This window comes from Paroedura picta, chromosome 2 (genome assembly GCF_049243985.1).
Source record: "Paroedura picta isolate Pp20150507F chromosome 2, Ppicta_v3.0, whole genome shotgun sequence".
Taxonomy (NCBI): Eukaryota; Metazoa; Chordata; class Lepidosauria; order Squamata; family Gekkonidae; genus Paroedura; species Paroedura picta.
Window position 1 is genome coordinate 182,064,145 of NC_135370.1, and position 103,613 is coordinate 182,167,757.

Below are 103,613 nucleotides of genomic sequence, written 5' to 3' on the forward strand. Positions count from 1 at the left end.
TTCGGTCCTGGCCCCAACCTGGTGGAAGGAGCTCCGGGAAGAGCTGAGGGCCCTGCGGGAGTTATCAGCTTTCTGCAGGGCCTCCAAGACGGAGCTCTTCCGCCAGGCGTATGGTTGAGGCCAGGGCGGCACCCGGGAGTTTTCATTGGAGGATCCTAGAATCATAGAGTTGGAAGGGACCTCCATGTTGATTAGATCTGGCCCTCAGTCCTACTATACGATAAGAGAACTGACCCTTGGGCTGAACAGGCGGGGGGGGGAGGGAGGGTTAGGGCGCCTATAAGATTGATTCGCCATCTGTCTAATTGTGATGATTTGTAATTGTTTTTATAGGATGTTTTATGGGGTTTTTTGTATTTAAGGATGTTGGAAACGGCCGGGAGACCGATGGAGAGCGGCGGTGTAGAAATCTAAAAATAAATAATAAAATATATAAGGATCTTGACCAGTTCAGAGAAGGACGGCTAGGATGGTGGAAGGGTTGGAAAGAATCTGGGCCTTATGCGGAGAGGTTAAGAGAGTTGGGGAGGTGCAGCTTGGAGAAGAGGAGGGCCAGGGGTGAGAGGCTTGCCGTGCTGAACTACGGAAAAGGTAGGCATGTTGAAGAGAGGGTTGACTTGTCTACTGCAGCTTTAGAGACAAGGCCTAGGAGCAATGGGTTCGAATTATGGGAACGGAGGTGCCAGACCTGAGCAAGGCTGTTAACCACTGGACATTTTGGAGGCCATTAATCCCTCAGTCTGTCATACATTGGAAGCAACTTGACAGTGCTTAACACACCTTTTATGATACTATTAGCCCCCATGGCCTCAATCTGTGGATAGCTAGATCTGTGGGTTGGGGCCACGTGGAGGCTTAGTGGATGTTTCTGCTAACTCAGGGGCCCATCTAAGTTTGCAGATAAATCTGGCAACAAATATATACTGGGGTGGGGGGTTAAATTAGTCCCCAAATTAGGAAACTCCTCCAGCCCAGCCCATGTCAGCAACCACGCCGGGTCCTACAAAGCAACCTGGCAGCCACACTGAGCCCAGCCACTGTAGCAGAGGAGTCCAGGAACCATATCAGGCCCACACCCATTTGCTGGAGGACAGGGGGCTCAGTATTTTGGTGTGGGGCCTTGGAGCCGTTCCCAGTTTGATAATGGGATTGAGGATTTCTCCCCTACACACACACACACACAGTTGTAGGGTTATGGAGAATCAGCAGTGATGGGGGGGGACTGCCTCCACCTCATGTGAGTATCGCGTCTTATCAATATTGTAAGATACATTGAGCTCTGTAAGGAAGCAAAGTGGCTAATAAGTATTTTAAATCTGTTCCACTTAATATTTCTGGTAAGGCCTTGGAGGAGGAGCTGGTCTCATGGCTTAAGTGCCACTCAGGGCGTCTGTCCTCCCCTTGAGTTCCTCCCGCTCCAACCAGCTGGCCTGTCTGTCCATCAGCTAGCCAATCGCCTTCCATCCCCCACCCCTGACCACCCCCTCCTCCTTCAACTTCCCTCCGAGGCTCGGAGGCTGCAGATTCCTGTCATGTTAGAGCTGCCCCTGCCAGTGAGTCCCTAACAGCTGCCTGCAGCCTTTCCAGGCCCTAGGGGGAGGGGGAGGCCATCTGCAGACTTCTCCCACCCCCACCCCGAACCTAGCGCCCGTTGTATTCCTGAATGCAATGGGCTTGGCCCCCTAGTTAGTAGAGAAATAGTGGCATTCCGTTTCATCACAGCGCAATGTGAACCTTCGGGCAATAGGATCTTGCCAGTTAGAAAACATTTTTGTCATTGAGGCACAGCTGGATGTTTTGGTCTCTGCAAAAATGCATGTGGTGGTGGGGGGGGAGTTAGGGAATTCACATAGAAGAGTTTCTTGCATTTATAAACAGCAAAAGGAGAATTACCCGGATCTCAAAACAGAATTAAATCCTCCGGCAGCCACACCCTCAGTGGCACCACTCCCGGATTGCAGGCATACAAATAGCAGTGGGATGTTTACAATGTCAAACTGGGAGGGGGGGGGATGACCGTACCACAAAGAAATTATCCTAGAGAGGGTCTAGAATACTCTCTGTTCAAAGGTTTCTATTCCCTTCTGCTTTCAAGTAGCAACGCTAACCATTTTTACAGGGAAATGAGTTCCGTTGAACTCGGTGAGATAGATTTCTGAGCAAACGGGCATCAACATAGGTTGCAGGAGGCACCCCAAGTAACTGGGATGACTGTATATTTTTGTGCACTATAATTTTTTTTTACAATTGTGTACTTTGGCTAGGCTGAATCTGTGCAAAGCGTCACTTTGTGAATCCACACTTGCTGTCGGAGTCAGTGGGAGAGGGGTGGGATGGCGGCGGGCCAAGATCCACAGGATGTACGGCGGCCTTTGCCAGCGTGGGTGGGCCAGCAGGGAAGAGCACTGAGCAATCGGCAGGCGGCCGGTCGAAACACGAAGGGGCTGTTTCGGATTAGGCCGGGGAACTCCGTGACCCTGTGGCTACGGGGCTGATGTCACTGGAAGTTCATTTTGCTATAAATATCAGTTCTGATGATTAAGTTGCTGAGTGCCCCTCTTTACGACTGGTGGGGAGATGACATGGGAGCCTAGAGCAAGGGCGGGCACCATGGCACCCACTGGTAATATTTTGGGGTGCCCAACAAGTGTTTAGAAAGAGGACTGGGGCAGTGTGGTATAATGGTTAAGAGCGGCAGCCTCTAATTGGGAGAGTCAGGTTTGATTCCTCACTTCTCTCCGTGCAACCAATTGGGTGACTTTGGGCTCATCACAGTCCTAATAGAGCTGTTCTCACAGCAGTCCTGTCAGAGCTCTCTCAGCCCTAACTACCACTCGGGGTGTCTGTTGTGGGGAGAGGGAAGGGAAGGGGATTGCAAGCGGCTTTGAGACTCCTGGTAGTGGAAAGTGGCGTATAAAAACCAACTCTTCTTCTAGATCATTGTAGCGCAGTGTTTAAAATGTTTGCAGCACTCCAATAGGGCCACTGTCCCCCCCCCAAACACACTTTTTAAAATTGCTGTTATATTAAAATTATTGCCCTCCCAGATTAGCTGACTCATGGCAGGTTTCAGAATAAAACCCCCACAGCAAAACACATTAATTGTAATCTGCATCATCTGTAGCAGGGGTACTCAACCTGTGGTCCTCCAGATGTCCATGGACTACAATTCCCATGAGCCCCTGCCAGTGTTTGCTGGCAGGGGCTCATGGGAATTGTAGTCCATGGACATCTGGAGGACCACAGGTTGACTACCCCTGATCTATAGCACTAAAACGATATAGTCTCCCATTGGAGTCAAGGCAGAGGTGCTGGTGTAGCACTGAAGTGCTATATTGCTTTAAACAGCACAAGCCAGCGAATCAGAAGTACAACCACCAGGTAGGGGTGGAAGAAAGCCGTTCCCGTCATAAATGGCTCAGCCCTGCTCTGCCAAAAGGACACAAGCAGCTTCCTCTCTGACAAAGGATATCTGGTGAAGCATGAATAAGCACGGGAGAGCTTATAGGTTGAGAGCCAGTTTGGTGTCGTGGTTAGGAGTGCGGACTTCTAATCTGGCATGCCGGGTAAGATTCTGCGCTCTCCCACATGAAGCCAGCTGGGTGGCCTTGGGCTCACCATGGCATTGATAAAACTGTTCTGACTGAGCAGTGATATCAGCGGTCTCAGCCTCACCCACCCCACAGGGTGTCTGTTGTGGGGAGAGGAAAGGGAAGGCGACTGGAAGCCGCTTTGAGCCTCCTTCAGGTAGGGAAAAGCGGCATATAAGAACCAACTCTTCTTCTTCTGAATAAAACTTTGTTGGTATTAAAGGTGCCTCTGGATTCAAACTTTGTTTGAGTAAATAATACCTGTCATCAGCCAGTTGCTAAAACCGTTGTGGAACCATGTTTATAGTTTCAGGGCTGTTGGGCAGCTTTTCTTTCAGTATAGTTTAATTTGTTTGTTTGTTTGTTTGACTTGTTGAATGCTGCTCTTGGGCTGGAAAGCTCACGGTGGTTTACAACAAAATGATAAAAACCAGACAATCAACAACAGAACCCCAGCCCTTCCTTGACAGCACCGTTCGGCACAGCCAAAAGCCTGATCCTGTGCCACAAGGCAGGTGTGGACTATTTAGCTGCCCAGATGTTCAAACATTTGAGGATTTGGAGGAGGGGCTGCTTGGATCTTCCACACCCTGGCCTCACCAAACACCTGGTGGAAGAGCTCTGTCTTGAAGGCCCTGTGGGACGGTGAAAGCTCGGTCAGGGCCCACGGCTTTTACAGGAGCTCATTCCACCACCTAGGGGCCAGAACCGAAAAGGCCCTGGCCCTGGTCGAGGCCTGGCGTACCTGGTGTGGGCCAGAGATCACCAGCCTGTTACAGCACGGGCAGCTCTACAAGAGGCATAGAGAGTTAAACAGTCCCTGTGCTGGTTTCATTTCAGGCAGGGTGGGAGGACGTAGCCGTCACCTCACTTTACTGCATTTTTGTTTATGGACTGGACATTCTCTATCGGAAAAGCTGAGTAAAAACCTCTTAAGCAAATGTTGACAGAAGGAACGCTGCGATGCGTCTCTCCTTTACACAGACCTGGCTCCTGTCTTGGGGGCCCATTTGGCTGCCTCCCCCCACATGCACCATTAACCAGGACACTTTTCTCCCCCTTGGCTCCTCTCCATGAGGTGCCTGCTGGAGAACAGTCATATCTCCTGGCTTCCAGCCCCCTCCTCTTTTCTCTCCTTTCCTCTGCAAAGGTGCCACCACCTTTGTGCGCTCGTTCATATCTGCACAGCAGTTTCCCTCGAACCAGAATCCAGCTTGGTCTCTTTGTGTTGGAGCCCAGTGGCAAATTAAGACCAACAAAGCATAACTCTGAGTATATATTTTTGATGTGGAACACATCTTCTGGTGCGCCCCCTGAGACAAAAACAGGTACAGATGTGATGTCCACAGGCCCGCCCCAGGGAGCACGCGAGAAGAGGAAGGGAGACGGCCGGTGGAGGAGGCCGAGGCCAAGGCCAAAGGGACCCCTGTGCAGCCACCAGAGGCTGGCGTGGTGCTTGTAAAGCCAGCGGAGGGCAGGGTGCCGAATGTAAAACCAAAGGAGACCAAGGCCCTTCTGCCGCAAGGGGAAAGGAAGGAAGGTCAAGTGGAGGGGAAAGGAATCCGTGTGCACATGTGTGTGGGAGAAAGGGGGGGTAGGGAGGGACCAGGGAGGAGGTTGGGGAAACAAGAGGGAAGGAGGGAGAAGGGAGGGGGAAGTAGGGGGAACAGTGTGTATGTGTGTGTGTGTCTGTCTGTCTGCCTGAGAGAGAGGGAGAGGAGAGGGACCAAGGAGCCCCGGAGCAGGTATCTGTTCCACATACCTGTGCGAATCAGACTGTCACTGCTTTTTTGTGCATACATGCACACTTCTCCAGGTACTTTGGAGGACTGAAAGAAGAAGAAGAGCTGTTTTTTATACCCTGCTTTTCACTACCCAAAAAAGTCTCAAAGCAGCTTACATCTGTTTTCCCTTTCCCTCCCCACAACAGGCACCTTGTGAGATAGGTGGGCATCCCAGTTGAAGAGGGATGTAGACAAACTGGAGCATGTCCAGAGGAGGGTAGCAAAGATGGTGAGGGGTTTGGAGACCAAGATGTAGGAGGAAAGGTTGTGGGAGCTTGGTCTGTTTAGCCTGGAGAGGAGACGACTGAAAGGGGATCTGATAACCATCTTAAAGTATTTAAAAGGCTGCCATATAGAGGATGGAGCAGAGTCGTTCTCTCTTGCCTGGGAAGGATGGACCAGAACCAATGGGATGAAATTAATGCAAAAGAAATTCCATCTCAACATCCGGAAGAAGTTCCTGACAGTTAAAGCGTTTCCTCAGTGGAACAGGCTTCCTCAGGAGGTGGTGGGTTCTCCATCTTTGGGGATTTTTAAACAGGCTGGATAGCCATCTGACAGAGAGGCTGATTCTGTGAAGGTTCAAGGGGGTGGCAGGTAACAGTGGGAGAGCGAGAGAGTTGTGAGTGTTCTGCATAGTGCAGGGGGTTGGACTAGATGACCCTGGAGGTACCTTCCAACTCCATGATTCCATGATTTCTATGATTCTAATCTTCCGTTTCTATCCCCGCCCTTCTATCCGAGCAGACCTTTTAAAAACCACCCCAAACAGCAGCTACTCCATTAAATGCTTTTATATCGTTCCAGACTGCAGACTCAGAAGAAATCCGGTTTACAATTCCCCACCCCGACATCCTCAAGGCACGTTCAATTATATTCAGAGCTCTTAAGCAGAAGGAGTGGAGAACATTTAATAGGACTTCAAAATCTTCCGGTCCATTAATGTCCACAGCAATTTATTGATTTATGCTTCCATCCTTGAGCCAAAACAAAGCTCGACTGGAAGGAGATCCAAAAATTAGCAGGGTGCTGGAGACCAGAAGGCTAACCAGTATCCCTCTAACCATTATGCATTCTTAGGCTTCCCTGTTTTTAAAAATTCAGGACTGTCCTTCATCAAGAAGGAGAAGAATGGATTTTTATATCCCACTTTTCTCTGCTTTAAGGAGCCAAAGCAGCTCACAATCACCTTCCCTTCCTCTCCCTGCAGCAGGCACCTTGTGAGCAGACGTGCCAGTCTCCGTGTGGTATTCCCCGGAATTACGGCTCATGTCCAGATTCCAGAGGTCTGTTCCCCTGGAGAAAATGGATACTTTGAAGAAGAAGAGGAGTTGGTTTTTAGACCCCGTTTTTCACTACCTGAAGGACTCTCAAAGCCTTCCCTTTCCTCTCCCCACAACAGAAGCCCTGCGAGGGAGGGGAGGCTGAGAGAGCCCTGAGATTACTGAAGAAGGAGAAGAGTTGGTTCTTATATGCCGCTTTTCCTTACCCGAAAGATTCTCAAAGCGGCTTCCAATCGCCTTCCCTTTCCTCTCCCCACAACAGACACCTTGTGAGGTGGGTGAGGCTGAGAGAGCCCTGAGATTACTGGAGAAGAAGAAGAGCTGGTTCTTATATGCCATTTTTCTCTACCCGAAGGAGTCTCAAAGCGGCTTCCAATCGCCTTCCCTTTCTTCTCCCCACAACAGACACCTTGTGAGGTGGGTGAGGCTGAGAGAGCCCTGAGATTACTGGAGAAGAAGAAGAGCTGGTTCTTAGATGCCGCTTTTCTCTACCCGAAGGAGGCTCAAAGCGGCTTCCAATCGCCTTCCCTTTCCTCTCCCCACAACAGACACCTTGTGAGGTGGGTGAGGCTGAGAGAGCCCTGAGATTACTGAAGAAGAAGAAGAGCTGGTTCTTATATGCCACTTTTCTCTACCCGAAGGAGTCTCAAAGCGGCTTCCAATCGCCTTCCCTTTCTTCTCCCCACAACAGAAGCCCTGTGAGGAGGGGAGGCTGAGAGAGCCCTGAGATTACTGAAGAAGAAGAAGAGTTGGTTCTTATATGCCCCTTTTCTCTACCCGAAGGAGGCTCAAAGCGGCTTACAGTCGCCTTCCCATTCCTCTCCCCACAACAGAAGCCCTGTGAGGAGGGGAGGCTGAGAGAGCCCTGAGATTACTGAAGAAGGAGAAGAAGAAGGGGCTTTCCGCACTCCTTCAGAATTGCACAATGGTTGCCAATTGAAAACGCTACTGATTTGCCATTATGCACAACGTCGTTGACAATCTGCCACACACCTGAAACCGATCCGCAAAAACCGCTTCTTTGTAGCGCTTTCAGGGAAATCCCCAAAAGTGGAATCACCCTCCGGAGAGCGCTACACTCCTGCAACCAATCTGCAACACTAGCGGGAAAGTTCTGTGCGTTACCATTGTTGTGGTTTCTACAAAGTCCCTCCCCCTGGCTCTCTCCTCTGATCTTCCGGCGAAGCGATCGCCATTTTTTTCTCCCCGAGCAAGCGGAGATCAAATCACCGGCAAGCCTTCGTTTACCCAGTGAGGCTTCCCCGGCTGCAGTCCCTCCCCAGAGCTCTTTACAGTCACTAAGCACAAACAACAGAGAAGCCCGTTTGCTGATGTATTTTCCCTTTATTTTTTACACTGTTTTCGGCCGAAAATCGGGCCCGTGAGGGGGGGGGATTTTTTTTTTCACTCGGGGGGAGCGTGGCAACGATGAAACGGCAGCTTAAACACACCTGCCAGCTGGATGGGTCTCTCTGTTGCAACGAATCAACGCATATTCGTTGCAACGGGTGTGTTTAAAAAAAAAAAGACCTTTCTTAAAGGGAAAGGGGCTGTTTGGGAGCATGCTAACGGCCGCCCATTGGCTGCTTGATGGCCAGGGGTGGGACGAGCTCGGCAATAGCGCTTCCTTTCTAGCGATTTTTGCTGAGACCGGAAGCTTGTGGGAAACGATGGAAACGCAACTGGATTTCACTACAAAGTCAGGTATGCATAACGACGAATTCCACTATTTTAAATGGCGATTTTTTGTTCAGCAAACAATTTGCTACAAGGATCCCTGTGCGGAAAGCCCCGAAGAGTTGGTTCTTGTATGCCGCTTTTCTCTACCCGAAGGAGGCTCAAAGTGGCTTACAATCGCCTTCCCTTCCTCTCCCCACAACGGACACCCAGTGAAGGAGGCGGGGCTGAGAGAGCCCTGATATTACTGAAGAAGGTTGGTTCTTATATGCCGCTTTTCTCTACCCAACGGAGTTTCAAAGCGGCTTACAAGCACTTTCCCTTCCTCCCCCCAAAACAAATGAGGTAGGCGGAGCTGAGAGAGCTCTGGCAGAACTGATACGTGAGAACAGCTCTAACAGGACTATGACTAGTCCAAGGTCACCCAGCTGGTTTCACGTGGAAGAGTGGGGAATCAAACCCAGCTCTCCAGATTAGAAGCTGCTGCTCTTAACCCCTATGCCACGCTGGCTCCAGTGGACTTTAGGGTACTATATCACACTGAGGCCCCCCCTTACTCAACCCTGCTCTCCCAAAATCTTCAAATATTGAAAGTCAGCTTGGTGGTTAAGAGCAGCGGCTTCTAATCTGGCGAGTCAGGTTTGATTCCCTGCTCCTCCACGTGCAGCCAGCTGGGTGACCTTGAGCCAGTCACAGTTCTCTTATAGCTCTCTCAGCCACGAAAGTTCTTTTTCTACCCCTTCTGATTTTAAAAGAAATGAAGGCTTTTTCGTGGGCTCCTAAGAGTATTGTGGGCCCTGAGCACTTTGCCCCCTTGAGAGCCAGCCTTGTGCGGTGGTTAAAAGCAGCAGCCTCTTTTCTGAAAAGCTGGGTTTGATTCCCCGCTCCTCTGTATGCAGCCAACTGGGTGACCTTGGACTAGTCACAGTCCTGTTAGAACAGTTCTCACAGAGCAGTTCTCTCAGAGTTGCCTCAGTACCACCTACCTCATCTGTTGTGGGGAGAGGAAGGAAAGGCGATTGTAAGCTACTTTGAGACTCCTTCAGATAGACATCATGGGAAAAATACACAGCGGTTCAGCAGTGGGATGGGCTGCCTAAGGAGGTGGGGAGCTCCCCTTCACTGATGGTCTTTAAACAGGGGCTGGACAGATACCTTGCATGGATGCTCGTGGAGGCTGATCCTGCACTGAGCAGGGGGTTGGACTAGATGGACTATATAGCTCCATCCAACTCAGTGATTCTATGACTTTGCATAGAAAAAGGAAAGAGAGTGAGACCTAACTAACTGTCTAACTGTTCTGCTTTCATTCTGTCTGTTCTGGAGGCCAGCAGAGAAGAAGTGTACTCAGAGGAACCAGAAGCCTCGAACTGAGCCAAGCAGGACACAGGAGCAGACTGTTAAATTTGTGGGTTCAAATTTACCATATATACTCATGTATAAGCTGAGTTTTTCAGCACAGTATTCACAATGAAAAAGTCCTCTTCGGCTTATACACGGGTATATAAGGTAATTGAACTAACAGCCTGCTCCCAGCCAGCCAATCCTTACATTGCTTCTGCAAACCTCCTGCAATCTGAAGCTTGCTTGATCTGGCTCCTTGTAGGACAGCAATGGTTTGAGTGAGGGACTCTGATCTTTTTTTTTTTTCCTTTTTACTTCTTCCAAACTATTCTTTTGGCTTCTGTGGGTGGGGTAGGGTGGGTTTTGGGGGTGCTTTGAGATTTACTGTTTTTCCTAATGTTTATTTCTTTTTTTCCTGAGGGGCAAAATTGTTTGCCTTTACTTCTTGGGGTTATGTTTCTTTTAAAAGTTGATTTTTACAGTTCTTTCTTTCAGTGTTGAGTTTTACAGTTCTTTCTTTCAGTGTTTTGTTCTGGGGGGGGGGGGTGCACTATAGCTGTGATTAGAGTAGTCTATTCTCCCAGTTTGGTAGTGGTTGTACTTGTTGTAGGAGATTGCCAACTTTGAGTACTGCTGTTCTGCTCTGGTTTGCTGGTCCTCTTTTGCACTGACAGAGCTAGTTTACTGTTTTTCTTTGAAATAAATATTCAAAAACATTTAACCTGCTGGTGTCTCAATTAATGTAAATTTACCAGTAACTGCTGAATTTCCCACCCTTAGCTTATATGTGAGTCAATGTTTGCCCAGATTTTGTGGTAAAATTAGGTGCCTCAGTTTATACCCGGGTCGGCTTATATGCGAGTATATACGGCATTTGGAAAATGCCAGGAAGTTCCAATTCTAACTATGCTAACTACACATCTCATAGAATCATAGAATCATAGAGTTGGAAGGGGCCATAGAGGCCATCTAGTCCAACCCCCTGCTCAACACAGGATCAGCCCTGAGCATCCTAAAGCATCCAAGAAAAGTGTGTATCCAGCATTTGCTTGAAGACTGCCAGTGATCTCCTCCAACACCCCCGTGGAATATTCTTCATATCCTTTTTAATCATGCACATTATAGATCTTCCATATTCCAACACAAATTAAGAATCTAAAGCTGAACAGAAGGACTGAAACAAGACCCAAAACTGGATTCAAAACAGAGGGCCAAACGCCACCCACCCCTGCCTCTCCAGTGCAATGCAGACACTCCCAGCTTTCCTTGCAGCTGCTGAAACCGCCGTGAAAATATTTGCAAGACGGTCTCACGAATCTCCAAACAACCATGATGCTTTGGGGGCAGGGAGAGTTTACAGAAGGGAGCCGAGGGCAGAAGGTGGAAGCTTTTAAAAGCTTAAGAAGCACGGAGAGAAAATGGGAGGTGGAATTCGGCCCAAAAAATCAGAGAGCCAAGCAAAGAAAGGAGCCAGGACAAAGGAGGCCTACAGGGAGTATGCAGCTGAGTCAAGGAAAATGCATGCGATTGGTGCATGATGTGGTGCATGAGGACCAGAGCCTAAGGTCCGAGGCAGGATCATGCCACTGATCGGCTCACACCTGGCTGGTCTCCCCGTGGGAGCCAGTCAAAGGCAACCATCGTGCTCCTGATTGGACAGTGTATGGCCAGATCCACTAGGGATCACATCGCTATAAGCCAATCAGGGATCCAATCGCCTGCAACCACTGGAAGTTCTTTTGTTCTGACTTGTATATATTTTGTTCAGGGGTTTTCAGTTCAGCTTACTGAAGAGCAGAAAGATTCCAGCCCTCCGTGTTCCTTGACCCACAGATTTAATAGTCATTTGGCTAGAGATGCCAGCCTCAAGGTGGGAGCTGGGGATCCCCCGGAATTACACCTCATCTCGAGGTAACAGAGATCTGTTCCCTTGGGTCTCTCTCTTCTCTAAAGCTCACCTTCACGAGGTGCCAGCCCCAAATCTCCAGGAATATAGAATCACAAATTGTAGAGTAGGATGGGGCCATACACACTATCCGGTCCCACCCCCTGGTCATTGCAGAATATGCCTAAACCTTTCATGAGAAGTAATGGTCCAGCCGCTGCTTGAAGGTCACCAGTGAGGGGGAGCTCCCCAAATCCTTAGGCAGCCCCTTCCACTGCTGAACTAGACTCCTAGAATCCTAGAGTGGGAAGGGGCCATGCAGGCCATCTAGTCCCACCCCCTGCTCAGTGCAGGATCAGCCTCCAGCATCCAGGAGAAGGATCTGTCCAGCCGCTGCTTGAAGACGGCCAGTGAGGGGGAGCTCCCCACCTCCTTAGGCAGCCCCTTCCACTGCTGAACTAGACTCCTAGAATCCTAGAGTGGGAAGGGGCCATGCAGGCCATCTAGTCCCACCCCCTGCTCAGTGCAGGATCAGCCTCAAGCATCCAGGAGAAGGATCTGTCCAGCCGCTGCTTGAAGACGGCCAGTGAGGGGGAGCTCCCCACCTCCTTAGGCAGCCCCTTCCACTGCTGAACTAGACTCCTAGAATCCTAGAGTGGGAAGGGGCCATGCAGGCCATCTAGTCCCCCCCCTGCTCAATGCAGGATCAGCCTCAAGCATCCAGGAGAAGGATCTGTCCAGCCGCTGCTTGAAGACGGCCAGTGAGGGGGAGCTCCCCACCTCCTTAGGCAGCCCCTTCCACTGCTGAACTAGACTCCTAGAATCCTAGAGTGGGAAGGGGCCATGCAGGCCATCTAGTCCCACCCCCTGCTCAGTGCAGGATCAGCCTCAAGCATCCAGGAGAAGGATCTGTCCAGCCGCTGCTTGAAGATGGCCAGTGTGGGGGAGCTCCCCACCTCCTTAGGCAGCCCCTTCCACTGCTGAACTAGACTCCTAGATTCCTAGAATGGGAAGGGGTCACAAAGGCTGTCTAGTTCCACCCCCTGCTCAGTGCAGGATCAGCCTCAAGCATCCAGGAGAAGGATCTGCTTGAAGACGGCCAGTGAGGGGGAGCTCCCCACCTCCTTAGGCAGCCCCTTCCACTGCTGAACTGGACTCACAGAATCCTAGAGGGGGAAGGGGCCATACAGGCCATCTAGTCCAACCCCCTGCTCAACGCAGGATCAGCCCTAAGCATCCTAAAGCATCCAAGAAAAGTGTGTATCCAACCTTTGCTTGGAGACTGCCAGTGAGGGGGAGCTCACCACATCCGTTGGCAGCCCCTTCCACTGCTGAACTACTCTGATTGTGAAAAAAATTCTGATATTGAGCAAGTATCATTACTGTGAGTCCCCTCCTCTGCTGCCAACAGAAGCCTTCCCCCGCCTCCTCTTAAGTGACAACCTTCCTCAAATCTTTCAAGAGAGCCCTCCTGTCCCCTCTCCACCTCCTCTTCTCCAGGCTGAACCTTCCCAAGTCCCTCAGCCTTTCCTCCTAAGGGCTGTTCTCCAGGCCCCGGATCATCCTTGCCACTCTCCTCTGCACCCTCTCCACGTCCTTTTTGAAGCGTTTTCCCAATTCAGGTTTGGTAATCCTAAAATGCCACAGAGGCCACCCTCCAAAGCATTCAAGGAGTAGAGAATCAGGTCATCTTCTCATAACTCTGCCAGACATCAAGAAAGAGAGACGTTTAGAAATCAAAGAGGGAATAAATAAATGAGCTAAGAGGCTGCAGCTCAGCAATAAGGCATCTGGAAATTAGTAGTAATTTCAGGAGATCTGCAGCCCTCAGCTGAAAGTTAGCAATCCTGCATTATATTGTTCCTTCTCCTTCCCCTCCCCCCTTTTATTTTGCATAAACAGCCTTGATTCTAGATTCAGGTGGGTGGTTGTGTTGGTCTTTGTTCCATCTTGATTCTGTATTTCTTTAAGCGCTAATAACATTTTCTAACATTGAATAAATGTTATGTAGATAAAATTGAAAGTGTACAGAGGAGAGTGACGAGGATGATCTGGGGCCAAGGGACCAAGCCCTATGAAGATAGGTTGAGGGACTTGGGAATGTTCAGCCTGGAGAAAAGGAGGTTGAGAGGGGACATGATAGCCCTCTTTAAGTATTTGAAAGGTTGTCACTTGGAGGAGGGCAGGATGCTGTTTCTGCTGGCTGCAGAGGAGAGGACACACAGTAATGGGTTTAAACTTCAAGTACAACGATATAGGCTAGATACCAGGAAAAAGTTTTTCACAGTCAGAGTAGTTCAGCAGTGGAATAGGCTGCCTAAGGAGGTGGTGAGCTCCCCCTCACTGGCAGTCTTCAAGCAGCGGCTGGACAGATCCTTCTCCTGGATGCTTGAGGCTGATCCTGCACTGAGCAGGGGGTGGGACTGGATGGCCTGCATGGCCCCTTCCCACTCTAGGATTCTAGGAGTCTAGTTCAGCAGTGGAAGGGGCTGCCTAAGGAGGTGGGGAGCTCCCCCTCACTGGCCGTCTTCAACCAGCGGCTGGACAGATCCTTCTCCTGGATGCCTGAGGCTGATCCTGCACTGAGCAGGGGGTGGGACTAGATGGCCTGCATGGCCCCTTCCCACTCTAGGATTCTAGGAGTCTAGTTCAGCAGTGGAAGGGGCTGCCTAAGGAGGTGGTGAGCTCCCCCTCACTGGCAGTCTTCAAGCAGTGGCTGGACAGATCCTACTAGATGGTTGGACTAGATGGCCTTTGTGGCCCCTTCCAACTGTATGATTCTATGATTCTGTGATTCTATGAACATAACGATCTAAATCGGCTTCATTTTTACAGCTTGGAGACTTCACGACAGCTGTCAATAAATCAGACAAGCAGAGAGGAACTTCACACAAAATGACCCACTCAGGACAATTAAATGTCTGGCGATAAAGTTACGAAGCAGAGATTTCCGTAAACACCAAGCTAAGGGGTATTTGTCGTTCGTTTGCAAATGTCCGTCTCTTGTTCTCCTTTATAAAATGATCGGGACATGTCAAATGATAGATGACGTTTCCCCCATCAGAGACAAATTCCTTAAAGCACAAAGTCTGCTGGTGTTTCCAAGAACTAGAATCCGGTTCCCAAGAAACTCTCATTTATTGTTATATATTTAGATTACTAAAAGCTAGACTGTGCCGTTCAGCGCAGCATGGATCCCTTCAAATGTGATGTAAGGCCCACGGAGGTGATGAGAAATGAAAGGCCTCCAGGACTGGATCCTTTCCAGCTGGAAGATCTTGTTGGGATATGCAAAATCTGTCATGTGCATTGAATCCTAGAATCATAGAACCATAGAGTTGGAAGGGGCCATCCAGGCCATCTAGTCCAACCCCCTGCTCAACGCAGGGTCAGCTCAAAGCATCCTAAAGCATCCAAGAAAAGTGTGTATCCAACCTTTGCTTGAAGACTGCCAGTGAGGGGGAGTTCACCACCTCCTTAGGCAGCCTATTCCACTGCTGAACGACTCTGACTGTGATTCAAAGGCATGATTCAAAAGCATATGAAGAATGTCCTGCAGGGGGCATTGGAAAATGTAGGTATTTAGCATAGTTGGGTCAGGAACTTTCTAGTGTTTCTCAAATAATCTCCTGTGTCCTATTGGATCCGTTAGAGAAGAAGAAGAGTTGGTTCTTATATGCTGCATTTTCTCTACCCGAAGGAGTCTCAAAGCGGCTTACAGTCGCCTTCCCTTCCTCTCCCCACAACAGACACCCTGTGAGGGAGGGGAGGCTGAGAGAGCCCTCAGATTACTGAAGAAGAAGAGTTGGTTGTTATGTGCTGCTTTCTCTACCCGAAGGAGTCTCAAAGCGGCTTACAGTCGCCTTCCCTTCCTCTCCCCACAACAGACACCCTGTGGGGTGGGGGAGGCTGAGAGAGCCCTGATATTACTGCTCGGCCAGAACAGTTTTATCAGTGCCGTGGCGAGCCCAAGGTCACCCAGCCGGCTGCATGTGGGGGAGTGCAGAATCAAGCCCAGTTCGCCAGATTAGAGGTCTGAACTCCTAACCACAACACCAAGCTGGCTATGGCTCATCAAATATTACAATATAATGAACAGACTCCCAGGGAGTCAAAAGACATTGATTTCAAAATGTTTTCAACAGGAAACTTCAATTTAATGAAACAATCTCTTAACAGAGAATCTGGTATATATGATATTTAACTTGTATACCGTACAGTCAGCCACTGTAAAAATTAATTAAATAAGCTAAGTTAAAACAATTCCTGGCAAATAGATGGGGAAGAAATGGACACAGTGACAGATTTTATTTTTCTGGGCTCCAAGATCACTGCAGATGGGGACTGCAGCAAAGAAATTAAAAGACGCTTGCTCCTGGGGAGGAAAGCTATGGCAAATCTAGACAGCATCCTAAAAAGCAGAGACATCACCCTGCCAACAAAAGGGCATCTAGTCAAGGCTATGGTCTTCCCAGTTGCAATGTATGGCTGTGAAAGCTGGACCATAAGGAAGGCCGAGCGTCAAAGAATTGAGGCTTTTGAACTCTGGTGCTGGAGAAGACTCTTGCGAGTCCCTTGGACTGCAAGGCGAACAAACCGGTCAGTCCTAGAGGAGATCAGCCCTGACTGCTCCTTAGAAGGCCAGATCCTGAAGATGAAACTCAAATACTTTGGCCACCACATGAGAAGGAAGGACTCCCTGGAGAAGAGCCTAATGCTGGGAGCGACTGAGGGCAAAAGAAGAAGGGGACGACAGAGAATCAGGTGGCTGGATTGAGTCACTGAAGCAGTCGGTGCAAACTTAAATGGACTCCGGGGAATGGTGGAGGACAGGAAGGCCTGGAGGATCATTGTCCATGGGGTCACGATGGGTCAGACACGACTTCGCACCTAACAACAACAACAAGTTAAAACAAGAAGGTCCAGCAACAACATGGCGGAACCGCGGCGGCCGAACCACGTGCTCAGGTACAAACCTCCATCTACAGAGAACAACCCTACCTTGGAAGATCCTACACCAGACTACATGAATCTGCTGGGAATGATTTTCAGTATGTGTGGCCTGATGCTGAAACTCAAGTGGTGTGCCTGGATTGCTGTCTATTGCTCATTTATCAGCTTTGCCAATGCAAGGAGCTCAGAAGACATGAAACAGATGATGAGCAGTTTCATGCTGTCTATCTCTGCCGTGGTGATGTCCTATCTGCAAAACCCTCAGCCCATGTTTCCTCCTTGATGAAAGGAATACTTTTCTCTGCAGATGTCCGCTCTTATAGAGCAGAATGTAGTCCTTATCGAAAGGAGAGGACATTTTTCTCAGGCAATCCAAAATCTATTTGCACAAGCTGTGTTGTATAATTTGGGAGTGCGTGTTTAGATGTCTATAGCACGATGGTTATTAAAGATGCTTTGGGTACAGTGGGGGGAAAAAAGAAAAGAAAAAGGACCAAAAAGTCCTTTAATTTTTTTTTTCTAAACCTAAGTTATAATAGAAACTTGCAGGGCTGTCATAACTATTCTATAAACAGCTACAGCTAGCCTAAGAGTAGCTGTTTATAGAATTGTTATAATAGTTCAGAAAGATTCTCTGTTAAGAGATTGTTTCTCTAAATTGAAGTTTCCTGTTGAAAACATTCTGAATTCTCTGTTAAGAGATTGTTTCTCTGAATTGAAGTTTCCGGTTGAAAACATTCTGAATTCTCTGTTAAGAGATTGTTTCTCTGAATTGAAGTTTCCGGTTGAAAACATTCTGAATTCTCTGGTAAGAGATTGTTTTTCTAAATTGATGTTTCCTCTTGAAAACATTTTGAATTCTCTGGTAAGAGATTGTTTTTCTAAATTGATGTTTCCTCTTGAAAACATTTTGAATTCTCTGGTAAGAGATTGTTTTTCTAAATTGATGTTTCCTCTTGAAAACATTCTGAATTCTCTGTTAACAGATCGTTTATCTACACTGAAGTCTCCTGTTGAAAACAATTTGAAATTGTTGGGAAAGCCACAGAGCGAAACATGTCGGGATCTATTTATTGTTCTGGATATTCAAGAATCAACTGAAGTTTGAAGATTTCCTGGAAGTCCGTTCATTATACTATAATATGTGATGCACCATATTGGTATCCCAGTGCCCTGTTGCTTGCTTTGTGTCTGGCCCTTCGCTGGGTCTAACCCAGGGGTAGTCAAACTGTGGCTCTCCAGATGTCCATGGACTACAATTCCCAGGAGCCCCCTGCCAGCGTTCGCTGGCAGGGGGCTCCTGGGAATTGTAGTCCATGGACATCTGGAGGGCCGCAGTTTGACTACCCCTGGTCTAACCCCTCCTATTTCATTTTTGCCAATCTGAATGGACAACACAGACGTTGAAGGACCAAGAGTTTGATTCGGTGCATAGTGGCTTCGTGTGTTCAAGCCAGGAAGCCCTCTACCTTTCTCCCAGCCCAATCTTTGCCATACATCCAGCAAACCGAGATGGGGTCCTGTAGGAGGACCCAGGGGGGGCTCCTGAAAGGCAGCATGGCAAAGTGGTTAGAGGATCAGACTAGCACCTGGTGGACCTGGGGTTAAATCCTGGCTAGAGCCAGCTTGATATCGTGACTTCTAATATTGTGAGCCAGGTTTGATTCCCTGCTCCTCCACGTGCAGCCAGCTGGGTGACCTTGGGCCAGACACGGTCCTGTTAGAGCTGTTCTCAGAGCTTTCTCAGCCTCACCCACTTCACTGGGTGCTGTAGGGAGAGGAGGAGAAGGCCACTTTGAGTTTCCTTCAGGTAGGGAAAAGTGGGGTATAAAAAACAGCCCTTCTCCTTCCTTACTCTCTGCCCTGAAGTTCCCCGAGTTGTTTTGAGCCAATCATTACCTTTCTGTCTAAGCTACCTTGCAGGGCTGTTGTGAGGGGAGCAGATAGGTCACTTCACTTTGCGCTGCCTGGTGGAACGGTGGGATAAAAAGAAACGGGGGCTCCAGAAAAGGTGCTGGGCAGTGTGTCACCCTGCCACGCTGGGGACCCCTGGCCTAACCTACCTCAGAGGGTTGATGTGAGGATAAAGGGCTACAAAGATGTCCACAGGGAGCATCTGGCACTGGGCAAGGACAGGGTACGACCCACCTGTGGGGGCTGCAGGGAAGGACCAAAGAGGTGAAGCGAAGACAGAGGGAGCCACGGACCCGGGACATCATCAGCCCCACACAGGAGGGGGCTAAAGAGGGCCTAGGCAAAGATCGAGGGCCATTTTGCACGGCTTAAAAATAGCACAATGGTTGCTAATTGAAAACGCTACTAATTTGGCATAACCCACGACGTCGTAGACAATCTGCAACACTCCTGAAACCGATCAGCAAAAAGCGCTTCGTTTTAGCGCTTTCAGGGGAATCCAGAAAAGTGGATTCACCCTCCGGAAAGAGATACACTCCTGCAACCAATCTGCAACAATAGCGATAAAGACCTGTGCGTTACCATTGTTGCGGGTTCTTCAAAGTCCCTCCTCCTGAGCCTGTCCTCCAAACTTCCGGCGAAGCGATCGCCATTTTTTTTTCCCCGAGCGAGTGGAGATCAACGCACCGGCGAGCCTCCGTTTAGCCAGTGAGGCTTCCCAGGCTGCAGTCCCTCCTCAGAGCAGTTTAGTCACTAAGCACAAGAAGCCCGCAGAAGCCCGTTTGCTGATGTATTTTCCCTTTATTTTTCACACTGTTTCGGCTGAAAATCGCGCCCGTGAGGGGGGGGGAGGGGGGATTTTTTTTTTCCACTCGGAGGCAGCGTGGCCACGATCAAATGACAGCTCAAACAGAGGCTTCCCCGGCTTCAGTCCCTCCCCTTCAGTCACTAAGTGACCTTCAGTTTCACACATTCCATTCAGCCGAAAATCGGGCCGTGAGAGGGGGGGGGATTTTTTTTTTTCCACTCGGAGCCAGCGTGTTAACGATCAAACAATCAAACGACAGCTCAAACACCCCAGGCAGCTGGATGGGTCTCTCCATTGCAACGAATCTACTCAGATTCGTTACAATGGGTGTGTTTTTTTTTTAAAAAAACCCTTTCTTAAAGGGAAAGGGGCTGTTTGGGAGCATGCTAACGGCTGCCCATTGGCTGCTTGACGGCCAGGGGCGGGACGAGCTTGGCAATAGCGCTTCCTTTCTAGCGATTTCTGTCGAGACCGGAAGCCTGTGGGAAACGCTAAAAAACGCAACTGATTCCACTACAAAGCCAGGTATGCAAAACGACGAATTCCACTATTTTAAATGGCGATTTTTCATTCAGTGACCAATTTGCAACAAAGATCCCTGTGCGAAATGGCCCCTACTTTCCCTCAGCAGTAGAATTTTCCTTCTTGAGCAGCCCGTGTGGCTAACCTTTTGGGTTGCCACCTCCGGGTTGTGAAATACCTGGAGATTTGGCCAGATACTCTTCTGTGTTTCCCTCCTGACGGGATATGGTTGCCAACTCCAGGACAGGGAATGGCTGGAGACTTGAGGGTTGGGGGTGGAGGTTGGGGTATAATGTGATAATTCCCCTCCTCCTGCAAAACAGGCATTTCCTCCTGAGGAACCGATCTCTGTGATCTGGAGATCGGTTGTGATTCCGGAAGATCTCCAGACCCCACCTGGAGGTTGGCAAGCATAGCAAAGCTGCCTTTTGTGAGCCGGAGATGTCAGTGTCTTCCCCCCCCCGCCCCCTCCGCCCCTTATTAAATGGCAGAAAAGCTTTCCACATCCTTAATGTTTCCTGTCTGCGGTGTCTGGTCCATCCTTAGCATCTTGCTTTGGGTCTTAATTATCGGTCTGGATCCGTTGTCCTCGGAAGCCGGCGAGAAAGGACGGCCTGAATCTTCAGGGATGCCAATTAGCTCGAGGGGGATGCAGAAGGCTATTAAGGGGTTTCTGTAGACACGGGAGGGAAGTCCTGGGCAGAGAGGATGCAATCACATCGCCGGCCTCGGAACCAGATGGACTGAAATTCTTTTTTTTGGCCCTGGCCTGGTGCAGCTGGGCAGAGGCGTCGAAAAGGGGAGCCAGCTGTGTTTGGCGGCTTCCGTCCAAGACCAACCGTACAGAATGGCCCAAACAGAGAGCTGAGATTTGGGCTCTGAGAAATCAGAGAGTTGCAAAGGCATGAATAATACTTCAGCGGACGGAATGCAGATGGACGGACACAAGCTGCTTACGAATTTAAAACAGGACTGCCCATCTCCAGGGGGCGACTGGAGATCTCCTGGAATTACAGCCGATTGCCTGGGAGAACATGGCTGCTTTGGAAGGAGGAGTCTAGGGCCCTGAAACCCCGCCCTCTGTAGGCTCCGCCCCTGAAATCTCCAGGAATTTTGAAAGGGCGTGTTCCCCACTTGCTGTTTAGAACCCCATTATTTGTATATATTTTTTCTACCAAGAGCAGGAACTAAATAAAGTCACCAACATTCATTAGCAAAGAGTAGCTGGTGCATGAGAACCTTGCCAAGTGGACCGAGCTGTCCTGCCAGCCCAGATTCCAGATTCCAGATCTCCCAGACAGTTTTATAGAACTTTAGTTCTGCTTGAAATATCCAAAGATGGGGGACCTGGCCAGCAGAGACAAGCCCAAGAAAGGCGGAGGGCCGGGTGGGAATTCTTTGGAAATCAAAGAGAACCTGATTCCGAAGTGGTGGTTTTGCTCTAAGCTTGGCCGGGCAGGACGGGACAGACGCATTTCCCCCCAGAGGCTTGCGAGTCCCATGGGATATAAATCCAAAAATGAATGAATGAATGAATGAATGAATGAATGAATGAATGAATGAATGAATGAAGGTGTGGGGAAAATGTAGAAGAGAAAGAAACCAGGCCACTAACAGTAGGGTTACCAACCTCCAGGTGGCCAAAGAAAAGAATCCAAAGGCTGAACAATAAAGGTTTTTCTTCGTTTTTCTTAGTTACTTCATTCCACTGAAATGGATGTCATAGCCACCCATCTGCTCATCCCTCCGATTCTTGTGCCATTTTCACAGGTACGTGTTCTTTGTTTCCAGCACGAGACTAAACATGTGTCAAGGGAAGATTAAACATCTGGTTTTTGTTTTTACAAATTTAGAAAAGGAGGACAATAGAAGCCGGGCCCGAGGGGAGCCCGTGCGTTCCGCTCTGGGCTTCTGCAGCTGAAATATGCGCTTCCATTAAGCCAAGATTGGAAGCTGTGCTAACAGCTTGTCAAGGGATGAGCCACATGTGTTGTTGAAAAAGTGTTGTGGAGATTCCAGAGAGACTGAAGCGGGAGCAAAGGTGCAATCCTGCCTTTCTTGGAGCCGATGACTGAGACCAAGCAGAAATGAAGGAAGACAAGAAACATATAAAACCAGGGTGTAGTCTGCACGGGGCTTTTTACCCACTCCCAGCTCGAATAAATCCCTCCCGTCTACACTGAATTCGATTTCCATTTTCATTTTGGGCGCTTTAAATTTCCCCTCTGCAACATGCATGATTGATCCGAAGTGACCTTACCTTTCCCCCACGATATCCAGGAGTGGATATAAGCCTTGGTATTTGAAAAATCGCCATCAGGAAGTGTGCAGATTTCTGCTTTTGTGAATTGATTTCCTTCTCCATGCCTCGTAGCAAAGCAGTCTTCCCTGATTGGCCAGGGTTAGGGTTGTCTTAAAGTGACTGTGCTCCAGAAGCCCTAACTTCTCTCAGCAGAGATTGGCCTCTTATTATTTCCCTCTACTTTGCTGTCTCCAATCCTCTCCCCCACTCCTCGTTCAAGAAAAGAAAGAGATTCCTGATGCGCTTGACTCCCCTCTCTGATCTGAGCTTTCTCAATCAAGTGCAGAATATTTTCTGTTTCAATTGGGGGGGATAGAGGAAGACCCAAGATCAAATCAATCTGAATAAAGCAGGATCCACAACGGAAAAAACAAAGTAAGTGCAGAATCAGCCCAGGTATTTGCGCACTGCATTGGTGCAACCGGGCTGAACCCAGAAGGCAGGAGCCAAAGAAAGGAGCATAGTCAACCTCCAGGTGGTGAAACAAGCAAGAAGTTCAAATGGTGTAACACGAAAATTAGGGAACAAAAGTTTGAGGCCAGCAGAAAATCAACATGTTGTCTAACAGGGTCACTAATGTGAATCTTAATCAAAAGGCTATGCTCTTTGCCAAAAGAAACTCCTTCCAGATTAACAGCGCCGAAAGAGGAAAGCAAAAAGATTGCTTTGAAGAGGCTCTAATGTTGTTAAAATAATAGTCCTGAAGAAAATTCTAACACAGCCTTTCTCAACATTTTAACTGCTGAGACCCCCCTGAAACTTTCTTCAGGCTAAGAAGGCAAATGGGATTTGGGACTGTATCAAACGGAGTATCGTGTCCAGATCATGGGAGGTGATGGTACCACTTTACTCTGCTCTGATTCGGCCTCACTTGGAGTCCTGTGTTCAGTTTTGGGCACCCCAGTTGAAGAGGGATGTAGACAAACTGGAGCATGTCCAGAGAGCCAGTTTGTCCAGAGAGCCAGTTTGGTGTAGTGGTTAGGAGTACGGACTTCTAATCTGGCATGCCGGGTTCGATTCTGCGCTCACCCACATGCAACCAGCTGGGTGACCTTGGGCTCACCACGGCACTGATAAAACTGTTCTGACCGGGCAGTGATATCAGCGCTCTTTCAGCCTCACCCACCCCACAGGGTGTCTGTTGTGGGGAGAGGAATGGGAAGGCGACTGTAAGCAGCTTTGAGCCTCCTTCGGGTAGGGAAAAGCGGCATATAAGAACCAACTCTTCTTCTTCTTCTTCAGAGGAGGGCAACAAAGATGGTGAGGAGTTTGGAGACCAAGACGTATGAGGAAAGGTTGGGGGAGCTTGGTCTGTTTAGCCTGGAGAGGAGGCGACTAAGAGGGGATCTGATAACCCTCTTCAAGTATTTAAAAGGCTGCCATGTAGAGGATGGAGCTGAGTTGTTCTCTCTTGCCTCGGAGGGACGGACCAGAACCAATGGGATTAAATTAAATCAAAAGAAATCATGTCTAAACCTCCATGGACTACAATTCCCATGAGAACAAATGCTGGCAGGGGCTCATAGGAATTGTAGTCCATGGACATCTGGAGGACCACAGGTTGACTATCCTGGTGTAGGGGGTTGGACTAGATGACCCAGGAAGTCCCTTCCAATTATACGATTCTATGGTAAATCCCAGAAGTGGCAAGATGGTGCAGAATATGGTTGGGAAGTAGAGTTGAAGACATGCCCACCAGGGATCCCTCTCCTCCCCACCCCCAGGCCCATCATTGGCCATTTGGGAGGGGATCAACATGACCATATATAGTCATATCGTCTGATAAATAATTAACTTCTGTTTAAAAAACGCTTAAAATAATTAATTTCCACCCATTTGGGAAATCTTTCCAGGGCTTTCAAGAAACCCCAGGGTTTCAGGAAACTGGTTGAGAAAGCCTGTTTTAACAGAAGAAGAAGAAGAAGAGTTGGTTATCACACCTTGCTTTTCACCACCTGATGGAGTTTCCAAGCACCTTCCAATCACCTTCCCTTCCTCTCCCCACAACAGATACCCTGTGGGGTAGATGAGTCTGAAAGAGCTTCTGACAGGACTGCTCAGTCAGAACAGCATAATCAGGACTGCGACCAGCCTAAGGTCACCCAGCTGGCTGCATGTGGAAGAGGAGGGAATCAAACCCAGTTTGCCAGATTGGAAACCACAGCTCTCAGCCACTACACCACATGGGAAATGTTAAAATGTTAAAATTAAAGTGTCAAAACCTGCCTTAGAGAGGTCCATAGTATGCCCCCACCCCACCCCAATCCCATTATAGAAATTTTGTGGGTGGTATTGGTGTGGAAGCGAGCCTCTTGTGGCGCAGAGTGGTAAGGCAGCCGCCTGAAAGCTTTGCTCATGAGGTTGGGAGTTCGATCCCAGCAGCCGGCTCAAGGTTGACTCAGCCTTCCATCCTTCCGAGGTCGGTAAAATGAGTACCCAGCTTGCTGCTGGGGGGTAAACGGTCATGACTGGGGAAGGCACTGGCAAACCACCCCGTATTGAGTCTGCCATGAAAACGCTAGAGGGCGTCACCCCAAGGGTCAGACATGACTCGGTGCTTGCACAGGGGATACCTTTTACCTTTTACCTTTTTTATTGGTGTGGAATTTTGTTGGACATTTGTATCTGAGTTAAATTTATTTGCATTTTAGATATTACTTATGTGATTTTAACAATGTTGTGATCTGTCCTGAGTTTGCTGAGATAGGTAGGAATGAATGAATGAATGAATGAATGAATGAATGAATGAATGAATGAATGAACGAATGAACAAACTGAACAAAAGAAGGAACAAACGAACAGACATGGGTTACACTCCCGTGCTTGGATTCATGCATTTAACCTTACAAAAAATATATATATGCTTGACATAGAAAGCTACTCCGCCCTCCTTTTTAAATCTATTCCCCTGGAATGAGTTGCATCCCTCAGTCCTAATATTCAAATTGTGAGTTGTGCCCCACCAAGATTCAGTAGTTTGTATTAGGTCATCGTATTAAGACTTCAAGTCCTTCCTGCTTGTTTCCCGTATTCTGCACATTAGCGTAGCAACATTGGAATCTGTGGTTTTGGTACCTTTAGTGTTTTGTTTACGGGCTGCTTGATGAGTCCCTGCATATCTCCCCCTTCCCACCCATCCTTTCGTGTTTGTCATCCTTCCGCACAGGATTTAGTTTAACACCCTCCTTGCCAGGTTTGAGAGGGTCTTGTGAAACAGATTTTTTCCTATCCCTCCTGGAGAAGGAACCATCAGCCTATCTGGGATATCTGGTTAATAATGCAGAGTTTACCCTGTTATAGAAGCATGATCCTGAGTGTGGTAAACATGTAGGAAGCATATAGGGGGGAAAAAAGAGTAAACTTACATTTATTCAAGTTGACCAAGTTCACATTGGGAACGTGCGATTGGCTCAGCGGGGGGGGGGAAACTCACCAAAAAACTCAATGCTGATTTAAAAGGGGGGGGTGATAAATTTTTAGCTGAGTTGTGAATTTCTACTTTGATTCAGGATCCAAATTACAAAAGCTGCATTGATTCAGCTATGATTTGGTTCCTGAATTGCTGCCTGACAAAAGCTGATCTGCAGAGACCCTTCTCTTTACGCATAAGCTTCATAGCTTATTATTCATAGAATAATAGAGTTGGAAGGGACCTTCTGGGTCATCTAGTCCAACCCCCTGCACTATGCAGGACATGCCCAACCCTCTCGCTCCCAGAATCAGCCTCTCCGTCAGATGGCTCTCCAGCCTCTATATAAAAATCTCCAAAGATGGAGAACCCACCACCTCCCGAGGAAGCCTGTTCCACTGAGGAAAGGCTCTAACTGTCAGGGACTTCTTCCAGATGTTTAGACGGAATTTAGAATCACTGAATAACAGAGTTAGAAGGGACCTCCTGGGTCATCTAATCCAACCCCCTGCACTATGCAGGACACTCACAACCCTCTCGCTCACCCACTGTCACCTGCCACCCCCTTGAACCTTCCCAGAATCAGCCTCTCCCTCAGATGGCTCTCCAGCCTCTGTTTTAAAATCTCCAAAGATGTGCCAAAATTCGTGATAGTTCATTACGGTTCTTCAGGTCACAAACCTGCTTGCGGAATTTGCAAGCAAATCCTTAACAGGCCAACTTTCACAATGAATTTTAGTTCAGCATCAGCCAACTTGTGCCATCCCTTGTTGAGACTGATCAGAAGAAACTGGCATTTGTCTGTGTCTATTTTATGGTTTTGCATGCCATAAAAGTCAAGGAGACTCCGATGTGTTCACATGCCAAAGGTGATCTGCTCCAGTTGGTTTAGGGTCACTGGCTGTTGACTTTATCTCATAGACTTGTTAGCTTCTCCCTCCCCCCTTCAAAAATCATCTCTCAGCCCACTCCCTCTGCTCCGCATTCAGAAGCACATATCCGTTGGGGATGGATTGGACCATGAGGACAGGTCAGGAGCCAGCTGATGTGAGTCACCCCAGCCTGCGGTGACTGAAAGACCTTCCATCTCCCCCTGCTCCACTAGGTAGCTAGCTTGGTGTAGTGCAGGGGTAGTCAAACTGCGGCCCTCCAGATGTCCATGGACTACAATTCCCAGGAGCCCCTGCCAGCATTCGCTGGCAGGGGCTTCTGGGAATTGTGGTCCATGGACATCTGGAGGGCCGCAGTTTGACTACCCCTGGTTAAGAGCAGCTTCTTCTAATCTGGCAAACTAGATTCTCAGCCCCTCCACAGGCAGCCAGCTGGGTGACCTTAGGCTAGTCACAGTCCCGATAATGCTGTTCTCACAGAGCTCTCTCAGCCCCACTTACCTCACTCGGTATCTGTTGTGGGGAAAGGAAGGGAAAGGGATTGTTAGCCGCTTTGAGACACCTTCGGGTAGTGAAAAGCGGGGTTTAAAAACCAACTCTTCTCCTTGTTCTCCCCCAAATCTGCCTGTCAGCTCCAAACTAAAAGCAGAATGTTCCTTCCAACTTCTCCCTTCTCCCTTGCTGTGCCGAAATATCTTCAAATCTGCTAAACATTTCTGCTGCCCTAGTTCATTTGCACGCCTACTCAGCGACAAAACCAACTGCAAGGAGGTGAATAACGAGACAGGGAGACAATGTTGACATAAAGCGATCTGCGTGATCCTTAATGCTGTCTTAAAAGGACGGCAGTGTTTGCACAAAGGTTCTTATCACCTGCCTTGAGTCCTTCCAAATTTACCCAACTGGGCAAGGAGATGCATAACATCGGCCAGCTGTTTAGCGTCATCCTCCAAAATCAACATTAATGAATAGTGAACAACCGGGATAAGCCTTTCCCTAAGAGCTCATAAAAGCTTTAAAAGAGTCATCTGTCCACCCGATAAATCATAGCCACCAGCTGTGTTTGGCTAGTAGCCAATATCCACACTGGCATGTACTTTTGTGGGCGTTTCGTTAGCCTGAAAAGCTGGCAAAGGGGTATGGTTGCCAGCCTCCAGGTGGGGCCTGGAGATTTCCTGGATTTACGACTGATCTCCAGACTCCAGTTCCCCTAGACCAGGAGTAGTCAAACTGCGGCCCACCAGATGTCCATGGACTACAATTCCCATGAGCCCCCTGCCAGCGAACGCTGGCAGGGGCTCATAGGAATTGTAGTCCATGGACATCTGGAGGGCTGTAGTTTGACTACCCCTGCCCTAGACTCTAGAGAACATGACTGCTTTGTAGGGCTGACTATGGCTGTATCTTGCTGAGGTTCTTCTCCAGGGTCATCTAGTCCAGCCCCCTGGAGAGTGCAGGAAACTCACAATGACCTGCCCACCCACAGTAGCCCCAATTCTATGCACAGATAATGCCCCCACCCCAAAAGACAAAACTAGAATCCCTGGCCTGGAAGAAATTCACCTCCTAACACCAAAGTGGCGGTCGGCATTTCCCCGGGCATGCAAGAAAGGACCACATTTAAACCAGTTTGGGGGAAGGGCTGTGACTCAGTGGTCCCATGTTCAATCCCTGGCATCTCCAGCTCAAAGGAGCAGGTGGGACGTGATGTGAAAGACCTTGGAGAGCGGCTGCCAGTCAGGGCCATTCCGTACAAGGACCAATGTTACCAATTGCTTTCACAAAGCGGAAACGCTATTTTAAATAGTGGAATCTCGGCGTTCCGCATACCTTCATTTGTAGTGGAATCCAGTAGCGTTCCATTCTTTCCCCACAGGGTTCCGGTCTCGCAGGAATCGCTAGAAAGGAAGCGATTTTTTTATGTGCTTGTTCCCGCCCCTGGCCGTCAATCAAACGGAACAGCCAATCATACTCCCGAAAAGCCCCTTTCCCTTTAAGCACAGGTTTAAAACACACACACAAACACGTTGCAATGAATATGCCTTGATTCGTTGCAACGGAGAGACCCATCTAGCTGGCGTGTGAGCTGGTGATTCATCGTTACCACGCTCCACCAAGTGGAAACCCCCCCCCCGCACGGGCGCGATTTTTGGCTGAAATTAAAGGCAACTGGCGAACAGGGGGCTGTGTTGTGCTTGGGGACTTAGGGGAGCTTTAAAGCACTTCTGTGGAGGGACTGTAGCCGGAGAAGCCTTGCTGCTTCATTGCTTTCCCCGCTCTGAGGGGAAAAAATGGCGATCGCTTCGCCGGAAGTTCGGAGGAGAGGGCCAGGGGGAGAGACTTTGTTGCAACCGCTACATTGAGAACGCAAAGGTCTTTTTCGCAAGTGTTGCAGGTTGTTGGCAAGAGTGTAGCGATTTTCTGAGGGTGAATCCACCTTTCTGGATTCCCCGGAAATCGCTACAACGAACCGATTTTCGCGCTAGTGTTGCAGGAGTGTTGCAGATTGCTCACGACGTCATGCGGAATGTTGTTTTAGTGGCGAAAACAAAATGCAAGACTAGTGCTATATTAAAGTCGTGCGGAATGGACCTCAGTGGTCCCATGTTCAATCCCTGGCATCTCCAATTCAAAGAAGCAGGTGGGACGTGATGTGAAAGATCTCCGCTTGAGACCTTGGGCAGCAGCTGCCAGTCAGAGTAGGCAATTCTGACCTTGATGGGGAAAGAGTCTGACTCAGTAGAATATAGCTGCATTCTGATTTAGCAACCATAGTATTTAGTGTTCTTTCTTTCCTGACCCTTTGGGACCCCGAAAGCATTTTAGGGATTCACTGTTTTCATAAAAACCAGACCACATCCACATAGAGGCTGCCTTTCCCCAAAGAACACCTGGAGCACACGGGTGTCACTTCCATGACTCCTTGGGTAGGAAAAGCACAAAAGGAACCAAACGGGAGAAAGCTAGGAGCCAGAAATGAACAAAGTGTCTACCAAGAACAGCCATGATCCAGTTCATCATAAAGTTTAGACATCGAATCATAGAATCATAGAGTTGGAAGGGGCCATACAGGCCATCTAGTCCCACCCCCTGCTCAACGCAGGATCAGCCCTAACCATCCTAAAGCATCCTAGACCAGTGGTTCCCAAACTTATCTGGCCTACCGCCCCCTTTCCAGAAAAAATTATTATTATTATTATTATTATTATTATTATTATTATTATTATTATTATTATTATTATTATTATTATTATTTTGCGATTTATTACCCGCCACTCCCTTGTGGCTCGTGGCGGGTTACAACATTCTAAAACCCCATAAAATCCTTTAAAATCCATTAACAATAACTACAATCCCCCAATTAATAATTAGCAAGCTAACATGGCAAGATCGGCTCACTTCTCCCTCCCCCTACTAGCAGGTGGAGAGGGGATACTGATGGTCCCATCCCCATCAGTATTACTCAGCGCCCCCTGGAAATAATTTTTTTAAAAATTTTAATAGTTATTAATCGTCCCCAAATGCACCTGTGGCCTATCACTGCCCCCCTGGATCGCTGCAGCTCCCACCAGGGGGCGGTAGCGCCCACTTTGGGAATCACTGGTTTAGACCCATGACTAACTTCTAGAATGCCAAACCCTACTTGTAAGAGACCCATTGATCTGGGACATCCCTCCTTGCTAGGGTGGGCCACTCATCTGGTGGGCACACGAGATGGGCCTTTTAGTGGCAGCACCGCAATTATGAAACAGCCTCCCAGTACACCTGCCCCCTCCTTTCCAATTTTTAAGAGGCAGCTGAGCACTGTGATTTAGGACTGCAAATGAATAATTTAGTTTTTCTTTATTTGCACTCCTAGTTGGATATTATAAATTGTGGGTTTTAATTTGTTTTTTTGAAACAGTTCTTTTAGTTTGTCTTAACCCACTTTAATTGCTAAAACTGGAGGGAATCCAGTGAAGCTGATGGCCAGGAGGTTCAGTACAGAAAAAGGGACTTATTTACACAGCAAGGGATGAAAATGTGGAATTTGCTGCAAAGGGGATGCACCGATCGTCACAGGAATAGATAGTTTGAAAAGGGGGATACATTCAGGGAAGAGGGGTCTATCAGTGTCTACTAGCCATGGTGGCTAATAGACTCTGAAGCCCACTGCCAGGAGGCAAAATCAGAGGAAGGTCTTGGCTTCCATACCTTGTCTTGGGTCCTCCAGAGGAACTGGCTGGTCTCTGTGTGAGATGGGAGGCTGGACTGGATGGACTCCTGGTCTGACCCAGCAGGGCTCTCCTGATGCTCTTAGGAAGGCCTCGGCCTCTCTGCCCTGTGGCTGGCCCTCCAGAGGAACTGGCTGGCCCCTGTGTGAGACAGGAGGCTGGACTGGAGGGACCCCTGGTCTGACCCAGCAGGGCTCTCCTGATGTCCTTAGGAAGGCCTCGGCCTCTCTGCCCTGTGGCTGGCCCTCCAGAGGAACTGGCTGGCCCCTGTGTGAGACAGGAGGCTGGACTGGAGGGACCCCTGGTCTGACCCAGCAGGGCTCTCCTGATGTCCTTAGGAAGGCCTCGGCCTCTCTGCCCTGTGGCTGGCCCTCCAGAGGAACTGGCTGGCCCCTGTGTGAGACAGGAGGCTGGACTGGAGGGACCCCTGGTCTGACCCAGCAGGGCTCTCCTGATGCTCTTAGGAAGGCCTCGGCCTCTCTGCCCAGTTGCTGGCCCTCCAGAGGAACTGGCTGGCCCCTGTGTGAGACAGGAGGCTGGACTGGAGGGACCCCTGGTCTGGCCCAGCAGGGCTCTCCTGATGTCCTTAGGAAGGCCTCGGCCTCTCTGCCCTGTTGCTGGCCCTCCAGAGGAACTGGCTGGCCCCTGTGTGAGACAGGAGGCTGGACTGGAGGGACCCCTGGTCTGACCCAGCAGGGCTCTCCTGATGTCCTTAGGAAGGCCTCGGCCTCTCTGCCCTGTTGTTGGCCCTCCAGAGGAACTGGCTGGCCCCTGTGTGAGACAGGAGGCTGGACTGGATGGACCCCTGGTCTGACCCAGCAGGGCTCTTCTGATGTCCTTAGGAAGGCCTCGGCCTCTCTGCCCTGTTGCTGGCCCTCCAGAGGAACTGGCTGGCCCCTGTGTGAGGCAGGAGGCTGGACTGGACGGACCCCTGCTCTGACCCAGCAGGGCTCTCCTGATGTCCTTAGGAAGGCCTCGGCCTCTCTGCCCTGTTGCTGGCCCTCCAGAGGAACTGGCTAGCCCCTGTGTGAGACAGGAGGCTGGACTGGATGGACCCCTGGTCTGACCCAGCAGGGCTCCTCTGATGTTCTTATGAGTTCTGCAAGGTGGAAATGTTTTAAATAAATAAATCAAATAAACAACACTTCTTCCAGTGGCAGCGGATTCAGGAGCCTCCAAGTGTGCCAGGGGGGTTTGGGTAAAAAGAGTCCAATTTCCCCCTCAATAGCCAACTCTGGCTCTCTTGTAGGGAGAGTGTCAAGTTAGGAAAACTGCCAGGCCCCATTTCTCCTCTCAGGCGTCCTTGTCTCTCGTTCCCCTCAGCGAACGGCCTGTCCTCGCTGACCTCTGTCCTCCCACTTCCTTTTTCCTCAGAAATCACGGTTACCCTCTTGACTGTTGTATTTCTGTGGGGGTTTTAGGGGCAGCTTGGGACCTCTGCCATGGGACGCGTAGAGCCGCTCCCTTTCACAGCCGTGCCCCCTTCCCTGGTTGGCAGGAGGACCTGGCCGGGCCGGGAAACACTCAAGCCGGTTCCCCCTGGAGAGTCACAATGGCCTTGTCAACTTTGAGATTTTGCACCCTGGCTTTCTGCCCTCGCAAGGTGGCTAGCCATTTATAACTTCTGTGAGAATGCCAAATCATCAGTAGGCCTTGAGTAGAGAAAAGGAAGTCCTCCTTCACCCAAAGAGCCATCCACACGGGGAATTTCCTGCAGCAGGAAGCGGTGGTGGATACAAACACAGGCAGCTTCGAGAGGGGAGGGGAGAAACATCTGGAGCAGAGGTGCATTGGGAGCTATTAATGGTAAAGGTAAAGGTATCCCCTGTGCAAGCACCTGGTCATGCCTCACCCTTGGGGTGACGCCCTCCAGCGTTTTCATGGCAGACTCAATACGGGGTGGTTTGCCAGTGCCTTCCCCAGTCATTACTGTTTACCCCCCAGCAAGCTGGGTACTCATTTTACCGACCTCGGAAGGATGGAAGGCTGAGTCAACCTTAAGCCGGCTGCTGGGACTGAACTCCCAGCCTCATGGTCAGAGCTTCAGACTGCGTGTCTGCTGCCTTACCACTCTGCGCCACAGGAGGCTCTATTGGGAGCTATTAACCATAAGAAATAGAGGGGGTTAACACTCGTGTCCGGGGAAAGAGAGCGAAGTTTGAGCCCAGGAGCCCCTTTAAGACCAGCAAGTTTAATTCTGGGTGTAAACTTCCATGTGCATTTTGCAAAGTACCCAGAATTAAACTTGTTGGTCTTAACGGTGCCCCTGGACTCACACTTTGCTGTATTGCTTCAGATTAAGGCAGCTGAATCTGTCTGGGGGCACTGACAGTTTTCTTGGAGCTTGGGGGCTTTTGGAGTTCTGGCCCTGCTGGTGGACCTCCTGGGGACCCAGGTGACACCGAGTGTTGGGCCACTGGCCTGATCCAACATGGCTTCTTATGTTCTTATGTCCGGGGCAGGGATGCTTTGTATTCTTGATGCTTGGGAGGCCACAGTGGGAGCAGGGCTTCTGGAGTTCAGGCCCCACTGCTAGACCATCCAAAGGAATCTAGGTTCTGGCCACTGTGTGACACCAAACATTGGCCAGGAAGGGCCATTGGCCTGATCCAACATGGCTTATGTTATGTCTGGGGCAGTGGTGCTTTGTATCTTTGGTGTTTGGGGGGCCACACTGGAAGGGCTTCCGGAGGTCCACTGGACCACCAGGTCCACTGGAGAACCTCCTGATGGTACCTGAGCTTTGGTCACTGTGTGTGACAAGAGTGTTAGACTGGACGGGTCGTTTGGCCTCATCCAACATGGCTTCTTTTATGTTCTGAAGCAGATTGCAAGGCCTGAAGGCCATCAGACGCCCAGGGCCTGAGGGCCAAAATGAGTGTGAGGACAGGAGATTACATCCTCCACAAGAAATGGATCTATCCACAACTATCTTTTCTTTTCTTTTTTGGCGGGGGGGGGGCTCCTATATTCATGGGGGACTACAACAACAGAGGGATTAATCACACTCACCTGTCACATTTGTAAGCCCCAACATCTCATGCGTGGATGTGAGACGAGAATTTTTGTCGTCCTCCAATCCCAGGGAGAGGAAGAGGTTAACACGTTGGTCCCATCTGTGATTTCACAGCCTAGTTTCAATGCTGACCTACCCCACAATGATCTCCTCCACCCCAAAATTTGGACCAATTATGTCACCAATTGCAGAGTACGCTGAGAAACACGACTGTCGTCTTTTGCAGTCTTTTATTAAGAAAGTATTTCAAGACAGAAATGTCATCACACTTGGAATGGAAAGATATTTGGCCTGAATAGTGAACAGTGGCTGACTAGGACCCTGGGTTCAAATCCCCCTAGATGACCTTGGGCTCCTCAGAAACTCTCAGCTTGGCCTCTCTTGCAGGGGGGTTGTGAGTGAATGGAGAAGAAAATGCTCTAAGCAGCTTTGAGTCACAACTGAGGAGAAAAGCAGGAGATAAATAAATTTATGTGTCCTCTGCAGCTGCTGTATGGGGCTACCTACAAGCTTAAGTTCAGAAGAGCCCTGATGGATCAGACCAATTGTCCCGCAAGTCCAGCCTCCTGTCTCACGCAGTGGCCAACCAGCAAGCGTAGCATAGCGGTTAAGAGCAGTGGCCTCTAATCTGAAGAACCAGGTTTGATTTCCCTGCTCTTCCTTCACGTGCACCAGCTGGGTGACCTTGGGCCAGTCACAGTTCTCTCAGAACTCTCTCAGCTCCACCTGTCTCACAAGGTGTCTGTTGTGTGGACCGTAAGCCACTTTGTGACTCCTTCAGGTAATAAAAACCACGTTACCAAAAGCTAGTCCTATTATTATTATTATTATTATTATTATTATTATTATTATTATTATTATTATTATTATTATTATTATTATTATTTACACTTGTCTTAAATAGAAAGTGTGAGAACTTGTGCCAACCGTGCATTTTGCTGAGTTCACAAGCAGCTGTTATGCAGGACAAATCTGTATCTGGGGTTTGTTCTCTTTACAAGTCCTCTGTGGATGACCTGTAAAATTATAAGCAACTGAAGAAGTGAGAGGCATCTGGAGAGCTGAGTTGTGACTCACGGAAGCTCATCCCCTGCCACAAATGTTGGTGTCATAGTGAACTGCGGCAGCTTCTAATCTGGCGAGCCGGGTTTCATTCCCTGCCCCTCCTCCACATGCAGCAAGCTGGTTGACCTTCGGCTAGCCACAGTCCTGCTAGTGCTGTTCTCACAGAGCAGCAATCTCAGCCTCACCCACCTCACAGGGTGTCTGTTGTGGGGAGAGGAAAGTGAAGGCCATTGGAAGCCCCTTTGAGACTCCTTCGGGTAGAGAAAAGCGGCCTATAAGAACCAACTCTTCTTCTAGTCTTGAAGGTGCTCCTGGCCTCTTGCTGTTTTCTAAAACAAGACTGTAAACTTCATGGCCAATAGTCCTTGTGACTAAAGGGAACCTCCGTGTTCAGAGGCAGTCAGCCTCTGAATCCCACTGCCAGAGGCCAACATGAAGGCCATAGCCTCTATGCCCTGCTGTTGCCCCTCCAGAGGAACTGGCTGGCCCCCGTGTGAGACAGGAGGCTGGACTGGATGGACAATGGATCTGATCCAACAGAGCTCTTTCTTTATCTTGCACAACAGTGGCTGAGATCCCAGGAGATCTCCAGGCCCTACCTGGAGACTGGCAACCCCACGTGGTACTCTCACTTCTTGACCCACAGCAGAGCAGGCTCCCAGCCCGGAACGGAAGAGCTCACAACTTCCTTCTGTCTAGGCCTGGCTTCTAGAACTGCCCACTGCCCTGGGATTACGGGTCACATCACAACTCCAAGTGGCGCTTGGCCTGCTTTTCCCTGCCAGCCAGGCGCGGGGCTGTCCCCCGCAAGTCCCTGCCTGTCGGCGGCTCCGTTTCCAGCTCGGCCCTGGAGGGGTCTTCGACGGGGTCCTCCCGCCCCTCTGCCGCCTTGTCTTCTCCATGGACAGCCACGTTTTCCTCCTGCTGGCTGCTCTGCCAACTGTAAATGGTGAATTCGGGCAGGGGGGGCTTCATCCGGCTCAGGAAGTCGTAGGCAGGCAGGCGGGGCTTCCAGTCTTCGTCAGGCAAGGTCGCTGGGGGAGAAAAAGGGACATATTTTCATCTCAGGAGGCTGTTGGCAGTCTTTATTAGGATTTTCTCCTCCACATAGTTGGAAATTACACGCAGTAATGGGTTTAAACTACAAGTACAACGATATAGGCTAGATATCAGGGAAAAGAATTTCACAGTCAGAGTAGTTCAGCAGCGGAATAGGCTGCCTAAGGAGGTGGTGAGCTCCCCCTCACTGGCAGTCTCCAAGCAAAAGTTGGATACACACTTTTCTTGGATGCTTTAGGATGCTTTGGGCTGATCCTACGATGAGCAGGGGGTTGGACTAGATGGCCTGTATGGCCCCTTCCAACTCTATGATTATGTGATTCTATGGCCTATATGGCCCCTTCCAACTCTATGATTATGTGATTCTATGGCCTGTATGGCCCCTTCCAACTCTATGATTCTATGATTCTATGATTCTATGAAATGCTGGCTATAAATCTAAAGAAGTAAACTGCAAAGTTTCCAAAGGTTTCCCTAGACAACCTTTCGGTCTGCAGGCGTCGGCAGCCGGGTGCTCTAGACCGAGAAACTTTTGAGCCTGTGGGCATCCTTTGGGGTTGTGACACAGGGTGGGCACCACAATCACAAAATGGCTACAAAATGGCTGCCACAGGAGTCAGAACCAATCACAAAATGGCTGCCACAGGAGTCAGAACCAATCACAAAATGGCTGCCACAGGAGTCAGAGCCAACCACGAAATGACCGATTAAACTTAACTGGTGCTTCAGACCAACACGGCAACCCAGCTGAATTTAATGACATCTGCAGTAATGTAGTGATGGAAGGGAGTTTTACTTAATTTCAATGTTCCTATTTCACCCTTCTATCCAATGCGCCTGATGGTTTCTTCATTGCCCCTCCCTAGTGTGGCTTAGTGGTTAGAGTACTTTCATTCTGCAGAGTGGGGTTCGAGTCTTCTAGGACAGGAGAAGTCAACCTGTGGTCCTCCAGATGTCCATAGACTACAATTCCCATGAGCCCCTGCCAGCAAATGCTGGCAGGGGCTCATGGGAATTGTAGTCCATGGACATCTGGAGGACCACAGGTTGACTACCCCTGTCCTAGAAGACTCACTGGGTGACTTTGCTCTGGCCACATACACCCAGCCTAACCTACCTTAGGTTGGAATCTGCAAGCTATGCAGTGTGCATAACTCAGCAGAATATAAGGAGCGTCCTGCGGGGGGCCTCAGAGATGTATATTTAGCATAGTTAGGATAGGAACTTCCTGATGGAGTTTGAAATTCCTGATTGGCTCGACAGGAGACTTCCTGTTATCCGAGCACACTTGTTCCCTGCTTGCCTCCAGAACAGCGGTTGAACCGAAGAACGGTGGCAAACAACAGCTAGATAGATAATTAGGTCTCTTTCTCCCACTCTCTCTTTCTAAACATAGTTGTTTTTCTTCATAAACAAAACAATTTTATTCTTTAAGCAGCCTGGTGGCTTCCGTCTCTCTCTACATTCAAACTCTGCCAACACCTCACAGGGTTGTTGGGAAGAATAAAAAAAGGAAAGAGAGAACATGGATGTTACCCTTCAACGCCTGGAAGAAAGGAGGGATAAAAATTAAGGAGAGGGGGAGATCTTAATTAATTTCCCTAGCCTCCCCCCTCCAGGATGTTCCCTCATCCCACCATCAATCTTGCCCCATGCGGAGTATCTTCCAGTAACTCCACTACTGTCGTAGGTATGATGGGAATATATCCCAAGATGCAACAGGACCCGTGTTAATCACACTGCCGGGCAGGAATGGTCGAGCGGACTCCCTTTGTGGCTAGATAAAGGAGGAGAAGGGACGCTGGCGATGAACACTCCCATTTGGAGAGGATCCTGTGGTTACAACATCCTGTCTCTAAAAGGGTCCCTCCTGACTCTGATTTCACAACTAAATGGAATTTGGCACACCCTTTGGGACACGCCTTCAGCAGGCGAGCGCAAGGGGAGCACGGCCACCTTGCAGCTTTAAGGAAACTGTTTGCTTTCTTGGGAGGAGAAAGTGGACATCAGTCAGCTTCCTTGTTTACTGATTGTCTTTCCCCTCAAGCCCAGAAGCTGGGACTCAGTACAAGGAGGGCAGGAGGGAGTTCAGGGGAAGGGGGGTCCTGTGACCTAGCTGGACCCAAGCATGGATTCAGGCATGAGAAAAATTTCATGCTCCAAAAACAACCCAAGCACCCTGACTACAAAGTCCCAGGGCTCCACCATGTTGTGTGAAGCTGCTTTTGAACTTCGGTCCTTTGGCTGTCCCGAGTCGGAGGATGTGCAGCACCCAGGAATACTCACCACTGGGAACTTCCAGGCCAGATTCCAACTTCTCGATCCAACTGAGCACGCTGGCTTTGGTGATGGACTGACCGGAAGGAAACGCAAACACCTGACCCCCTGCATGGGGGCTGACCCAAACGAGGAGAGGCAAGGGAGGGAGAGGACTTCCAAAGTAGGCTCTCAGGATCCCTCGGCCCACAGGGGTGTTTTCACTGCGGGGAGAAGATTAGCAGAGTAAGGAGCAAGTTCAAGCACACAAGGGCACTTACATAAGAACACAGCCCTGCTGGGTCAGACCAGGGTCCATCCAGTCCAGCCTCCTGTCTCACACAGGGGCCAGCCAGTTCCTCTGGAGGGCCAGCAACAGGGCAGAGAGGCCGAGGCCTTCCTAAGGACATCAGAGGAGCCCTGCTGGGTCAGACCAGGGGTCCCTCCAGTCCAGCCTCCTGTCTCACACAGGGGCCAGCCAGTTCCTCTGGAGGGCCAGCAACAGGGCAGAGTGGCCGAAGCCTTCCTAAGGACATCAGGAGAGCCCTGCTGGGTCAGCCCAGGGGTCCCTCCAGTCCAGCCTCCTGTCTCACACAGGGGCCAGCCAGTTCCTCTGGAGGTCCAGCAACAGGGCAGAGTGGCCGAAGCCTTCCTAAGGACATCAGGAGAGCCCTGCTGGGTCAGACCAGGGGTCCATCCAGTCCAGCCTCCTGTCTCACTCAGGGGCCAGCCAGTTCCTCTGGAGGGCCAGCAACAGGGCAGAGAGGCCGAGGCCTTCCTAAGGACATCAGAAGAGCCCTGCTGGGTCAGACCAGGGGTCCATCCAGTCCAGCCTCCTGTCTCACTCAGGGGCCAGCCAGTTCCTCTGGAGGGCCAGCAACAGGGCAGAGAGGCCGAGGCCTTCCTAAGGACATCAGGAGAGCCCTGCTGGGTCAGACCAGGGGTCCATCCAGTCCAGCCTCCTGTCTCACACAGGGGCCAGCCAGTTCCTCTGGAGGGCCAGCAACAGGGCAGAGAGGCCAAGGCCTTCCTAAGGACATCAGGGGAGCCCTGCTGGGTCAGACCAGGGGTCCATCCAGTCCAGCCTCTTGTCTCACACAGGGGCCAGCCAGTTCCTCTGGAGGGCCAGCAACAGGGCGGAGAGGCCGAGGCCTTCCTAAGGACATCAGGAGAGCCCTGCTGGGTCAGACCAGGGGTCCATCCAGTCCAGCCTCTTGTCTCACACAGGGGCCAGCCAGTTCCTCTGGAGGGCCAGCAACAGGGCAGAGAGGCCGAGGCCTTCCTAAGGACATCAGGAGAGCCCTGCTGGGTCAGACCAGGGGTCCATCCAGTCCAGCCTCCTGTCTCACACAGGGGCCAGCCAGTTCCTCTGGAGGGCCAGCAACAGGGCAGAGAGGCCGAGGCCTTCCTAAGGACATCAGGGGAGCCCTGCTGGGTCAGACCAGGGGTCCATCCAGTCCAGCCTCTTGTCTCACACAGGGGCCAGCCAGTTCCTCTGGAGGGCCAGCAACAGGGCAGAGAGGCCGAGGCCTTCCTAAGGACATCAGGGGAGCCCTGCTGGGTCAGACCAGGGGTCCATCCAGTCCAGCCTCCTGTCTCACACAGGGGACAGCCAGTTCCTCTGGAGGGCCAACAACAGGGCAGAGAGGCCGAGGCCTTCCTAAGGACATCAGGAGAGCCCTGCTGGGTCAGACCAGGGGTCCATCCAGTCCAGCCTCCTGTCTCACACAGGGGCCAGCCAGTTCCTCTGGAGGGCCAGCAACAGGGCAGAGAGGCCAAGGCCTTCCTAAGAGCATCAGGGGAGCCCTGCTGGGTCAGACCAGGGGTCCATCCAGTCCAGCCTCCTGTCTCACACAGGGGCCAGCCAGTTCCTCTGGAGGGCCAGCAACAGGGCAGAGAGGCCGAGGCCTTCCTAAGGACATCAGGGGAGCCCTGCTGGGTCAGACCAGGGGTCCATCCAGTCCAGCCTCCTGTCTCACACAGGGGACAGCCAGTTCCTCTGGAGGGCCAACAACAGGGCAGAGAGGCCGAGGCCTTCCTAAGGACATCAGGAGGGCCCTGCTGGGTCAGACCAGGGGTCCATCCAGTCCAGCCTCCTGTCTCACACAGGGGCCAGCCAGTTCCTCTGGAGGGCCAGCAACAGGGCAGAGAGGCTGAGGCCTTCCTAAGGACATCAGGAGAGCCCTGCTGGGTCAGACCAGGGGTCCATCCAGTCCAGCCTCCTGTCTCACACAGGGGGCAGCCAGTTCCTCTGGAGGGTCAGCAACAGGGCAGAGAGGCTGAGGCCTTCCTAAGGACATCAGGAGGGCCCTGCTGGGTCAGACCAGGGGTCCATCCAGTCCAGCCTCCTGTCTCACACAGGGGCCAGCCAGTTCCTCTGGAGGGCCAGCAACAGGGCAGAGAGGCTGAGGCCTTCCTAAGAGCATCAGAAGAGCCCTGCTGTGTCGGACCAGGGGTCCACCTAGTCCAGCCTCCTAAGAGTTCACCGTAAGTTGGCTGCAACTTCCCTTTCCAGCTTGGCTATCTGGACAAACTAGGCAAGCTGAGCAATGTGGCCTGATCCAACATGGCTTATGTTATGTCTGGGGCAGTGGTGCTTTGTATCTTTGGTGTTTGGGGGGCCACACTGGAAGGGCTTCCGGAGGTCCACTGGACCACCAGGTCCACTGGAGAACCTCCTGATGGTACCTGAGCTTTGGTCACTGTGTGTGACAAGAGTGTTAGACTGGACGGGTCGTTTGGCCTCATCCAACATGGCTTCTTTTATGTTCTGAAGCAGATTGCAAGGCCTGAAAGCCATCAGACGCCCAGGGCCTGAGGGCCAAAATGAGTGTGAGGACAGGAGATTACATCCTCCACAAGAAATGGATCTATCCACAACTATCTTTTCTTTTCTTTTTTGGCGGGGGGGGGCTTCTATATTCATGGGGGACTATAATAACAGAGGGATTAATCACACTCACCTGTCACATCTGTAAGCCCCAACATCTCATGCATGGATGTGAGAAGAGAATTTTTGTCGTCCTCCAATCCCAGGGAGAGGAAGAGGTTAACACGTTGGTCCCATCTGTGATTTCACAGCCTAGTTTCAATGCTGACCTACCCCACAACGATCTCCTCCACCCCAAAATTTGGACCAATTATGTCACCAATTGCAGAGTACGCTGAGAAACACGACTGTTGTCTTTTGCACTCTTTTATTAAGAAAGTATTTCAAGACAGAAATGTCATCACACCTGGAATGGAAAGATATTTGGCCTGAATAGTGAACAGTGGCTGACTAGGACCCTGGGTTCAAATCCCCCTAGATGACCTTGGGCTCCTCAGAAACTCTCAGCTTGGCCTCTCTTGCAGGGGGGTTGTTGTGAGTGAATGGAGAAGAAAATGCTCTAAGCAGCTTTGAGTCACAACTGAGGAGAAAAGTAGGAGATAAATAAATTTATGTGTCCTCTGCAGCTGCTGTATGGGGCTACCTACAAGCTTAAGTTCAGAAGAGCCCTGATGGATCAGACCAATTGTCCCTCAAGTCCAGCCTCCTGTCTCACGCAGTGGCCAACCAGCAAGCGTAGCATAGCGGTTAAGAGCAGTGGCCTCTAATCTGAAGAACCAGGTTTGATTTCCCTGCTCTTCCTTCACGTGCATCCAGCTGGGTGACCTTGGGCCAGTCACAGTTCTCTCAGAACTCTCTCAGCTCCACCTGTCTCACAAGGTGTCTGTTGTGTGGACCGTAAGCCACTTTGTGACTCCTTCAGGTAATAAAAACCACGTTACCAAAAGCTAGTCCTATTATTATTATTATTATTATTATTATTATTATTATTATTATTATTATTATTATTATTATTATTATTATTTACACTTGTCTTAAATAGAAAGTGTGAGAACTTGTGCCAACCGTGCATTTTGCTGAGTTCACAAGCAGCTGTTATGCAGGACAAATCTGTATCTGGGGTTTGTTCTCTTTACAAGTCCTCTGTGGATGACCTGTAAAATTATAAGCAACTGAAGAAGTGAGAGGCATCTGGAGAGCTGAGTTGTGACTCACGGAAGCTCATCCCCTGCCACAAATGTTGGTGTCATAGTGAACTGCGGCAGCTTCTAATCTGGCGAGCCGGGTTTCATTCCCTGCCCCTCCTCCACATGCAGCAAGCTGGTTGACCTTCGGCTAGCCACAGTCCTGCTAGTGCTGTTCTCACAGAGCAGCAATCTCAGCCTCACCCACCTCACAGGGTGTCTGTTGTGGGGAGAGGAAAGTGAAGGCCATTGGAAGCCCCTTTGAGACTCCTTCGGGTAGAGAAAAGCGGCCTATAAGAACCAACTCTTCTTCTAGTCTTGAAGGTGCTCCTGGCCTCTTGCTGTTTTCTAAAACAAGACTGTAAACTTCATGGCCAATAGTCCTTGTGACTAAAGGGAACCTCCGTGTTCAGAGGCAGTCAGCCTCTGAATCCCACTGCCAGAGGCCAACATGAAGGCCATAGCCTCTATGCCCTGCTGTTGCCCCTCCAGAGGAACTGGCTGGCCCCCGTGTGAGACAGGAGGCTGGACTGGATGGACAATGGATCTGATCCAACAGAGCTCTTTCTTTATCTTGCACAACAGTGGCTGAGATCCCAGGAGATCTCCAGGCCCTACCTGGAGACTGGCAACCCCACGTGGTACTCTCACTTCTTGACCCACAGCAGAGCAGGCTCCCAGCCCGGAACGGAAGAGCTCACAACTTCCTTCTGTCTAGGCCTGGCTTCTAGAACTGCCCACTGCCCTGGGATTACGGGTCACATCACAACTCCAAGTGGCGCTTGGCCTGCTTTTCCCTGCCAGCCAGGCGCGGGGCTGTCCCCCGCAAGTCCCTGCCTGTCGGCGGCTCCGTTTCCAGCTCGGCCCTGGAGGGGTCTTCGACGGGGTCCTCCCGCCCCTCTGCCGCCTTGTCTTCTCCATGGACAGCCACGTTTTCCTCCTGCTGGCTGCTCTGCCAACTGTAAATGGTGAATTCGGGCAGGGGGGGCTTCATCCGGCTCAGGAAGTCGTAGGCAGGCAGGCGGGGCTTCCAGTCTTCGTCAGGCAAGGTCGCTGGGGGAGAAAAAGGGACATATTTTCATCTCAGGAGGCTGTTGGCAGTCTTTATTAGGATTTTCTCCTCCACATAGTTGGAAATTACACGCAGTAATGGGTTTAAACTACAAGTACAACGATATAGGCTAGATATCAGGGAAAAGAATTTCACAGTCAGAGTAGTTCAGCAGCGGAATAGGCTGCCTAAGGAGGTGGTGAGCTCCCCCTCACTGGCAGTCTCCAAGCAAAAGTTGGATACACACTTTTCTTGGATGCTTTAGGATGCTTTGGGCTGATCCTACGATGAGCAGGGGGTTGGACTAGATGGCCTGTATGGCCCCTCCTGTATGGCCCCTTCCAACTCTATGATTATGTGATTCTATGGCCTATATGGCCCCTTCCAACTCTATGATTATGTGATTCTATGGCCTGTATGGCCCCTTCCAACTCTATGATTCTATGATTCTATGATTCTATGAAATGCTGGCTATAAATCTAAAGAAGTAAACTGCAAAGTTTCCAAAGGTTTCCCTAGACAACCTTTCGGTCTGCAGGCGTCGGCAGCCGGGTGCTCTAGACCGAGAAACTTTTGAGCCTGTGGGCATCCTTTGGGGTTGTGACACAGGGTGGGCACCACAATCACAAAATGGCTACAAAATGGCTGCCACAGGAGTCAGAACCAATCACAAAATGGCTGCCACAGGAGTCAGAACCAATCACAAAATGGCTGCCACAGGAGTCAGAGCCAACCACGAAATGACCGATTAAACTTAACTGGTGCTTCAGACCAACACGGCAACCCAGCTGAATTTAATGACATCTGCAGTAATGTAGTGATGGAAGGGAGTTTTACTTAATTTCAATGTTCCTATTTCACCCTTCTATCCAATGCGCCTGATGGTTTCTTCATTGCCCCTCCCTAGTGTGGCTTAGTGGTTAGAGTACTTTCATTCTGCAGAGTGGGGTTCGAGTCTTCTAGGACAGGAGAAGTCAACCTGTGGTCCTCCAGATGTCCATAGACTACAATTCCCATGAGCCCCTGCCAGCAAATGCTGGCAGGGGCTCATGGGAATTGTAGTCCATGGACATCTGGAGGACCACAGGTTGACTACCCCTGTCCTAGAAGACTCACTGGGTGACTTTGCTCTGGCCACATACACCCAGCCTAACCTACCTTAGGTTGGAATCTGCAAGCTATGCAGTGTGCATAACTCAGCAGAATATAAGGAGCGTCCTGCGGGGGGCCTCAGAGATGTATATTTAGCATAGTTAGGATAGGAACTTCCTGATGGAGTTTGAAATTCCTGATTGGCTCGACAGGAGACTTCCTGTTATCCGAGCACACTTGTTCCCTGCTTGCCTCCAGAACAGCGGTTGAACCGAAGAACGGTGGCAAACAACAGCTAGATAGATAATTAGGTCTCTTTCTCCCACTCTCTCTTTCTAAACATAGTTGTTTTTCTTCATAAACAAAACAATTTTATTCTTTAAGCAGCCTGGTGGCTTCCGTCTCTCTCTACATTCAAACTCTGCCAACACCTCACAGGGTTGTTGGGAAGAATAAAAAAAGGAAAGAGAGAACATGGATGTTACCCTTCAACGCCTGGAAGAAAGGAGGGATAAAAATTAAGGAGAGGGGGAGATCTTAATTAATTTCCCTAGCCTCCCCCCTCCAGGATGTTCCCTCATCCCACCATCAATCTTGCCCCATGCGGAGTATCTTCCAGTAACTCCACTACTGTCGTAGGTATGATGGGAATATATCCCAAGATGCAACAGGACCCGTGTTAATCACACTGCCGGGCAGGAATGGTCGAGCGGACTCCCTTTGTGGCTAGATAAAGGAGGAGAAGGGACGCTGGCGATGAACACTCCCATTTGGAGAGGATCCTGTGGTTACAACATCCTGTCTCTAAAAGGGTCCCTCCTGACTCTGATTTCACAACTAAATGGAATTTGGCACACCCTTTGGGACACGCCTTCAGCAGGCGAGCGCAAGGGGAGCACGGCCACCTTGCAGCTTTAAGGAAACTGTTTGCTTTCTTGGGAGGAGAAAGTGGACATCAGTCAGCTTCCTTGTTTACTGATTGTCTTTCCCCTCAAGCCCAGAAGCTGGGACTCAGTACAAGGAGGGCAGGAGGGAGTTCAGGGGAAGGGGGGTCCTGTGACCTAGCTGGACCCAAGCATGGATTCAGGCATGAGAAAAATTTCATGCTCCAAAAACAACCCAAGCACCCTGACTACAAAGTCCCAGGGCTCCACCATGTTGTGTGAAGCTGCTTTTGAACTTCGGTCCTTTGGCTGTCCCGAGTCGGAGGATGTGCAGCACCCAGGAATACTCACCACTGGGAACTTCCAGGCCAGATTCCAACTTCTCGATCCAACTGAGCACGCTGGCTTTGGTGATGGACTGACCGGAAGGAAACGCAAACACCTGACCCCCTGCATGGGGGCTGACCCAAACGAGGAGAGGCAAGGGAGGGAGAGGACTTCCAAAGTAGGCTCTCAGGATCCCTCGGCCCACAGGGGTGTTTTCACTGCGGGGAGAAGATTAGCAGAGTAAGGAGCAAGTTCAAGCACACAAGGGCACTTACATAAGAACACAGCCCTGCTGGGTCAGACCAGGGTCCATCCAGTCCAGCCTCCTGTCTCACACAGGGGCCAGCCAGTTCCTCTGGAGGGCCAGCAACAGGGCAGAGAGGCCGAGGCCTTCCTAAGGACATCAGAGGAGCCCTGCTGGGTCAGACCAGGGGTCCCTCCAGTCCAGCCTCCTGTCTCACACAGGGGCCAGCCAGTTCCTCTGGAGGGCCAGCAACAGGGCAGAGTGGCCGAAGCCTTCCTAAGGACATCAGGAGAGCCCTGCTGGGTCAGCCCAGGGGTCCCTCCAGTCCAGCCTCCTGTCTCACACAGGGGCCAGCCAGTTCCTCTGGAGGTCCAGCAACAGGGCAGAGTGGCCGAAGCCTTCCTAAGGACATCAGGAGAGCCCTGCTGGGTCAGACCAGGGGTCCATCCAGTCCAGCCTCCTGTCTCACTCAGGGGCCAGCCAGTTCCTCTGGAGGGCCAGCAACAGGGCAGAGAGGCCGAGGCCTTCCTAAGGACATCAGAAGAGCCCTGCTGGGTCAGACCAGGGGTCCATCCAGTCCAGCCTCCTGTCTCACTCAGGGGCCAGCCAGTTCCTCTGGAGGGCCAGCAACAGGGCAGAGAGGCCGAGGCCTTCCTAAGGACATCAGGAGAGCCCTGCTGGGTCAGACCAGGGGTCCATCCAGTCCAGCCTCCTGTCTCACACAGGGGCCAGCCAGTTCCTCTGGAGGGCCAGCAACAGGGCAGAGAGGCCAAGGCCTTCCTAAGGACATCAGGAGAGCCCTGCTGGGTCAGACCAGGGGTCCATCCAGTCCAGCCTCTTGTCTCACACAGGGGCCAGCCAGTTCCTCTGGAGGGCCAGCAACAGGGCAGAGAGGCCGAGGCCTTCCTAAGGACATCAGGAGAGCCCTGCTGGGTCAGACCAGGGGTCCATCCAGTCCAGCCTCCTGTCTCACACAGGGGCCAGCCAGTTCCTCTGGAGGGCCAGCAACAGGGCAGAGAGGCCGAGGCCTTCCTAAGGACATCAGGGGAGCCCTGCTGGGTCAGACCAGGGGTCCATCCAGTCCAGCCTCTTGTCTCACACAGGGGCCAGCCAGTTCCTCTGGAGGGCCAGCAACAGGGCAGAGAGGCCGAGGCCTTCCTAAGGACATCAGGGGAGCCCTGCTGGGTCAGACCAGGGGTCCATCCAGTCTAGCCTCCTGTCTCACACAGGGGCCAGCCAGTTCCTCTGGAGGGCCAACAACAGGGCAGAGAGGCCGAGGCCTTCCTAAGGACATCAGGAGAGCCCTGCTGGGTCAGACCAGGGGTCCATCCAGTCCAGCCTCCTGTCTCACACAGGGGCCAGCCAGTTCCTCTGGAGGGCCAGCAACAGGGCAGAGAGGCCAAGGCCTTCCTAAGAGCATCAGGGGAGCCCTGCTGGGTCAGACCAGGGGTCCATCCAGTCCAGCCTCCTGTCTCACACAGGGGCCAGCCAGTTCCTCTGGAGGGCCAGCAACAGGGCAGAGAGGCCGAGGCCTTCCTAAGGACATCAGGGGAGCCCTGCTGGGTCAGACCAGGGGTCCATCCAGTCCAGCCTCCTGTCTCACACAGGGGACAGCCAGTTCCTCTGGAGGGCCAACAACAGGGCAGAGAGGCCGAGGCCTTCCTAAGGACATCAGGAGGGCCCTGCTGGGTCAGACCAGGGGTCCATCCAGTCCAGCCTCCTGTCTCACACAGGGGCCAGCCAGTTCCTCTGGAGGGCCAGCAACAGGGCAGAGAGGCTGAGGCCTTCCTAAGGACATCAGGAGAGCCCTGCTGGGTCAGACCAGGGGTCCATCCAGTCCAGCCTCCTGTCTCACACAGGGGGCAGCCAGTTCCTCTGGAGGGTCAGCAACAGGGCAGAGAGGCTGAGGCCTTCCTAAGGACATCAGGAGGGCCCTGCTGGGTCAGACCAGGGGTCCATCCAGTCCAGCCTCCTGTCTCACACAGGGGCCAGCCAGTTCCTCTGGAGGGCCAGCAACAGGGCAGAGAGGCTGAGGCCTTCCTAAGAGCATCAGAAGAGCCCTGCTGTGTCGGACCAGGGGTCCACCTAGTCCAGCCTCCTAAGAGTTCACCGTAAGTTGGCTGCAACTTCCCTTTCCAGCTTGGCTATCTGGACAAACTAGGCAAGCTGAGCAATGTGTCCCAAACCGAAGTCCACCCAGGGACCTCCACATGCTTACAGGTTCAGCCAGCAGGCCAGGAAGGATTGGGGGTTCTCCTCTCTGGCCAAAAGCCGCATCTCTTGTTCGTCCCCCTGGCTCATACTGCCGCTGCTGAAGAGGATGAGCAAGGGCTTCTGCAACTGGAAGTACTCTGGCAGATTTTCCACGGTGATTTCGGGCTGCAACAAAAGAACGTAAGGCAAGGAAGTGGCAACGTCCTCCCAACTTAAATATCAGTATTTCGGGGGAGTGCCCAATTGATCTGCAGAACCATTGTACCTACTTGGCTGCAAATTTAATGTCATTATATGCTGGTTGGTTTTGACACCCCACTTTTCTCTACCAGAGGGAGTCTCAAAGCCGCTTTCAATCACCTTCTCTTCCTCTCCCCAGAGCAGACACCCTGTGGGGACAGGTGGGGCCGAGAGAGTTCTGTGAGAACATCTCTAACAGGACTGTGACTAGCCCAAGGTCACCGAGCTGGCTACATGGGGAGAAGCAGGGAATCAAACTCAGCTCGCCAGATTAGAAGCTGCTGGTTTTAACCACACTGGCTCTCAGAGCATGTGACTCTGCCAGGAGAAATAAATAAACAATCATAGAATCATGGAGTTAGAAGGGGCCATCTAGTCCATCCCCCTGCTCAACGCAGGATTAGCCCTAAGCATCCTAAAGCATCCAAGAAAAGTGTGTCTCCAACCTTTGCTTGAAGACTGCCAGTGAGGGGGAGCTCACCACCTCCTTAGGCAGCCTATTCCACTGCTGAACTACTCTGACTGTGAACATTTTTTCCCTGATATCTAGCCTATATCGTTGTACTTGAAGTTTAAACCCATTACTGCTTGTCCTCTCCTCTGCAGCCAACAGAAACACCATCCTGCCCTCCTCCAAGTGACAACCTTTCAAATCCTTGAAAAGTTGTCACTTGGAGGAGGGTTCAGTTCAGTTCAGTTCGGTTTATTATTGCTGTCAAGCCAGTTTGAAAAGGAACAGATAATAAATAACAAAAGGAATAAATAAAAACAAATAGTCTTCTCTATTCCCTCCTCGATCCACGCTGCTGATTTTGTGTTCATCGCGCTGCACGTGTCCTCCTTGTTTTCATCTGATCATTTTCTTCTGTTACTGCTGACTCCCTCTCTGGAGCGGATCTTGTCTCAAGAGAACACTCTGAACAATCACGATAGGAGGAGAGGTTCCTGCCCAATTTCTCCCTGTCGGCCACCCCAAAACACACAAGTGCTTTCCGAAGCTGTACAGCGTCTGCACCCCCCAAAGCAGCGGAAAGAAAGGCCACTGAGGCCCCCACAGAACAGAAAGAGGCAAGGCGGAAGTTGAACTCACAAATGGCTCCAGCAACGCACGTCGGATGAGTCCCGCCATGTCTTGGGTGCTGCTTTTTGGGAGGTGGATGGTTTCCCTCCGAGAGCCCTCCGGACCAGCTAGCAGCACTGCTGGAAGAGGCACCCTGTATTGATTGGCGCTGGGGGAAAAAAGTTTCAGAGGCTAGCCATCTTGGTCTGTGCCAGAAATGAGACCTTCGGATGTGCAGGGCCGCCTTCTCCCCTATGTGCCTCTGAAGAGCTTATGCTTCAGCACACAAAACATAAAGATCCCCAGTCCCAGAGAGATAAAGTGGGCCTCAACCAGAGCCTGGGATTTCTTGACCCTGGCACCCGCCCGGTGGAGCCCTCTCCCAGTGGAGATCAGGGAGTGACTGGGGAGCAACATGAAGCACCTGGATTGAAAAGGGTTTTGCTTCCTGGCTCCGGCTGGTCAGCAAGCCTGGACTTTGTAGCTGCTTTATTCCAGCCGCAGCCCTTGGGCCTGGGGGACTGCAAACTGCAGAACACCTCATCTCCATCAGAAGCAGGGTGCGGCCTCATGAACGCAAATGAAGTACCTTAAACTGAATCCGACCTTTGGTCCTTCAAGGTCAGTATTGTCTGCTCAGGCTGACAGCAGCTCTTCAAAGTCTCAAGCAGAGGTTTTCCTTTCCTTTCCTTTCCTTTCCTTCCTTTCCTTCCTTCTTCTTCCTCTCTTCCTTCCAAAATTCAAATTTTCCTTCCTTCCTTCCTTCCTTCCTTCCTTCCTTCCTTCCTTCCTTCCTTCCTTCCTTCCTTCCTTCCTTCCTTCCTTCCTTAATTCAAATTTTCCTTCCTTCCTTCCTTCCTTCCTTCCTTCCTTCCTTCCTTCCTTCCTTCCTTCCTTCTTTCCTTCCTTCCTTCTTTCCTTCCTTCCTTCCTTCTTTCCTTCCTTCCTTCCTTCCTTAATTCAAATTTTCCTTCCTTCCTTCCTTCCTTCCTTCCTTCCTTCCTTCCTTCCTTCCTGAATTCAAGTTCTCCTTCCTTCCTTCCTTCCTTCCTTCCTTCCTTCCTTCCTTCCTTCCTTCCTTCCTTCCTTCCTTCCTTCCTGAATTCAAGTTCTCCTTCCTTCCTTCCTTCCTTCCTTCCTTCCTTCCTTCCTTCCTTCCTTCCTTCCTTCCTTCCTTCCTTCCTTAATTCAAATTTTCCTTCCTTCCTTCCTTCCTTCCTTCCTTCTTTCCTTCCTTCCTTCCTTCCTTCCTTCTTTCCTTCTTTCCTTCCTTCCTTCCTTCCTTAATTCAAATTTTCCTTCCTTCCTTCCTTCCTTCCTTCCTTCCTTCCTGAATTCAAGTTCTCCTTCCTGAATTCAAGTTCTCCTTCCTTCCTTCCTTCCTTCCTTCCTTCCTTCCTTCCTTCCTTCCTTCCTTCCTTCCTTCCTTCCTTCCTTCCTTCCTTCCTTCCTTCCTGAATTCAAGTTCTCCTTCCTTCCTTCCTTCCTTCCTTCCTTCCTTCCTTCCTTCCTTCCTTCCTTCCTTCCTTCCTTAATTCAAATTTTCCTCCCTTCCTCCCTCCCTCCCTCCCTGCCTGCCTCTCTTCCTTCCTTCCTTCCTTCCTTCCTTCCTTCCTTCCTTCCTTCCTTCCTTCCTTCCTTCCTTCCTTCCTTCCTTCCTTCCAATCTCTCTCCTTCCTTCCTTCCTTCCTTCCTTCCTCCCTCCCTCCCTGCCTGCCTCTCTTCCTTCCTTCCTTCCTTCCTTCCTTCCTTCCTTCCTTCCTTCCTTCCTTCCTTCCTTCCTTCCTTCCTTCCTTCCCTCCCTCCCTCCCTGCCTGCCTCTCTTCCTTCCTTCCTTCCTCCCTCCCTCCCTGCCTGCCTCTCTTCCTTCCTTCCTTCCTTCCTTCCTTCCTTCCTTCCTTCCTTCCTTCCTTCCTCCCTCCCTCCCTGCCTGCCTCTCTTCCTTCCTTCCTTCCTTCCTTCCTTCCTTCCTTCCTTCCTTCCTTCCTTCCTTCCTTCCTTCCTGAATTCAAGTTCTCCTTCCTTCCTTCCTTCCTTCCTTCCTTCCTTCCTTCCTTCCTTCCTTCCTTCCTTCCTTCCTTCCTTCCTTCCTTCCTTCCTTCCTTCCTTCCTTCCTTCCTTCCTACCATTTTTTTCCACCCTCCCCTAAGGCTCAGGGCGGTTTCCCATCACCTCCTGCCTGATTAGAAATGCTTGGGAGTGATTCTGGGACCTTCTGCATGCCATATGTACATGTGATGCTGCCCTACTGAATCAGGCCCTGGCTCCATCATAGTCAGTGCTGCCTACTCAGACTGGCAGCTTCTCCCCAGGGAACCAGTCTGAAGCCTTGCCCACCACCTCCTGCCTGGTCCTCTAACTGGAGGCCCCAGGGATTGAACCTAGGACCTCCTGCACCCCAGGCAGAGGAGACAGAGTCACGATCTATCACGCTCTTCAACGATACCACCAACCAGACCCAGCAATTCTCCCGTCGCCCAAATCAGTGCAAGCCTGCAGCCAACCTACAGAAGTGTGGCATCCTCTTCGCAGTAGATCCCCATCACTATGGATCCGCTGAGGGCTGCTGCTGCTTCCATGAAAGCTTCTTTTTCTGTGAAAACACAAGACTCGGCTCAGAAAGCTGCCGAATTAAGAGCAACGTGCTTTGGCGGAAAGAAGGAACCTGTACAAGCGACTAAACGTAGCAAAGCAAGCTGATGCCTGATCCATCTTCAAGGCTTGAAACTGAAGATAAGCCTCCCTTGGAGTCCTGTGTGCAGTTTTGGGTACCTCAGTTGAAGAGGGATGTAGACAAACTGGAGCGTGTCCAGAGGAGGGCAATAAAGATGGTGAGGGGTTTGGAGACCAAGACGTAGGAGGAAAGGTTGGGGAGCTTAGTCTGGAGAGGAGATGGCTGAGAGGGGACCTGATAGCCATCTTCAAGTATTTAAAAGTGTGTCTTATAGAGGATGAAGCAGAACCAATGGGATGAAATTAATCCAAAGGAAATTCCGTCTCAACATCCGGAAGAAGTTCCTGACAGTCAGAGCGGTTCCTCAGTGGAACAGGCTTCCTCAGGAGGTGATGCATTCTCCTCCTTTGGAAGTCTTTAAGCAGAGGCTAGATAATCATCTCACAGAAATGCTGAGTTTATGAGGCAGGTGGTCAGAGGGTGGGCAGGAAGGGATGTGCCAGCATTTGTCTCTTGTGGCCCTTCCTTGCACACCCAGGGAATTGCTGATCGCCACTGTGGGATGGTAGGTGAATTTCCTCCAGGCCAGGCTGGATTCTAGAAATTTTTGGTGTGCATGAGGGGCATTAAATTGGGGTCACTGGGGGTGGGCAGGTAGTTGTGAGTGTCCTGCATAGTGCAGGGGGTTGGACTAGATGACCCTGGAGGTCCCTTCCAACTCTATGATTCTGTGATCCATGATGCAGTGCATAAAGTAGTGCGCTAGGGCTGAGGAGAGCTCAGTAACCAAGCTCCTTGGGTGGCCTTGGGCCAGTCATTTTCCCTTGGTCTATCCTACCTTGGAGGATTGTTGTGAAGATAATGTAAGAGACAGCAATGTATGCTGCTCTCCAGGCAGTGGGCTTTCTACATATGGTGGCCCAAACTCCTCCCACTCAGTTCAGTCTAATCCAGCCTTGTTCAACCTTTTGACCTTGGAGGAACCCCTGGAAAATATCTCAGGGGCTTTTCGCACGCCTTCAAAATCACACAATGGTTGCCAATTGAAAACGCTATTGATTTGCCGTTATGCACAACATCGTTGACAATCTGCCACACACCTGAAACTGATCCACAAAAAGCGCTTCATTGTAGCGCTTTCAGGGAATTCCCCAAAAGTGGATTCACCCTCTGGAAAGCGATACACTCCTGCAACCAATCTGCAACACTAGCGGGAAAGTTCTGTGCGTTACCATTGTTGCGGTTTCTACAAAGTCCCTCCCCCTGGCTCTCTCCTCTGATCTTCCAGCGAAGCGATCGCCATTTTTTTTTCTCTCCGAGCGAGCGGGGATAAACGCACCGGCGAGCCTCCGTTTAGAGGCTTCCCCGGCTTCAGTCCCTTCCCAGAGCTGTTTAGTCACTGGATGGGTCTCTCCGTTGCAACGAATCAACACAGATTCGTTGCAATGGGTGTGTTTTTTTTTTTTTTTAAACTTTCTTAAAGGGAAAGGGGCTGTTTGGGAGCATGCTAACGGCTGCCCATTGTCTGCTTGACGGCCAGGGGCGGGACGAGCTTGGCAATAGCGCTTCCTTTCTAGCGATTTTTGCCGAGACCGGAAGCCTGTGGGAAACGCTACAAAACGCAACTGGATTCCACTACAAAGCCAGGTATGCATAACAACGAATTCCACTATTTTAAATGGCGATTTTTCGTTCCGCAACCAATTTGCTACAAAGATCCCGGTGCGGAAAGCCCCTCAGGCTTCCCGCAACCCCAGATGTGGTGACATGACCCCTTCAGAGAAGGGGGTGCAGAAGGAAGCTATGTGAGCCAGCCAGCCAACTGACCAAACAAACAAACATTCACCGCTTTTCCGTTGTGGAGGACACCAGGCCTGTAGAGCAACAGGGGAGAGAAAAAGAGCACCTCTCCCTCATTCCTGCCTATAGCATCTGGCATTCAGAGGTACACTGCCTTTGAACATGGAGGTTCTGTTTCGCCATCCTAAGCCACAAGGAGTCCAGGCTTTCAAGGAACTTGTCCAGTTCTCTTTTACATCCGTCTCTAAAACGGACACGGCCTGTGTGAGCTTATACATTGTGTGTGTGTTTGTGTGTGTGTGTTAGCAGTTACCCGTCTTCGTGAAGCACATCAAAGCTAAATCCAACACAGGCCTTACCGTCCCGCATGCTGGCATCAAATAATCCCAGAACGGAGACCCCAGGAGACAGACGGGGGGATTTGCCACTTAAATACTCTTCCACTTCTCCAGGGGTCGTCAGCTTCACAGGGCTGGGAGTCTGGATTCTGAAAATATAAAACGGAGACCCAGCTGAAAATATAAAACGGAGAAAACATAAAACGGAGACCCAGAAGATTAAAGAGTCAGTATTCTGTTGTGCAGGTGTAGTCAAACTGCGGCCCTCCAGATGTCCATGGACTACAATTCCCATGAGCCCCTGCCAGCGAACACTGACAGGGGCTCATGGGAATTGTAGTCCATGGGCATCTGGAGGGCCGCAGTTTGGCTACCCCTGGTGTAGTGGTTAGAGCAGCCTTTTTCAGCCTTTTGGCCCTGGAGGAAGTGATGTCAGCTGGCCACGCCTCCCTACCATGCCCCCCAGAAGTGACATCACCCATACACTCCCACCGGATGGCGCCAGCGTTAGGAAGGGCCAATAGGCTAAAACGAAAGTGGGTGCTTTAGGGCTGCTCTGTGCAGGGCCTGTAGAGCCACAGGGGAAGTGGGCTCCAGTGACGTCTAGCAACATCAGAGGCCTCCCAAGCTTCTGGGAAAGGCCCTGGGACCCCTTGGGGCACTGTCCATATAACTAATCAGAAAGAGAAGAGAAAAAACTTAACCCCCCAAAGAAACTTGAATCGAGAACCCAAAGGTTAAAGGAAAACAAATGCATGGTCAGCATGGTGGAGAGGTTACGAGGAGCAACCTCTAATCTGGAGGTTTGATTCCCTGCTCCTCCACATGCAGCCAGCTGCATGACATTGGGCTAGACATAGCCCTGTTAGAGCTGATCTCACAAGTTCTGTTAGAGCTCTCTCAGCCTCTCCTCCCTCACATTGTGTCTGTTGTGGGGAGAGGAAGGGAAGGCAATTGGAAGTCACTTTGAGATTCCTTCGGGTAGTGAAAAATGGGGTATAATTAGAACAACTCTTCCTGTTCTAATAAAAATGCTATGGAAATTACATGCAATCAAAACAATTTTAGGTCCCAATGATATCTTGCCCACAAAGTAAAATTATTCAATCACAGCAAATAAGGACCATATCCGACTTTGACCAAATGCGTTTTGGCTGCATGGCCTCCTTCTGCAGACCAAACAGACCAGTCATATAATACGCAAGAGTTCTGGGTCACAGATAAAATCAATGATCATTTCAAAAAGCCCCCGGAGGACCTGTTTGAAATTGTTGACTGTGACTCAAGGCAGAGATAAAACATGGAGACCTCTTGACAAATAACCTTCTGCCCCAGTGAAATATATGTACAACAGTACAGACAATATACTTTCCTTTTAAGGATCAGAAATTTTAATTCTCAAGTGGAGTATGGAGCCAGGAGTGCAGGCTCTCTCAGCCCAGGTTTTGTGACAGGCCTGGAAGGGTTTCCAGAATCAGTGGGAGTTGATTGATTGATTTTTTTTTAAATTTGGTAAACGTTTATTGGATGATACGACCATATATGGTCATCTTGACCCACCCACCCTCTCCCCAAATGGCCAATGATGGGCCTGGAGGGGGTGGGAAGGGGAGGAGCCACAGGTGGGCGTGTCCACAGCTCTACTTCCCAACCCTATTCTGCACAATTCCGCCACTTCTGGGGTTTCTCAAAGCCTGAAGAATGTTCCAGGGCTTTCTCAAGGGTCAAAAAACTGAGTAACGGCTGCGGTAGTGCATAATGGCATGCAAGGGAGATGACACCATCTGAGCCTGCAGGGTAGGACGGCAGAAAAATGGTAGAAATAATAGTAATACTTTTAAAATCTCAGCCACTTACAGCTCGATGAATCTCGCCATGGCCTCCGTTCCCCACGTCCCGGAGTACGTCAGCGTTCGGCCTCCCTTCTCGTACGACTTGAGGGTGGGAAAATGGGTGACGTTCTGCTGGGCGCAGACGTGGGGCCAGTCCCAGCAGTTGACCCTTGCCAGCGAAATCCCAGGGGACCCTGGGGAAAAACAACAACAACTCAGCAGCATGAAGCTCGGGAAAAGTGGCAGCTGTGCCTCTGAATGCGCAGGGAATTTTAAACAACGCCTTCTTATGTTTTAACTCTGCGTTGTCATGCTCTTGCGTCACCACGTTCAGAAGTCTTTTCCCTCTCCCTGGGACTCAAGGCCACCCAATGAAACTGACAGGCAGTAGGTTCAGGGAGGGCGAAATGAATTGCCACAGGAATAGAATACAGAATCAAAGAATCCTAGAGCCATTCCGCACAGCGTTAATGTTGCTGAAGTGTTACCATTGTGTAATGCTATTTTTTAAACATTACGCACAACGTCGTACACAATCTGCAACACTCCTGCAACACTCCCGCAAAATCATTTCTTTGTAGCGCTTTTCGGGGAATCCACAAAAGTGGATTCCACAAAAGTGGATTCCCCCTAAAAAAAACCACTAGACTCTTGAGAACAACCTGCAACACATCTGAAAAAGACATGTTCGTTCTCAATATAGCGGTAGCAAGAATGTCCCTCCCTAATGTCTCGCACCCGAGCTTCCGGCATCGCGATCACCATTTTTTCCCCCTTAAACCAGCAAAAGCAATGAATAAGTGATGCTTATTCAGCTGAAATCCCTCTACAAGCAATTGTCTGTAAAGTTTCCGAGCACAATACAGCCCTATGTTTGACACTACCTGTGATTTTGGCCAGAAATTGCTCCGGGGGGGGGGGTTAAACTAAGAGCGTGTAAACGATTAAGTGCTCACGTCAGCGAAAAAGGTCTTTCTGATACATCGAATGAATAAATATGCATTGCTACAGGTATTTTTGGGTTTTTAAAAAACAGTTTTTAAAGGGAAGCACGAACACAACAGTTCATTGGCTGACGGTGAGGGGCAGGAGTAAGCAAAGAAAAATATCACCTCCTTTGTTGCAATTCCAGCGAGACTGGAAACTTGTGCGTTACGAGAGCAGCGCTAGTGGAAGAGCCTTTTTTCTGAGAAAAACGGCTATATGCGTTACTGAGACCTGCCACTATTAATTGCAGCGCTTTTCAATAGCGCTCAGATTCAGCTACATTGGTGGCTGTGCGGAATGGCCCCTAGAATTGGAAGGCACCTCCTAGGTCAACTCTGGGCGATCTAGTCCACTATTCAGGACACTCACAACCCTCTCGCTCATCCACTCTCACCTGCCACCCCCTTGAAACTTCACAGAATCAGCCTCTCTGTCAGAAGGCTCTCCAGCCTCTGCTTAAACATCAAAGATGGAGAACCCACCACCTCCCGAGGAAGCCTGTTCCACTGACAAACCGCTTTGTCAGGAACTTCTTCTGCATGTTTAGACAGAATTTAGAATCATAGAATCAGAGTTGGAAGGGACCTCCTGGGTCATCTAGTCCAACCCCCTGCAATATGCAGGACACTCCCAACCCTCTCGCTCCTCCACTGTCACCTGCCACCCCCTTGAACCTTCACAGAATCAGCCTCTCCATCAGATGGCTCTCCAGCCTCCCTTTAAAAATTTCCAAAGATGGAGAACCCACCACCTCCCGAGGAATAAATGGCTTCAAAAGAAGATCAGAGTTTCCTGGAGAGGTCTATCAATGGCTACTATCCCTGAGGACTGAGGGGAACCTCCACAATCAGAGACACTACAGCTTTGAATCCCAGAGCCAGCAGGGAACATGAAGGGAAGGCCTCGGCCTCTCTGCCCTGTGGCTGGCTTTTCCCACTGGGTGGGAAAGAGGCTGGACTGGATGCACTTAAGGAGCACGGCTTCTGCCCAATGTTTTCTGTACCAACAAGCTGACAGCTGTTCCTCCTGTGATGGATTGCCGGCCAGCTGTTTTTCTGCTTCCTGCCAAGCTGGACGGACATCTGCAGAAGATGCCCGGTGATGTCAGCCTTTGCCAGGAAAGCAGAAGCAGAAGGGAGAGCTTCCAGAACCCCCAGTGTAAACACACCACCAAGAATACATTTGGAGTATTATTGCACAAGGCCGACGTGCCATCCGAAGAGGGACATGCCAGGATTCTGTAGTGTTCCAAGCAGTAGGCATTCAGCGCTGTTAGGAACCAATGGTATTTGCATTAAGAGAGGCAGCTGGCTAGCCTCAAGGTTCGTCCAAAACATGTGGCATCTAGAAAGTGGTGCTGTAGAGTTGTCAAAGTGAGCAACTCGGCATGCCTGGAAATGGGGGGGGGCACTACATCACTCTAAGGGTGTAAGGGTGTCATCTCCTTGGATTCCCCTCTTTGTCTTAACCTGGGAGCTGCCCTCCGACCCTTCCTCTCTACCTTGGTCCTCTCCCTCTTGCACATGGCCTTTACCACACATCTCTGCAGGTCTCTCCCGCGGTCCGTGTTCTCTCCCTGTCTCCACTTGGCCTTCCACGGAGACACACATCTTTGCAGGTCTCTCCTGTAGAGCCAATGACCTCATACTCCCTGCCTCCCCCCTACACACAAGCTGTCCCTTTGTGAGTGGGAAAGGACTCTTTTCAATTAGGTTTCTTTCTCCTTTCGAATAGGCTGCCTAAGGAGGTGGTGAGCTCCCCTCACTGGCAGTCTTCAAGCAAAGGTTGGAGACACACTTTTCTTGGATGCTTTAGGATGCTTAGGGCTGATCCTGCGTTGAGCAGGGGGTTGGACTAGATGGCCTGGATGGCCCCTTCCAACTCTAGGATTCTGTGATTCTATGACTCTATGATTGCAGCCTGAATGCAAATGGGATCTAATAAAATAAATGTAAGTTGCCCTTTTTTGCAATATATATCTTGGGAGATTTATTTCCTACACTCAGGATCACACTTCTCTGACTGGGCAAAACTCAGCTGTATTCCAACCCAAGTAGCAAAGGTTGCAATTCAGGACGACCCCTGCTCTCTTCCCCCCTCTGCTGGGTGGATCTCTCACTTTCTTCCCATAAGGAAAACGGTAGCCTGGCTTCGGCTCAATATTTTCAAGCAAGAAAGGGCCCAGACCATCCTTCAGAATGAAGCAAGAGCAACATCTTGCTCCTGGCAGACTTGATCCAAATAAAGAGGCAAGACACGTGAAGCTGTTTACAGTTCACTGAGAGCACCCCAATGCAGACCATTTTCAATTTGCCTTTGTATCCTCTTACAAGTAGAATCCTAGAATCACAGAGTTGAAAGGGGCCTCTTGGGTCATCTAGTCCAACCCCCTGCTCTATGTAGGACACTCACAACCCTCTCGCTCATCCACTGTCACCTGCCACCCCCTTGAGCCTTCACAGAATCAGCCTCTCCGTCAGATGGCTCTCCAGCCTCTGTGTAAAAATCTCCAAAGATGGAGAACCCACCACCTCCCGAGGAAGCCTGTTCCACTGAGGAACTGCTCTAACTGTCAGGAACTTCTTCTGGAGGTTTAGACAGAATTTAGAATCACAGAGTTGGAAGGGACCTCCTGGGTCATCTAGTCCAACCCCGTGAAGGGCACTCACAACCTGGGGCTCTGGTGGGAGGCAGAAATGTGCCCCCATCTCACCACTGCAGTGACAGAAGCCCAGCCCAATCAGCACAAAAAGACAGCTACGGTAGGAAAATTAGGAGTGGCAGGGATCTGCGCAATTCCCAGCAAGGTGGTCACTGCCGTTCCATTACCCGGCTTCTAAGAGCCTGCTTGATCTAATGGCCACACCCCTCCCTTTCCCCTCCAGCGGTCCATTACTTGTGGCACACTCCAGGCGGCTGAGAGGCAATCAGGCCTGTAGTCTCAAGAGGCTACATCTTCTAAGCTCCATTACAGTCTGATAACCTTTGTGCTCTTCTGCTATTAAGGATGCTCGGCTCCTGGAGGCGCTGCTAAGGCGGCCACAAAACGTCAAAAGGACGGAGGGAGCGAGAAATCCTCCGGATGTGTTTTGGAATCACAAATAATCCCACCAGAAGGGACAGGAGTTAGACAGACAGGGGTGCCTCCCCTTCCCACCCCCACCAGGCCTATCATTAGACAGTTGGGGAGGTTGGGGGGGGGGGGGGCTTGGTCTGTTTAGCCTGGAGAGGAGATGACTGAGAGGGGATCTGATAACCATCTTCAGGTATTTAAAAGGCTGCCATGTAGAGGATGGAGCAGAGTTGTTCTCTCTTGACCCAGAGGGACGGACCAGAACCAAGGGGAGGAAATTAATTCAACAGAAATTCCATCTAAACATCCGGAAGAAGTTCCTGACAGGTAGAGCAGTTCCTCAGTGGAACAGGCTTCCTCGGGAAGTGGTGGGTTCTCCATCTTTGGAGATTTTTAAGCGGAGTCTGGAGAGCCATCTGACGGAAAGGCTGATTCTGTGAAGGCTCAAGGGGGTGGCAGGTGACAGTGGATGAGCGAGTGGGTTGGGAGTGTCCTGCATAGTTGGACTAGGGGGTTGGACTAGATGACCCAGGAGGTCCCTTCCAACTCTACAATTCTATGATTCTATGAGGGGAAGGAAGGTCGACATGACCATACATACTCATATCGCCCGATAAATGTTTAACAATTTTTATTTAATTAAAGATTAATTCCCTCCCACCCCGTCAGGAAAACCTTCCAGGGCACCCAAGAAGCCCCGGGGTTTCACGACACCCTGGCCGAGGCAGGCTGCCCTACTCCCTACACCACACTCACCCTTCCCTTCCTCGTATCCATACCTTCCAGACGAGCGGCCACTTCTACGTAAGACTGCATCACGACCAGGGAGACGGCTTCCCCTACACGGAGGACACAAGAGAGTCGGCTCTTATCCAGGAGATGCAAGTCCAATGTCAGTGCCAACAAAAACTCAGTTTTGCCCCTGGTATAAATTATTCGCCCTGCCCAATGGCCCAGACTCATCCCAGTTCAGAGGCTAAGGAGGGCTGGCCCTTGTTAGCACTTGAATGGCCACGGTTGCTACGCAGAGGCAGGCAATGGCAAACTACGCAGAGGCAGGCAAGGACCCAGGCTAGCCGGATCTCATCAAATCTTGGAAGTTACTCAGGGTTAGCCCTGGTTAGAACCTGGATGGGAGACCAGTGAGGGAGTCCAGGGTTGCTCCTTAGAGGCAGGCATTGAGGAAAAAGAAGAAGGGTTGGTTTTTATACCTCGCTTTTCACTGCCTGAAGGAGTCTCCAAGTGGCTGACAATCGCCTTCCCTTCCTCTCCCCACAACAGACACCCTGTGAGGGAGGGGAGGCCGAGAGAGCCCTGAGATTACTGAAGAAGAAGAAGAAGAGTTGGTTCTTATATGCCGCTTTTCTCTACCCGAAGGAGTCTCAAAGCGGCTTCCAATCGCCTTCCCTTCCTCTCCCCACAATAGACGCCGTGGGAGGGAGGTGGGGCTCAGAGAGCTCTGACAGGACTGCTCTGTGAGAACTATCAGGACTGTGACTGGCCCACGGTCACCCGGGCTGGCTGCATCAGGAGGAATAGGGAAATCAAACTGGGCTCACTAAATTAGGAGCTGTTGCTCTTAACCACTACACCAGGGGTAGTCAACCTGTGGTCCTCCAGATGTCCATGGACTACGATTCCCATGAGCCCCTGCCAGCATTTCCACCTCTGGGAATGACTGTCATTCGAACAGATGTGCCTACTTTGGGTAATTAATTCCGCTAGTCACAGAGGAGAGGAAAACGCAGCCTCATGGCTGCTGGAAACTTAAATATGATTCAAAATGGAATTCCACAGGCATGAAAAGTCAAATCAGATATTCATTTATTCTTCTATTCGTCCATTCACATCTGAACACAATCAGAACAGGTTTCCTGGTTATTCAGTTCCCCCATTTTCCTGGTCTTCTTCAGCGATTGTGAATTGGATCAGCTGAGAGCCAAGGAGCTAGCCGATAACGGCGTAACCTGAAAATATTGGAAGGTACGTTTAGATGGTAAATGCTGGTTTATATACTGGATTACGCATATGTTAAGGACCTCAGAAATGAACTTTAATTTTAATCTTGTAGAGCCTCTTGTGGCGCAAAGTGGTAAGGCAGCAGACATGCAGTCTGAAGCTCTGCCCATGAGGCTAGGAGTTCAATCCCAGCAGCCGGCTCAAGGTTGACTCAGCCTTCCATCCTTCCGAGGTCGGTAAAATGAGTACCCAGCTTGCTGCTGGGGGGTAAACGGTCATGACTGGGGAAGGCACTGGCAAACCACCCTGTATTGAGTCTGCCATGAAAAAGCTGGAGGGCGTCACCCCAAGGGTCAGACATGACCCGGTGCATGCACAGGGGAGACCTTTACCTTTACCTTTATTTTGTAGTCTCGCAATCACTGAAGAAGACCAGAAAAACGGGGAAGTAAGTAACCCGGGAACCTGTTCTGTTTGCATTCAAATAAGAATGGACAACTTTATTTGACTTTACATGCCTGTGGGATTCCATTTTAAATCAGATTGGATATACAAGGAATTGACGGCTTTATTGGTGATGGAAACTTAAAGTCAGGCACGGCTGATGCATCTTCAGCTGGCTTATGGACTAGACACTTGGGTGTTTCTTTTTTTAAAAATGCCAAGAGAACCAAGATTCTCAGGAATTTGAATATCACCCTTAATGCCCAACTCTGTGCCTGAACAGCAAGCAGGAAAACGCGGGTTTTATACTGCCCTGAATTTGGAAAAGCAGCCTCTATGACCAGACAGCTGTTTACCCGAAATTCACTTACAGCTGGCGTAGAACAGAAGCAGCATCCAGTCAGAGGCTGCCAGAGCAGAGCTGAAAGATTCTTCTGTCAGGGTCTGGATGCGTCCCAAGGGGAGTTCGTGTTTCCTGTCCCGGACGATGGATTCCACCACTTGATCGTCTTGGATCTCTACAGGAGAAACATGTTGGAATATGCAAATTCAGCAGGGTGTATAACTGACCATAAACCCTTACAACAGGGGTAGTCAAACTGCGGCCCTCCAGATGCCCATGGACTACAATTCCCATGAGCCCCTGCCAGCGAACGCTGGCAGGGGCTCGCGGGAATTGTAGTCCATGGGCATCTGGAGGGCCGCAGTTTGACTACCCCTGCCTTACAATGATTCAAGTGCTGCAGAAGGAAGAGGTTGCCACGTTTACCTTGCTCATAGCTTTCATCAGCGTCCTCTTCTTCCTCCTCCTCCACATTCTCCGGGACGGGGCCGCCCTGCTTATTGCCTTCCACCAGCGCTATGATTTCTTCGGTGTCCTTCAAGACCATGTACTTCACGCCCTACGAAGGGAACAAAGGGATCCAAGTGGATTTCGAGATTGGTGAGGCGGGGTTCGGGGTTCGAAATGGCCCCTCGGGGTTTGAGAAGAACCACCGGATGGCAAGGTTGTCCTAACCCCAAGGGAATTTTCACATGCCCCTCTGCCAAGGAGTTTGGGATGGCATTGATCAGCCAGTACAGTACATTGATCAATACAGCAATTTTATTGGTTACTGGTCACCTCCCACCCCAATTCAGAGACCCCTGGAGAAAAGGGATGCTTTGGAGGGGGGACTCTCTGGCATTGCCCCCCCACTGAGGTCCTTGTCCTCCCCAAGCTCCATCCCCCAAATTTCCAGGAATTTCCAAACCAGGATCTGGCAGCCCTATGCCTAGTGCTTGGGGGGGGGGGGCTGGAAACCCCAATTCTACTGTTTTTTTAAAAAATAATCATTTTACATAGATCATCAGCTGTCTCGAATTCTAGCAGGGAGAAACACATCAATGTGTTTGTGAGTTTCGATGTGTTAATAATTGTTTTATTCGTATGGTTCTTACTTAGGGATCAAAACAAAACGGAGGAAATATCCCGACCCAAACAAAAGTCAAGAATCTAAAAGGGTCAGCAGCAGGGAAATGAACCTCTGCCTATACAGGGTGGAACACAATTTTAAAAATATATAGTACCTGTACTGATTAATCAAATTAAACCTCTGGGCCTTTAGCATAGCCCCAATACAATCAATACAGCCATGCATACTGATGCCTCTGCTGACCAGATGCATTTCAGCATCAGATAAAACCAGATAAAGCCAGCATATGTAAAATATACAATAAATTCAACGACTATTATAGCCACTTGGCTCCTTTACATAAAAATATCTATTCAGGACACTATGAACCAATGGTCAACTCTGTGGACCAGAAGGCCAGATGAAACAATTGGAGGCTTCAAATATTTCAAAAACAGGCCTGGTCAAGGCAAGCTCTTTCAGTGTCCAGTTAGTGTCTTGTGACCAGGAGCCCACCTTCGTCAAGACGATGCTGCAGGTCTTACGTAGGGATGCCAGCCTCCAGGTGGGACCTGGAGATCCCCAGGCATTATGTTATCATTAAATAACAACACCAGGGTGTCCATGAGAAACCTCAAGTTCCTCTCCTGGCAGGGGCAGCTGAACGGTAACAAGGTTCTCAAGGGGGAAAGAATTCAGGCAAGCCAGGGAGGTCCGAACCGTTAAGAAGAAGAAGAAGAGTTGGTTCTTATATGCCGCTTTTCCCTACCCGAAGGAGGCTCAAAGCGGCTTCCACTCTCCTCCCCATTCCTCTCACCACAGCAGACACCATATGGAGTGGGTGAGGCTGAGAGAGCCCTGAGATTCCTGCTCGGTCAGAACAGTTTTATCAGTGCCGTGGCGAGCCCAAGGTCACCCAGCTGGCTGCATGTGGGGGAGCGCAGAATCGAACCTGGCATGCCAGATTAGAAGTCTGCACTCCTAACCACTACACCAAATGTTAAAAGCAAAAGGTGTCAACGGTCTTACGGTGCGTCCAGCACTAACCTCGGCGGTTGTCTTGACAGCCACGTTATAACGGAGGAGGAAGTCCAGGCCTGCAGCCCCCCTTTGGAGAGAGAAATCAGATATGAGACAGGGAAGCGCTTGTAGGCAGACCCTGGCTCTGCCGTACGGCTTCAAGAGGGGGACACAACACAGCCCAATCCTCCTGTTTCCCAAGCAGCTGATTTGTCACATGAAAAGGAATGGCAGGCCAGGGGAAAGCCTCATTACCATGACTTAATTACTACTGCACCTTAGTACTACTTTACGCAGAATGCGGAATCCGCTGTAGCTTTGGCCGTAGATGCAGAACGATTCCAAAGGGAAGTCGACAGATCGGTGGAGGATACGTTTAGCAATGGCTACTAGTCCATTTTCAGAGGCACTAAATCTCTATATCTCAGAGCCAGGAGGCAACCTCAAGGGAAGGCCTCGGCCTCTCTGCCCTGTGGTTGGCCCTGCAGAGGAACTAACTGGCCCCTGTATGAGGCTGGACTCCTCCTTTCACACTGGCTGCCGTATTTCTGGCTTCTTCAATCACGAGTCATTCCAGGCCAGGTGCAAGCCCTCGATGACTGAGCAGTCCCCTGCCCTGATCCTGCAACCTTCTTGCACTCAAAGGCTGCCGGAGCTGCTCAGTTCAGTTAGTTTCATTACGGTCATAGACCAGCATACAGAAACATCCATTAAAACCAGGAATTAAAACATCTTAAAAGATAACAATGGAAAATAGAATAAGGTAGATAAACACAGCTGTCCAGATTCATTTAAAACAGACCACTCTATTACGAATTTTGATCGCTGCTGCGCAGAACTTGGCAACTTAATAAAGTTGTATTATTTTTCTATATCTGCAAGCAGCAGAGAAATGTAAAATTCTCCTGAGCGCCCTGGGAATCTGCCTAGCAACGGCAGAATGAGACTAGTTCGAATCTCATTATAGAATTGACATTGAAAGAGAACATGCTCCATGGTTTCTACATGTCCAGAGCCACAGGTGCATTTCCTTTTGGCATAGGGCAGGGGTAGTCAAACTGTGGCCCTCCAGATGTCCATGGACTACAATTCCCAGGAGCCCCCTGCCAGCAAACGCTGGCAGGGGGCTCCTGGGAATTGTAGTCCATGGACATCTGGAGGGCCGCAGTTTGACTACCCCTGGTATAGGGTATTTTCCTATATCTTCCTTCTAATACCGCCAAAGGAAAGGCATCACAGCGTGCCAAACTGAAGGCCCTCCTATGACTAGGTACTTCAAGCTTGGCCAGATATGCCATAGGGAAAGATGAATATCTATTGGGTTCACTAATAATGAAAGATGGCTTATTAGCTAGGTCCTGCTGGCGTTCTATGTCGGTCAATCTCTGCTGAACATATCCCATACTCAGTAGGAACTCAGGAGAGAACCCCAAGAGTGTGATCTCACCCTAAGCCCTCCTTCTCTGGTGTTCCAAGGGCTCTGGTGACCCCAGGGTGAGGCTGGAGGTCTCTCCTTCAGCTTCTGATCCCAGGCTGCAGGCCCGTTTGAGGTTCCCCCTCTGCACCTGATGGAGTCTCCATTTTGCAGGTGGGCCTCCCTGCAGGGCTTGTGGGCCGAGGCCAGCTTCCTCGGTCTCTTCTCAACACCCAGGAAGTGTTGGCAGACGGGCCCAGCACAGAGACCTCCGGGGATCAGCAGGCAATGCCAAGCCAGCTCTGGGTGTCTCCTGCCGTACTGGCACTTTCTAGCACCACCTGGAAAACGGTAGCACGTCGCCCCCTAGTGGCACCTGCCTAAGACGACAGTCCTTCAGCTGAGCCCCGAATAGACCAGCCTTTTTCAGCCTTTTGACCATGGAGGAGCCCCTGGAATATTTTATTTATTTATCTTCGTATTTCTGCACCGCCGCTCTCCAGAAGTCTTGTGGCGGTTCACAAGAGTAGATAAAATGCAATAACCCCCCCTCCCCTAAAAGCACTTGTTAAATTACATCAATCAGATGGCGATCTACACACCCCATTCAGCCCATGGGTCAAAATTCTCTCTCACTGGGAGCAAGGGATCATAGAGTTGGAGGGGCCATACAGGCCATCTAGTCCAACCCCCTGCTCAACGCAGGATCAGCCCTAAGCATCCTAAAGCATCCAAGAAAAGTGTGTATCCAACCTTTGCTTGAAGACTGCCAGTGAGGGGGAGCTCACCACCTCCTTAGGCAGCCTATTCCACTTCTGAACTACTCTGACTTGTAGTTTAAACCCATTACTGCGCGTCCTTTCCTCTGCAGCCAATATAATCATACATTGGGGGGGGGATCCTCCGATGGTAACACCGGGACCCCGCCCTGGCCTCAACCATACGCCTGGCGGAAGAGCTCCGTCTTGCAGGCCCTGTGAAAAGCTGACAACTGGGCAACAATCCTGCCTGTAGGTTAAGCTGCCAGCCCTGGACTGGGCCAAGATCATCCATTGAGCTTCACAGCTAAGGCGGATTCAAACGCTGGGCTCTCCATGTCTAATCCGATGTGACGATCGAATCCCCCTGTGACTTCCCCAGCGTCTCCCTGCCCACCTTTAACCCCTGCCCTCACCTTGACAAAAGGATCACGCCTGCTCTGCCCAGCAACCTCCAGGCCACAAATTCAGCTGTCCGTCTGTCGGCCTCCAGCGTTTCTTTCTGAGTGAGGATGAAGATCAGCGGGAGGCCGAGCTGGAGGTGAACGGTCGAAACCTTCTCCGGATCGGCCATGATCTCCATCTGGAGGAGAGAAAGAGAGAGGTCTGATGTGGGGATATTGTGAGGCTGGGAGAGCCCTGATGTTCCTGCTGAGTCAGAACAGCTTGATCAGTGCTGTGACTAGCCCAGGGTCACCCAGCTGGTTGCATGTGGGGGAGGGCAGAATCGAACCCGGCTCCCCAGATTAAAAGTCCGCACCCCTAACCACTACCCCAAACATCACACGGGCCTCCTCTACTAGCTCAGGGTCTCCTACAGCCTCCCTCTTATGGGGTATCAATAAACGACGACTCAGCGTAGGGTATTTATTGTTAGCTAGAGTAGTCTTTACCGTATTTATGAGTTTTATCGGTTTTAACATAATGCTGTATGCTGTCCTGAGATGACGGATTCAAGAGGGGCAGCCTATAAGCCTAAATCATAAGCCTAAACAAACAAGCAAGCAAGCAAATAGGAGACCCGAGAGCAGCTGCCAGCTGGGTGGACAATACTGACCTTAATGGAACAAGGTTCTGGTGCAATATAACACAGCTACACAGATGAAGAAAGGTGAGATAAAAAGGTAGCAGACAGCGGGAAGAGACAGAGCACTTGAGCAGCTCTCTGGGCTTATTTGCAAGTCTGTCTTCTCTAATAAGAGGGCTTGTTTCCTGTCCAAATTGGTGAACCAAACCAGACTTGGGGCGCTGTCAGGTGATTGAGCCTGTTTGGCGTTGCCCTCTCCTCCATGCCCCCACCCCTGCCCAGCATGCCCCAGGCGCCCAGTCCGACAAACGCTCGCTCTGATATGGCCCAAAGCAACCGGTACTGGGTGAGTGAGGGACCCCCAGGGGGAGGACGGGGGGAGGTAGCCGTTGCCATCAGCCCTACCACAAGAGGCTCCCCCATCAGCTTCAGGAACTTGTGGACATTCAGCGTGGTCAGCGGCTGCTCCATCGGGGTCCTGCGGCACGGCTGGCCTGGATCGGTGGCCACCTGGCAGTGGCAGAAAAAGAGCTTCGATGCCGGAATGTCTGACTTTTCATCGCTGCAGGAGAAAAGAATGCAAGCTTGGATCTAGAATTCTGGCTGGCTGGCACCCATGTTTACAAGTGTTGGAAAATCTCTAATGATGGCAGAGAAATCGTCTACACCTGCATGTGAATGGGGTGGGCTTTAACTCAGGGGCAGAGGGTCTACTTGGTATGCAGAAGGTCCCAGGTTGAATCCCTGGCATCTCCAGTTTAAAAAAAAAAACTGGTGGCAGATTTTCCCTCTGCAACATGCATGTTTGAATCGGAGTGACCCTACCTTCCCCCCGCAATATCCAGAAGTGGATATAACTCTCGATATTTGAAAAAATTGCCGTCAGTAAGTGTGCAGATTTCTGCTTTTTGCAAATTAACTCCCTTTTCCGTGCCTCCTAGCAAAGCAGTCTTCCCTGATTGGCCAGGGCATCAGTTTCAAAGACTTCCTGGTTCCCGGTTGCAAGGCTTCCCTTAAAGTGACTGCGCTCCAGAAGCCCTAATTTCTCTCAGCAGAGATTTGCCTCTTGGATTTATTCCCCACCCACCCCCCATTCAAGAAAAGAAAGAGACTCCTGCTGTGCTTGGCTCCCCTCCCCACTCTGAGCTTCCCCAATCGAGTGCAGAACACATTCTGTTTCAATTGGGAGGGAGGGAGATAGAGGAAGATGCAAGTTAAAATCAATCTGAATTCAGCAGGATCCACAATGTAAAAAACAATGTAAGTGCATTGGTCTCCAGTCGGCACTCACCAGGGACAAGCAGTCGGGTTTATAAGCCTTGGGTGGAGACTTTGGGGGCAAGGGGGAGGAGGCAAAGGGCTGTCTACAGAAGGGCTCCAGAGAAGCTACAATTCCCAGCAAGGCCTAAACTTCCCAGACTGGGGAATGCCTACCGGATGCTCTTCAGAAGCGTCACTTCGGTGGTTACAGCAAAACGGTACAGAGAGCCATATACGAAGGCTGCCTCCATTAGCACTCTGTGCTCTGGGAAGAGAGAGACAGAGAGAAGCAGTCAGAAGGAGAGAAAACGACAGGTGGAGAAAGAAAGACAGAGAGAGAGAGAGAGAGAGAGAGAGAGAGAGAGAGAGTGATAGAGTCAGAAAGACAGACGGGGAAAGAGAGACCAATAGAAAGTGTGAGAGACAAAGACCGGGAGACAGAGAAAAAGAGACAGGGAGATACAGGAAGAGAAAAAAGACAGGCAGAGAGAGGGAGAAAGAGAAAGGGAGAAAAGACAGAGAGAGAGAGAAAAAGAGAGAAAGGGAGGGAGAGAGAGAGAGAGATGGAGAAAGAAAGACAGGGATATAGAGAAAGAGAAAAAGACAGAGGGGAGAGAGAGACAGAGTGAGAGACAGAGACAGAGGCAGAAAGAAAAAGACAGATTGAGAGACAGAGATGCAGAGAAAAAGAGCACAGAAACAGAGCGTGAGAAAGAAAGGAACAAGATAGAGAAAGGCAACATGAACAAGAGACAGAGAAAAACATAAAGACAGGCAGAGAGACAGAGCTGATTCTGAAAGCCTTGACTTCCACTTCTCTCAGCCCGGAACCCAACCCTTATCTAAAAAATCTGTTCAGGCAAAAACAAGAGCCTAGCTGGGCAGAAATGACTTAATATACCCTTATGTTACTTACGTCATCATTGAGAAAAATATTGTCGTTTTTCTGGAAGGAATGCCATTTTTTAGTTTTGCCCTTACAACTGCACCTCTTTATTCCCGAAATCCCGACTTCCACAATGAAGCAGCTTTGCCCCAAAATCCTTCCCCCCCGCCCCGATAAATCCCAAAGTGAAAAGCCGAGTCCTTCAAGTTCCACCTCGAGGACAGGTTGGGGAAAAGCTCCATGGAGAACACTGCAGGGACAAAAGACCGGCTGTACTCCCCTTCAGCTGCCTAGCACAGCAGCTGGACAGCTTTACCTGCAGTCCCAACAGCTTGGACATAAGCAAACACGAGGCCCGACTGGCCCCGAATGGCGTTTTCCAGATTCTGGAGGTCCTCCAGCGTGGCGATATATTTCACTTCGTTAAAGAGGAGGGCACTGAGGAGGAGACCGGGAGAGAAAGGTGGATCAGGTCCCCGCCAAAATGCAGTGGTGCCCCCTTAAGCAGGAGAAAGGCCTATTTGTGCTTCGAAGGGTGGGACGCACACCCACCCGCTCCATGCCCAGCTGGAAATGAGTCAAAGCAGAGCTGCCTCATCATGCCGGGCATGGAGAGACCTGTATTCAAATCCCTCCATAGCTCACTGCTCTTTGTCAGCCCAGCCTACCTCACAGGGCCGTCGTGAGAATGAAAGATATGTTCAAGTATCCGAAAAAGTGAGCTGAGATTCATGAAAGGTCCTCCCCTGCCACAAATTGTGCTAGTCTTTTAAGGTGCCACTGGACTCTTGGCTCTTTTGTGTTTTGGAAACCCAGTTCTGACCCTGAGTGCTATGAGGCCCACGAATCCTTAAACCACTCCAGGGGGTCATGGGGAAAGAGAGGGGGGTCCGGAGGCTGGGATCTAACCTCCAGAGGCAAACACTGTGCCTGTCAGAATGCCACCTGCGTGGGGCTCCCAGTGGGGACTACGGTGTCCTCGGTGTTATGCTTGTGGTTTCCTCAAAAGAATCTGTTTAGCCTACTGCACAGAACGGAAACTTGAACTGGATTGTTGCTGAAGTCATAGTTGGCCTTGGGCACCCAAAATCCTCGGGCCAGCCCAGGACGGGTCTCCATAACAAGTCAATTTGGACCTGCAGGCCACCGTATCTAGTGGTTCTAGAGCAGGCCAGGATGGCCGCCCTCTGCAACTGCGCGAACCAGGAGATGGCCAGGGACTCACAAGAGGACGTTGGCCACAATGGCGTCCACGCTGAACAAGGCGTCTGTCGGGAACTCTCGAATCAGCACGTGGCCCCTGGGGGAGCAGGAGACAAAGACAACGAGACAGCTTCAAAAAACTTGCCTAGGGAGGTCAGGAAATCTCCTGCACTTTTCCGGCTGTGCAGAATATTCGAAGAAGGCAATTATCCGAAGGAATTAGCACGGTCAACGGAACGTCTCATTTTGTTAAAGGGCAGGAGCACAGTCTGTTGCAGCCCTTACTCTACTGCGTTGCTTTCTGCTTTTCTCTCTCATGGAATGATGCACTTACTTGAACAGGTATGCTTTCCCCACGGAACGCTCCTCTCGACAGTATCCCAGCGTTCCTTCACGGTGGCAGCTCACCTGTGAAGAAGAAAAGATACACCAAGAACATGACGCAGGGGGTTGGACTAGATGCCCTGGAGGTTCCTTCCCACTCCACGATTCTAATAATTCTAAGTCGATGTACGCAAAATGCAATGGAAATGTTTCATCGTGTCATTGTCCTCTCAGTTAATAACCAACAGGATGGTGAGCTGCAGCTCAGTGGAAGAGCCTCTGCTTGGCATGCAGATGGTTGCAGGTTCAATCCCCGGCAGCATCTCCAGTTAAAAAGGACCAGGAAGTAGGTGATGGGAAAGACTGACCTGGATAGACCAATGATCTGACTTAGTAGAAGGTACTTCCTGTGTTCATATTTATTAGGGAGGGGCCATGGCTCAGTGGCAGAGCCTCTGCTTGGCATGTAGGTCTCCGGTTCAATCCCCGGCAGCATCTCCAGTTAAGAAGGACCAGGAAGTAGGTGATGGGAAAGACTGACCTTCATAGACAAATGATCTGACTTAGTAGAAGCAGCTTCCTGTGTTTATGTTTATTAAGGAGGGGCCATGGCTCAGTGGCAGAGCCTCTGCTTGGCATGCAGAAGGTCCCTGGTTCAATCCCCGGCATCTCCAGTTAAAAGGACCAGGCAGGAGGGGATGGGAAAGACTGACCTGGATAGACCAACGATCTGATTTAGTAGAAGCAGCTTCCTGTGTTCATATTGATTAGGGAGGGGCTGTGGCTCAGGGGAAGAGCATCTGTTTGGCAGGCAGCAGGTCCCAGGTTCAGCTCCCGGCATCTCCAGTTTATTTATTTATTTATTCATATTTATATACCGTCCTCCCCGAAGGCTCAGACCGCTTTTAAAAAGTTAAAAGGACCAGGCAGGAGGTGATAGGAAAGACCCATGCAGAAGGTCCCGGGTTCAATCCCCGGCATCTCCAGTTAACAAGGACCAGGCAATAGGGAAAGACACAGATCACCCCGCATTGTAGCAGCTTATTCAAGCCACATTATTTGGTCCTGGCAACTGAGGCTTTAGCTGCACCCAGGTTGGACTGGTGATGAAGGTTCAGCTTACCAGTTTCAAAAGGAAATCTTCCCTGGCAGCAGGCTCCCTTCCGGTACCATTCCAAGCGCTGCTTATTACCCAGACCTCTTCACAGTCCACCTTCAGCGTGCAGCTGTGTCCCCTGGCATCTGAAACCCTCATCTGAGCACCCGAACTGTGTGCCCCTTCTGGCAAAGGCGAGCACCAGAGATTGTGCCTTGGCCAGTAGTCCCCAGCAGGGTGACCAGGTTGCCCACCAGCACCTTTCCTGGTGTCCACTAAAGTGTTTACAGAAAGTGGGCATGACCAGCAAGGCTTCTGATTGGCCAGTGGAGATTTGATAGGCTGCAAAGTTTTTTTAAAAAGCTTCTTCAGCAGCAGTTCCCACCACACTGCAAGGATCTTCGCTGGGTAACTGAAAGTCAGCTGCTGCGGCCATTTGGCTGGCTGGCTCCGCCTCCTGTGGCGGCCATTTTGTGGCTGTGTCCAGCATATTTGTGCCCACAGGCTCAAAAAGATTGGAGACGTAATCTGTAGGACTCCCTAACCAGTGATGCTCACCGGTGCGGAATTACAACCTTTTATTTATTTTTATTTATAATTGAATATATAGCCTGTCACTCGACAAAAAATTAAAACAAAGATACGATTATAAATATTAAGGATGGCTCTATATTTCATAGAATATCTGTTATATTAGATATTGTGTTACAGCAAAAGTTTATATTCGGGGGAAAAGGTTAAGAATTTTTTCTATTTAAGTAGAGTTGGAAGTCATTTTTAAAATCACATGATACTTATTTTTCTTTTCTTTTTTCTTTTACTGTTTTTCTCTCTCATATGTATTTGTTGTTCTGTAATCTATATATAACTTTGTACTGTATTAATAAAATATTTTTAAAAATAAATCGGCTCACAGCGGGTCACACAAAAGAAAACCCGTACAATAAAACCCCAAAAAAGCCCCATTAAAACCCAATAACGACAATACACAAAACCTTGACAGATGGCAAACGAAAAACCCACATCTCTCCTTAAACAGGAAGGCCCTTGCGAGGGGGACCCATGCCACCTGCCAAGCAGACCCAGACTCAGAAATCCAGGGCTACGTGAAGCATATCACCTCTTGCGATTTTATCACCGCTTTATGGTACACATTTATTTGATTTTCGCAGCTAACAAAGAAAGCCAATTAGTCCGGGAGAGAAATTCTGCAGAGGAATTCAAAAAAGAGCCTAGCGGGGCTTTTTGCAACGTGACGCCCAGGGGGCTTCCCAAAAAAACCGAGGAGAACAGCAACATCTCACTAAAGCAATTAAAGCGAATGCTAGAAAAGAAATCCAAAGACATACAAAAAGCAATCGGTCCCTTTACGCTCTTTTAGAAGACGCTGGGTCTTGACGCTATATGCTGTTTCAGGGGTAGTCAACCTGTGGTCCTCCAGATGTCCATGGACTACAATTCCCATGAGCCCCTGCCAGCAAATGCTGACAGGGGCTCATGGGAATTGTAGTCCATGGACATCTGGAGGACCACAGGTTGACTACCCCTGTGCTATTTGACTAACTTGAATCGGATGCTGACAGAATGGTTTTGGCCCACGTGGTTTTATCCTGTTTTGCCCAGCGCTCAAAGTTGTGTGTGATATTGTATGGCCTTGGGGAGAGGGAGAGGTGGGAAATAAATCCCTTGAAAGGACCCTGACGTTAAATATCCCCATCCGGGCAACGCTATCTTATCACCGCAGGACAAAGTTTGGTCTGGCCTGCTCCGTGTGACTGACGGGGACCCGCATCTGGCTCTCGTTCCTCCCACTACAAACTCCCCCCTGACCTTCCACCGAAGCAAATATTGCAACTTGAGATGACAGAGAAACCTTCCATCCTGCTTGCAGAAGCCTGCGGTAAACATCTGGCTAAAACTGCCTTTCTCAACTTTTTTCTACTTTTGAGAAAGCCATGAAACGTCCTTCAGGCTTCAAGATGGTTGGGAAGCAGAGCTGTGGAAATGCCCACCTAGGACTCCTCCCCTTCCCACCCCCTCCAGGCCCATCACTGGACATTTTGGTGGGTGGGTGGACAGGACCGTATGTGGACATATCACCCAATAAAGGTTTAACAAATTGAAGAAATGAACTAAAAGTTAATTAACTCCCACCCACGCAGGAAACCCATCTAGGGATGTCAAGAAACTTTGGTTGAGAAAGCCTGGGCTAAACTGAAGCTTATTAGGGGAGACAGATGAGATTTGGAGCTGGGAAAAAATATTTTTCCATTTATGTTCTAGACCAGGGGTAGTCAAACTGCGGCCCTCCAGATGTCCATGGACTACCATTCCCAGGAGCCCCCTGCCAGCAAATGCTGGCAGGGGCTTCTGGGAATGGTAGTCCATGGACATCTGGAGGGCCGCAGGTTGACTACCCCTGGTCTAGACTCTTAGAATCACAGTGTGGGAAGGGGCCATTCAGGCCATCTAGTTCAGCCTCCTGTTCAATGCAGGATCAGACTAATAGCCTGTCTTTCTCCGCAATGGGGGACTCAAAGACGCTTACATTAGGCTCCTCTCATCCATTTTATCCTCACAACAACCCTGTGAGGTAGGTTAGGCCAAGAGGGTGTAAGAGGCCAAGAGAGCCAGCTTAGTGTCGTGGTTAGGGGTCAGGGGTGGGAGTGAGGTGGGCTATTCCGCTGATTGAGATTTTGACACCATCTTGGGTGGTGTGGGGCTACATTGTTTTATGTGGGGCTTTTAGATTTTTATGTAAACCGCCACAAGCCGGCTGGGTCTGCAAGTGGCAGTGAATAAATACAAATATATGAATCAAATAAAAAATAAGAAAATATCCCTTTGAATTACCTTCAAGACTGAAATTCCATACTCTCGAAGAGCTGCTATGGATTTCTCCAGTTGCTCCAGGAAGACATCCGCAGACAGAGAAGCTAGAACACAAGCAAGAGTTAAGTTCTGATTTATGGTCACAGTTTACAGAATCACAGAATCATAGAGTTGGAAGGGACCTCCTGGGTCATCTAGTCCAACCCCCTGCACTATGCAGGACACTCAAAACCCTCTCGCTCCTCCACTGTCACCTGCCACCCCCTTGAACGTTCACAGAATCAGCCTCTCCGTCAGAGGGCTCTCCAGCCTCTGCTTAAAAATTCCCAAAGATGGAGAACCCTCCACCTCCCGAGGAAGCCTGTTCCACTGAGAAACCGCTCTGACTGTCAGGAACTTCTTCCGGAGGTTGAGACGGAATTTAGAATCCTAAAATGATAGAGTTGGAAGGGACCTCCTGGGTCATCTAGTCCAGGGGTAGTCAACCTGAGGTCCTCCAGATGTTCATGGACTACAATTCCCATGAGCCCCTGCCAGCATATAAGAACCAACTCTTGTTCTTCATTGTTATTATATTATCATTATTATGAACCAAAGGTAATAAATCTGCACGAGGCGACAATACTCACCTTCCCTCCTGAAATGAACCAGGGATGCTTTGGATGCTGGTGAGCTGCTGAGATACTCCTGGAGTTCCTGCTCCGAAAAGACCTCTTCTGTGCTGCTTGCCGGCCATGCGCCCAGGAGCAGGAGAGAGCAGAGGAGGGCCCGTCCTTTCAACACTAGGCACAGCATGACTTCAGCCAGTCAGCGGGAGTCAGATTGCTTTTAAAAGTTCGGAAATCATCTGAAAAGTAATGGAGATGTTGCAATCTAATGCTGGAACGTGAACCACGCTGCCTGCAGCTGTCCCGTGCAGAGTACGGCTCACATATTAAGTGAGCCACCCCCCACGCACAGCCTCTGGGCTGTTTACTGCTTGCATCTCTGCGTCCATTAAATTTTGTGGGTCAATGATTATTTCGGTATAGATTTCTGTTGCTTTTTCTGCTGCATATTTGAAAGATGTCTTCACATCAATAACACTATTGGGATGAAATTAATTCAAAAGAAATTCCATCTAAACCTCCGGAAGAAGTTCCTGACAGTTACAGCGGTTCCTCAGTGGAACAGGCTTCCTCGGGAGGTGGTGGGTTCTCCATCTCTGGAGATTTTTAAGCAGAGGCTGGAGGAGAGGCTGATTCTGTGAAGGTTCAAGGGGGTGGCAGGTGACAGTGGAGGAGAGAGAGGGTGGTGAGTGTCCTGCACAGTGCAGCGGGTTGGACTAGATGACCCAGGAGGTCCCTTCCAACTCTAGGATTTTATGATTAAGAATGCTATGAAGTACAGCTGCTTTTATCAAAGCAAAAGATTTCTATAAATACGAAGAATACAGCATGGCTTGGTCACCAGTTTTTAAATACAGCAGGCAAACGTCAATAAAACCGAAGCGGGAAAGGACCCATGAAAAAAACAGAATCCGTTGGGGGGCTTTTCGCTATGCAACAAGGACCGTCATGGGGCACTGCTGACGGGACACAAGGACATTCCCCCCTCCCCCGGCGAATACAATGGCACCATCGTCAAAAAACACACCATTGTAAAAATGCAAAAGAAAAGCTGCCAGCTACGTCACACTATCAGCTTCCTGGGATATTTGGCAACGTTTGAGCGTGGTCAAATGACAGCCGGTCAATATTTGACCAGCTGCTCAGAGCTGTAACTGAAAATTTAGAAAAAAAGGAACATCAACCAAGATAAAAAACTTGCAATTATTAACATCGTCGCCTATCCCCCGCTTAGCCTGAGCTCTGCTTACTTTAGGAGCCTGAAGTTGGTTCTTGGTTTTTCGCGCACAGTTCCTAGTTTCTTATTTGTGCAGATCAGGGGTAGTCAAACTGCAGCCCTCCAGAGGTCCATGGACTACAATTCCCAGGAGCCCCTGCCAGCGTTCGCTGGCAGGGGCTCCTGGGAATTGTAGTCCATGGACCTCTGGAGGGCCGCAGTTTGACTACCCCTGGTGCAAATAATCAGTACTAAAGATGCATAAAATAACCTTTGGAACTATCCGAATCATAGAATCACCAGACTACCCCTGGTGCAAATAATCAGTACTAAAGATGCATAAAATAACCTTTGGAACTATCCGAATCATAGATCCTCAGGCACAGGTCGGGTTTGCAAAGAAGGAACCAGGAATAAGGAACTGAGAATCAAGGGCCCCCTAGTAGAGTGTAGGGCAGGGGTCCCCAACGGGGTGCTCGTGGGAGCCATTGCACCAGTTGATACTGTTTTCTGGTGCCCACCAAGAGCTTGTTTAAAGGTAGGGCCCAGGTCGGGCTTTTTGCCCAGAAAGGCCTTTGAAGTATTCATTGGTTGTGCAATTATTTTTTTAAATGTTGTTTTGACTTTAACCACCACCACAGCACGATCTTAGAATCACAGAGTTGGAAGGGACCTCCAGGGTCATCTAGTCCAACCCCCTGCACTATGCAAGACACCCACAACCCTCTCGCTCACCCACTGTCACCTGCCACCCCCTTGAACCTTCACAGAACCAGCCTCTCCGTCAGATGGCTCTCCAGCCTCTGTTTAAACATCTCCAAAGATGGAGAACCCACCACCTCCCGAGAAAGCCTGTTCTACTGACAAACCGCTTTGTCAGGAACTTCTTCTGGATGTTTAGATGGAATTTAGAATCATAGAATCATAGATGGAAGGGACCTCCTGGGTCATCTAGTCTAACCCCCTGCTCTATGAAGGACGCTCCCAACCCTCTTGCTCATCCTGTGTCACCTGCCACCCCCTTGAGCCTTCACAGAATCAGCCTCTCCGTCAGATGGCTCTCCAGCCTCCGTTTAAAAATTTCCAAAGATGGAGAATCCACCACCTCCCAAGGAATAAATGGCTTCAAAAGAAGATCAGAGTTTCCTGGAGAGGTCTATCAATGGCTACTAGCTCTGAAGACTGAGGGGAACCTCCTGTTCCACTGAGGAACCACTCTGACTGTCAGGGACTTCTTCCGGATGTTTAGATGGAATTTCTTTTGAATTAATTTCATCCCATTCATTCTGGTCTGTCCCTTTGAGAACAACTCTGCTCCATCCTCTACATGGCAGCCTTTGAAATACTTGAAGATCCCCTCTCAGTCGTCTCCTCTCCTGGCCAAACAGACCACGCTCCCCCAACCTTTCCTCCTACGTCTTGGTCTCCAAACCCCTCACCATCTTTGTTGCCTTCCTCTGGACACGCTCCAGTTTGTCTACATCCCTCTTCAACTGGGGTGGCCAAAACTGAACACAGGACTCCAAGTGAGGCCGAACAAGAGCAGAGTAAAGCGGTACCATCACCTCCCGTGATCTGGACACGATACTCTGATACAGCCCAAACGTGATCTTCTGAATGATCTTCACCGTCTGAGTGAAGATCTGAGTGACCTTCACAGTAGTATTGAAGGTCTGTGGTGGCGGCCATTTTGGTGCTGGCTTCACCCCGTGGGAGCCATTTTGTGGCCTTGCTCACCGAGCTTCATCCCAAAAGTATTTAGAGGTGCAAATCGCTTGGAATGGGTTTTAGCCCATCCTGCTCCAACCAGACAGACCAAAGGAGTGTGGAGGGAAGGGAGAAAGGAGGAAAAGAGAACTGTCTCCTGATCCAGCGAGTAAACCAGTGATGTTTCACAGAAAATACAGTCATTATTTTTTTAATTGAGCAGAAATGCTTCCGTTTCCCATCAGGGGATTCCGGGGCATTCTACCCCACCTGCAGATGTCTTGCCAGAAGAAAACAGAACCAGCTATAAATGCTTATCTGTAAGACTGCTGGCTCCTTAGCAAACAAGTCACTCGATTCATCGTTATGGCCCTGCCAGGATGGTGCTTCCCCCACCTCCTTCCCTTCCCTTCCCTTCCCTTCCCTTCCCTTCCCTTCCCTTCCCTTCCCTTCCCTTCCCTTCCCTTCCCTTCCCTTCCCTTCCCTTCCCTTCCCTCCCCTCCCCTCCCCTCCCCTCCCCTCCCCTCCCCTTCCCTTCCCTTCCCTTCCCCAATGATTTCCAATAGATCAAAAGTACCTAAAACTTTGATAGCATGAGCAAAAGTAAAATAATTAACAAACTGAACTTGCGGTTTGCTGCATGGAGACCGAAATCACAGCAAGACCCAGAAAGCACCAAGATTCTAGTCCTTATGGTTCAACTAACAGGCTTTCTGCTGTGTGGGCACCTTGGGACAAGGTGGCAGGTGCAAGCTCAAAGTGACAGCTGTGGGAGGCCGAGTCAACCACAGATGAAGCCCAAGTGCAGGGGGCGAGGGGAGTGTGGCAGTGAGGAGATCCAGGGTCCTCTCTGGGACATTATCAACTTGTCCCTGACTTCAGGGTCATTCCCGGAGAGGCTGGAAGAGGCAGTGATTCGGCCTTTATCGAATTCCTGGGTAACAGGCGATGGCAGGACAATACCAAGGATTCTTGAAAGAAACTCCAGCACTTGACCCGTTCCAGTCAGGCTTCCGGCCTGGTCATGGGGTGGATACGACTCAGATCACCCTAACAGAACAATGGAATCCCCAGGACTCAACAGCGATATTGGTTTTTTATCCCACTACGTATGCATTCTTCACAATTCCTCAAAAAGGCCAGATGTGCTCTGTGTTTTAATTTATCTCTCATAGAATCACAGAATCCTAGAGTGGGGAAGGGGCCATACAGGCCATCTAGTCCAACCACCTGCTCAATGCAGGATCAGCCCTAAGCATCCTAAAGCATCCAAGAAAAGTGTGTATCCAACCTTTGCTTGAAGACTGCCAGTGAGGGGGAGTTCACCACCGCATCTGGAATGATTGCTTTGACCAAAGAGGTGGTAATGTAATTATGATTAGTATATAATGCGATGGATTTTGGACAGGGAGATTGATATGTTTTTTTCTGGTTTGTGGACAGAGGAGATAGGCAAATGCTGCTCTAAGATGCTTCCACGCTTGAGAGGAGAGAAGGGGGGCTTAAGGGCAAGGTCTCATATAACTGCTTTCAGCCACTGATTATAAAATCCAATAAAAATCCGATGCTCTAAAGTAGCATAATTTTAAGTTCTGTTTTAAATTGTGTTATATTAAATGACCACATTCTTTTGGTCTCTTATGTATTAACTTCGTACAACTTGGTCTGAACGACTGTAATAAAGTTTGAACTGAGCTGAACACTGATTATAGATTTGCTCATTGTTCTTTTAATGAATCCAAAATGTTTCCCCTGCAATTCACTCTCAAGTGAATACAAACCCAACTTGCTGGTTCTTCCTATTTATCTCTGGGATCTGTCACCCATTTTCTATATGCTGTATGTAAATTTATGTTGTTGTTGTTGTTATGTGCGAAGTCGTGTCCGACCCATCGCGACCCCCTGGACAATGATCCTCCAGGCCTTCCTGTACTCTACCATTCCCCGGAGTCCATTTAAGTTTGCACCGACTGCTTCAGTGACTCCATCCAGCCACCTCATTCTCTGTCGTCCCCTTCTTCTTTTGCCCTCGATCACTCCCAGCATTAGGCTCTTCTCCAGGGAGTCCTTCCTTCTCACGAGGTGGCCAAAGTATTTGAGTTTCATCTTCAGGATCTGGCCTTCTAAAGAGCAGTCAGGGCTGATCTCCTCTAGGACTGACCGGTTTGTTCACCTTGCAGTCCAAGGGACTCACAAGAGTCTTCTCCAGTACTTTGCCTATAAGTATGAACGGATCACTTCCATTCCCTGACATTTTGCCCCTGAGGAAGCATGCATGCACATGAGAACTCATTCCTTGAATAAAATTTCATCAGCCCTGGGGATACCCCCGGACTCCAAACTCATTATTTTGATACGAGCTTGTTTAAAACCGTTAAGAGTTCCAGTCGCACCTCAGAGACGGACAAGGTTTTTGGGGGCTTCCAAGAATTAAAACCCCCTTCATCAGATGAAGCGTTTTCAACTGTCCTCTCTTTGTAATATCCCCCCAGCAGAACGGTTGTCCCCTCCACGCATCTCATGAACTCAGCTCTGATTCACAAAAGCTTAAGTGGGAACGAATCCTGCTTGCCTCTAAGACAGGGGTCGTCAACTTGTGGTCCTCCAGATGTCCGTGGACTACAATTCCCATGAGCCCCTGCCAGCAAACGCCTCCAAACGCTGGCAGGGGCTCATGGGAATTGCAGTCCATGGACATCTGGAGGACCACAAGTTGACGACCCCTGCTCTAAGATACTCCAGGGCTCTGGTTTTATTTAACTGGCGCAAGGTTAACCAGCGAACTCCGTGACTTCAGAGATGAGGTGGGCAGTCTTCTGGGAGACTAAACTGAGGCCCCCATGCTTTGGTGATGTGGAGGACGACAGGACGAGACAAGGCCACCTGGAAAAGACAATCGTGGGAGGAAAAGCGGAAGGAAAGAGGAAGGCCCAACAAAACTCGAAAAAAGAAGCCACGGTCCAGTTTGCAAAGCCTGTTAAGGGTAGGATGTTTTCGGGGTCAGACATTCATAAGGGCCCCATAAGTCAGGAGCAGCTTGACGGCACTTCAGACACACACACACACACACACACACACACACACACACACACACAACCTAAGAGACGGACTTCTTTGTGGTGGCACTGAAGCTCTGTAACTCTCTCCCCACGGACGCTTGTCTGTCCCCTTCTGCTGCGGTGTGGTGTCAGCAGGTGAAGTTTCACGTTTCATTTAGCATACTAGAGTTCTCGGGTTCTGCAGTGCTGAAGAGGATCACTGAATCGTGGAACCATAGAGATGGAAAGCGCCATGGAGGCCATCTAGTCCCACCCCCTGCTCAGGGCAGGATCAGCCTCCAGCATCCATGAGAAGGATCTGTCCAGCCCCTGCTTGAAGACGGCCAGTGGGGGGGAGCTCCCCACCTCTTTAGGCAGCCCCTTCCACTGCTGAACTAGACTCCAAGAATCCTAGAGTGGGAAGGGGCCATCTAGGCCATCTAGTCCCACCCCCTGCTCAGTGCAGGATCAGCCTCAAGCATCCAGGAGAAGGATCTGTCCAGCCACTGCTTGAAGACGGCCAGTGAGGGGGAGCTCCCCACCTCCTTAGGCAGCCCCTTCCACTGCTGAACTAGACTCCTGGAATCCTAGAGTGGGAAGGGGCGATGCAGGCCATCTAGTCCCACCCCCTGCTCAGTGCAGGATCAGCCTCCAGCATCCAGGAGAAGGATCTGTCCAGCCACTGCTTGAAGATGGCCAGTGAGGGGAGCTCCCCACCTCCTTAGGCAGCCCCTTCCACTGCTGAACTAGACTCCTGGAATCCTAGAGTGGGAAGGGGCGATGCAGGCCATCCAGTCCCACCCCCTGCTCAGTGCAAGATCAGCCTCCAGCATCCAGGAGAAGGATCTGTCCAGCCACTGCTTGAAGACGGCCAGTGAGGGGGAGCTCCCCACCTCCTTAGGCAGCCCCTTCCACTGCTGAACTAGACTCCTGGAATCCTAGAGTGGGAAGGGGCGATGCAGGCCATCTAGTCCCACCCCCTGCTCAGTGCAGGATCAGCCTCCAGCATCCAGGAGAAGGATCTGTCCAGCCACTGCTTGAAGATGGCCAGTGAGGGGAGCTCCCCACCTCCTTAGGCAGCCCCTTCCACTGCTGAACTAGACTCCTGGAATCCTAGAGTGGGAAGGGGCGATGCAGGCCATCTAGTCCCACCCCCTGCTCAGTGCAGGATCAGCCTCCAGCATCCAGGAGAAGGATCTGTCCAGCCGCTGCTTGAAGACCCCCAGTGAGGGGGAGCTCCCCACCTCCTTAGGCAGCCCCTTCCACTGCTGAACTAGACTCCTGGAATCCTAGAGTGGGAAGGGGCGATGCAGGCCATCTAGTCCCACCCCCTGTTCAGTGCAGGATCAGCCTCCAGGATCCAGGAGAAGGATCTGTCCAGCCGCTGCTTGAAGACGGCCAGTGAGGGGGAGCTCCCCACCTCCTTAGGCAGCCCCTTCCACTGCTGAACTAGACTCCTGGAATCCTAGAGTGGGAAGGGGCGATGCAGGCCATCTAGTCCCACCCCCTGCTCAGTGCAGGATCAGCCTCCAGCATCCAGGAGAAGGATCTGTCCAGCCGCTGCTTGAAGACCCCCAGTGAGGGGGAGCTCCCCACCTCCTTAGGCAGCCCCTTCCACTGCTGAACTAGACTCCTAGAGTCCTAGAGTGGGAAGGGGCCATGCAGGCCATCTAGTCCACCCCCTGCCGAGTGCTGGATCAGCCTCAAGCATCCAGGATAAGGATCTGTCCATCTGCTGCTTGAAGACGGCCAGTGAGGGGGAGCTCCCCACCTCCTTAGGCAGCCCCTTCCACTGCTGAACTAGACTCCTAGAATCCTAGAGTGGGAAGGGGCCATGCAGGCCATCTAGTCCCACCCCGTTCTCAGTGCAGGATCAGCCTCAAGCATCCAGGAGAAGGCCAAGTGAGGGGGAACTCCCCACCTCCTGAGGCAGTCCATTTCACTGCTGAACTATTCTGACTGTGAAACCTTTTCCTGATATATAAGCAATACCTTTCTCCATGTAGTTTAAACCAATTCCTGTGGGTCCTTTCCTCTGCTGCCCACAGGAACCTTTCCCTGCCCTCCTCCAAGCAACAACCTTTCCAGTCCTTCTAGAGAGCCCTCCTGTCCCCTCTCCACCTCCTCTTCTCCAGGCTGGACATCCTCAAGTCCCTCAGCCTTTCCTCCTAGGGTTTGGTCCCCAGGCCCCGGATCACCCTCCTCGCTCTCCTCTGTCCCCTCTCCATTTTGTCCACGTCCTTTTTGAAGTGAGGCCTCCAGGACATCCCGTAGGACTCCCGGGGCAGTCTGACCAACTAGTCTCTCTCGGCCTAACCTACCTCACAGGGTTGTTGTGAGGATGGAATGGAAGGGGAAATGACGTAAGCTGCATTCAGTCCCCGCTGGGGAGAAAGGTGGAGTACAGATTAATTAAAAAAATATATTCCCTCAATGATGCCTTCTTCTCAACCCATGTCTTAATTGCTGTTTTTTGTTTTGTATATATTTTGTTTCTTAATTGTTTTAATGATATGTGATGTTAGTGGTTCTTACGTGATTTTTGTTATGTATCTTTTAAATTGTCAGCCACCTTGGTAGGACTTGTGGGAGCAGAAAGGTGGGTATATAAGAGAAGAAGAAGAAGAAGAAGAAGAAGAAGAAGAAGAAGAAGAAGAAGAAGAAGAAGAAGAAGAAGAAGAAGAAGAAGAAGAAGAAGAAGAAGAAGAAGAAGAAGAAGAAGAAGAAGAAGAAGAAGAAGAAGAACAACAACAACAACAACAACAACAACAACAACAACAACAACAACAACAACAACAACAACAACAACAACAACAACAACAACAACAACAACAACAACTGGATTTTGGTACCCTGCTTTGTGCTAGCCAAAGGGGTCTCCAAGCAGCTTACAATCATCTTCCCTTCCTTTCCCCACAACAGACCCCCTGTGAAGGAGGTGGGGCTGAGGGAGCTCTAAGAGAACTGTGACTGGCCCAAGGTCACCCAGCTGGCTGCCTGTGGAGGAGGAGTGGGGAATCAAACCCAGTTCTCTACCTTAGCGGCTGCCACTCTTAACCACAACATGAATGACTGAATGAGGGGTTGAACTCTGGTATCCCTGGTGGAGACCTCTAACCACGACACCGCATCGCTTATGCAAGATAAACAGACCTGAGATACCTCGGTGCTAGCATATTGGTCCATTTTTGCACACGGACAACGTACAAAACCCAACTCACAAAACCGGACATATTTCATTGGCAAACATTCTCTCACACATGAAGCTGCCTTAGACCTTGGTCCACCAAGGTCGGCATTGCCTACTCAGGCCGGCAGCCGCTCTCCAAGGCCTCAGGTCTTTCCCGTCATCTACTGTCCGGGCCTCTTAACTGGAAATGCCAGGGATTGAACTCAGGACTTCTGCACGCCAAGCACATGCTCAGCTTGTGAGCCACAGACCCTTCCATGAGTGTTGCAAGGCAGTGGCTCTCCTGGTCACAGGCAGAGGCCATTCAAGGCAGCAATTGCCTGGTCCTTATTAGCTGAGGATGCCGGGGATTGAACCAGGGACCTCCTGCATGCCCAGCAGAGGCCCCACCACATCCCTTCATGCTGTAGTAACTAAGTCATTACTGCTATATCTATTTCCAGCAACAATACAAGAGGAAACACTGTGACAAAGCTGGCAAACACAACTGCACAACAAAGAATTAAAATTTCATTACGTGAAATTTTGAATTCTTTGTTATATAGTTGCGACTGCCAGCTTGGTGTAGCGGTCAGGAGCGGCGGCTTCTAATCTGGCAAGCCAGGTTTGATTCTCCACTCCTCCACATGCAACCAGCTGGGTGACCTTGGGCTAGTCACAGTCCTGCTAGAGCTGTTCTCACACAGCAGTTCTGTCAGGGCTCTCTCAGCCCCACCTCCCTTGCAAGGTTTCTGTTGTGGGGAGAGGAAGGGAAGTCGATTGTAAGCCGCTTTGAGACTCCTTCCAGGAGAGAAAAGCAGGGAATGAAAAGCAATTCTTCTTTTATGCCAGTGTTTTCTCTTGTATTGTTGTTGAAACAATTCCTGTTGCTGCCTATATTTGTTTGCTCATGTCCTGCAGGCGGCAAGGCACAAGGTACAATCCCGGCACCCCCCCTGCGGGCAGCCCCCTTGCAATCCAGAGTGGGGGGGGGGGGCTTCGCTGCAATGAATAATAGAATCCTAGAGTTGGAAGGGTCCTCCAGTGTCATCTAGTCCAACCCCCTACAGAATGCAGGAAATTCACAACTACCAGCCACAATGACCCCAATTCCATGATGCCCCCGCCCCCACTGGATGCCCCAGCCAGTCTGGCCTGGAGGAAATCTGCCTCCCAACCCCAAAGTGCGAACCAGCATTTCTCCAGGGCTTATAAGAATTGCACTGCCTCCTTTATTTCAAAGCAAGTCCCATCAATATCCATCTACAAAGTTTCCTGCCCACAGTCACGGGGGTCAGATTGGGATGTGAGAGGTGTGGGTTCCAATCCTCAGGTCACCGGATTCCCTTGGGCCCTTCACAGCCGGCCTGCCCTACCTTGCAGGGCTGTTGTGAGAAAACCACAACCACATATACTGCCACGAAAGCCCAAGAGAATACCGTGCTCCATAGAGACACATGCTTCGGATTGGGGCCTTAACTTCCCAGCCCGAGGGCGGAGCCGAGATGCAGGACTCCGGCTCCCGAGCCAGCACCCCTCGAGAGGTGCAAAGCAGCCGGTACTCACTCGTCGTCTCTCCCCCCGGCAGAGGCGGATCTCGCAGGCCAAGAGGCGCAGCGCCGCCGGTTCCCTCCGACAGCCGAGGCAAGGCGTCCGAAAGGATCGGGGGTCGGGAAGCCCCGGGCCAAGCAACGGGGGTCCTGCAGGCGGCAAGGCGCCAGGTGCACCCCCCTTGCGGCCAGCCCCCTTGCAATCCGCCAGGCATGCACTCCGGGCCAGACAGGCGCCGTCTGCCTGCAAGCGGGGCGGGCCGCGCGATCCGGATTGACTCCGGATTCGCCTCGGCAACCGAGGCCCGCAGCCCAGGCCGGCCGCGCTCCGGATCTCCTCGGCCCGCTGCTCAGCTGATCGGCGCGAGGGGCGGGAGAACCCAGCAAGCGTCCAGCCGGCAGAGGGGCGTTGCGAAAGGGGCGCGCGCGGCCGCCTCCAACCTCAAAGCCCGCCGCCCGGGGCGCTTGAAAGGCGAGGCGGGGCGGGGCTGCTGATTGGCGGGCGCGTCGGCCAACGGGCGCGCGCGGGGGCGGGGTCCGGGCGCGGGCCTCAAAGGCGCGGGGCCGGGCGTCCGCCGGGTTGTGGCGCGGGGCTGGAGGGCGCGGCGAGGCAGGCGGGCGGGCAGGGTTGGCCGGGCGGGCCGGGGCGATGGTGGCGCGGGCGGCGGAGGTGGCGCTGGCGCTGGTGCACGGCGCGCTCTCGGCGGCCCTCTTCGCCTTCGCCTACGCGCAGCTGTGGCTGCTGCTGCTGTGCTCGCGGGAGAGGCGGCTGGGCTACCGCTCCGTCGGCCTCTTCCTGGGCCTCGCCTGGGCGGCGCTGCGCACCGTCCTCTTCGCCTGCTGCCTGCAGGGCGCCCTCCAGGCCGGGCCGCCCCCGCCGCGCCCCCGCCGCCTGCCGCCCCTCGCCCACTGGCTCCTCTTCGGCTGCCCCGCCTGCCTCCTCTTCGCCGCCCTCTGCCTGCTCGGGCTCTACTTCGCCGAGGTAAGGGGGGCCACCTCCCGGCGGGAGACCCCAGGGGGGGGAGCCCCCTACAATGCTGCAGGGGAACTGGGAGCGCGTCTCTGTCACTCGGGGGTGGAGGGTGGGAAGAATCTCCAGGTCCCGCCTGGAGGCTGGCCTCCCTCATCCTCAGTGGGCTACGATGCCCTGGAGTTCTGCCTTCAAAACAACGGGGGGGGGGGGGACTCTGCAGTCTGGAGAGGAGCTGTCATTCCAGGGGATCCCCAGGCCCCACCTGGAGGATGGCATCCCCAAGCCCACCCTCCCAAGCAGCCCTTTCCTCCAGGGGAACTGATCTCTGCAGTCTGGAGAGGAGCTGACATTCCAGGGGATCCCCAGGCCCCACCTGGAGGCTGGCATCCCTGAGTCCCCCCTCCCAAGCAGCCCTTTCCTCCAGGGGAACTGATCTCTGCAGTCTGGAGAGGAGCTGCCATTCCAGGGGATCCCCAGGCCCCACCTGGAGGCTGGCATCCCTGAGTCCCCCCTCCCAAGCAGCCCTTTCCTCCAGGGGAACTGATTTCTACAGTCTGGAGAGGAGCTGTCATTCCAGGGGATCCCCAGGCCCCACCTGGAGGCTGGCATCCCTGAGTCCCCCCTCCCAAGCAGCCCTTTCCAGGGGAACTGATCTCTGCAGTCTGGACAGGAGCTGTCATTCCAGGGGATCCCCAGGCCTCACCTGGAGGCTGGCATCCCTGAGTCCCCCCTCCCAATCAGCCCTTTTCTCCAGGGGAACTGAGTTCTCTCATCCGGAGAGAAGCTGTCAGGCTGGGGGATCCCCAGGCCCCACCTGGAGGCTGGCATCCCTGCCCCCTTCTAATTATGCCTTTTGCAAGCCCTTTAAACTCTCTCCCCCTTCCCTCGCAGTATGGAAAGTCCCTGCTTTTCCGGATTTGGGGGGCTTTTGCGTTTTCAGCTTAAGCGCTTCCCTTTTCCTCGGACTTTCCTCTCAAATAGCCTGATTCTCTTCCTCGGAGCAGGGATTTGCATCTATTTGCTTTTAATTGGTGCTTGCTCTTTCCCAGCTGTCGGTCTGACAGTTCTGGAGCAGACCTGCCGATGAACCCTTCTCCCCCCCCCCTCCATCCCCTCCTCTGCAGAATTGTCTTGTCACTGAGGACCACGGGGTGTGAACAATGATTTCATCCTCCGGCAGGGAGGGAGGGAGGGGGAGGCGATCACATGACCGACCTGCCAGGGAGGCGCTCCCCACCACGACATTACGAACAATCCCCAAAAGATGGGGAAGGAACGGATGCTGAATGATGCGGGGAGGGGCACCTCTGGGCTTTGAGTCCTCCCCGCCCTTATCTGAGGGGTAACCCCTTGGGAGGAGAGCAGTCTGCATAATCCACTTAAATGTGGCTAGAATTGCGCCGCAGGTTGCTAAAATACGGAGACGGGAGGCACAGGAGGCGGTGACATCCCTACGGGGTCCAGCAGAGCAGTCTCCTCCCTGGCTCAATATCCCTGAGTCAGTCATGACCTCATTGGGGACCCTCAGGCCAATCTCACCTCCGTGTGCCTCAGTTTCTCCACTGGGATAGTGTGACTAAAGGCCGGCTGCCTCTGCATGGTCCTTACCGTAACTCAGTAAGATCATTAGCTTTATCAGCCTCCTTCCTTCATTTGTATCCTGCCTCCCTGCCCATTGGTTTGAGCCCCACAGCTAGGACCGGTATATCCATGTAGCACATGCTATGGGCCCCATGCTTCCAGGGTCCCCGCACAGTGCCTTACCCCCATGATTCAGGGTCGAAGCCCTTCTGCTGCCCACTTCTCCCTCTTTAAGGACACCCCTTCCCACCGTAATTATACTCTGCCAGGTCCTGCAGATCCTTAAACCGGCTCTTTAAACCCCTCCTGCCTGCTCCAGTCCTGTGACGGAGGTGATGCTCAGAGCTATATGACCAGCCTAATGCTCCATCCCTCTGGCCAAGGAGAGATTCGAATCTGGGACTCCCAGGTCTTAGTTGGACGCTAACCACTGCAGTGCCCTGGCGCTGACATTACGTCATTGCCTTTGGGAATCAGCTTTTCGAGATGGGTGAAACGGCTTACCGGAGACACACAAAGGAGACTGTTGCAGCATCTTGTGTGGGACATGCAGCAGCTTCCCCTGGGCAGTGGCTCAGAGGGAAAGGGGGGAGTGGGAGTCGACTGGAGGGAATCTTTCCAGCGTCCCGCTGGCCAGAAGGAGAGCTGTGGGAGGGCTCCCTTCGGCTTCAGCGAAGCTTGCGTTGGACAGTTTCCAGAGGCTTGTTTACATTTTCGATTGCCATAAGGGAGGGGGCGCTGGTGTCTTTTCCACCTTGGGTACCCAAAGCTGGCCCTGTTAGCTGGCCCTATTCGGCTCCCCAGGGACCTGTTGTGCTGTACTCTGTAAAGTGGTCTCGTGTACTGGTGAGTCTTTAAAGCAGCCGTTCTCAATGGGGGCCATATGGCCCTGGGGAGGGATGTGTCTTGGCACATATGAAGGGGGCTACAGTCCGAAAAAGCCCTAAAGATTTATGGGAAAGCCCTAGTAACTGAACCCATTAATCGCACCCATGTGACGTCATGCAAGGGAAAGGAAAATAAATCAGGTCCCGTCCTTTCCTTTGTGTGTCCCCGAATGAAGGTGTTCAGGAAAAACAGATTTACACAATCCCTTCTCTTAGAATCATAGAACCATAGAGTTGGAAGGGGCCACACAGGCCATCTAGTCCAACCCCCTGCTCAACGCAGGATCAGCCCAGAGCATCCTAAAGCATCCAAGAAAAGTGTGTCTCCAGCCTTTGCTTGAAGACGGCCAATGTTCTTGGTCAAATGTTCTGGAAATGGCTGCTCTGGAGAGCCGTCCAGGAACTACATCCCATTCCTGGCAGTTGCTGTAATTCGTGATGGGATAGGATTTTAGTAATGTGGTGGGGGGTCCAGAGTAGCCCCCCTAAAGAAAAGGGAGGACTCTTGCAGGCTGAAGGCTTCCCCAGGGGGAGGAAGCCAGAAGCATTTGAGCAGGTGATAAGGGTTTGTGTGTGTGGACAGATTGTTCGGTGAATCATAGAATCCTAGAGTTGGAAGGGAACCCCAGGGTCATCTAGTCCAACCCCCTGCACTATGCAGGACACTCACAACTACCGGAAGGGTGGTGGGACTCTATGGTTTGGGCCCGGAAATGCTGCCGGATCAATTCATTCAGCTTCGCATATTTATTTCCTGCTCCTCTGACAATCCGGGTATGTTCCAGTAGGACTCAATCATACTTTTTTAAGTGGTGGACTTTTTGTGTGTGCACTACATCCACTTTCTTCTTGACCTTATTGCCACGTGATGCTTTTTCTTAAAATAAGATTTTTGGAATTTTAGACGGTGAAAGAACAGACCAACAGAAAAGAACGGGATTATGTATGTCAAATCGCGTTTAAAGATTCCTGTGGATTATATAATATAATATTAAAGAGAAATATAAGCCATGAGTGCTGTGGAAGAGGTGCGGTTTTGGAAGGAGGAAGAACTCCAGTGAGCCGTTTGCTTTTCTGCCACCGTGAGGCTCACTTAAAATTAAACCATACAAGAACCAACTCTTCTTCTTAAAATTAAACCATTTTGGGTTTGAGCTGTTGGAGGCAGATGCTGTCTCGGCGGGTGAGCCAGAGAGGTGGCCGGGGTGTTGCTGACCCCGTTCCAAGCCCCTCCGGCAGAAAGCCAGGGCTTGGCCCAAACTCCCTGGCTTGCGTCTCCCCCAGGCGTTGGAGCTCAGGCTGAGCCCAGAGTCTCGCTTGGAAAAATCCAGCTGCTCCCGCTTGAGAGACCCATGGGCCCTTCTCTCTCAGCTCTTGTGTAGGAGCATCTTTTCCTTGACAAACGAGCTCTTTCTTTGCAGGGGAACCAAAACAGCCTGTTTATCACCCAAAGGGAACATGATGCAGAGGCCTTTCTTTCCAGTTCCAACCCCGAGGGTGGAGTCTGGCTCCTGCCCATAATAAGAGGCTCTGAATTTAACCCTTTAAGGGCACGACTGCAGCATCAGTCAGGGCCGTTTGTTGTCCGAAGCTGTGAATAGAGCGCTTTGTGCAAAGACTCAGGAATACTCCAAGGATGTTGTGCGATTCCCTTGTTTTGTGCAAATCCCGTAAGGCGGTGGCCCGCAGGAATCTAGACCGCAGTGGGTCTCGAACCGGTTCCTGGAGGGATGTCTGTAGGGAGCCCTGCAACTCATGCCAGCTCTGGCCAAGGAAGAGGCGTTCAAATCGACCAGGGTGGTGTAGTGGTTAGAGCAAGCTTTCTCAAACGAGCTACTGTGAAGCCTGCAAGTTTCTTGATAGCTCTGTGGACATTAATTAATCACATCAAAATCACAAGATGTCATAGTCCCATTGTATACAGCACTGGTCAGACCACACCTGGAATACTGTGTGCAGTTCTGGAGGCCACAATTCAAGAAGGACGTAGATAAAATTGAAAGGGTACAGAGGAGAGCGACGAAGATGATCTGGGGCCAAGGGACCAAGCCCTATGAAGATAGGTTGAGGGACTTGGGAATGTTCAGCCTGGAGAAAAGGAGGTTGAGAGGGGACATGATAACCCTCTTTAAGTATTTGAAAGGTTGTCACTTGGAGGAGGGCAGGATGCTGTTTCTGCTGGCTGCAGAGGAGAGGACATGCAGTAATGGGTTTAAACTTCAAGTACAACAATATAGGCTAGATATCAGGAAAAAATGTTCACAGTCAGAGTAGTTCAGCCGTGGAATAGGCTGCCTAAGGAGGTGGTGAGCACCCCCTCACTGGCAGTCTTCAAGCAAAGGCTGGATACACACTTTTCTTGGATGCTTTATGATGCTTAGGGCTGATCCTGCGTTGAGCAGGGGGTTGGACTAGATGGCCTCTATGGCCCCTTCCAACTCTATGATTCTATGATATATTTTTAGAATTTGTTAAATATTTATCAGGGAATATGTTCCTATATGGTCATGTTGGCCCACCCTCCCCTCCCAAAATGGCCAGTGATGGGCCAGGAAGGGGAGGGGCCACAGGTGGGCGTGTCCACAGCTCAGCTTCCCAACCATATTCTGCAGGATTCTGCCACTTCTGGGGTTTCTCGAAGCCTGAAGGATGTTATACATAAAATAACCAATATCCTCTAATTCAGGGGTAGTCAAACTGCGGCCCTCCAGATGTCCATGGACTACAATTCCCAGGAGCCCCTGCCAGCATTCGCTGGCAGGGGCTCCTGGGAATTGTAGTCCATGGACATCTGGAGGGCCGCAGTTTGACTACCCCTGCTCTAATTGGTTTTTCATTGGGAGGGGGAGGGGAGAGATGCCAAGAATTGAACCAGGGGCCTTATGCAAGCAAAGCACATGCCCTGCAGCTGAACCACAGATAACTGCTGCAAGGGATGAAGAAGAAGAAGAGTTTGTTCTTATATGCCCCATTTCTCTACCCAAAGGAGTCTCAAAGCGGCTTCCATTCGCCTTCCCTTTCCTCTCCCCACAACAGATACCCTGTGAGGGAGGGGAGGCTGAGAGAGCTCTGACAAAACTGTTCCGTCAGAACAGCTCTATCAGTGCTGTGGCGAGCCCAAGGTCACCCAGCTGGTTGCATGTGGAGGAGGAGAGGGGAATCAAACCCAGCTTGCCAGATTAGAAGTCCGCACTCCTAACCACCAGGCTGGCTCCTTTAAAAAGGATGCAGAGCCCTTTTTAAAAAAGGGATTGAGGAAATGTGTCTGTACCAGGCCAAGGTTCGGTATTCAGTCTCTTGTGTTCCGCCCTGTGCCTTCCAGAATGCTGTGAGATTCTCTAAGTTTCGAGTTTCGATTTTTAAAATGATCTTCCTCCGGTTTGTCTCGACAGGTGATCTTCAAAGTCAAGTGTGCAGCTGAATTCAACAAATACAAGTAAGTGTAGCGTCTGGAGTTGAAGCTTAATAACGCAGCTGTTTTAATTGCTGATTAAGATGTTGCCCGTAATGAATTGGCTGGCTACTAGTGACCAATGAGAGGGTGGTTGGAGGGGTGGTTTTCTAGGTTTTATGTGAATTCTAGAACATTGGGAGCATCAGAGGAGCCCTGCTGGATCAGGCCAATGTCTGTTTAGTGCAGCCTCATGCCCCACACAGGGGCCAGCCAGGTCCTCTGGAGGGCCAGCAACAGGGCAGAGAGACCGAGGCCTTCCTAAGGACATCAGGAGAGCCCTGCTGGATCAGACCAGGGGTCCATCCAGTCCAGCCTCCTGTCTCACACAGGGGCCAGCCAGGTCCTCTGGAGGGCCAGCAACAGGGCAGAGAGGCCGAGGCCTTCCTAAGGACATCAGGAGAGCCCTGCTGGATCAGACCAGGGGTCCATCCAGTCCAGCCTCCTGTCTCACACAGGGGCCAGCCAGTTCCTCTGCAGGGCCAGCAACAGGGCAGAGAGGCCGAGGCCTTCCTAAGGACATCAGGAGAGCCCTGCTGGGTCAGACCAGGGGTCCCTCCAGTCCAGCCTCCTGCCTCACACAGGGGCCAGCCAGTTCCTCTGGAGGGCCAGCAACAGGGCAGAGAGGCCGAGGCCTTCCTAAGGACATCAGAAGAGCCCTGCTGGGTCAGACCAGGGGTCCCTCCAGTCCAGCCTCCTGTCTCACACAGGGGCCAGCCAGGTCCTCTGGAGGGCCAGCAACAGGGCAGAGAGGCCGAGGCCTTCCTAAGGACATCAGAAGAGCCCTGCTGGGTCAGACCAGGGGTCCATCCAGTCCAGCCTCCTGTCTCACACAGGGGCCAGCCAGTTCCTCTGCAGGGCCAGCAACAGGGCAGAGAGGCCAAGGCCTTCCTAAGAACATCAGAAGAGCCCTGCTGGGTCAGACCAGGGGTCCATCCAGTCCAGCCTCCTGTCTCACACAGGGGCCAGCCAGGTCCTCTGAAGGGCCAGCAACAGGGCAGAGAGGCCGAGGCCTTCCTAAGGACATCAGAAGAGCCCTGCTGGGTCAGACCAGGGGTCCATCCAGTCCAGCCTCCTGTCTCACACAGGGGCCAGCCAGTTCCTCTGGAGGGCCAGCAACAGGGCAGAGAGGCCGAGGCCTTCCTAAGGACATCAGAAGAGCCCTGCTGGGTCAGACCAGGGGTCCATCCAGTCCAGCCTCCTGTCTCACACAGGGGCCAGCCAGTTCCTCTGGAGGGCCAGCAACAGGGCAGAGAGGCCGAGGCCTTCCTAAGGACATCAGGAGAGCCCTGCTGGGTCAGACCAGGGGTCCCTCCAGTCCAGCCTCCTGTCTCACACAGGGGCCAGCCAGTTCCTCTGGAGGGCCAGCAACAGGGCAGAGAGGCCGAGGCCTTCCTAAAAACTTCAGAAATGCCCTGCTGGATCAGGCCCATGTCCGTTTAGTGCATCCTCCTGTCCCACACAGGGGCCTTCCAAAGGACATCAGAGCAGTTGTCCATCTAGTTCAGCTTCTTGTGTCACACTGTTCCCCCCACAGAGGCTGAGGCCTTCCCTTGAGGTTGCCTCCTAGAACCAATATTCAGAAGCTACATCTGAACATGGAGGTTCTCTTTAGTCGCTATGCCGGGTGGTGACTAATTTAATTCATCCTGTCTTCCCTTCACATATTCTATGTTATCCTTTTCTTTTGCACGGGTTTAGATTATAAACCTGCTGCCAAATCTGTTATAAATGTTCCGTTTTGGTCTCGGGCCACAAACAAGAGCAGCATTAATATTTGACTCATGAATTTCCCCTTTGAGGATCCTGAAAACACAGCTTCTCGTTTCTAATCTCACTTCCTATTTTTCTTAATATATTACTGGATGTTCGAAAGGTTGTCTCGAATCATCACTCAACCGACACTCCCTCGGATCAAAACCTCAGTTGCTTCTTACCAAAGCAACAAACCTGAGCTAAAATGGCTTTATTTAATAACAATAATACATTTCCATTGGTATCGCACCCTTCCGAATGCTCATTGCACGGAACAGCATCAAAACATATACAAAATTAAAATTTAAAGTTATTATTATTATTATTTATTTGATTTCTAGCCCGCCACTCCTAAAGTCTCATGGGAGGTTACAGCATACATAACCCCCCCCCCGATAAAACTACCCCTAAACATAAGACTACTCAATAAAATAAAATAACCAGAACAATGCACAAGATGTCCAGTAGCAGCGGAGACTACAAATAACCAGGCCTAGCCCACTATCAACCATGGGGGCGGGAAAGGGTTGCTGGCCATTAACCCGCCATAAGTATAATCCAGGTATACTAAAAAATCCCGACTGAAATCCCGAACTGGGGAAGTTTGCCTGGAGCCGATCATCCATCTCCTCCTCACCTCTCGCGAATGGGGTCCCAAGGTAGTTTGCATCATCTCATCTGTTTGGTTAATGTAATTCTGACTCAGACATGCAAACACAGAGAAGAAGAGATGCTCGCTGGCTGAACAAGAGATCCAGTCTCAAAGTGGCTCACAGTCCCCTTCCCTCCTCTCCCCACAGCAGGCACCCTGTGAGGTAATTGGGGCTTAGAGAGCTCTGACAGGACTGCTCTGTGAGAACAGCTCTAATCAGGACTGTGACAAGCCCAAGGTCACCTGCTGACTGCATGTGGAGGAGCGGGGAATCATACCTGGCTCACCAGTTCACTAGCCGTCGCTCTTAACCACAACACCCTGTCCTTGACTCTGGGCCTTTCTGTTCCTGTTGCCTTCTTGCATGTTAGTCCGATGTAGCAGAGAGAGAAAAGTGGTCTTTTAGTGGCAGGAGACCAGCTTGAATCCTGTTTCGGTGAAGTAATTTAACAGGAAGAAGAGAAACTATGGAAGCATTACCCAGGAGTCCTTGCAGTTCCTTCCATAACCACGTCGTCCTTTTTTCCGCAGGTCTGCCTTGTACATGGGCTCCGTCTTCACCAGCCTCTTCTTCATGTTTGTGAACTTGACGTGTGCATTACTGGTCCACGAGGACGCTCCGGCCGGCCGGCTGCGGTGGGCAGTGCTCACCCGGGCCCTCGTCAACGACACCCTCTCCATCCTCTGTGCCGTATTGCTGGCGTACTGCATGTGCCGGCTGTCCAAAATGACTTCGGCAAACGTCTACCTCGAGTCCAAGGTAAGGGGGCACGGTGGCCGGACACATTCCTTGGGTCATGTGCTGTTTATGTGCTGTTTCTGACTTGTGGCAACCGTATCAGTCAGTGGTGGCCAAACTGTGGCTCTCCAGACGTCCTTGGACTACAATTCCCATGAGCCCCTGGCAGGGGCTCATGGGAATTGTAGTCCAAGGACATCTGGAGAGCCACAGTTTGGCCACTCGTGGGATCAGTGAAGAAGCTCCAAGAGGTCTTGTTGTGGAATGCCTTGCAGACTGGGGGTGGGGGTGGGGGGGCTTCCTAGATGGAGTCACTCCAGTTCAAGCTGAGTTTCCCTCTTTTGGTATCACAATGGTCTTTTCCAGTGAATCTTCCCTTCTCAGAATGTGGAGTACAATAGCCTGAGCTTATACTTTGATTTGAGCTGGAAGCCTCTGGCCTGTTTAATTTCTTCAAACCCACTGTCTGTGACAGCCTTGTTCCACCTTTGGACTGTGGAAGGTACACCTGAGATTTTTCAGGCTTTGAGGAACCCTAGTCCATCCCGTCCAGCCTCCCATCTCATACAGGGCCAGCCAGTTCCTCTGGAGGGCCAACTAGAGGGCAGAGAAGCCGAGGCCCTCCCTCCCTCTCTCATAATAAATATAACAACTATAAGATTGTTTTTTTTAAACACGCACAATAATCTCTGTTGCATCAGCAGGAGCAGGAAGTAGCTCATGGCCAGCTATATGGTGAAATTGGAGGAGGGGGCGGGGGAGAGGAAAGGGGGGCAGGAGGGAGGCCCGAGAATCGGATATACTGTTGTTGGCTGTTCACCCGCCCTCAATCATAAGCCCCGCAGAAGGCCTCCATCTTCCAGGCACTGTGGAATGCCTTGGGGGAGAACTGATCTCGCTTGCTTCTTTTTCTGATAAGAGCCATCTGGCCATCCTTGGGGCTTCAGCAACAACCCATATCTCTGCGGCTGCTTTAACCCGGAGCATGCAAATTATTTACAAACCGGTGTTTTGCTGCATAGTTATTCTGGGCCCCTTTCCCCGCATACCCAGCATGCGACAAGCCCTTAAGGCGACAGAGCAGTGCTCCCCTTTATCTTTTGCATGTGCTCTTTTCCCCCCTCCAGGGCACCTCTGTCTGCCAAGCTCTCCTGGTGGGTTCTGTGGTCATCCTCTTGTGCGCGTCGAGGGCCTTCTATAACCTGGTGACGGTGGCCATCTCTCCGGACCGTGTGCCCAGCCCCTTCAACTACGGCTGGGACAACCTTTCGGATCAGGTAACGAGGGCATTGCAAGCAGACCCCAGAACGCACCCCAAGAACCCTGTAAGCTACGTCCCAGAGGTAGATTGGTGTCGTGGTTAGGAGTGCGGACTGCTAATCTGGCTTGCCAGGTTCGATTCCGCGCTCCCCCACATGCAGCCAGCTGGGTGACCTTGGGCTCGCCATGGCACTGATAAAACTGTTCTGACCGAGCAGGAATATCAGGGCTCCCTCAGCCTCACCCACCTCACAGGGTGTCTGTTGTGGGGAGAGGAAAGGGAAGGCGACTGTAAACCGCTTTGAGCCTCCTTCAGGTATGGAAAAGCAGCATATAAGAACCAACTCTTCTTCTTCATTAATATCAGGGCTTTCTCAGCCTCCCCTCCCTCACAGGGTGTCTGTTGTGGGGAGAGGAAAGGAAGGTGATTGTAAGCCGCTTTGAGCCTCCATCGGGTAGAGAAAAGCGGCATATAAGAACCAACTCTTCTTCTTCTTCAGTAATCTCAGGGCTCTCTCAGCCTCCCCTCCCTCACAGGGTGTCTGTTGTGGGGAGAGGAAAGGGAAGGCGACTGTAAGCCGCTTTGAGCCTCCTTCAGGTAGAGAAAAGCGGCATATAAGAACCAACTCTTCTTCTTCTTCAGCAATCTCAGGGCTCTCTCAGCCTCCCCTCCCTCACAGGGTGTCTGTTGTGGGGAGAGGAAAAGGAAGGCAATTGGAAGCCCCTTTGAGCCTCCTTCGGGTAGAGAAAAGCGGCATATAAGAACCAACTCTTCTTCTTCTTGTTCAGTAATTTAAGGGCTCTCTCAGCCTCTCCTCCCTCACAGGGTGTCTGTTGTGGGGAGAGGAAAGGGAAGGCAACTGGAAGCCACTTTGAGCCTCCTTCGGGTAGGGAAAAGCGGCATATAAGAACCAACTCTTCTTCTTCTAGATCACGGCAGTTGTATGAACATGACATCCGAGGACCCCTGGGTTTGCCAACTGTGTGACAGAGGGTTGGGTTGGGTGGGCCATTGGCCTGATCTAACATCGCTTTTCCTATGTTCTCTTATTATGCAACCTGACTTGGGTCCAAGGTGGAGGGGCAGACTGCATCCTACACTGCATAGGAGTAGTCTATCTTGGAGCTTGTGGAAGGGTAGAACTGAATGGCTCTTGCTTGGCTGCTTGCACCTGCCGTGTGCGTAACCTTTGAGCAGGTATGTTTGCTGTGTTTCTGCAGACACAAGGAGAGGATATCAGCGGCGAGGAGTACGTGGTGTTTGGGGTCGTGCTTTTCCTGTGGGAGCTCCTGCCAACCCTGTTTGTGGTCCTTTTCTTCCGGGCACAGAGGCTGGCCCAGAACTTGGTAAGGTGCTGGTGAGATTTTCGTTGGCAAAGTCTTCTCTTTGTTCTGTCTTAGACTAGCCATCTGTGATCCAGTTCTGAACGCGGGCCCAGAAAAGACACATTCCGAAACACCCATGTGATACGGGCACGGTCCAAAACCAAAATCACAGGGGGAAAAATAGAAATGTAAAGCCATTCTAAAAGGCTGGAATCCTGCAGCATTAACCTGATGAGTTCTTGGCAGCCATTTTGGCCGCCCATGTTGTCCATATCTGGCTGGATTAATATCTAAAAACACCAATAAGGCATCACACCATCAGTTTGTTAAGTCAGTCTTGTTTACTCCAACCAACTGCTGTGCAAGGTCTCAGGCCGAGGTCATTCCCTTTGCCACCTGCCTGGCCCTTTTAAGTGGAGATGCCAGGGATTGAACCTGGGACCTTCTGCTCTGCCTCTGAGCCACGACTTTTCCCTCTTGCATTTCCTTCTCTTCAAATCTAGCTCAACTGGTGTTTGGTAGCCAGCATCATAGTTGGAAGTTAATGGAGCAGGGCCATCCATAGAATCATAGATTTGGAAGGGGCCATGTAAGCCATCTAGTCCAACCCCCTGCTCAACGCAGGATCAGCCCTAAGCATCCTAAAGCATCCAAGAAAAGTGTGTATCCAACCTTTGCTTGAAGACTGCCAGTGAGGGGGAGCTCACCACCTCCTTAGGCAGCCTATTCCACCGCTGAACTAGACTCATAGAATCATAGAATCATAGAGTTGGAAGGGGCCATACAGGCCATATGGCCATAGAGGCTCAATGCAGGATCAGCCCAGAGCATCCTAAAGCATCCAAGAAAAGTGTGTATCCAACCTTTGCTTGAAGACTGCCAGTGAGGGGGAGCTCACAGACTATCTAGTGCTTTCTTCCTACTCAGGTGGTTAGCTGGAAAATTATTATTTTGTAAAATTAAACACCTCCAGTCAAAACAGACAGACAGAGCATGCTCCAGGGTGTGGGTCCCCAGCCTCTTTAAGCTGGTGGGCATCCTTGGAATTCCCACACAGTGTGGTGGGGACAGCCACCAAACTCCCACCAAAGTCATTTTAGGACTGGCGCCACCTCCTGTAGAATCTGTGACTCTACAGGAGGTTGGCACCAGCCCTAAAATGCCTGTCCCGGCTTACCTTCAAAGTACAACAGGAAGATCCTTGCCCTGCGGTGGCAGGTGCTGCTTAATCGACATTCCCGAAAAACCTGCACAGCCAATCAGAAGCTTTGTTGCCAACCTGTCCCTCCCACTTTCTGAAAACACTTGACAGGTTCCCAGAAAGGTTTTGGCGGGTGCCGTGGTGCCCACGGGCAGGAGGTTGGGGACCCTGCTCTCGGGTGAAGGCATGCCTGGCATCCTGGAGACTGAGATGCCAAAGACCAGTGGTTCCCAGAGAGCTCACCACATCTCTCTGTCGCTCCACCTGGCAGGCACCTGCTGGCATGATCAACAGCCACAGCTTCAGCTCCCGGGCATACTTCTTCGACAATCCCCGGCGGTACGACAGTGACGACGATTTGCCCCGGCTCGGAGGAGGAAGAGGAGAAGGAGGAAGGTATGTGGCTGCTGCTGGTGCTGAGAGATGTGTTGTATAGAATCATGGAAGGGACCTCTAGGGTCATCTAGTCCAACTTTCCCATTTTTTTCTGTTTGATTTTGGAGGAACGTAGAATCATAGAGTTGGAAGCGAGTATCCAAGGCCATCTGCTCCATCCCCTGCGGATTGCAGGAAATTAATGCGCACCCACAATGATCCCAGTTCTATGCCCAAGTGTTTCCCTCCACCAAAACCCAAAAATCTCCAGAATTCAGCCTGGCCTGAAGGAAACTGACCTCCCATCCCGTGCTGTTGATCAGCAATTCCCTGGGTATGCAAGAAAGGGCCGCAGGAGACCAACAGTGGCACATCCCTTCCTGCCGACCCACTCACAATCTGCCTGAGTTCATAAACTCAGCATTTCTGTCAGATGGCTCTCCAGCCTCTGTTTAAAAGTCTCCAAAGATGGAGAACCCACCACCTCCCGAGGAAGCCTGTTCCACTGAGGAACCACTCTGTCAGGAACTTCTTCCGGAGGTTTAGACGGAATTTAGAATCATAGAATTGTAGAGTTGGAAGGGACCTCCTGGGTCATCTAGTCCAACCCCCTGCACTATGCAGGACACTCACAACCCTCTCGCTCACCCACTGTTACCTGCCACCCCTTTGAATCTTCACAGAATCAGCCTCTCCGTCAGATGGCTATCCAGCCTCTGCTTAAAAATCTCCAAAGATGGAGAACCCACCACCTCCCAAGGAAGCCTGTTCCATTGAGAAACCGCTCTAACTGTCAGAAACTTCTTCCGAAGGCTTAGACAGAATTTAGAATAATAGAATTTAGAATAATAGAATAACAGAGTTGGAAGGGACCTCCTGGGTCATCTAGTCCAACCCCCTGCACTATGCAGGACACTCACATCCCAATCACTCGTCTACTGTCACCTGCCACCCTCTTGAGCCTTCACAGAATTAGCCTCTCCGTCAGATGGCTCTCCAGCCTCTGTTTAAAAATCTCCAAAGATGGAGAACCCACCACCTCCCGAGGAAGCCTGTTCCACTGAGGAACCACTCTAACTCTCAGGAATGTCTTCCGGAGGTTTAGCCATGCTTTTGTAAGCATAATGCCGTTGGTCACTGAGGTCACAAAAAGAGTAATTCAGACGTGGAATCCCCTGCCGCAGGAAGTGGGGGCAGCTGTAGGCGTAGACAGCTTCAGGGGGTTTTGGAGAAACATCTGGAGCAGAAGTCCACGAGTGGCTGTTAGCCACAAAGTATAGAGGGAATCCTCTGTCTGTGGCAGTGATGCTCTGATTTCTTGGTGCAGTGAGAGGGCTTCTGGAGTTTAGGGCCTGTTGGTGGACCTCCTAATGACCCCATAGTTTTAGCCCCTGTGTGACAGTGTTGGACTGGATGGGCCACTGGCTTGATCCAACACGACTTCTCTAATGTCTGGGGCAGTGATGCTATCTTCTTGGTGCTTGGGGGGCAACAGTGGGAGGGCTTCTGAAGTTCTGACCCTGCTGGTAGACCACCAAATGGCCCTCTGCATTTTGGCCACTGTGTGACACAGAGTGTTGGGCTGGATGGGCCATTGGCCTGATCCAACATGGCTTCTTTTATGTCTGGGAGAGGGATGCTCTGTTTTCTTGGTGCTTGAGGGGGGGGGGCAACAGTAGGAAGGCTTCTGGAGTTCTGGCCTTGCTGGTGGACCTCCTGAGGTCCCCTGGGTTTTTGTGACGGACTGGATGGGCCACTGGCGAACACGGCTTCTCTTCCATTCTTAAGCTGTTAAAATGAGCCAATTGTGTAGATTCTTCTCTAGTGCTGTTGCATGGGATTTATCTGCATTGTGGCCCACTTCTTTATTTCCCCCCCTTCTCCGTAGCTTATCTACTCCCCCCAACCCGGGCTGGTATGGTTCACTGACCGGGAACGATAATGGCGTCGCGGTCCCTCCCTTGAGCACATCGACCACGGATGCGGCCCCCCTCCTCTTTGCACACGGAGGGGAGGAGTCAAAGGACAAGCACAACTTCCACCTGACGCCCCAGAACTGAGGACGGCGTACCTCTTGGCGTGAGGGACTCCCCCGGCAGGAGTGCAGAAAGCTCGTCCTTGCCAAGACCCACAAGGTTTAAAATATGGGACCAGGGCTGGAGGACGCTGCTCTTCGGATCGTGCGGGTCAAGTGCCGCCCTGTGCTATCGGCAGCCACGGAAAGCGATGCTGGCGCCGAAGTTTCACAGCGGGCGTGTCGGTGGGGCCTGATCAGGATGCTGGCATGGGAGCCAAGCAGCTGCAAGAAGACCCGGCCGGCCTGATGGATGTTTTGCACTTTTAAAACTGACCCTTTCTGAGGAATAAAAGCTTTTCCCCCTCTGGCCTTTCCCTTCTCTGCCGTGGGACTCGACGGTTCAGCCGCCCATTTTTAATTGCACTCCCGTAGCCAGGAAAGGCAGTTTTTGTGGTCTTCCTTGCAAGGACTGGATCGCCTTTTCGTGTTTCACATTGGAACTTTGCTTCCCCGATTTGTCAGGTTTGGGTCTGTCTCTCTGCCTTTGCTTTTTGGGTTGTACATTTAAATGAGGGCCTACCTGCCCTTACTTTTGAGTGCCGTATTCTCACCTGGGGAACGTCACTGGCCGTTAAAACTTCAAAACAGGGATCACGGGCCAAGGAAGCAAGCAACACCTGTGGCTTCTGC

The 103,613-nt window shown here is 50.9% G+C and overlaps 2 protein-coding genes, 1 long non-coding RNA gene and 1 pseudogene across 3 annotated transcripts; 2 read left to right on the top strand and 2 right to left on the bottom strand.

Moving 5' to 3' along the window:
- The first annotated feature begins 16,489 nt into the window (after nt 1-16,489).
- On the top strand, nt 16,490-16,878 carry LOC143828863 (PAT complex subunit Asterix pseudogene; annotated as a pseudogene).
- A 16,926-nt stretch (nt 16,879-33,804) lies between these two features.
- Nucleotides 33,805-38,346, bottom strand: LOC143830907 (uncharacterized). The gene is made up of 2 exons (XR_013228622.1): nt 38,002-38,346; nt 33,805-35,690 (listed from the first exon to the last, which is right to left on the bottom strand). It is a non-coding gene; the product is annotated as an uncharacterized LOC143830907 (long non-coding RNA).
- Nucleotides 38,347-41,151: 2,805 nt separating this feature from the next.
- TXNDC16 (thioredoxin domain containing 16) lies at nt 41,152-87,152 on the bottom strand. Its single transcript, XM_077324058.1, has 20 exons — nt 86,723-87,152; nt 76,048-76,265; nt 75,440-75,522; nt 71,501-71,574; nt 71,189-71,263; nt 70,280-70,401; nt 69,252-69,342; nt 68,223-68,379; nt 67,207-67,373; nt 64,646-64,706; nt 62,974-63,106; nt 62,576-62,722; nt 60,581-60,640; nt 55,767-55,935; nt 53,931-54,058; nt 51,606-51,690; nt 49,128-49,266; nt 47,802-47,962; nt 45,364-45,557; nt 41,152-43,038 (listed from the first exon to the last, which is right to left on the bottom strand). The coding sequence occupies exons 2-20, from the start codon at nt 76,211-76,213 to the stop codon at nt 42,749-42,751; spliced, it is 2,502 nt and encodes an 833-aa protein (XP_077180173.1). The 5' UTR covers nt 76,214-76,265; nt 86,723-87,152; the 3' UTR covers nt 41,152-42,748.
- Nucleotides 87,153-87,273: 121 nt separating this feature from the next.
- Nucleotides 87,274-103,287, top strand: GPR137C (G protein-coupled receptor 137C). Its single transcript, XM_077324059.1, has 7 exons — nt 87,274-87,688; nt 93,540-93,583; nt 96,537-96,765; nt 97,872-98,021; nt 99,226-99,351; nt 100,803-100,927; nt 102,795-103,287. The coding sequence occupies exons 1-7, from the start codon at nt 87,356-87,358 to the stop codon at nt 102,964-102,966; spliced, it is 1,179 nt and encodes a 392-aa protein (XP_077180174.1). The 5' UTR covers nt 87,274-87,355; the 3' UTR covers nt 102,967-103,287.
- The last annotated feature ends 326 nt before the right edge of the window (nt 103,288-103,613 follow it).

What these genes read in the sequence shown, in the direction of transcription:
- TXNDC16 (XM_077324058.1), bottom strand. Translation starts at nt 76,213, where the DNA reads ATGCTGTGCCTAGTGTTGAAAGGACGGGCCCTCCTCTGCTCTCTCCTG. An exon ending in CTGTCAAGACAACCGCCGAG is followed by an intron (nt 63,107 to 64,645) that starts GTTAGTGCTGGA and finishes TTCCCTTCGTAG; the next exon opens with GGCGTGAAGTACATGGTCTT. An exon ending in TGATGAAAGCTATGAGCAAG is followed by an intron (nt 62,723 to 62,973) that starts GTAAACGTGGCA and finishes TTTCTCCTGTAG; the next exon opens with AGATCCAAGACGATCAAGTG.
- GPR137C (XM_077324059.1), top strand. Translation starts at nt 87,356, where the DNA reads ATGGTGGCGCGGGCGGCGGAGGTGGCGCTGGCGCTGGTGCACGGCGCG. An exon ending in GGGACAACCTTTCGGATCAG is followed by an intron (nt 98,022 to 99,225) that starts GTAACGAGGGCA and finishes GTGTTTCTGCAG; the next exon opens with ACACAAGGAGAGGATATCAG. An exon ending in AGAGGCTGGCCCAGAACTTG is followed by an intron (nt 99,352 to 100,802) that starts GTAAGGTGCTGG and finishes TCCACCTGGCAG; the next exon opens with GCACCTGCTGGCATGATCAA.